Source organism: Lynx rufus, unplaced genomic scaffold (assembly GCF_022079265.1).
Source record: "Lynx rufus isolate CCGP_SWC_20201006 ecotype Redwood Valley unplaced genomic scaffold, mLynRuf1.p SCAF_45, whole genome shotgun sequence".
Classification (NCBI taxonomy): domain Eukaryota; kingdom Metazoa; phylum Chordata; class Mammalia; order Carnivora; family Felidae; genus Lynx; species Lynx rufus.
Window position 1 is genome coordinate 873388 of NW_025814862.1, and position 136855 is coordinate 1010242.

General features: G+C 54.1%; 6 protein-coding genes across 11 annotated transcripts; 1 reads left to right on the plus strand and 5 right to left on the minus strand.

The window, feature by feature from the left end:
- Window positions 1-239: 239 nt before the first annotated feature.
- TBX1 (T-box transcription factor 1) lies at window positions 240-7663 on the minus strand. Its single transcript, XM_047098220.1, has 8 exons — window positions 7480-7663; window positions 5823-6192; window positions 3727-3828; window positions 2704-2875; window positions 1969-2124; window positions 1286-1353; window positions 1101-1201; window positions 240-727 (listed from the first exon to the last, which is right to left on the minus strand). The coding sequence occupies exons 1-8, from the start codon at window positions 7661-7663 to the stop codon at window positions 240-242; spliced, it is 1641 nt and encodes a 546-aa protein (XP_046954176.1).
- A 1808-nt stretch (window positions 7664-9471) lies between these two features.
- LOC124525674 (vegetative cell wall protein gp1-like) lies at window positions 9472-33455 on the plus strand. Its single transcript, XM_047098225.1, has 4 exons — window positions 9472-9547; window positions 10084-10524; window positions 31689-31786; window positions 33108-33455. The coding sequence occupies exons 1-4, from the start codon at window positions 9472-9474 to the stop codon at window positions 33453-33455; spliced, it is 963 nt and encodes a 320-aa protein (XP_046954181.1).
- A 6239-nt stretch (window positions 33456-39694) lies between these two features.
- LOC124525695 (platelet glycoprotein Ib beta chain-like) lies at window positions 39695-41784 on the minus strand. Of its 3 annotated transcripts, none has more exons than XM_047098254.1 (2): window positions 41696-41784; window positions 39695-40579 (listed from the first exon to the last, which is right to left on the minus strand). In XM_047098254.1, the coding sequence occupies exons 1-2, from the start codon at window positions 41721-41723 to the stop codon at window positions 39969-39971; spliced, it is 639 nt and encodes a 212-aa protein (XP_046954210.1). In that variant the 5' UTR covers window positions 41724-41784; the 3' UTR covers window positions 39695-39968. The 3 variants fall into 3 exon arrangements, with proteins under 3 accessions (XP_046954210.1, XP_046954209.1, XP_046954211.1); XM_047098253.1 differs by lacking the exon at window positions 41696-41784 and adding an exon at window positions 40840-41209; XM_047098255.1 differs by lacking the exon at window positions 41696-41784 and adding an exon at window positions 40695-40833.
- SEPTIN5 (septin 5) lies at window positions 41106-49801 on the minus strand. Of its 2 annotated transcripts, XM_047098252.1 has the most exons (12): window positions 49716-49801; window positions 49572-49582; window positions 45076-45172; window positions 44883-44969; window positions 44486-44609; window positions 44265-44399; window positions 43951-44068; window positions 43717-43818; window positions 42811-42907; window positions 42590-42725; window positions 42251-42353; window positions 41106-42149 (listed from the first exon to the last, which is right to left on the minus strand). In XM_047098252.1, exons 1-12 carry the CDS (start codon window positions 49756-49758, stop codon window positions 42093-42095), a joined length of 1110 nt encoding a protein of 369 aa, XP_046954208.1. In that variant the 5' UTR covers window positions 49759-49801; the 3' UTR covers window positions 41106-42092. The 2 variants fall into 2 exon arrangements, with proteins under 2 accessions (XP_046954208.1, XP_046954207.1); XM_047098251.1 differs by lacking the exons at window positions 49572-49582; window positions 49716-49801 and adding an exon at window positions 45828-46095.
- An 8990-nt stretch (window positions 49802-58791) lies between these two features.
- Window positions 58792-59945, minus strand: LOC124525698 (platelet glycoprotein Ib beta chain-like). The gene is given in 3 exon segments (XM_047098258.1): window positions 58792-59616; window positions 59619-59675; window positions 59936-59945. Coding segments are annotated over 3 exon segments (618 nt in total). The 3' UTR covers window positions 58792-59065.
- LOC124525696 (septin-5-like) lies at window positions 59600-68859 on the minus strand. 3 transcript variants are annotated; one of them, XR_006965544.1, is made up of 13 exons: window positions 68807-68859; window positions 68663-68673; window positions 64172-64268; window positions 63979-64065; window positions 63582-63705; window positions 63361-63495; window positions 63047-63164; window positions 62813-62914; window positions 61905-62001; window positions 61684-61819; window positions 61345-61447; window positions 60790-61243; window positions 59600-59675 (listed from the first exon to the last, which is right to left on the minus strand). XR_006965544.1 is itself a non-coding variant. In XM_047098256.1 (12 exons), exons 1-12 carry the CDS (start codon window positions 68847-68849, stop codon window positions 61187-61189), a joined length of 1110 nt encoding a protein of 369 aa, XP_046954212.1. In that variant the 5' UTR covers window positions 68850-68859; the 3' UTR covers window positions 60202-61186. The 3 variants fall into 3 exon arrangements, 2 of the variants coding, with proteins under 2 accessions (XP_046954212.1, XP_046954213.1); XM_047098256.1 differs by lacking the exon at window positions 59600-59675 and having other exon boundaries at window positions 60202-61243; XM_047098257.1 differs by lacking the exons at window positions 59600-59675; window positions 68663-68673; window positions 68807-68859 and adding an exon at window positions 64921-65221 and having other exon boundaries at window positions 60202-61243.
- Window positions 68860-136855: the final 67996 nt, after the last annotated feature.

A 136855-nucleotide genomic window follows, 5' to 3' on the forward strand; every position in this document is an offset into this window, starting at 1 on the left:
TGGGGAGGGACCCGCGGTGGCTCCCGGGACTGGGGAACCATATACTTCGACAGCTGTCAGGGCTGGAAGGTGGAGGACCCCGATGGCTTCGAGGCTGGGGAAGGGGAGACCCGCACTGGCCCCCGGGGCTTGGGGGAACGTGTTCTTGGAAGGCCCTTGGGGCTGGGTGGACGGGAACCCCGACGGCCCTCAGGGCTGTGCGGGGACCCCGGGCGGGGAGCGGCCAGCGGGCGCCCGCATTATCTGGGGCAGTAGTCGTAGGAGCCGGGCGGCGCGGCCCCGGCCGACGAGTACATGTTGGCAGCGGCGGCGGCAGCGGCGGCGGCGGCGGCGGCAGCGGCGGCGGCTGGGCTCACGGCGGGGTGGTGGTGGTGCGGGTGCGCGTGCGTGTGCGGGTGGTAGCCGTGGCCGCGCAGGCCCGGCAGCGGGTAGGGCGCCGGCCGGCTCTTGGGCCCGAGGTAATGGTCGTAGGCGGCGGCCGGGTACTTATACGGGTGGTGGTGCAGCGGCTCCGACGCGCCTGGCGCCTCCAGGCGCAGCTCCGGGTGCGGAGGGCTGGGCCGGCCTCCGGGTGCACCGGGCAGCGGGACGAGACCGCCAGCGCCACCGGCCCCGGGCAGCGCTGGGCTCAGCACCCGTGCCAGCAGCTGAGGCGGGTGCGCCGGGTCCCCGAGCACGGCCGGTCCACCCGCGTCGCGCTCGAATTCTCGCCGAGCCTCGGCCGCCTCTGCGGGGAGGGCCGAGGGGTAAGCGCGGCGGGTCGGGACGGCAGAGGGGACCCGCGAGCGCTCCAACGGTCCTGGCGGGAAGGGGGCACAAGCCCGCGCTCGGACCCTCCCGGCCCCTTCTCGCCGAACCTGCCGGAGACCCGGGGCCTCCCCAGGGGCCCGCGCCCCTCCGCGGGCGGCAGGCGGGGCGGGCGGGGCGCAGCCGTCGAGCCGGGCGGGCGAGTGCGCGCTTGCCCGCCGCCACCGCCGTTGTGCAACCGGCGCGAAGGCCGCGAGCGCCCCTGGGGCGCAGGCGAGGCCAGCCTCGGCCGCCTGCCCGGGGCGGAGCGCGCGCGCAGGGCCGCGGCCCCAATTCCACGACCCGGGCCCTACCTTTCTCTGACCCGTTGGGCTGTGTGGGGGAGGCCACCGGGTTCCGCGAGCGAGCGAAGGCGCTCATAAGCGGCAGCGCGCCGGGCCGGTGGTTTCGGGGCCTGCGGGAGGGAGAAGGGCAGCGGGTCAGGGGGGCACCCCGCCAGTCTCCTGAACTGTAGCCATCACTTCTACAGGACACTCACCAGTCCTCCGGGTCGCAGTCTCGAAAGCCTTTGGCGAAAGGGTTGCTGGCTATCTTGAGCTGCGTGATCTGAGGAGGGGGGTTGGAGAGTGGGCATTGAGCAAGTGGCCGGAGCCCCTGCGCTGGGGCCTGGAGCACCAGGGTAGCCTAATGTTAGAAGGGGCTCCCCCAGTAAGAGCCCTTTTACTCTTCCGGGACAATAACCCTCCCACATTTACTCTCCCTTGCTGAGAGTTGTGCCTTTCTGCTGCCAAAGGGGGAGCTTCCTTTCTCCCTAAGGATCCCCTTTGCGGCCCCAAGTGATTGGGATGGAGACCCAGGGCCCCTGCTTGGGATGGGAATGTAGTCACCTCCACCGCCCACCCTGCAGTGGGGGGTGGGAGGGGATGCCCTAGGAATTTGGGTAAACCGTGGATCAGGCCCCTGATGGGGAGTTTCCGGAATGGTTTGGAAAACAAACTTTCAGGCCGCACTGACAGTTGCCGCTGGAAAGGTCAACCTGATAGGAGTCTGGGCTGGCCTGCAGCAGAGGGGAGGAGGCTGCTTGAGGCCTTTGAGGGTGGGACTCCATGGGCCGTTGTGTTCCACCAGGATCCGCAGTCTTTGGGTCCAAACCTCTTTCCCTCAGGCAGCAATTGCAAATTGCAACCCAGAAGTATTGAATTTGCATCCCCAGGGTCTCACCCGATGGTTCTGGTAAGCAGTGACCGCAGTGAAGCGAGTCTCCTCAAACACAAAGGTCTTAAAGTTCTCCTCAGCATATTTCTCACTATCTTTGCGTGGGTCCACATAGACAACATGGAAGCGGGGCTGGTATCTGTGCATGGAGTTGAGAATAATCTGGAAGACAAGGTGGCAAGTGTGGAACTAGGAAATGGGAGAAGGTCCAGATAAGCAGTGAATTTCCCAGAGAACTTGAACGAAACCCTTAATTCCTGAAATGAGGTTCAGCCATGGGGCTCAAGCGGAGACTGCAGTCAACTGGGGACCACCAGGAAAGATACCCCAAATGGCAAAAGATCAGAGTTTGGATTCTCTTCCCATAGGTCCTTCAGAACTACTTCAGGCCTACAGCGGGCAGTGGTAGGCGGCTGCAGGCCAGAGCTCAGCCCAGCAGGAAAGCGGCATCAGCCGCCTGGATCCTACAAAGCCTCCTGCGGCTACCCCCACACACCATCCTTTCCAGTTAAAAAAAAAAAAAAAAAAGACTCCAGCAAAAGATCAGGAATAGAGCGAGGGAAACAAGGTGACAGCCTCTTCCAGGCCTGAGAGCCACCAGGCCCTGAGCCCCTGACTGGAGGGGCCCCCTCTCCTCAGCCTGGCCCTCATTCACAGCCCAAGCTCGGCCTCTGGCTCTGGTCAACAGGGACTCCAGAGGGCCTGCCCAGGGTAGCCTGGGGAGGTGGGAGGATTGCTCACATGGCCGTTGTCGTCCAGCAGGTTGTTGGTCAGCTTGAGCTTGTCGAAGGACACAATTTGCTTCATCCACTGTGCACCCTTGGCAGGCGAGTCAGGGTGGTAGTGTACACGGCCTGGTGTGGCAGGGTCTGCTTTCCCGGCTACTAGCCAGGAGGAGCTGTGGAAGGCATACCTGGGGCAACACCAGAACAGGGGTCATGCCACGTAGGGTGAACAGAGAGGGCCTTGCCCAGTGAACCCCCAAAGTGCCTCTCATGAGTTTTCCTATCATCGGTGAACTCAAGCCTTCGGCTACCACACAGACCGGGAGCTTTTCCAAGGGGAATTGTGAAGAAAACAAAACTCCCCCCCAGTCCCAATACACAAGACAGCAAGAAGCCGGGCACCAAGCGAGGAGGCTGGGCTCCGGGCGCCACAATTCGCTGCACGCGGGTCTGCCTGCTCCGGGCCTCCCCACCGCCGCCTCCGGTGTCGCCTGCGCGGCGGGAGCCCGGATTTGGCTGCGCCGGCGGCCTCAGGCGCAGGGCGGACCACGCTCTCTTTATTAATTGCTGTTAATTGTCCGGGCAGCTGAGGCCCGCCCAGCATAATCTCTCCCGGCCACCCCACCTTTCCTGCTCGGCTCCGGGGCCCAGCGTTCCCGGGGGATGGGGGAAGGGGACAAGGTGCCCACGCTTACCTCGTGGGAGAAGGAGACATGAAGAAAAGGCAGGGGCTGTGTGCGAGGGGCCTGCCTGCCTCAGGCAATCTGGCCCAGGGGCGTGGGAGCTGTCTCGGGCCTAGAGCTGGTGGAGGGGCCCAGCCTGTGTGACTCCTGAGGGGAGTACCGCTGGGGGTGGGGTGTGTGGGTCTGGGGTCTGACCGGGTTGGGGAGGGAGCAGGTCATGGGGGACAGTGGGGCTGGCGGCGCAGGTGCCTGTGACTCCCGGGCACTAATGTCCTTGTGGGCTGCCCTCCGAGGCATCACCAAGCAGGGACCAGCCACTTCCCAGGGCACCCTCCCTGATCCTGCTGGGCGCTCACCGGTAGCGCTTGTCGTCCACTGGAACGAAGTCCATGAGGAGCATGTAGTCGGCCATGGGGTCCATGCCAAAGAGCTTCACTTGAAATGTGGGGAACATGCGCCTGGGGGCAGCGAGGCCTCCGGTCACCTCAGGTGGGGGAGGGCAGGGCTGCCCCACCTTGACCAACCCAGGACAGGCGGCTTCCTGCCGCCGGCTGCATTCATCGGCCTGGCCCCTCCAACTCCTCTCCTCTCAGTCAGCTACTCTAACCCAACTAGGCCCCTGCCCAGCCAAGGGCAAGTGGAAGGGCAGAGTAGCCCCCTGCTCCCTTTTTCAAAACCCCAAAATGGCTCACTAAACATTACAGCTAAGCCTCCACCCCCCCCCAACATTGGTCTATGGCGTTTGCCACATTTGCCTGCGTAGAACCAGCCTAGCATTTGCTAATTCTCGGCTGTCCAGTCCAAAGCTAGCCTCAGCCAGCAGCACCGGATCAGTAAGACTCCCAAGATGCGGTTCCAGACATTCTCAGCCCTCCACAGAGCTTCCCCCAGCTCCATCTAAGCAACCGATGTAAACTCCCGGCTCGAACAAAATGAAACCGGGGCACTCTTATGTGGTTCCCAAGAGTCCCAGTTGCCCTTTCGGCTGGGTCTATGGTGCTGCTCCCCAATCCTTCCAGTGAGGCTGAGGCCTCAGAGCCCACAGACCCAATTTTTAGGCTCTGTCTCCAGCCCATTGCTGGAGTCCCCCCATCTTCCTCAGGGATACAAGTCCCCCCCCACCACCACCACTGTTGCACCCCGGACGGGATGCAGCTACTCTGGGAGAACTTGGCTTATGCTCTCATGTCCCCTAACTCTCCCCTCCCCCAGACTCCGACTCTATGACCCATCCAGGCTCTTAAAAGGGCATTCTGCAGCTCCTGGATGGGCCGCCAGCCTGGGCCGGCCCTGTCCTGAGAGCACAGCAGTGCCAACCACTGGGGCCCCGGAGGACAGCATGAGGCTTGGCTCCCACCTGCCCTTCCTACGGCTTTGCCTCATAGGCAACTCCCTGCAGGCAGTGGGCAAAACACAGATGCCATGGAGCCAGCCCTCCTGGTCAGACCTGCCACCCCCACTTTTGCAGGCTGGTGGGTGCTGCAGAATGCTGGCTTCTGGGCTGAAGCCTGGCCACTGCCAACACCCTTGCTGCACTGGACTGGGCCAGAGGCTGGGGCACCGTCCTCAGGGGACAGTAAGGAGAGCCTGGAGAAGACCTACAGAGCTGAAGCTGAGCACAGGCCCCAGGATCCCCAGGGAGGACAGCCGCGGCAGGGAAACAGAAACCGCGAGAAGGCTCTGCAAACAGGCCTTGAGTTCCCCTTGGCTGTGTGGACGCAGAGCTGGTGTCTCCGTGTGTACATTAGACACAGCCCGGCACCCTCCTTTGTCTGCTGGTCAAATCGGTTGCATCGCAAAACTTGTTCCCCTTCTCTCTGGGCCCTTAAAACAAATACAGGCCAATTGGAAGGCAGCAGCCCCAGCAGCAACGCCAGGCCCCACAATCACCCGAAATTTAGGCCGGAGAAAACTGGGTAGCAACCTTCACGGAAGAGAGCAACTGTTTTTAAGGGTCTTAACATTCTCCAAAAAATTTCCAGACAATTGTCTAGCTACCCCTCTTTACCTAACCCGTATAGAGTGAACTGGGTAACTAAAGACGTGAATTTCCTTTGAGGTGGGATCCACTGGGAGCTGGCTGGCTGGCAAGGCCGCTCAGGGGTGGCTGCCTAACCCCTAGCCCCGTGTGTTCCGAGCCGGCCCAGGCTTCCGGCCGCGGGTGCCTTGGGGCTGCGGAAGGGGCAACCCGGTCCGCCAGGCTTCTTTCCACCAGCCTTCCAAGGCTGCCCGCGCCGTCCCCTCCGGCCCCGCTCGGCGCGCCAGGCGGCTGTCGCCGGAGCCGGGACCGCAGAGAGCGAAGAGCCGGCTCGCGCCTAGAGGGGCCCGCAGGTGGCGGGGCCGCGCCCCCACCCCGCTTCTCGACTCCACTCGTGTGGATCGGACCGAGACGCGCTGCCCGAGACCCGCGCCACGTGGGGAGGGTCGCGGGCAGGGAGGGGGGCACCCTGACCTGCCGGCCTTGGTGACGATCATCTCGGTGCCCAGCTGATTGAACTCGTCCCACAGCGCCTTCATCTCCAGCTGCACGCTTACGCTGGCCACCTTCGCGTTCTTCTTCACCGGCGCCTTGGCGGCGGCCGCGCAGCTGGCCCCGGGGCCCTCGGGCTCGGCGGCGGCGCTGGTGGCGGCCCCGGCGGCCGGCGCGAACGGGTAGGCGTGCGGCGGCGGGCCCGGGGCGCCGGGGGCGGCGGCGGCGGCGCAAGGGTCGTAGCGCGGCGGCGGCGGGGGCTCGCGTGGGCCGTACGGGTCGGCGCCCGGCGACGCGGCGCCCGGGAAGCCCCCCGCGGCCCCCAGGCTGCTCAGGCTGCTGGCCGTGAAGGCTGCAACGTCGCAGAAGTGCGAGAGCTGCGTGAGCCACGGGCTGGACACGGCGGAGATCATGACCCGCGGGCCGCCGCCGCCGCCGCCCCCGCCGCCGAGGTGAGCGCTGCCCCGCGCCCCGGGCCGAGTGGCGGGCGCTGCGCTGCGCCCCGGGCCGCGCCGCCCTACACCGCGGGCCGGCCCCGAGGAGGCGCCCCGCCCCGCCCCGCCCCGCGCCCCCCCCCCTCAAGCGCCGAGACAATGGCCTCCCTCCCCTCCCCCGTCCCTCGCCCCTCCCCCGCTCCTTCCCCCCTCCCCGGCCCCCAGCCCGCCCGCCGCGGCTCGCTCGGCCCGGGCCCCCCGACCGCCCGGACCGGCTCCCTAGAGCGCCGGGCCGCCCGCCGCCCCTCGCTCTGCCGCCCTCCCGCGTTGCATTTCTCCTTTCTCTCTCCAGGCTCTTTTTCCAATTTGTTATTTCTTTACCTTTGTCTTCCTCCTTGAAATTTTCCCTCCTAATCCTCTTTCCTTCTTCCACTATCTCTTTCGTTTCTCTTTATTTCTGTGTTATTTTCTGCCTTTCTTTTTCCAGTTTTGTCCCTCTCCTTTCTTTCCACTTCATTTTTCATCACTTCGTTTTTCTTCCCAGTCTGCCTTTGCCTCTTCTTTTTCTAGGTCTTTTCCTGTTATTCAGGGTTTTTACCTCTTTTTTTAAAACAAAATAAAAACTGGAGGTTTTCTATAGCTTTTCCCTTTTTTGATGCCTTTATTTTTCGTCTTAAATTTCCCTTTACTTTATTCTTTTTCGTTCTCGGTCTCTTTATTTCTTTTTCATCTTTCTCACTTTTCCTACCTTCCTTTCGGGTTTTTGTGTTTTCTCTCTTCTCAATTTCTTTTCCTCCCGGCTGCCCTCACCACTTTCTGTCTCTCGTTTTCCTGGGTTCCCAGACTCCATGGCACTCTCCTCTCCTGCCAACTTCCCTCCCACCTCTCCCAGCTTGCGGCCACCTTTGCCCCCTTTCTCTGGTCCTTCTCTCTCCTGTCCTTCCTGGCTTCCACTAGTCCTGTTCTGGGCCCGTGTCTAGCTCCTTGTGGGTCTCTGCAGCCGGGTTCCCAGGCTGGAGGTGCACAGGCTTTGAGCAGGATGCCTGCCCTTCCTCTCTGCTCCAGAGTCACTGGAAGCCTGGAGCCCACCCCGCCAGAGCTCCCTCTACCCACTCTGTGCCAGGGCCCTGCCAAAACCCTTTGCTAGGGCCCCACAGCAGCTGTGGCAGGGGGGTCTTGCCGGCAGACACAGCGGGGAAGCTCACCTTCCATATCCCTGGTGACCGTGCTGAAGTGCATCCCGGCGGGGGATCCCAGCAGCCGGCGAAGCTTCGCCTGGTCGGAGGACCGGGGACCCAGGCGAGCTGTGCGCTCTACGGCCTCTGCTGCAACCAGAGAGGCGATGCTGAACGCGCTGGCCCGGGGAGACAGCGGGCTCCGCGCGTCCATAGGCGCCCGGCGGCCTGGCCGGCGCCGCCTCCGACTGCGTGCACCCAGCCGCACCGAGGCCGGCCCAGCCCACGGGACCCGGGGGCGGGGGCCTGCGGTGCCACTCAGCCTCCAGCCCTGGGCCCAAGGGATTATGGCGTCACGGCCCCCCACTCCGGGCCGGTGGCAGCGGAGGGGCCCAGATGGGTGGAGCGCCCTGGGAGTGTGGGGCCCTTCTGCTTTTCAAGCTCCCTGCCCCTGGCCTCTGCTCCCAGGGACCTCTGTGACCAGCGCCCTTCGAACATCCCGCTGTTCCCACCGAGGCGGAGGTTCCCTCTGTTCAGCGAAGCCACTGAAGCCACCGTCGGCTTCTACAGCCCCTGAACGGAGGCAGCTACGCCGGGAGCGCCCAGCCTCAACCTGTGTCCGTGAGGCACCGATGGATCACCGTGGGGCCGCCTGGCTTGGCCTTGCCCCTGCCCTCGGCCCCTCCCGCCTCCTCCTCCCTGGCTGCCCCTGCACCTGGGTGAGGAGAGGGCAGTTCGGGCTCCGGCACTGGCCACAGGCGGACAACACCAGAGCTGTGGCGTCGTCTGTTCCTCGGCGCGGCGGAACAGGACCCAGCCCAGCAAATGCCCCCCAACCCCCTTCAGTCGGCTCACTGTCGTGCCTGGGGACCCCAAGCAGAGGCACGCCGCCCAGGCCGCGCAGCCCGGGAGCCCGAGCGTCACGCGCACCCGCGCGCACCGCCCGCCTCTGGCCAGGACGCTTATACATCCGGAGGGTGGGCAGTGCCCGCTCCTCCGACCTCCCCGCGCACCGACCGGGCGCAGGGAGGGCCGGGGGCGGGGCCTGGACTGGCCCAGGGAGCCGAGGACACGTCGGAGGAGTTCAGGCCGCCGGGTCGTATTGTATGCTGCCCCTGCCACCCACCCTGCATTCAGCCTGCCCACCTGGTTAGGCCCTCCTGCCTTAGTGCCCATCCAGGCAGAGCAGAGTGAGGCAAGACCCACCCTGAGGCCTCAGGGTCTCTAGGCTCAGGGATCCGGGACACTAAGGCCTAACTTGGTTTGTACCTCCCCCACCTACTGCCACTGAGGTCTTCTCTGACCAGTTCAGGGCATCCATGCCTTTTCTGCCCAGGGTCTTCCTAGCAGAGCATCATATCTCCCAGCTTCCCAGGAGCCTCTCTGGCCCTTCGCCGAGGCTCTGGCTCTCAGGGCCTCTGTTTCCAAGGCTTCTCCGCCTGCAACCATGTTGTGGGCCTTCGCCTGCGCTTGCCTGGGATAAGGGTAGGAGGCAGGCAGCCTCTCCCAGGGTTTTTACAATCCCAGGGACTCAGACCCCAGGCTGGAGAGGGTGCTGTCTGGAAAGTGGGGAAGGCTCAGGAACTGAGGACCGGGAGTAAGCTCCAGTAGGAAGGGACTGGCTCCTGGGCCTGAGGTCCAGGAAAGATTGGGAGGCAGTGTGTGCAGCAGGTGAGCATGCGGGTATATGACTGGGGTGTGGTATGTGTGATTTCATGTACAGTGAGCCCCCCTACTTGCGCCTCCAGCTGAGGCTGTAGTTGTGGAGTGTGGAGAGAAAGGGAAGTTATTGCCAGAGCATGCCCTCAGCCCTGAATGACCAGCTGTTTGGGGCTCTGACAGTGACACCAACCTGTGGGACCCAGGGGCAGGTTCCAGGGAGGAGTGAAATGTGGAACCAGCTGGGTTTAAGGTCCCTCTCCCTCTCCCCTGAGCAGGGCAGCCCCCTGCCTCCAGGACCCCAGGAGAAGCTGCTTCTGATAGGAGAGCCCAGCTAGGAAGGGACATTGGTAAGGGCTGGTCATGGCAGTGTTGCAGGAGGCGTGCCCACTGCTGGCAGTCCATACCCAGAAAGGCATGCAGGACAGTGTCCCCAGGGGTACCTCATGCTGGCAGTCGGCATCCAGAGGCTGCATGTGGGGCCCATGTGGGGAGTCTGGGTGGGGTTCCTGCCTGCTGTTGTGCACTATCTGGGATGCATGCTGCCCCAGCATGTGGTGATGCTGGTGGTTGTGTCCTGTGCACCTGGGGAGGCTTCCGCGCATATCTGGGCACACACCTGAGGGCAGCAGCCAGATGTGGAGTCCGAGGGTGACACCAATATTAAGAAGGGAGAAGTGAAAGCGAAAAAATCTGGGGCTTCCTGGATCGGCCTCCCGGGCACTGTCCCGAGGCCCTTGGCCCTCCGTGTCTGCCAGTGTCTGATCCTCCCAGCCCCTTATTAACCCCTTCCTGCTGGAACTGAGAGCTGCTGGGTCTGGCTGGGTGGGCAAAAGTGCCAGAGTTGGGGACTCTGGGGTGGGCAAACCCTGGTTGGGGAAAAGGGCTCTGGGAAGAGGTGAGGGAGCCTCACTTAGGCCTGCTCTGTCTTCGCGGGGTCGACCCCTCTCCACCCGTTGGCGATACTCACCCGAGAAACTGCAGAGCCGGGGACCCCGCTGTTCAACGCCGGGGCCCTCCTGGAGCCCTCGACTGAAGGGGCCCGAAGCGCTCGAAGCGCGAGGCCGCCGGAGCCTCCAACCCAGGGCAGAGTCTCTGCGTCCACCGCCCACCCGGGCTGCGCTTCTCGGAACCTCCCTCCGTTCTTCCTGGGGCACCGCACCGCCCTCTCGCTCTTCACTCCGCCGCCCCGCAACCCGCCCGCGCCCTCGCCCTGGCCGCCGCCGTCGCCCCAGCCCCGGACTCGCCCGCAGCCCGGAGGGAGCGAGCCCGCCCGCCGGCCGCCGGCCGGCGTCCCGCACAGCCCATCGCGCACGCCGCGCCGCCGCCCGCGGGAAGCCTTCCTCCCTCACCTGGCCCGGCCGCGACTCCCTTCCGCCTCGCTCCCCCTGCCGGCCGCGCCTCCATTACCGCGAGGTAGGAGTCCTGGCCGGCCAGGAGGGCAGAACGGCTGGGGTCAAGAGCCGCCCGGGTCCGCCTTCTCAGGCCGCAGGCTGCCCCCTCTGCCTGGGACACAGAGAAGACAAGGGCTGCATTTTGTGGCTGGCTGCGAAGTCAGGGTGACTATGAGACCATCTGACAGGCCCTATAACCGAGGCTGGGTGTTGACAGGCTGCAGTTGGGTATGGGGTGGACACCTGAAGTCCTGCGGAGGGCAGGATGTTGGATGGGCTGGAGGAGGGCGAGACCGAGGCACCCCTCCGCACCAGCACAGCTGTAGACTTTGCTTCCCCCTGGGCCAGACATGGGGTCCCACATGGGTGCTTGGCTGTGCCCCCCAGCACTACCCTAGGATGCTCAGCTACCACCCCCCTCCCCACCCAGCATCTTTGGAGTTTTGCTTGAAGCAAGTCCTGTTTTGGAGGTTTTCTCCCCAGTGTGCTGGAGGTGGCCCCTGGAGAGTATTGTCTAGCCGGCTGCCTGCCTGGCTCCTCCCGGGAGTGCATGTGGCTCCCCGCGGGGAGCTGTCACCACAGGCACCCTCACCCTCTTTTGGCAGGACCCCACTTCTCATCTTCTGTCCATTGTAAAGGCACATCTATAGCACTGCGACCATGCTACCGCTGCTCCTAATTCACTCAGAACTTCTCCACTCACAACCCTGGAAGGACCTGTGCACCCTTGTGCATCTCTGGCAGAGGCAAAGCGCATAGATCCTTGCACTCCAGTGCTCCCAAAGACAAGGGGCACACCACCGCCTCCCCCAGCGCGGTCTCCCGCCATCTGGGGCAAATGCACACACTGATGGATCCGTGCAGGTGCCCACAGGACACGAGTGCATGGCGCACTGGAGACACCCTCTTCCAGGAACCGGAGTTTGGATCCGGGCAGAACCAGGCTATGCCTCCCAGGGCTCAGACTGAGAACAGCCCAGCTTTACTTGATCCCATTAATTCGTTTCAGAATTGATCAGGCGGGAACTACCTCGAGCGAGCGTATGCTTAGACTTGGCCTCAGACTCTCAAAGAAAAGTCCTGCATCAGGAGCACCCTGCACCTGGCCTTTCTGCCACAGTCAGCAGCTCCAACCCAGGACGAGCCTTCAGCCTCCGGAGCCGTCTCCACCGGGCGGCAGCCTTCGCTGGAGCCGGGAGAGAGGCAGCACGCTGGGCGGCTCTGTCCTCCTTTTCCAGCTCTGTCCCCACGTCTCGCTCCAGCCCACCACAGGAGCCTCACGAGAAGAACCTTGGCCCCTCGGGGGCGCCCCATCATTCCTCCATCCAGTGAAGGTGCTTTGCTCCTAATGCTGCAAATGTGGATTTCAGGGAGGCACCGGCGTGGAGGAGCAGGGACCCCAAGCTCTGGAGGCTGATGGGTGGCACTGCCATGCTCACATTGTCGGCAGAGTGGCTGTGCAGTGGCCTCCTTACCCTGTTGCCCAGCCACGGAACAGGGAGAAGAACCTCCAGCTCGCTGCAGTGGAGGATCAGGCTCAGTCCACCCCAGGGTCTGTATCAAAGCCGGTTTTCACAATCAGCAGGCGCCCCACGTGGGGCACTGCTTGCCTGAGCACCATCTGACCACATACCTTGGGTTTACAGACCCTCCAGGTGGTGAGCTGGGACTGGGGGGGTGGTCTTCAGGGGCTTATGGTGTGGCCTCGGGCTGGGGCCAGAACAGGGGCAAGAGGAGTTTCCTGCCCTGGCCCTGCAGTGCACACATCTGGTCTCCTGTGACACCATCCCACAAAGTTGGAGGAGGCAAGTCCCTCTCTCCAGCTTGAGGACTCAATGTACCCAGAAGAGCAGTGGCTCCATTGGCCTCTAACTGTTCCCTGGCCCTTCCTTCCTCATGCTCCTCCACCAGAAGCAGAAGTCTCCATGAGCCCATCACTAGGCTTCCTCCTTGGTGCTGGGCTCTTGCCCTAACCTCTGGTGGGCAGGGATGTGTGTCTGTGCCCAGCCCTGAGTTCTGTTGGGTGTGGCAGGCAGCAGGCAGAAGTCCTGCCTATGGGCCCCAGGCTCACCGTGGGGTTCACATGAGGGGGACTAAGGGCTCGGAGGAGATGCCCAAGAGAGCCTGGCCAGGCAGATCCGATGGAGTTCTTGGCAAAGGTCCAGGAGTTAGAAACAGCCTGGTGTGTGCGTTCTGGTGGCTTAGAGAGGACATGGGCTGGGGGGTGAGGTGAGGCATGGCCAGGGTAGAGGCTGGCCCTCTCACACCTCCTGTGACATCCCCTAGGACTCAGTTTGGGCCCCAGTACCACCTGCCTCATGGTCCCAGAGGAGGGCTTGCTCCGTCTCTGGAGTGCTGGTGCCTGGATCCTGGGGACTGGGGACTGCAGGATGAGCAAATAGGGGAACTGAGACTTAATGGGTAGATACCAGAGGGGATAGCAGCAGTGGGAAAAAAGGTAGGACAGAGAGACACACACCCCTGTGACACCAGGCACCTCAGAGCTGGGAGGGGGTGGGCCAGGGCCTGTACGGCCGTGCACAGCTGGGTTGCAGCCTCCATCTGCCCAGGGCGTAGCTTCACCCCCTCACTGTGGGTGCTGTCTTCCAGGAGGGAACGAGTGGGGACCTGGTGAGAGGGATAGCCAGGCCGGATGGGGCTGTCAGCTAGGCCTGGGTGACAGCACCCCCTGCCCCCCACGGGGCACCAGGGCCTCCTGCAGACTGGAAGTTCCCACAACTCCAGAACAAACAAACAAACAGACAGATGCAGAGCCGGACCCTAGGCCCCTCTCCAATTTCTGGGCCTGTTGATTTAGCTGCCCACTTGGTGGGAGGACCCAGCCACATGGGGAGCTGGCTGTCCATCTCTCTGTCCATCTACTGGTCACACTAGCCCCTCCACCCCAGGTGCTGTCAGGCAGAGGTAGAACTCGGAAACACAGGTGATCTAGATTTAGACTGACAGGACTGAGAAAACCAGCCCCACCAGCACCCCTTCCTTGCCCTCTTTGGCCAGGGCAGGAGGACCTACACTATCCAGGGAAAAGGACAGGCCCTAAAGGCTCCTGGGGTGTATTGGCTGAAGGAGAGTGGCCAGAAGATGGACAGCTCCTCAGGTTCCTCTGGCCAGCAGGGGACCCAGGTGGGGTACCAGCATCCCCATTCATGTACTCACATGGCATTGACTCCACCACACATGCACACACACACACACACACACACACACACACTTGTGAGCATGAAGGTACATGTATGCACACACCACACACATATGTGAACACACCCACAGATGTACACACACGCACATTACACACACAAGCATGGACCTACGTGTACATGTGCATACACTGGACACAAACAAACACACCTATGAGCATGGGCGCACACACACAAATACTGCTTACACACGATGTGAGCCGGGACACACATGCATGCACTGTTCATATACACAGACACCAATACAGGCTAGAGTGCACATACCAGCACTTGCAGAACACATACCAGTCACGCATGGATGTGCAAGTGTATCCTTCAGAGTGGCCACTGTGGCAAGTCTTCGGTGTCCTTGACACTCATTTCACTAATTCAGGTGGACTTTAGATTTAATTGACTTGGATGAGGTCCGTGGGGAGCTGCAGGCACCACATGATGAAGGAAGAATACAATGTTGTGGTCCACCCATGTTGGGAAATTTCCTGCAGGTGACACGCCAAGATGATACTCTGGGGCGGGGAGGTCTAATGGCCAGGATGATGTCCTGGATGTTGGGTACAGGAAGAGTCTCTCAACAGGGTCACCCAATAGGGATCCTTCTGGATGGAATCACCTGGGAGGTCAGTCTGCATGCTCAGGCCCCAGCCCTGAATCAGGCTTGGTGGCTAAAATGAGCCCTGGGAGGCTGTGAAAAGTAAGAAACTGGGGACAGGGCCAGAAGCAATGAAGAATGACCACTAAGCCAGTTACACCAGTGCTATTGTTAATAGGTGAAAATGAGGGTATGCTCCCTTATGGTCTTTGGATATGTTACGTCTCCCCTTACAGATACTTAGAACATTTAAAATAATGGAATATATCCAACTTGGAATTTTTGTTAAATGCTTAAGTTAGCAATTAAATTTAAGTTGTCCACGTATTCACGTTGACAGCAAAGTGGGACCATTTGGAGAAGCTCTGTATCAAAATCTGATCCAAGTGCAGTGGAGAATTAGCTCTGCACCTGTGCCCCTCTTCATCCACTCTGCTCCCTGGCTGAGCCCCCAGGGCTGCTGGATTGTCCCCATTAACCCAGGATGACATAAGTCTGAGGCAGCCATAGCCTCAGCACCCATTGCCCTCAGCAGGCCCACCTTGGTTTTTTCTGCCCACCAACCTGGGGCTGAAGGCAGGAGGCAGGTGGACTGTCCAGCATCGGGCAGTGGCAGGGATGCTGCTGTCACAGCAGAATTAGTGTGAAGGCGCAGTGGCCTATGGGCAAGGCTCTAGAGTTGGGGCCCCTCTGCCGAGGGCTACCACCCAACAGGCAGATGGGAGACTAAGGGCCTGGAGAGACCTGGGGAGTAGCCAGATTTCCTTGGTGCATGCCCCTCCCCAGTGGATCTTCCAGCCCTGTCTGGTCTCCTGCCTTTCTGCAGAAGGCTGTGTGTGCTGGGGCGAGGCCGCTGGGAAAAAAGCAGGGATAACATTTTGGAGAATTGACTCCTTTAGGCAGGGCTCACTGTCCTCTCGGCTCTTCAGAGAGGCCCTTCTGCCTTGACACAGACCAAGGCAGAACTAGGGACGACTCAGTCATCATGAGCTGGGGCCAGGTGTGATCCTCACTCTGCAGTGTTCTGTGTCTGGGACACACCTTGGCCTCGGCAAGCTCCAGTGTTTTTGTCTGAGAAATGGGGAGAATTCTCAAGGCCCCACAGGGTGGACAAGGGCAGCCATGTCAGCTCTTTCACGTAGTTCCTCAGCTGATAGATATCATCATTGCAGCTGCCCTAGCCTCCTTGGGCCATCCCTCAATCTCAACTGGTCGCCCAGGACTGGGTAGGGCAGCTGTCGCCTTTGTGATTCTGTGGGGCTGCCAGGCCTGGCCTGGGAATCAGTGACCCATTGGGGAGTGGTCCTGGCTGTGTTCCCAAGAAGCCCAGTTGCAAACATTCTACCCAGCTTCCACACCTGGCTCAGGTACCTAGACTCAACCTCAGTTTCCCCGTGTTCATGAGCATGGATCCGCCCCACCCCAGCCAGACAAATCCCTTCCCTCCTCCAAGACTCTGCTGAACCAGGTTGGAATTTCTCAAAAGCAAACAAACAGGCGAGCTCAGAGTTGCGGTTTTCAGAGCTCAGATTCCTCCTGTCTGTCTGAGCCAGCGTCAAGCCCGGCCAGCCGCCCCCGGCAGGCTGGACGGGGCCCACAGCTGAGCCCCCCAGGTCGCCGGCTGTTGGACCAGCGTGGACGTGCCAGGCTCAGAGCTGACCTGAAGCACTGTGCTGCCCCACCTCCCCTCTATCCCGAGACCCCGCAAGCATGGCAGGAGGGTGCAGCCTGCGCCAAGCAGAAAGGACACCTGGCTTGGTGGGGCATGGTTGGACGTGAACAACAATCTGCTGTGGGGACAGCGGCTGGTGACAGTGTCCTGCTGAGGTGTGGCAGGCAGAGCTGTTGGAGCAGGGCTAGTGAGGACTGGAGGAGTTGAGGACTCAGAGGATCAATGTAGTGGGGTGTGACCTAGGCAGCGGGCAGAGCGGGTGGTGATGTCGAGGCGCAGAGGCAGGGCCATGGTGGCCCTGTGGGAACGCGGGGGTGGAGAGGCGGCCGAGGGTGGGAAGGCACCTCAAGGGGCAGAAGGGGCTAGGAGGGAGGGCTGGGACAAGGGGAGGGGCCGTGGGGGCTCTCGCCAGGTGGTCTTAATCTCCTCAGTGAAATAGGAGTCCTGGGGGTGGGCGGGGGAGGTGGGAGCCTGAGACAGCTGCGGGGAGGGGACAGCCTGACAGCCCTGAGGCCCCCCAGACTGGGAGCCCCTGCCTGCCAGGCCTGCTCCCTGAGTCAGTGCTGGGTCCCTGGGCTGAGACTTGGAGCCGGTTCTTCTACCCACCCCTCCCCCCTGGCCTCTTCTGCCTTCATGGCCCAGGGGGTCTGGCCTGTGTCTATGAATGTGTGTAGAGAGTGGCCTGGCCTTTCTTGCTGTCTCTGCAGCCTCCGGTGACAGGGTGGAGCAGGGGCTGGGTCACTTTCGCCTCAACTGAAGCCCCCCAAGTTGGATCCCCACTAACCCACTAAGCTGTCAATGGCCCTGAGGTTATGCCAGTTGGGGGCAGGGAGGAGGAAGTAGGGGCCTCTGGTCAGGTCTGCACCCTCAGTTTCCCCAGGCCAGCCCTCCACAGAGACCAGAAGGATAGCAGGGAGGGCCTGGGTGGGTTTTCTCTTTTATCCATCAAGGAGCCTCCCAGAGATGGGGAAATTGGGCTACTAGGCAGTGGAGACAGGAGGTGACGTGGACCATGTGGAAGCACCGGCTACCCCATCCCGCTAAGTGGGTGCTTGGCACCAGCTGTGCTGGGTGGACAGACAGACAGATGTGAGCTTTTACCAGTGTCCCAAGCCAACCCAGCCCCTCCTTCCAGCGTGTTTGTCAGGATCTAATGCGCACAGGCAGCCCGGTGCTGGGCAGGGTGCGGGCAGCCCTAGGCTGTCTCAGGCCTCCCTGGAATGGCCAGGCCTTGGGGCAGATATGAGTGTCTGAGGTGCCCACTGGAGAAACCAAGATGGCCCTCTGACAGAGGCAATGTGAAGTAGGAGCTCCTAGGGCTTCCCAGGCCTGGCTCTCTTCCGATTCTGTGGCAGGCGCCTCTCTGAATTGCACTCCAAGTCATTTGTTGGTGGTGTCACTGTTCCCTTCCAGGCTGCAATTGGAGGGCCAGGAAGGGAATCAGGAGGCCAGTCTGGCCCATGTGTGCATAGCAGCAGTGAGCATCAAGGCAGGCCCAAGCCGTTTTGATAGGTGACCTCAGATGTCTGCAATTAGGTGGCACATGAGTGGGGCTAAGCCATCCCTCGTGAGCTGGACCAGGGCTGACACCTGGGGGGTCAGCCCACACTGGTGGGGGAAAGTGGGACTGGTCCCTGAGCTTTTCTCTCCCCAGAGTCCTTTCAATGTAGCACCCAGAAAGTTCCCTCACAGTGTCTCAGGTGTCACTTTTCCAGCAAGCTCCTCCCCTGAATCTCCAACAAGATGACTATTCATCAATTTAGAGGGAATTTTAGCAGATTCTTTCCTAACATCTACTAAGACCAGCCATAGGTCTACTGCAGGGCACAGTACCTTTCAGTGTGAGAAGATGGAATGTGGCAATACCCTTTGGATGTCTGCAGGGCTGTCCCTGGGCAAAGGAAGCAGCCCAAGTCTCAGGGGAGAAAGTTCTGGAAGGAGTTTTATTGTTCCCAGATGAAGAAGAGCTATGAGATTGTCTGGAGTGCCTGGGAGGCAAGCAAAGGAGGTGGCCTCCTTTGGCCACAGGGAAGGGAGGGGGACAGTGGGGGTGGCACAGGCCGCAGGGAGACACTAAGCCTGAATCTAAAGGGCATTTTCCTGACTCCAGCTTTGGGCTTCTGGCCTTGTTTTCTGGGATGAGGCCCCTTTGGACACTCAGTCCACTGAGTCTGTTCTCTGCGTGTCATCTGCTCTGGGAGCAAGGGCTGATGACCTGTGGCCTGCATGCTGAGGACTTTGGAGCTCGCTTTCCTTGTCCACAGGCCCAATGGGAGCCTGCCCTCCTTTCTAGCCCAGGACTGGGCCCGTGAGGATAACCATGCTATGGATCAGGGGATAAGAGCAGAGGCCTGAGGCTGAAAGACATACCCCAACTCAGCCCGTGGGGGCCTCAGGGGCTGTGATTGTTGGGTGCCTAGCATTGTGTCAGTAAATTATACTTGTTATGTACACACTTCACGAAACAGCAGTGGCCATGGTGTAGGTGCTGAGGACACTGCCCTAGAGTTTGGTCATTGCTCTCTTGGTACATGTCACCTCCTTCCTTCTACATATGCCATCTCTTTTAATGTGACCCCAAGTGTCCCTGGCTCTGATCTTGAGGCTGGACATCTCCAAAGAGGTGCCCAGGCCCTTCCAGACCTCCTGGCAGTACCCTCACCCCACCCCACCAGTTAGTCTGTGGTCTGGACCTAGTCTCAGAGCAGCTCGTCACCATGTGACAGCCAGCATCAAGCATCTTGGATTTCTGACAAAGGGACCCCCCACCTGGTGGCAGCTGACACCTGAGCCCACCCCACCCAATGGCAAGGGGCAGGGGTGAGTGACCTGGCTGGAGACAGCTGCTATGGGAACAGTCAGAAAATCCCAATGTCACACACCCTGGTTCCAGAGGGGATACTGAGGCACAGAGCAAGGCAAGGCCTCTGGCATCTGTGAGGGTCCTTGCCCATCCAGGGGTCCTGCCACAATCCACCCGCCCTTGGTGCCCTGTCCACCTCTGCTGTCCACCCGCCCGCCCAGACAGAAAATGGCCATTTCCTCCGGCCCCTGCCCCAGGGAGCGACACGGAGCTGGCAAAACAAACAGGCCGTTCCTCCTGTGGCCGCCGGCTGGTGATGGATGGCCAGAGGGGCTGGCCTCGCTGATGGACGACCGCCCATCATGTGTGGGCCGGAGGCGGGGGCCCAGTGAAGCCTTGGACACAGGCACAGACACACACTCATGAGCCGTGGTGCTGGCCTTACCCTACCTTGAGACGTTCCTGGGCCAGAGCCCCAGTGGATGGAGACCAGGCATACTATTTCTCCCAGCCTCAGTCTCTCCATGAATGTAGTGGGTATCATAGTCTAGGTACCCATCATGGGTAGGGGGTGAGCCAACATACCTGATGGTAGGGTCCTCCATAGCCCCTAGGAGGCTCCCACCTGTCTCTCAGAGGGCAAGCAACCCTTCCTCAGCCTGTACTCTAGACCTGGCCAGGCCAGGTCCTTTGAAACCTTTATCAGCACCTTTATGTTCCTGCTCAGTTGGGCTCACAGGGCCTCCACAGCCTAAGTCCCCCAGCAAAGCCTGAACAGGCTGTGCAGGGGGTGGTGCCTAGTTGAGGTTGGGTCCCTGAGCTCGGGGCAGGGTCAGGCAGGCACACCAGGAGCGGCTGAGGCATGAACAAAGGCTGGGCAGTGGGATTCCAGGTCTCAGAGGTCTGACAGGGTCTGGATCCACTGTACTGACCCAGAAGGCCCTGGGGTCTCTGCCCCAGTTATCCCTGCCCCAACCCCCATTAGCAGCCCCTCTATCTGTTGGGGCAGGGATTACCACCTTGTACAAACAGGTGAACCAAGGCTTGGGGGAATTCTGCCTGGAGGGAACATAGGCCTGGGCTGGGGTGGGCCCCACTGGGCACTCTTGAGCCCTGCTGCACCCAGCTGATGGCGACTCCCACCAGGCAGGGTCGGATGTGCTGATGGTGTTCATGGGCCCCACAGAGGCCACGGCTGACAAGCCTGCAGCCCTGGCAGGCTCAGAGACCTTCCGGCCCTAACTGCTGGCCACCTGCAGGGCCCGAGGAATGCCCAGCTACCCAGCCTGAGGCCTATAGCAGCACAGGCCACCCAGCTGGTGACAGGCTGGAGAGGAAGGGGCAGCTGTGGCCAGGCCTCTGACCCCCGCCCCGCAACTGCCCGGCCCTACCGGGATCATGTCTGGCTAAGAGGAAGTTTCTGAGACCCCCACTTCCTGAACCTCAGAGCAGGCTGGGCTGGGGCCGCCAACTTCCCTCCAGAGCCCCCAGCCCTGCCCTCAGCTCCTCCAACCCAGTCCTGCAGCTCCACAGCCCCCAGCTACGTGTTTCGGGGGCAGAGGGCAGAGGGCAGAGGGGGTGGCCAGGAGACTTGCCCTGATCTAGGGTCAGCAGGGACAGGAAGCCCCGCTGAATGGGGTGTGAAGACCTGGTGGGTAAGGGGCCTGGCTAGAACGTGAGGGCTGGGCCAAGGAGGGACCTCTCCGGGAGATGAGGCTGCCCATGGAGCAGGGTGATAACATCTGCCATAGGACCCTTTGGATGCAGGCTAGCCCACTGGTTCAACCCTGCGAATGTCAGATGGATGCACCTCTGCCATGGCCAGGGGGATGCCCTGGTTCAGCCACCAGCTTCTGGAGCTGGGCTGGGGATGGTTGAGGTCATGGTCGCCCACTGATATGGACTGTGGGAGCAGTTGGTGATGTCAGAACTGGAGTGTCTTAAGGAGAGTCTACGGGAGGGGATCTAGGGCCCAGGTGGAGGCTCTCAGGCCCTCAGGTCTGGTGAGTTTGGACTGTGCCTGCCAGGCTGGTCAGGCTGAGATGACCCAGCTCCTCCATGCTGCTGGGGGCAGGAAGTCTGGGTCTGGCCTGAGCTGGCAGAATCAGGGCAGGACCAAGGCCCACACAGAGCAGGAAGTGGCTCTGGACTCCAGCAGGGATGGGGTGGCCTCTGAGAGGCCATTTCCTCCCTGGGAACATCCTGCCCAGGCAGCAGCAGGGAAGAGGGCTCAAGTCCAGGCAGGCAGGAAGGGTCTGGGGCTCAGCGTCCCCTCAGGCAGGGCCCTGGGAGGTCCCAGGAGGGAATGACCTCATGGATGTCTGAGTCTCAGGAACTAAAAGGCCAACTGGGCCTCCCACAACCCCCACCTGGAGCTCCTGGGTCTCCACCTTGGGCTGGGTTCCTGGAGTTTCTAGTAGCCAGCCTTATTCTGCTATGGCCAGAAGCTCAGACCCCTCTGTCTAACCTCGGTTTCCCATATGAGCCATGGCCAGAACCCATGTCTCCCAGCCTGCATGCAGCTATGAACAGAAGGCCAGGAGCTGAGGGAGAGGCCCCACAGGCAGCAACCTGTGCCTCAGAGCTCAATCCAAGCCATCAGGCTAGGTCTGGGCAGATGGCCCAGCCCCAGCTGCCCCTGCTCCAGGCCCCGGGAGGGGGTCAGAGGCCCAACACCCCCCACCCAACCACGTCCTAAATATAACCGGAGCAGGCGCCTGGCCGGGAATAGAGACCTCTGTCAGCCCCCAGCAGGTGCCAGTGGGAGGAAGGTCAGCGTGATTGGCAGGGGTGCTGGCCGGGCAGGCAGCCAGATGTGGGTCATGTGAATGTCCGGTGGCAAGGCTCAAGGGTGGGGCAGCATGTCCTCACAGGACAGCTGGGTGCCCGGCCCGCCCTGTTCAGGTTAACCCTGGACCCTGCCCTCACCCTCACCCCATTTCTGAGACTGCTGCCAGGCCCCCAGAAGGGTCAGGCCTGCCTGGCACTGTCCATGTGGCTGAGCCCTTAGCACAGTCTCATCCTGCCACTCTGACCCTCACAGCCACTGAGTCCCCAGCCTGCAGCCCCACATGGTGACTAAACATCCATCTTGCCACGTGGGGTCACTGAGTGGATGCTCTGAATGCTGTCTGGCACTGTCCAACATCCCTCTGTCCCTCACCCTTGCAGGGTTTTTCTGTCCCCTCCACCCTTAGCCTGTTCCTGCCCTGTATGCTCATCCTTGTGCTATCCCCAGACCCTCTATCCAGGCTGTTCTGAGCTGACCGCTAGCCTGGCTGATGGAGCTTAACCCCAGGTCCTCCAGAATCGCCCTCAGGACCTTACCTCCTGTCCTGGCATCAAGCTGTTCCTGACCCGAGAGTCGGGTGAGGCCCCTTGAGCCCCACATCACTGGGGTCAGGGCCCCAAAGAAGGCAGGTAGGGCTCAGCTGCCCTCTCAGCCCCCTCAGGCAGCATCCTGGGCTCCAGGCTAGGTCCAGCCCTGGCCTCTTTCCTGATCCCAGCGCTGCATCCCCCTCTGCTGGGCGAGTCCTGGACACCCGTCAGCTGCCCTTGGACATGGCTCTCACCAGCCAGCATGCTCTACTATTTCCTTTAAAGCAAAGCCTTCTCTCCCACTCCTTCCTGTTGAGAGGAGACTGTCCAGTTAAGAATCTGCAAATATACTGAAAAATGCCAAGCAGCCTGAGAGATGGATGCTTGCTAGTTTTCCAATGTGGACATCCCAGTTACTTGAATACAAATCAACAGTTTTCCCCTTGTGTGACTAAAGTCATGGGCAAGGGAAGTGGGGCAGGAGCGGTAGATGCTGGGGTGGTGAGGCCTGTCCGAGGCACTGAAGGGCTCCAGTGGTCTGGCCTGAGCCTCAGAAGTGGCATGGAAGGGCAGGGCAGATTGAGGCAAGAGTGGAGGCTGATGAGTTCAAGACACCCAGGTGCCCCTGGACCTCACTGGGGGTATTTGTTGATTGACCAAATGAGTATTTATCCAGCACCTACAATGTGCCTGGCACTGTGCTCACCACATGGCACAGCACCATTGCAGAGGTCAGAATCCTGGAGTCTGGGGCTCTAGGAGGGAGTCTTGGGTCCAGGGACTCTTGTCTGAAAAGGACCTGGGGAAACTGGCCATATGGTCCATCCTGTGCTTCCCCACCAGAGCCCCCCCTGGACTGTAGTCTTCGTGCCCTACTCACATGCCCCAGTGATGAGAGTTTCACTCCCCACGAGCAGCCAGGACAGTGAGCTTTGTAGTTCTTGCTTTGCAGGTTGTTGAATAGAAAGCCTCTCCCGGGGGGGGGGGGAGGGGGGTGCCTGGGTCACTTAGTAGGTTGAGCATCTGACTTCAGCTCAGGTCATGATCTCGTGGGTTCATGTGTTCAAGCCCTGCCTTGGGCTCTGGGCTGACAGCTCAAAGCCTGGAGCCTGCTTCTGAATCTGTGTCTCCCTCTTTCTCTCTGCCCCTCCCCTGCACGCTCTCTCTCTCTCTCTCTCAAAAATTAAACGTTAAAAAAAATTTTTTTTTAAAGAAAAAAAGAAAGCCTCTCCTGGGGAGAGGGGGGAGAGTGCAGGGCCAGCACAGGGGCCTGCCTGGTGTGGTAGGAGTTGGGTGGTGATGTGGGAGGGAGCAGACTGGGGAGGCTGGGTGCTGGCTGGAGAGTGTGGAGTATTATCTACACCCCCTGTCCCACTACCCCTCCTGGCCTGACCCTCAGGTCCCTAGAAGGCAGGTCTCACTTCCATGGCCTTACTTGCACTGGACATGGTAGAGGCTGCAGTGTGGGCTTGTTTGTTCTTCATCTAGTTTTTCTGGTTTGGAGCCTGGATGCCCAAGCAGGGTTAGGGGCCTGAGAATGGATGGGGGTGAGGGGTGGGAGCGGAGTAAGGGGCCCGGCCCTGGCAGAGGTGTGGCTGAGGAAAGGGATCAGGACTGAGTGTGAGGCCATCCTTGGACCCACCTTGCTGTCACCTTCCTGTCCATACCTGCCTTCACCTGCAGACAAGTGGGTGAGCTCCACCCTGAGCCATGGGTGTCACCCACATGGGCTTCTGGAGGAGGTCTGGTCTTGAACCCATCTGCCACCTACTGGCCCAGTTGCAGGCTAGGGAGGGGACCTACTGTGCAGCCTCAATGAGGTTTTTGCCATCAGAGGGTCAGGAGCAGGTTCCCAGTAACCACCTGGCTTTGGTTTCTGGCCCCATCAGCCTTCCTTGGAGAGGCCTGAGTAATGCATTCTGTGTGTGGGGACAGTGGGGATGGTGGGCAGTGGCTTAAGGCCCCAGAGTGTGGAGCTCTTAAGGGAGGCACCTCCCACCCACATAGCATCTATCTACCTTTGGTTTAAACCTAGGTTCCTCTGCTTCCTGCGTGTGGGGCCCTGGGTGTCTCTATACCTCTAGAGGGGACTGCTAGGGTCTTCCTCCTTTCTCCTGCCTCCTGACCCTCCCATGCCCCATGGACCGCCTCTTCTAACCCTAGCTGCTCAAAATGCCTGGATGCCCTCTCCTCTTTCCAATCAAATTCTGCCCACCTGCCCTTCTCCTGGATCAATGTGGGGAAACTGAGGCCAAAGGAATGGAAAGAAGTGCTGGCATGTAGCAATGTTGAGTGGTGCAGCCAGAACTCTAATGGGGGAGATGGTGGCAGTGGTGGGTGCTGGCCGAGACTGACAGAGCCAGTGACTTCTGGGCAGCCTGGCTTCCTGGGAGGGGCTGCTCTGCTAGCTTCAGCCCCTAGTGGGTACATTTCCCCAGGCCTTGCAGGGCCATAGTGTGCCTTCAGACATCAGGGACCTGGATAGAGGGCCCTGAGCAGCTACCTGGACAAGGGAGCTAGATGGCATATGTACCTCTCAGAAGTGGTATACACTTCCAACAACGGCCCTTCCTCTGGGCAGCCCACCCTCATCTTCCTCTGAGCATTCGGTCAGGATACCCAGGGCTCATCACCCACTAGACACTCACCATCTCCATTTCAGAGTTAGGGAAGCTGAGGCACAGTGACATAGTGTGTCTGTCCTCACAGCATGAGTCCAGGCCTCACAGTAAGGGTGGCGTGTCCAGTGAGGTGAGGGGGCAGGGGCAGGGGCAGGGCCAAGCATGGGACTGCCAAAAAGGGAGACTGATGGGCTCCCAGTGGGGCATGAGGCACAAGATTCATGCTGGGAGAGGCAATTAGCAGCTGAGGATGGGGCTGGGAGTGTGTATGCCATTTGGAGCTCATGGTTCAAACCCCAGTGGGTTTTGAGGGTGCATAGGAGTTCACCAGGGCAGAAGAGCAAGCGAGAAGCACACCACGGTGACGCTCACAAAGGCCCTGTGGGGAATTGGGGCTCAGGGTGAGCAAGCAGTACCTAGACCCCTGAGGAAGATGCTGGGATTCATTCAGTTCTGTCCTCACCTACACCAGACTGTCCAGAGCTCCGTCCCTCCTATGGGCAGAGATTAAAGGGCTTCAGAGGCTGGGGCAGGCTCGGGGGAGGGAATCTGTACAGCAGGGCTGACTGTAGGCTTTCTCTCTGGACCTGAAAGGACTATCCCTTCTCTGGGCCTCAGTTTCTCCATTTGTAAAATCGTGAATATGGCCCCTAAAGGGGCTCATGGCTCTGATAGACTTGCTGGCTCAGGGTAGGGGGTATGGCCAAGCCCCACCAACTGGGACCAGGCCAGGGACTCAGCCACAGGTGCTTGGAAGGCTGGGAGCCCAGCTGGCTGGGGTTGTTAGGATGGTCTACCCCGGAAGAATCATCAGAACATCTGTCCCCGTGCTCCCCCACATTCCCCACTAGGCCTGGGCTGGCCCAGCCCCCAAGCATTTCTTAGAGATTAAGCCCTAATCCCTTTCTGCTCCAGGGGGACCCCAGCCTTGGTTTGCTGTCCACTCAACCACCCCATCCAGCCCTCAAGACTCTGGAAAGCTTCCAGAGGGAAGATGGCTCCACTGAGGTGGGGCCCGGGACCTGGCCCTCACCCTGGCCAGCTCTACTCAGCCTGAGGCATGCTTCTGGGCCCCTCTATTGCTCAGGTGAAGAGGAATCTCTTCTGATGTTGAGGTGAAGAAACTGTCATGTTGCTTTTTCGAGCCAGTTCTATGGGTACAAATCCCCACCCTCACACCTGCACCCCAGACAGGCATTGCAAATCCATCCCTGATCTGCTCCACGTTGCTCCAGGAAGCATCAGCTTTCACAGCCCTGAACTCCAGGTGGTTCTTTCGGTGGGTCAAAAGCAGTGCAGTCAACTTGCCTGCCCTGATGGGGGCAGGGAAGGGCAGTCTGGTAGCACCCTGGGTTCCTGGATCAAGGAAAGCCAGCCCTAGAGGGGTTCAGGGCTTTTAACGGTTTTACATGGTGCTGGAGGCCCAAGAGAGAGGGACCAGCAGAGTGGGGAGGTTGGCACTGAAGTTGTCCCCTCTGACCCCTCATGGACGTTCCCACCTCATCACCCCTCCCAACACCAGAAACTTCAGTCCAGGGAGGGGCAGGGTTGGTTCGAGGGTAGGGGTAGGAGGGCTGGCCCTGCCCCCACAAGGGCTGGGAGGGCGCCTTGACACAGCTCGGGCTCCAGAAACATTTGCTTTAAGTCTTAAAATATCAGGTTCCTGCATCACAGGGCTCCCCTGGGGGCCACCGGGCAGGCGGGAGGGATTTCAGGAGTAAGAAGATCCCCTCACTGGCCCCCACCTCATCAGCCGATCTGCCCGCCCCTTGGCCTCAGCAGAAGCCAGCCAAGTGTTTGGTGGCAGCCAGCAGGGCCCCTACTCTTCTGTTCTGGGGGAACCCCCAGTTGACCATGGCAAACCCCACCTCATCGGAACCCCAACCTTCACAGAACCCTGGGGTGGGGTAAAGGTGCAAGACCCAGCAACCTGTCTCCCCATAGAGCTCAAACTTGCTCCAGTGGACTCATGGATGCTTTTATCCAAGGACACAGTTCAGATAGGGAAACTGAGGCCCAGGGGAAGCAAGGCTTCCTTAAAGCCACAAACAAGACTCTTGTTCATGGCAGTAGAGCTGTGTACCCTACCCTAGTGTCCAGGCCTGTGGCAGATACAGGGCCATTAGGGAGAAGTCTTTTTTTTTTTTTTTTAAGTAATCCCTACACCCAATGTGGGGCTCAAACTCACGATCAAGTGTCATATGTTCTACCAGATGAGCCAGAAAGATGCTCAGGGGAAGTCTTGAAATGGTGATGACGCTACTTTGGTGCTGGGTCCAGCATTCAAAGTGGCTTCCCAGGGGCAGAAACATTTGCATGGGGTTTTGAAGGGTGAGTAGGAGTTTTAGGATGGTCCTGGTAGGCAGGCTCCCTGGACAGAAGGGCCAGCTTTAGCAGAAGGACCAGCCTGGAGGGTACAGCTGGTGCCAGGCTCATGGTGTAGATAGAACAGATGGCTCTGAGGGGGCAGGCTCTGAAGCGCCTTGAACACAGGGCTAGGCAGATGGTTAGCCCTGCTCCCAGGTGAGGGTGGGTTGGAGACTCAGGTAATTCTGGTGCTCAGAGGCTTTGGGACCTGTTGCTTGAGGGGGACAGAAGAGCCCTCCTGAACAGTTCTGCCACTCAGTGTGAAGGTGGCTGCCTCCTACCTCAGCTACCCCGGGGACCACCACCCGGAGGAAGGCACAGCCCCCACAGCCAGCCCACTCCCTCTCAGGCAGACCACCGGCCTCGGCCCGGGGGACCAGCCTCAGTGCAGAGCGGGAATTGGAGCCGGCAGCAACAGCTGGCCCCACTCGAGCGTCCCCCGGGGGCCACTGCCTTGTTCCCAGGCCCCCAGCCCAGCCCGTTCCCAGGCTGCACCCCACCCCCAAAAGCACACTGCTAGGGACGCGGTTGGGCGAGGCTGTGAAGGGACCACCGGCTGGGAAATCTCCTATCCCCTCACTATCAGGATGCAGGACCTCTGCATCAGGCTGGGAGGAGGCACAGCACAGCCCCCAACCCACGGGGCCCCTGCCTAATTCCACTGCTCGTGTCCATAGGCTCAGTCTCCCCTGCAGGAATACACACACTTCAAATGATTGGAAGACTCCAGGGGGACCCCACCGGCCAGAGGGAACCATGGAGGAGGGGCAGCGAGACCCCCACCAGCTTTCAAAGCAGAGGCACACAGATCTGTGTAGGTGCAGAAATACATCATTTTGGTGGCTGCTGTCCTTTTTGGTAGCACATGTTGGATGTGTCTACTTGCTTCCCTGGGAGCTCCAGGGAGTCTTGCAGAGCTCTAGGTGGTGCCCACAGACCTTGTGTTTCTGTCGTCCACCTCTGCCCACCCCATGCACACCCTGGGGTGCCAATTTCTATCTGTGGCTGAGCCATTGAACATCTGTGTGTCTGCCCGGCCCTTCAGAGGATTCCGGACGCAGCCATACATCAGGGTGCTCCCCTCTCAGAAGGGTCACCACTGTGTTGGCTGCTGCTGAGTGTCTGACGGCCTGGAAGATCTATCTGTTTTCAGGGTCGCCCATACCCTGGCTGGGGCAAGTCTTCTATTTTGCAGGTGGGGGAAACTGAGACCCAGAAAGACTGTGAGGCTGAGGCCATGGCAGAGCCTTAAGGGTGGAAGTGTCCTGTGGATTGCCGACCGTGGCTGCCAAGTGACATGGAGCAGTGGGGGAGGGATTGGAGGCAGTCTTGGGAGGGGAATGGGGTGGGGCCAGGTACAGACCCCTGAGATCCACACTGTCCACACCGTCCTGCTTTGTGGCTGGGGCCAGAGGAGGCAGGGGCCAGAGCAGCTCTCCCACAACCCCAAGGAGCCAGGTGCGGTGTCTACAAAGGGCAGAGAGTTACGGCCAGGAGGATTAGTAGGTCGTTGGCACCCCTGAAACCCAAGCTGGCTGCTGGCTCTGGGAATGGGCGTCTGACCCCTCTGCGGCCTCCTGGATCCCGGAGAAAATCCTCGAGGCCGAGTTAATACCAAGACCAATTTTTATTTCAACAAAGTTAAGTCTCAACAATGTGACACTGAGGGAGAGGGATTTTCCTGCCACAAGGGAAGGGGGGCTGGGGTCCCAACATGGCGCTGCCCTTCCCCCTCCTCTCCTCCCCCAGCTGTCCCCACCACAGGGGTAGGGACTGGATTGCCCTGAAGATGAAGCTCTGTCATCAAGCAGTTCAGGCTGTTCCTTTCAGAGTGATCCCACCACCTCCAGCTCTTCTTCCTCAGGCCTGCAGGCTCCCGGGGCCTGGAATGCCCTCTCTGTCCCTCTCTGGCCTCCCAGGCCCCTGAGTTGAGCCAAGGGGTCTCCAAATCCCCCACCTCCCTTATCTTGTCCATGAAGGTGGGTGTAACCCATGTCTGTGACCTGGACAGGCAGGTCTCCGGAAGGTTCTCTGATCGATGCATGAGCCTATGTCCCTCGGGTCACACAAACTTTGTGGACCCTGACCACGCCCCATGTGGACGGGCCACACATCCTCCTACTTCCAAGGGTGACGTTGGCCTGGACTTAGACCCAGCCCAGGGTGCTCTCTGGGAGGGCTGTAGGGGAGGAGCAAGAGCCTTGGTGGCAGAGGACCGCCCCCCCTTCCCCCCCCAGCCCTTCTTCCCACCCCTAGAATCCCCAAAGGGAGAGTGGGAGGGGCTGGGACCCAAGAGGCTCGGCCTCGACCTCACTGGCCCCCAGCCAAGCCTGGGGCCAGACCCGGAAGCTGCTCTCCAACCAGATAATCGATGGTCTGGGGGCCGCAGTGGCTGCAGGAGGGTTGGGAGCCCTGTCAGAAATTGCTCCTGACGATGACCACATGCGCGGCCCGAAGGGACAGGCTCAGCCAAGCCCCACCTCGTTACCCTGCCTTCCCTCTGTAGCGGCCACTCCATCACCCTCACCCCGGCTCCTGCAGCCTTCCAGGCGGGGCGTCCACTACTCCTCATTCTATGGAGGAGAAGAGGGCCTGTTTGGGCCATGGCCTCTACATGGACCCCAGCCAGCATTCAGTGCTTGCAGGCCCCGAGTGTTATAGGGTAGACCCAAGTGGGCACAGCCATGGGAGGCCCATGACAGTGGGGGGACACACACTGGAGGGCAGAGGGATGGGTGTGTGCAAAAGTTAGAGGTACGTCGGGCTGCCCAAGGCTGTCCACATGGGCCCCTGGGCTTTACTCTGAGGGTACTGCCCGAGGGCAGAGCTAGGGGCCCAAGGGCACCCTACGACAGGCCAAAGTCAAACCAGATGGGCTGGGGGCCCCGTGGGGCAGGCGGGCCATTCGTCACCGTTATCTGCCCCGCCGCCGCCAAAATCACAAACACATTTTTAAGTGAAGGACTGGCTGCCACCGGCCTGCAGGCCCTGATGCCGCCCAGCTGTGGCCACACTGGGTGGGGGTTGGGGGTGGGGGAGGGTATGGAGAGGGGGTGTGGAGGATTAGCAAGTGGTTGGCCTGATGGAGGAGTGCCTGCAGCCCCCAACATACCCTCAATGTGTTCTGGAGGCCGAGCCTGTGCCAAACCTCCCATAATCTGACATCTACAGTCTCCCCTGCTTGGACCCCTCTGGAGCTGGGGTGATGGGCCCCAGAAGCACCCTCATCTCTGCCCTGGGTACTCCTGCTCCCTGCCTTCCTCCCACAGCCTTGGCATCATTCACCCTCTGACCCACATACTGACCTGGGATGTGCATTGGGGCTATTTGTGAGGACAGGGGCTCTAGGTCAGGGATGTGCTTTCTGCATAAGGCTGGTGGCTCAGTAGTTGCTCCATGGGAGAGGCTGGGTTCAAGACCCAGAGAGACAAAGACAGAAACAGAGGCAAGAGATAAAAAGAGACAGAGATGGGAGAGGGAGCCTGCCCCTGTCACCAGAGACCCACCCTATGTGTCACCACAAAGCAAGCCTGGGTGGCATGGCCATGTCCCGCTTGTCCTGTGGCCTGGTTTTCCTACGTGGCAGGACCCGTCCTCTAGGGTGTGCAGGTGAGGGTGGGGCTGGGCTCCGTCAGGCCATCACTCTGGGAGCCGAATGCAGGTCCTGCCCAGCACCCTGGACCCCCGGGCAGGCCCATGGGGGTGGGGGGCGCCGGGAGAAATGGCCTGTGACGGGGGTGGGCGTCCCGGGCGGGAAAGCAAACAGTGTCAGCAGCTAATGAGCGGGAACCGGGCCTGGGGCCGAGGGCCCGGGGAGGGGCACAGCCATCGCTCATCCTGACAGGCGGGCAGTGAGGGAGGGCTGGGGACTAGAGGTAGGGGGGAGCATGAGAGCCGACAAGAGCATACCCTAGAGACCCGACCCCACACACAGACGGACAGACGGACAGAGTGGAGGCAGGCAGGCCTCTCACCCATGGCTGACTCCCATCCCTGGCTGTGGCCCCAGTGGCACCCCACTTGCTCCATCATCTCCTCTGTCTGACCCAGCTGGCCATCCTCCTCCCCCATAACTAGTCTTTGCAGGACAAAGGAGACTGTCCCAGGAGGGGGTGCTGAACCTGGGAACCCCACATTGCACACTGGGGTATAGGAACAGGGGTCTTGAGGCCCTGCCCCTCCCTGGGCATTTCCCAATCTTTATAAAGCAGAGAAGGCCAGGTGTGCTCTGAGAGGCCCTCCTTGCCCTGACTTTCCATGGTCACCCTTCCTCCCTCCCTGTGTGCAGCCCCAGCTGTCTTCGAGGTCCCCACCCTTTCACGAAGTCTTCCCTCGATACCTCCAATACCTCCGACAAGCCCTGAAGCAGTGGGTGGGCTGACTCCACCACGAGGGAAGCAGCCCCTCCAGTCTTGCATATTAAAGCTGCAGTCCCATTTCACAGGTGGGAAGACTGAGGTGCAGAGTTGGATGTCAGGCCTAGCTCTTGGTCTCCCGGCCTCTAGCAGGTTAGAAGCCCCTGCACCCCAGGCCTTGCCCAGGCAGAGCTGACCCAGCCTCTTGGCCTCTTGTCTGCCTTGAGCTCCCTAAAATTGCAGGATTCCTGAGCAGGCAAGACCTCGAGAGTGCTCCTGAGTTTCTCCTGGCCGGCCCTGGCCCTGGTGGCCCCATGAAAACTCAGCTGCCCGAGCGGCCTGTAAGTGCCTGCCTACGGGGGTGTCCAGGCCCCTGTCCTGCCTCGGCTAGGAGGGAGGGGCAGCCATAAATTCACACCGCCAGCCGCCTGAGGGATAAATGTGTCATCGACTGCACGATTTACGAGCACACCCCTGGCCCGCAAGGCAGAGAAAACAAGCCTCTGTGTACACATGGCGCGGCGGGCAGGGATGGGCGGCTGCCGGGGGGCATGTGGGGGCATGGCAGGCCAACAGGACACGTGCATGAGAGAGGTGCAGGGATGTGGACATGAGGGTATGGGGACACAGGCATGCAAATGGGTATGTGGGGACAGACATACTCATAAAGGGAGGTGGAACTGTACATCTTTGATATACCCACAAACACACATGCGCACACACACACACACACACACACACACACTGGTGTGATTGCATATACACGCACGCATCTGAAGGTGGCACAGCATGCTCAGGGACACTCAGTGGCCATGTCACCCAGAAGCATGCATGGTTCCACCCTGGAGGTGTGCTCTTTCTCCCACATCCTGATTCCCACAGAGAAAGGAAAGACAAGGAAGGCTCTCTGGACGTTTGTGTGTGCATGTATGTTTGTGCATGTGCATGTGTACGTACGTGTGCTTATACGTGTGTGAGTGTGTGTGCAGGGTCTCTACTATCCCCAGACAGCCCACGCAGGGCGCCATGGTGGAGGGCCCACTGCGTGAGGATGCAAAGACAGAGCAGGGGACCAGCTGGCCTATGGAGGATATAGGTGTGTCAGGAGACCAGGATGTGTGGGAACAAGGGCTGGGTGGTGATGCCTCGGTCCTGTGTGGGGCCTGACTGTCTCAGAGGCCCAGGGGCACCAGGAGCCATGGCCCTGACAGGCCAGCCACTGAACACACCCCAGGCATCAGTGCTAAGCAATGAGGCCATAACAGCCTTGACCCCTCACAGTCCCACTGCCTGGCCTGCTGACCATGCGTGCATTGCCGACTTTGTCCACCAGGACCCTGTGGGGCAGTTCTAGGCTCGAGGCTCTGCTGGCACCAACCAAAGTTACCTGCTGGGACTAATCCAGGTGCAGCAGCACAGGCCTGAGAGTGCAGGGGTAAGGGTGGGGGTGGGGGCGCGGGGACTGCAGCAGGAAGCTTCAGGAAACAGAGGATTCCAGGAAGACCCCAGTGGACTCAAAGCAGCGTCACCGAAGTCTGGCAAGGACTTAGGATTCTCATGGAATTGAGGCTGTGGGTCAGCCTTAGCTGTCAACACCCTTCTGTGGATGATCTGGGGACCCACTCATGCTCCAGACACTCATCTTGCTGGCCTTGCCACAAGAGAGTCAGGAGTGTGGCCCCCCGGGAGGATTTCTGTGGCAGTGGATCCCCAGCCCGGGGCAAAGGGGCTGACTGGTATCCTGGAGACCACCATGGCAAAACCATGGTACCCCAAATAAGGACAGACAACATCACTGCCCTCCACACTGGGGACCTCCAGATGCAGAGCAGACACCTGGAGAACCGATCCGGGACCTCTGAGACCAGAGACCTCCACACCAGGGACCTGCCAAACGGTGACCTCAGACCAGAGATCCCCAGAGGAGAGACCCCCATACCAGAGACGCCTACACCAGAAATTCCATACCAGGGCTCCAAAGAGAAGAGACCTATAGAGCAGGGGCTCTAGATGAAGGATCTGCAGCAGAGAGACTCATAAAATAGGGACCCTCACTAGGGACCCCGGAGCAAGGGGTACCCAGGTGAGGCATTCTGTGCCAGGAGAGACCCAGGGCTCCTGCAAACAAGTCTGTCCCCATTTTTCCTATAAAGAGAGCCAATGGTCTTCCCCCACTCCCCCCCTGCATGAACATCTCAGGATGGCGTTGTCTATGGGCTCTGGCTCAGCTCTGGTCTGTGTCACTGGTGTCCTCCCGGGTGTGGCCCCCCAAGACGCACTCTTGCAGGAGATGAGGCAACTTGAACACGGTGAGCACCTTCAGTGGGCACACAGGGGCGCAGGCGTGTTGGGACAGGCGGCTGTCAGGGGCGCCCGCCCCCCGCCCCCCCCCCCCGCAGCCCTGCCCAGACAGAAGCCCTTTCCTCGTATCTGGCTGGAATCCTTCAAGAGCATCTTTAAATAAACAAAGCACAGAGAAAAGTGAGCTCCTAAATACAAGTCACATTAACATAGATTTCCATGCAGAAGCACAGCAGAGCTTGGCCTTTAGGCCTCCCATAGGCCTCCTCAAAGCCCTGCTCAAGCCTGGGAGTTTTAGAGGCCCAGGGGCACAATCACCTGGGCGATGCCCACACTGCCCCGGACACTCACCCCCACCTCCCCAGCCCCCTGGCCCCAGGCTATAGTCTCCCTCTTGGGAATGGGCACACCAGGCCTATGCACACACCTGGGCAAGAGAAGCAGCATGGGGACCCTCTACTTGCCCTGAGGTCTGTACCCCCAAGCCCCAGGGGTTCCCTCTGGCAAAGCTTGAAGGATTCCCTTCCAGCCCCTCTCACTTCTTTTTTTTTTTCTTTAAAGTTTATTTACTTCTTTTGAGAGATACAGAGACAGTGCAAGTGGGGGAAGGGCAGAGAGAATCCAAGCAAGTTCCACCCCATCAGCGCAGAGCCTGACCTTGTCAGGCTCAAACCGACATAGCCGTGAGACCATGACCTGAGCCAAAAGCAAGAGTCAGACGCTTAACCAACTGAGCCACCCAGATGCCCCAGGCCCCTGCCACTTCTGAAGGCTTTTTTTTTTTTACCCCACTGGGGACACAGTGACCTTGTGGGGATGATCCCAGGGTCCTGTGTGACTGGGACAGAGGCAGGGAGAGCAGCACTGGGGTGGGTGGAGAGAGCCAGTCAGGCTGTCCTTGTTGTTGAAGGTGCCCTCCCGTCCCCCACCCCTTGCCACATGAGTGTCTATCTGGCCGAGAGCCCCTCAATTTGTCTAACACACTTAAACAGGGTGAGGTGAGGCCCTCCCCACAAGGACACCTGTAGTAGGACAAGGGGTGAGGAGGGTGGGAGCCTCTGATAGGTGAAGGCTGGAGTCCAAGGGACCTGCACCCCCAAGCCCCCCCAGACCATGCAGACAGTAGCCTCCAGATGGGATGGCACACTGCTGGGAAGAATGCTTCAGAACCAACAAATGACTGGATGGAGCTCCCCTTACACATCTGGGGCACTTCTGCCCTCTCCCTCCTACAGGCTGAGCCCAGGGCACCTCTGGCCCCTGCAACCTCTGTACCCTCCCCTGACAGGCGTCTCCTGGCAGCACAGTGCTGCTCCCTCAGCCTGAACATCCCCAGGAGCCCTCCCCACCACCTGCCTTCGACATACCAGTCAGTGCTTTTGATGTCCCGGGGCTGGGGCACTCAGGTTTGTTCTGAGGGTCAAGGGGATCATCCACATGATGAGGACCAGGGTTTCTCTCAGGCACAGAATTCCAAGAGCTCTGAAGGACGCTCCCGTCCCCGCTCCCTCCGCTCTTTGAGAGATTTCATGGTGGACATTTGTTTCCCTGTGTATAAGTGGCCTTCTTTCTGCCACAAGAGCCCTGAGGGGTTGTCTGCAGGACAGACCCCTGGGCCAGGGATCCATGAGGCCAGTGGCTGAACTGGGGGTCTGGGCAGTGGGGGTGCTGAGCACACTCCATAGGTCTTGGGAACATTTTCATGGGCTCTCTCAAGCTTTGCCCACTGAGTACTGACCCCCCAGGGGATGTCCACAGTAATGGAGGGGTCTCCACCTGGTCGATCTCCCAGCACCCTTTGTCCAGCTGGCCTCCACCACGCTGCGGGGTGGTGGTGACAGGAAAGCAGGACAGAAGGAGGGAAAGACCGTGTTTCCTCTGGGGCAGAGAAGATCCCCATGGGAAGGCTTCTCTGGGAAGGACTGCTGATCCCCAGACCCTGCAGGGCCAGCCCATGGGTTCTCCTGATAGGACAGGACGTCATCCTCTGCAGACATTTCCTGTCTGTGCACAGAGAAGGTGAGGACGAGGAGAGTGTTGCATCCATTGTAGACAGCCCTGGGTGTAGACAGCTCTGGGCACGTGACTGTGCTGGGGAAAAACGGAGGTAGGCCTGGGGGATACCCCAGGGGCTGTTTAAGGAGGGCGGGACACAAGAGCTAAGGCCAGGCCCAGTCACCAGGACCAATGACCCTAAAGGCCCCCCTCAGCCTAGGGGGCGAGTGCTTCCCGAGAGCCCCCTGCTGATTTATGGTTCTCCAGGGTGGACAGAGTTATGGCTGCTAAGGCCTTGCTCCCTCCCTCTTCCTCCTCCCTGTTGGGGGTCGGTTGGGGTGGGGTGGCTCTCAGCTGGTTTCCAGATGGGCCTGATAGAGGGGGCATCTTGGGGTGGGAGGCCAGACACCCTGAGCAAAAGGACCTGGCCAGTGTCAGCTGGCCAGCCATAGCTGCCTTTGTCTCTCTCTGTGGTTGTCTCTGTCTCTGTCTCTGTCTCTGTCTCAGGCTCTGTCTCTGTCACATGCAGCCCCCCTTCCCCGAGGCAGCCTGGGTGGGTGGGAGTGGGAGCCGGTGATTTATCGCCTGCTGCCTGTCTTCCATCGGAAACGCCGGGGGTGGGCGCAGACGGTGCAGTGAGCTATGGGCCCCCAGGGCCCCGCCACCCACCCCAATGTTGTTGCTCTGTCTGGGCGGCGGGTGCACCCCACCCCAACGTGGCCAGGACTTCGGGGGCCCCCAGACCTTCCCAGGGCCTCGTCCACGCGGGCCCCACTCAAGTCTCCGCCCACCGAGGGGCCGCCCCCCTCCCCAGGCTCCCCTTCATCTCCCCAGGCAGGAGGGGGCCCACGAAGGACCCGCACCCACTCCTCGCCCCCAGGTTGGTCGGGAGGTGGCGAAGCGTCTGTTCCACTCCCCCTGGGGGGCTCCCATTCCACCATCCCCACCGGCTTCTTCCTTCTAGTCGCCCTCCACGCCACCGGCCACCACGCAGCCGCTCCTTCCAGCCCCGCCTCGGTGCACACAGCAGGGGCCCAATATATGTTTACGGAGCAAACAGGCGGCAGGAGTGCGGCTGGTGCACCTGAGCTGACACTCCCTCCGCCTGGCGGAAGAAGTCCCTTATCTTCCCTGTTGATGGGCTGTCAGCGACCCCGGGGAGGGGAAGGGAGAGGAAGGTAAAGGAGGGGAAGGGTGTAGAGGGGGCGCGCTCACCCCTCCCTGTCAGCGGCCACTTGATGCACCCTTCCCTGTTCCCGTGGGGTGTGCGACCTGTCGTCCGCCGTCTCGGCGATCCACCCCCACCAGCCTGGGCAAATCCTTCCTCTCCTGGCCTCTGTTCCTCTGCGGACCCTGGTTGTCTGCACGCCCAGGGCTCACCTGGGCTGCCCTCGCCCCACGTGGGGGGTTTTCCGCAGACCACGAGCGCCCTCTGGTGGCTCATTCGGGTCGCGGCGCGTGAGGGGAGAACCGGATGCCGATTTGGGGGCGGGAGGTCCTCAGCCGAGGCCGCAACCCATTTCACAGACAAGGACACGAAGATTGCCAGAGGGACGTCACGGCTGTATCTGTCCCAGGAATGCCGTCTGGCCCTGCCGGGGCTTGTTCAGAGAGGCTGGGGGTGGGCAGTGATGTGGTCAGAGGACCCCTGGGCTGTAGGGCAAAGGACCCTGAATCGGACAGCTTGGGGGCTGCAGGTGTGGGGGGATGCGTAGTGCCTTGAGTGGCCACCGTTTTGTTCCCATCTGGAAGGAGAAGGAGTCTGAAACCGCAGAGAGGACCAGGCTGTCAGTGGGGAAGGAAGGGCCCCTGGGGCAGGTGTGGTGTCCATTAGATGGAGGACCACGCTGGGGGGAGGGGCATGGCAGGCCCTTGAGGTGGGGGTAGAGGTGTACATTCCCCCTCCCTGCACAGGGCCATTCAGGGGCGCTGAGCTGGGACCATCCACTTCCCCACACTCCTTGGAGGCCCCAGGGTCAGTGCATGGAGGGTCAGCTCAGGGTCACAAGTTGGGACCGGGGACTCCCAGGCAGCCCGGAAAAGATTCGCCAGGGAGGCCAGGCCAGCACCCTCTGTGGTCAGTACCTTGGGCAGAAGCCAATCTAAATCATGGAGAACTGACAAAAGAGAGAGAGAGAGTCTAGGAGGAACCATGGAATTCAGCTGCCCTATTTACCAGGGAGTAAGGAAGTTCTTCCTCAGGTCTGACCAGACTGTGACACCAGCCTCTTTCCTGCATCAGAGGAGCTCCAGCTGCTTCTGCAGCTCCGGGCTCTCAGGGTTCCTTGTGCCCACCCTCTCAGAGGGACACAGCCCAGAAGCCCTCAAACTTGTGGGCAGTGCGCCTGGGCTCCTGCTGACCCCTCCCCATAGTGTCTGCTGGAGCCTGGGCTCACAGCCCAGGAGGCTTCCTTCTCTTAGCTTGGGGTCACCTAAGACCCCCAGGCCATCTTCTCCTGAGCCCTACATTTGTTCCCTGAAGGCCTCAGTGAGGAGTAAGAGAGGAGTCCTAGGGGCTCTGCTTCCAGTGCAGCGTGGAGAAAGCTCAGGCCCAGCAGGAAGACCCCTCTCTGGCATCTGGTTTCCTCCTCTGGAAAGTGAGGGGGAACATCCCCTCCCTGTACCATGCTGGGACTGAGTTAGGCTGCCTGTGTACCTTACCGTGACAAAGACTATTACCTCTGACCCCCACCAGGGGCTCTGGGTGTGCTGGGCCATCCCTGAGGGTGTGTGGGGGGGGGGAGGGGGGGGTTGGCAGTTCATTTGTACAAAAGGGGCCATCCCTGATGTAGTGATAAGGCCGGATGGACGGCTGGACAGTCGGCCACAGCCCACAATGGGCCGGATGCCCCGCACCTGCCCACAAAGGAGGGGGTGGCTCCTGCCTCACGTCTGACCGGCAGCCCTGAGATAGCATCAGCCCAACCGGAGGGCCATCCATCTTGTCCCACAAAGACTGGGACAAAGGCCATGTCAGCGGCAGCCTCCCCGACCCGGTCAATGGGGGCCAGAGCCTTCCTGTGCCAGGCGCCCCAGGCCCAGGCCTGAGGCTTCTTGTCAGGGTCCTGTTTGGGTCCATGAAGAGTGGCCTTCATTGTTTACAGGGCCAGCCGGGTGGAGGCCCCACCCAGGGCAGGAATGGGACTCCAATATTGAGGAAAGTGTCAGCCCTTCATTTGGGCACCCTGGGTCCCTTGTTAGCAGCTTGCGCCACAGTGGGGCACCCTGGAGGAGTCCCAGGCCCTGGCTGCTCAGCCTGAGTTCAGGGGTGGGATAGGGGAGACCAGGGACCAAGGCTGGTCCGAGCGGTCAGAGGCACCTTCCCACGGGAAGTGGTGGTCAAGTGCAGAACATGATTCCAGACACTGCGCAACTCCCTGGTACCCACTCAACCCTGCAGGGACCTGCCTCACCTGTCCTCCAGAGGCTGAGCTTCTAATTCAGATGCCCAGGGAGTTCCAGGTGGGTCATCAGATTATTCTCACCACCCTGACCCATCCCTGACTGCCCTGAAATCTGCCCATCCACGCTCCCAACAGTCCTCAGAGCCTCCTCACGGCCCCTCACTGACCCCCCAGAGACCCCAACTCCAAACATCCTCTCTCTCTCTCTCAACCACACTGTCCTGCAGTGCCCTCGATGTCCCCACTGTCTTCACTGTCCAGTATCCTCACCGTCCCCGTGTCCTCACTGCCCCTCAGTGTCCTCACTGTCTCAACACTGTTTTCACTGTCCCCACAATGTCTTCACTACCCTATAATGTGGTCACTGTCTGAGTTCTTCTGTGCCTTCCACTTGAACTCCTTTGAAAGTGAGTGGTCTGGGGGAGTCACTCACTGATCCCGTGTTGGGTGTAGGAAGATGTGATGCATCCCCCTTGAATCACCTCCTAGGGCTTGTCCTGTGGTTTGGGAGGGGAATTTCCGGGTGGTGGGGCACAGAGACCAGTCAGATTGGGAGAAGGGTTTATTCTGCACTGGAGTTTGGTGTGGGGAACCTCGCAGGGGCTGGGCTGCGGCTCACCCCCTTGACCTGCCTAAGCGTCCTGGGCTTTGGCTCGCCTCGCTGCAGAGGGGCGCGTGTGGCCCGGGGCCCGCAGGGGGGGTGGTGAGGTCTGGAAGACTGTGCCCAGGCGGAGGACGAGCCCCGGTCCGGGTCAGGGCGAGGGCTCCTTGGAGCAGGGTCCTGTCGGGCTGGCACGTCCGCGTCGCTCAGCGCCTCTCAGGATTACTCGTAGAACTCGCTGGCTCCCGCCGTCTCCGCCACCAGCGGGGCGGTCAGCGACAACGGGTGCGCGGCGCGGGCGCGGGCGCGCAGCCGGCGCAGGCGACACAGCAGCAGCAGCAGCAGCAGCGCGTGCAGGAGCCCGAGGCCGAGCAGCAGGAGCTGCGCTGCCAGCGCCCCCCAGCAGAGCGCGCCCGGCGCACAGGCGGCGCGCAGCTCGTCTTCCGCCAGGTACGGCAGCAGGCGGCCGCGCAGCGCCGGGGGCGCGGCGCAGCGCAGGTCGCGGTAGGGCGCGCGCTCGGGCCGGCCGGCCAACCAGGCGCGCAGTGGCACCAGGCGGCAGTCGCAGCGCCAGGGGTTGCCGCCCAGGTGCGCGGCGCGCAGCACGGGCAGCGAGTCCAGCAGCCCCGGCGGCAGCGCCGTCAGATTGTTGCCCGTCAGCACCAGTTCAGTCGTGTCCGGCGGGAAGGCGGCGGGCAGCGAGGCCCATGTCAGCCCGCGGCGCCCGCAATCCACGCGCGTCCCCGCACAGCCACACGGCGCGGGGCAGCCCGCGACTGGGCGGCTGGGCGGCGCTAGCAGCAGGAGCAGCAGGCTCAGCGCCCGGCGCGGCCCTGCAAGGGAAGCGCCGCAGTGAGCCTGGTGGCCTGTGTGGCACCTGAGCGGGTCCCTGTACACCCCAGGGCGCTGGGCCCGACCCGGGCCCCGGAGACCCGAGCCCCGCCTTACCCGAAAGCCTCTCCACCTCGACCATCCGCGCGCTGACTGGAAGTCCGCCCTAAATCTCCCTACTGCAGCCCAGATGACTGCAGCGCCTCCCAACCCGACTCTGCTCAAGGAGCGCAGTCCCGGGCCTGCCTGACCCCAAACTCACCGGAGCCCATGGCGAGAGGATGGTGACCTGGCTTGTTCTGGAGCGCTGAGCGTTGGCCGGAGAGCCAAGTGATAATGCCGCCCTGCCCTGCCAGGCCCCAGCACCCCGGCCAAACCGACCACAGCGCTGCCACCCGCCAGAAATAACCCGGAGGCCCAGTAGACAGACGCTGCGGCCCCAGATAGAGCGCTATCACCAGGGCTCGCAGGCTACCAGGGCTTCCGCCCCCCACCAACCCAGGGGAGCACGGATCACTCAGACACCGCTGCGACTTCACCAACATTGTTCTCCTGTCACCAGGACAGGATGCAGCATTCACAACTGAACAAAACTGGAGACTGGGATTGGGGGGGGGGGGGGAAGGTATCATGCTGGGGGTGGGGGAGGGATGGACTAGGCAACCCAGGGCAACAGTGCTGCTGGGGAGAAAGGACCTCCAGCCACAGGCAGGGAATGGCAGTCTAGGGGTGGGGGGTTCCCAGGTTGCCCAGCACCCACTGTTCCTGGAGCCCTCAGGCCAGGCCACAGCCCTAGATGAGGAGTTTGGGCAATTGCAGGCGTCCCTGCCCCACCAGCCCCGGGAGATCCTTGCCTGCAGCCAGCTGCTCTCCTTCGGTCTGGAGGGATCCTAAGTGCTTCTGTTGCCCAACCTGCCACTGAGCTACCCAGTGAGGGGTGAGGAGGTAGGGAAGGACTGGCCCACCTCGGCACAAAGTGAGGCCTCAGCGTAAGCTGGGTGGCCCGAGGGAGGGGGCACATGAGGGTTCCCACGTCCACTCTGTGGCACTGGGATGGAGAAATAGACCTGGGATGCCGAGGATCTGCTCCCCTATTCTGCCTTGTTTTACCCCCCTACCTGAGTAGGGCCTGGAGTCGGAGTTCATGACCTTCTGGGGCAGGGGTAGATCTCAAAAGTCATGGCCCAAATTAGCTCCTGTTCCCCCAAGGCCAAAGAGGGCCAGCTGTGGGGGCTGCTGTCCAGGCCCCTTGGAAGCAGATACAAATAAGGGGAGGGACTGGTGCTGAGAATAAATTAGGGTTGTTTGGGGGCTATGAGCCTGCATCTCTGGGTCAGGTTGGGAATAGTCGGGAACAGTCCTGGTCTGGACTATTCCGGGACTGGGGTTGTGCCCAGGCCTGTGGGACATCCAGATTATTCCAGGGTGGAGTCCAGGCCAGTTGGGGTCCAGGGACGGGAAGGGCCAGCCTGGAAACTGGCAGTATATCCATGGCAATGCGGGGCTGGGTTGGGGTCACTGGTCCTGCATCTGCTGCTTCATCTTCTGCAGCATCTCCTGCATGCGCCTTAGCTGGAGGTGAGACGGGAACAGCAGAAGGTAGAGTGACAAACGTGATAGGAGGGGCTGGACCCCCACCCCCACCCCTTCTCCTCCCCTGTGGCCCCACTAACCTCCTCATCCTTCATCCTGATGAGCTTTTCTGTCTCAGCATCCGGGGTAGGCAGTGGTAGGATGGGGATGGGGCTCTCCATGCGGCTGTCCTGGGTCAGTTTGCTGTGGGGTGGACAAGAAGCACAGTTTGTCTGACCCCCAACACTACCGAGGCTCTGCCCTCCTGAGCTCCCACACCGTTGGGTCGGCTCTGGGAAGACAAGGTGCAGGGTGGGGGGCCTACTTGGGAGTCGGGGCAAAGTTCAGATCTGGGAAGGCAGCAAGGATCAGCCCTCTGTTAGGGAGCCTTGGCTGGGAACATGAGGTGCACGATCCAGGTCCGGGTCAGAGCTGCGCACCTGGTCATCTGCTGGATGCAGTGCGCGCGATAGTTCTCATAGTGCACGTCGCATGTCACGTCCTTGAGATCATGCATGTGTGTGCGGATCAGCATGTTGCGAAGCTTCACAAAGTCGCAGTGTGCCTGGTTCTCCACTGTGGGGCAAGAGCGGGTGTGGGGTGGGTGCAGGCCCGGGGGAGCCACCCCACTCCCTCTGTCGCACCCCATGCCTGAACTCACCCTCCACGATCCCCCAGGGGTACAGTCGCCCCCGGACCCGCTGCCCCTTGGCCTCCACCACTGTGTTGCTGCCGATAACCGCGAAGGGCGCACTCTCCTGCAAAGGGCAGGTACAAGGGCTCGCGCCCAGTTAGTGTGAGTATGGGTTAGTGGCTGAAGAGGGACATGGGCACTCGGCACCTGGTCGCTCCTCCAGTATCACTATCAACAGCCCCTCCCCAAAGAGATCCTGGGGTTGCCCAACCCTTGTGGCTTCTCTGAAGCCAGAGCTGGCATGGCATATACCCGTGGCACAGGGTACGTGCCCAGCCAGGCATATCCTCCCCTTCTGACACCATCCCCCATCAGGAAGTGCTCCATTCAGCTACCATCGCCATCCCTCCCTCCCCAGAGCTGAGCCCCTGCCTCCTGTTACTGATGCTGACTTAGGCTGGGGCCAAGGGCTCCACCCTGCTCTTGGCCCAGTGGCTGCCTATCCCGTGCCTTAGGCTTGGTTATTGCCACTCTAGATCCCGGGGCACCCAAAGCCACAACCACCCTCTGGAGCTCAGAATTCTGGGAGCCAGGGCACACACAGGCTTCTGGCCATCAGGCCAGACCCTTCTGCTCGTGACCCATTGGAAGAAGACTGAGGAGCAGGGTCAGGGTGGAGGCCTGGCCAGGACTGTGCCTTTGGGTCCTGGCAAGTGCTCCATGACACGCTAACCACACGGGGCCCAAACTGCACAAGCCAGTGGGGACATGAGTGACTGTACCCCACCCCCACCCCCCCACCCCACCCGACCCCAGGTGGAGGGGCTCTGCTGCCCAGACAAAAGACTCTTTCCCCCACCGGGTTGGACCTGGATGCTTGGTGCCATGTAAACTGACCTCCAGTTCCCTCCTCTGCCACCCCAGGCCGCTCACCTTCAGTTCCCGATCCTGCTGCTTGAAGTCCTCATCCTCGTCAGAGTCACATTCAGGGAACTGGTACACGTGGATCCCAAACTTGTCAATCTCCTCCCGGATCTGTGGCAGGGCAAGGGCTGTCAGATTTGAGGCTGGCCAGGGACCCGGGGCCAGGTGCGCTGGCACCCAGGATCAGCACACTTGGTGTTCTGGGTCCTGGAGACTTAGCCCAGGCCCAGTTGCCAGGCTCACCCGCTCCTTCAGCTTCCGGATCTCGCTGGGGACGAGACAGTCAGCTTTGGCGATGAGGGGCACAATGTTCACCTTCTCATGCAGAGCCTTCATGAAAGCCACATCCACTGGCCGCAGCCTGCAGAGAGCATCCAGGGGTGGAGAGGGGCATGGTGGGGGTGGTGGGGGCACAGAGAGAGGGTGGGATGGGCTCAGGGAGGGCATGGTTGTGAGGGCACAGGCAGAAGATAAGCAGTGACAGGTGCAGCCAACGGGGAACCACGGAGGCGGGCCCCACCCCCCACCCTGAGCCTGTTCCCAGGACATTCACGCACCCGTGTCCAAAAGGGGAGATGAAGTAGAGGCAGCAGTGCACGCGGTTGTCTTGGATGTTCTTGCGGTTGAGGCCACTCTCGTCACGAAAATACTGCTCAAACTGCTGGTCCACATAATCGGTGATGGGCTTCCAGCTGCAGGTAGGCAGGAGGGTTGGTGAGGCCAGGGGGACACTGGATCAGCCTAGGCACAGACTGTTCCCCAGCCAGGCTTTCCTCACCACTCAGAGTTGTTGACAGCATCCCCGAAGCCCGGTGTGTCTACAATGGTGAGCTTCAGCTTGACCCCCTTCTCCTCAATGTCCACCGTGTGCTTCAGGATCTCTACGGTCTGGCTGATGCGCTCTGTGGGTGTCGGGGCATCGTTTGGAGGGGTCTCTCCAACTCTCAGACCCCACCCCCACTGGGCAGCCAGGACCCTTGTTCTCATCCATTCTAGCATTTAGTCCTGGCCTCATGGCCTGACTGTGGTCTGGGCCACTCCTCCTGGACCCTGAACAGGAGAGACCCACGCTGTGGGGAGAGAGGAGCAGGGTCTGGACCCAGAAGGGACCCCTTTGAAGGGTCACACAGCAGAGGATGGGGAACCAATGCCAGGGCTGCATAGGGCCCACTCACCCTCGGCACTGAGCAGCTTCCGGTCCTTGTACAAGTCGGTCAGGAAGAGGCTGTGGACCAGCGTGGACTTCCCCAGGCCCGACTCACCTGCCAGCAGGTACAGTGAAAGAGTCAGGTTAAGTCTGGGACCCCTCTGACAAAGCCTAGCTGGCTATGGCCCAAGCCACCCCACCTGGGAGTCCAGCCCACTCACCCGCCACCATAAGAGTGAAATCGAAGCCCTTCTTCACAGACTTCCGGTGCACCTGATTGGGCAGTGTGGCGAAGCCCACGTACTGCTTGTCGATATCCTGGGGGGCAGGGGCAGGGCAAGTCAGGAGCAGGCTTGGATTCCTGGGGCAGTCCGATGCCCTGTTCCCTACCCGGCTCAGACATGGAGGCAGCAGAGGGCAGAGTCCTCTGTGTGGGGAGTTTCAATGGCAGAAAGGGGTGAGGGCCTGTGAGCAAAGGCCTGGAGCTGGGAAGGCAGGTAAGGGGGTGACAGGCATCCTTGCCCCCGCCTCAGTGAGTGGCTTTGCAGGGACCTGAGAATGTGTCTGTGTGTGTAGAGTTTAGGATGCCTGGCTGCAGCAGGCCTAGGCTGGGTCCTCCCTTGGGTGGTGGGCAGAGGGCACCAGGACCCAGACCCCTCACACACATCCAAGGCCCTCCATAGGCAGGAGAAGCCCCCTGGCCTCAATACTCACCCCTCCTCAGTGTACCAGGGGGTGGGAGGCCCCATCTGGCCACCATCCAGCCGCGGGGGTGGCTGGCTGCTGCTACCAAGGCGGAGCAAAGGCTATTTATAGACAGCTGCACCAAGCCTCCCCCACCCTCGGGGTCCCAGCGCCCAGTCAGGTGGACCCTGGCCCTGCCGGTCCCTGTCACGTCCCAGAGCCCTTGGGACCGGGACCCGGCAGGCACACACAACGCTGACCCACATTCCACTCCCCTCTCCACACACACCTTGAGCCGCCTCTGGGCCTGGGTCCGCGGTGACAGCAGCTGCTCCACCAGGCGGTCCTGGGGCGCTGCCAGCGAGTCCATCGCTGCGTTTGGACCCCAGACCGGGTCAGACCCACAGGGGCAGGGCTTTCAGGAGGGACTTACAGGCGGTACTGCCCTGAAGCTCTGTTCTCGCCCCCGTTTTACAGACGCGGGAATTGAGGTCCAGAGAAGGGACGTTGCCCACCCGCGGTGTGGCTGACCCCAGAGGCCACGCGGGCCATGCCTCTGCCAATGCGGACCCGCCCCGAGCCGCACGCGCGGTCTCAGCCACAGGCAGGCCCGGCTCCCGCACCGAACCAGAGGCGGGGCCTCGCGGGCGCTGGCAGGCGGGGCGGGCGGGGAAAAAGACCGCCCCACCCTCATGGTCGCCGGGAAACAGTCGCTTGGAAATTGGGCCGCGGGCGGAGCCACCGGAAGGCTGCTTCGGATGGCAGGGCCCAGCATAGGCGCGCATAGGCACGGAGGCGGAGTCCCGCTGCCGGACGGGTGGCCTCTGTCCGGGCGTCTCGACCACCCGGGTGGGAGGGTGGGGAAGCCAGGGCCCACCTAAGGGCCCTAGGGGGCGGGGTTTGTGGCCGCCCCGCGTCTCGCCCCCTCCAGGTGCAGCGCGGCTTTCACCCGCCAGAGGGCGCCGGGAGAACGCTCCCGGGAGAAAGCTCCCTATGCGCACCCACGCGGGAAGCGGCCCCTCTCACTCCTTCTCTCCTCGTAGAATTGGCCCGGAAACCTCCCGGCGGTGTCGCGGAGTCCTAACTATCCACGGCCACACCCCTCCTTGTACGCTCCCTCCCCCCTCGTATGTTATGTGTGTGTGTGATGGGAGCAGGAGTGTTCTGGACTGGTGTGGCCCTTCCAGACACGTGGGAACTGGGAGGGGGCAGAGCCCACCTCCCCAGCCTGGACCCACCTCCCCTTCGCCCGGGCTTGAAGGGGCTCAAGTGCTCAGTTAGAGCACCAGAGGCCTACCCACCCTACCTCCGGGAAACTTGGAAGCTGCAGCCAGCCAGCACTGGCCACAGCTGCCCCCAGACCACTTCTGCCAGCCAAAGTGGGGGGATGGTGTGTAGAGTGAACTTACCCCCTCCCCATCATTTGTCTCCCTGTCAGCCTCCTCGCCTGCTCTGATCCACGAGACGGACCCACGAGGGCTGGAAAGCTCAAGCCGGTATAGCTCTCACCCTCTGTGACCACCCCAGGGGCCACAGGCCTCTCCTGGGCACCAAACCCTTCCTCACCCCTCTCTCCAGGACCCTACCAGAATCAGAACCAGCCAGCCAGGCAGGAGGGAGGCTTGGAAAGGAGCTGCAACAAGAACAGACATACTTCTTGGACTGTGTATCAGTGGGGATAGGCGGCCCCCCAGCTCTTCCCCACCCTGGTTCTCCCTTCTTGGCTCCCCTGGTTGAGGGGCCTCTGTCCATTTGTCCAGGCTCATGATGCTGCTGTGGGGCCTGGAGGCCCCTGGCACCTGGGGAGGAGGGGTGGGCCCACAGCTGGGAACAGGAGAGTCTTTCATCCAGAGGAGAGCAGGGGGAAGCCACAGGGCACCTCCCTCAGCTCTCCCAGCTGGGCCCGCAGTCCTTGCCCCGAGAAAGCCTCCACACTGGCCCCAGCCCTCTGCCATGTGGACCTGTAGGAAGTGTCTGGGCCAAGTCCCACCCAATCTCCACCTGTAGGTCCACTAGAGACACAGCCCCTCAGCCTAGCCCCCCAGCCCGACAGGCTGGCATCTCAGGCTCAGGGCATCTCCAAGACAGACACACCTGGGTCTACGCCTTAGCACTTCACAGCTGGGTGTCTAATGGGGCTTGTCACTCTCAGACTGCCTCAGTTTCTCCACTGATAAGGCACAGCCTCTGGGGAGGCCCAGGTCAGAAGGGCAAGAGTCAGGAGGGTGACATGTCAGGAGGGAAAGGGTCTCACTCCCAGCTCCTGCCCCTGCACCCAAACTCACCCAGGCAGGGCCTGTGGATTCCCTGGGGGAGCTCCAGGGAAGGGGCCCTGCCACCCCCTCTCTCTGCCCATGAAGTACAACAAATATTTCTCAGGGCTTCCTGAGCTGTAGACACAGCTGCGCCCACCTCCTCCCGGTGCCTGAGACTCTCGAGGCATTTCCATTCTTAGAATCACTGGAGTCAGCTCTGGAAGCAGCCACCAGAACCAATAGAGCCCCCATCACTGCCTGAGACAAGGCGGGGGCCAGAGGATGGGGGCACGGAGGGCCACCAGAGCACCCCCCACCCTCTTTCATAGTGTGGATAGCTCACCAACACCAAACAATATTAACGGTGAAACTACCATATTCTTCCAGCTCCCCCCCCCGGATCCTCGGGGAGCCTGTCCCAAAGACCTGGCTCCTTGGCTTTGTTCCTGGGGCTCCCCCTCCACCTGCATGGTGCCCTCTCCCTCTGGTCTGAGGGGTAGGGGACAGGTGAGGCTGGCTCCTAACTGACCTTGAAGGATGGGCAGACACAGGCCTGACGGGGCTCACACCTCAGCAGGAGGGAGTCCCTGTTGGTGCTAGGCAGCAGCTGCCTGGCCCAGTAACTCCAAGGCCCAGGAGAAGCTGTCTCTCTCTCTCCTTCAAACAATAGCCTGGCAGCATGTGTCCCTGCGTCTCAGGCATTGTCTGACCTGCCTTGATAGGAAGACAGCTCCTGGCCCGGGCTCCCTGGAGAGGCCCTTGCCAGCAGGTTGAGGTTGAGGGGCCCCTCCCCAAGAGCCTCACCTGTCCCAGGGTGGGGCGTGTCCCTGCCAGGAGACTGGCACCTGGCAGCCAGTGACTCCCAGCCCCCACCCCACCTGCTGGGCCGCACCCTGGGCCAGGACTTCGGGGTTCTACCCAGCATCTACCCACTGTGTGAATTCCTATCTCTGACGAGGAGTGCCAAGGCCACCTTGGTGCCAGAGTTAGGCCAAGAAAATCCCCCAACATGACTGAGCTCAAGCCAGAAAGGCCTCCAGCAGGGCACCAGAGCCCCCTGCCCATCTGGTTACCCACCCCCACCCCACTCTCAGGATCTCCCAGCTCTGTTTAACCCCAGCCTCAGCTGGGTTTCACAGTGGGTGCCCAGGTCAGCCTCCTGTCATGTCCTGCATTCCCTGAGTGGGGGCCAGGCCAGCCCCTGTGGGAGGCCACAAGCCTATTTGTACCCACTAGGTTGGAAGACCCATTCTGGGTACAGGGATGACTCAGACCAGGCCTTAGAGGCTCCCAGTCTGGGGAAGAGGTCTGGCCACAGATCAGCCCACTCAAATTGGTGTGTGGGGAGAAGAGACATAAGATGCACAGGAGTGGGGTGGGGCTGCTTAGGGTCTAGGTGCTGGCTGGTGGATACAGACCCCTCCCCTAGCCTGTGGCCTGCGGTGACGGTGGCCTCACTCAGGACCCCCAACACGAGGCCTAAGGCCAGTTCAGGGAGGATACACTGGCACTGGACCACTGGGAGACACCCGGCCCATCCCCCCCATCCTGGGAGGGGCACCCCTGCTGTAAGGGTCAGGGGTCAGGCCCCCAGGGGCCCAGTGCCCACTCCTCCCCTCTGTAGCCCCTGGCGCGGCGGCACTGCCCCAGCTGACAATCGGTTATCGCGACAGGGCGGGATGACGGCCGGCGGGGGCGGGGTCGCGCCTGGGCGCCGGCGGCGTTGGTGGCACAATGGTTGACAGCCGGCCGCGGGGGGAGCGGCGGCGCGCACGTACCTGCTTGTCCTCTGCGGGGTCGGGGTCGGGTCGGGGTCCGGGTCCGGGCCGGCGGGCGGGGGAGAGACGGAAAGACACGGTGAGAGGCGGGCGGGCGGCGGGGACAAAGGCGCGCGCGGGCGCGCGGGCAGGCGCCGGGCTCACCTGGGGTCGCCAGCTTGCTCTTGTACCGCAGGCCTGTGCTCATGGTGGCCGCCGGCGGGGGGGACGGGCGGCGGCGGGCGCGCGGGCGGGGCGCGGCGACGAGCGGCGGAGGCCGAGGCCAGGCTGCGGGGTGACCGGCCCCTCCGCGTTGCCGCCGCCCGCCCCGCCCGCGCGCCCGCCAGCCAATCGGCGCCCGCCGCGCCCACGCACGACCCGGCGCGGCCGGCGGGGGCGGGGACCCAGGCGCCCCCCAACGGCCCGCGCCCGCCGCCTCCGGGCGACGCCCTCGCTCACAGCCGCAGGCCAGCGCCCCGGGAACCCGGCGACGCCCACGATGCCCCAGCCCACGGCAAGGCGGCTGCCCGACTCCCGCCACACCTCGCGTCTCCCATGCCCAGGCCTGGACTCTGCCTGCCTCGCTCTGGAGGGACCCCAGTCGGTGCCTCAGCCTCTGACCTTCCCAACGTGTGGCTCTTCCGTAAGACCTTGCCCCCCAGGGACTGGCGGCCTCCTGCCAGCCGCTCCTCACCTCACCATGGACGATGGAGGTGCTGGCCTGTGGAGTCCTGCGCCTGGCCACAGCAGGAGAGGTGATGGTCACCCCACGGACGGCCGGATGCCCAGCGCAGGGCCAGTGCCCCAGCTTCCCACCTGCAGCCTGTTCAGTGCTGTGCACATCTGCTCTGGGAGGAGACACCTAGGCAAGCTGCAAAGTCCAAGCCCCTGGGCCGTTGTCCCTCTTCTCTTTTTCTGGCTTATTTTCTGGGATTATTTCTAAAGAGTAACCGAGCTGACATCTGGGACAGGACGGACCGACCTCAAGCCTGCCTGCTCCCCCACTCCCCACCCCAGCTGTACACCCTCTGCTCTGCAGATGGCAGCCAGAACTGCTACCACCCTGAGAAGGGGGGCAGGGAGATCTCGGCCTCCTGTGCTAGAGGCCAGTCAGTGGCACTGAAGGCAGGGCCAGGGCCTGCACCCCATTTACAGATGGGGAAACTGAGGCCCCAGACCTTCAGTGATTGGCAAGATTCTCAAGCATGAGTGCCTCCTGTCTTCCGTCACTATCACACTCCCAAGTACCTTTGGCTTCCCTGGAGTGCTCTCAGATGTCATATCTGGAGTCTTCGGTCCCACAGAAAGGACAGGCAGACCTGTGGTCACCAGCTCCCCCAATGACAGCCCCCTTAGGAGGACATGGCCTGCTGTACCTTCCACACTCAGGAAGCGCTCCTTTCTCCCTAGCCCCTTGTGTGCCCCTTGGTCCTCCTCCATCTCTGAATCACCAGCACCTAGCTCAGAGTTGTTTGCTCAGAAATGAAAAAGCCATGTAAGCAGCAGCATTGCTCTGCAAAGTTCTGTGTCAAACGCCCATTTCCCCCTCCACTGGGACCTCCATGTAGTCCAGAGCTGTGACCAGTGTGGGGACACTCCACCGCTCAGACCCCTCATCCAAAGCCTCAGGGCCAGATGTGTTTGGAATTCAGAATTTGTCATATATCTCATACAGTACATGATAACTCATTGGAGCCGGCTGCAGCTGCTGGTAACCAAACACATTAAGATGTTTGTAGTGGAGGGGTACCAGGGTAGCTCAGTAGGTTAAGCGTCCGACCTCAGCTCAGGTCATGATCTCTTGGTCTGTGAGTTTGAACCCCGTGCTGGGCTCTGTGCTGACAGCTCAGAGCCTGGAGCCTGCTTTGGATTCTGTGTCTCCCTCACTCTCTACCCCTCCCCCACTTGTATTCTGTCTCTGTCTCTCTCAAAAATAAATAAACATTAAAAAAAAAAAACTTTTAAAGATGTTTGTAGTGAAATGAGGGGTGTCCAGGTGGCCCAGTCGGTTAAGCGTCCAACTCTTGATTTTGGCTCAGGTTGTGATCTCACGGGTTTGGGCTCTGTGCTGACAGCATGGAGCCTGCTTGGGATTCTCACTCTCCCCCCCTCTCTCTGCCCGTCTCCCGCTCACAATCTCTCTCTCTTAAAATAAATACATAAACAAACAAACAAACAAACATTTAAAAAAGGTGTCGGTAGTGAAGTGCGACTATTCACATGAACTGGAATTAATAAAGGCCATAACACATGGTTACACATCAGCCCAGGGCTGCCTTTGTTACAGAGTTTCGAACACTTTAAGTTTCAGAGCTTTGGGGGAATTTGGAATTGGGGATAAAGGAATGCAGCAGGGAGGGAACGCTTGAAGTGACAGGCAGGACTTCTGGATCCTCCTCAGCTCCGACAGGCTTGGTGGAAACCCCATCTGAGGGGGCCTGAAGCTTTGCAAAATGGTTGAACTGGTCAGTGAAAACTGGCACTTGGACCTTTAGTATGAATTGACCCATGCAAGCCTGTGCTTGTGGGGACAAAGGAGGAGACAGGAACCTATCCTCGATGAGGCAGACATGTCTTTGCAAAGGGCTCTCTCTGGGCTCAGCGGGGAGGGGGGCTCCGGGCAGCCCTGGGTGCTGGCCTTGCCACAAGAGAGTCAGGAGTGTGGCCCCCCGGGAGGATTTCTGTGGCGGTGGATCCCCAGCCCGGGGCAAAGGGGCTGACTGGTATCCTGGAGACCACCATGGCAAAACCATGGTACCCCAAATAAGGACAGACAACATCACTGCCCTCCACACTGGGGACCTCCAGATGCAGAGCAGACACCTGGAGAACCGATCTGGGACCTCTGAGACCAGAGACCTCCACACCAGGGACCTGCCAAACGGTGACCTCAGACCAGAGATCCCCAGAGGAGAGACCCCCATACCAGAGACGCCTACACCAGAAATTCCATACCAGGGCTCCAAAGAGAAGAGACCTATAGAGCAGGGGCTCTAGATGAAGGATCTGCAGCAGAGAGACTCATAAAATAGGGACCCTCACTAGGGACCCCGGAGCAAGGGGTACCCAGGTGAGGCATTCTGTGCCAGGAGAGACCCAGGGCTCCTGCAAACAAGTCTGTCCCCATTTTTCCTATAAAGAGAGCCAATGGTCTTCCCCCACTCCCCCCCTGCATGAACATCTCAGGATGGCGTTGTCTATGGGCTCTGGCTCAGCTCTGGTCTGTGTCACTGGTGTCCTCCCGGGTGTGGCCCCCCAAGACGCACTCTTGCAGGAGATGAGGCAACTTGAACACGGTGAGCACCTTCAGTGGGCACACAGGGGCGCAGGCGTGTTGGGACAGGCGGCTGTCAGGGGCGCCCGCCCCCCGCCCCCCCCCCCCCCCCGCAGCCCTGCCCAGACAGAAGCCCTTTCCTCGTATCTGGCTGGAATCCTTCAAGAGCATCTTTAAATAAACAAAGCACAGAGAAAAGTGAGCTCCTAAATACAAGTCACATTAACATAGATTTCCATGCAGAAGCACAGCAGAGCTTGGCCTTTAGGCCTCCCATAGGCCTCCTCAAAGCCCTGCTCAAGCCTGGGAGTTTTAGAGGCCCAGGGGCACAATCACCTGGGCGATGCCCACACTGCCCCGGACACTCACCCCCACCTCCCCAGCCCCCTGGCCCCAGGCTATAGTCTCCCTCTTGGGAATGGGCACACCAGGCCTATGCACACACCTGGGCAAGAGAAGCAGCATGGGGACCCTCTACTTGCCCTGAGGTCTGTACCCCCCAAACCCCAGGGGTTCCCTCTGGCAAAGCTTGAAGGATTCCCTTCCAGCCCCTCTCACTTCTTTTTTTTTTTCTTTAAAGTTTATTTACTTCTTTTGAGAGATACAGAGACAGTGCAAGTGGGGGAAGGGCAGAGAGAATCCAAGCAAGTTCCACCCCATCAGCGCAGAGCCTGACCTTGTCAGGCTCAAACCGACATAGCCGTGAGACCATGACCTGAGCCAAAAGCAAGAGTCAGACGCTTAACCAACTGAGCCACCCAGATGCCCCAGGCCCCTGCCACTTCTGAAGGCTTTTTTTTTTTACCCCACTGGGGACACAGTGACCTTGTGGGGATGATCCCAGGGTCCTGTGTGACTGGGACAGAGGCAGGGAGAGCAGCACTGGGGTGGGTGAGAGAGCCAGTCAGGCTGTCCTTGTTGTTGAAGGTGCCCTCCCGTCCCCCACCCCTTGCCACATGAGTGTCTATCTGGCCGAGAGCCCCTCAATTTGTCTAACACACTTAAACAGGGTGAGGTGAGGCCCTCCCCACAAGGACACCTGTAGTAGGACAAGGGGTGAGGAGGGTGGGAGCCTCTGATAGGTGAAGGCTGGAGTCCAAGGGACCTGCACCCCCAAGCCCCCCCAGACCATGCAGACAGTAGCCTCCAGATGGGATGGCACACTGCTGGGAAGAATGCTTCAGAACCAACAAATGACTGGATGGAGCTCCCCTTACACATCTGGGGCACTTCTGCCCTCTCCCTCCTACAGGCTGAGCCCAGGGCACCTCTGGCCCCTGCAACCTCTGTACCCTCCCCCTGACAGGCGTCTCCTGGCAGCACAGTGCTGCTCCCTCAGCCTGAACATCCCCAGGAGCCCTCCCCACCACCTGCCTTCGACATACCAGTCAGTGCTTTTGATGTCCCGGGGCTGGGGCACTCAGGTTTGTTCTGAGGGTCAAGGGGATCATCCACATGATGAGGACCAGGGTTTCTCTCAGGCACAGAATTCCAAGAGCTCTGAAGGACGCTCCCGTCCCCGCTCCCTCCGCTCTTTGAGAGATTTCATGGTGGACATTTGTTTCCCTGTGTATAAGTGGCCTTCTTTCTGCCACAAGAGCCCTGAGGGGTTGTCTGCAGGACAGACCCCCTGGGCCAGGGATCCATGAGGCCAGTGGCTGAACTGGGGGTCTGGGCAGTGGGGGTGCTGAGCACACTCCATAGGTCTTGGGAACATTTTCATGGGCTCTCTCAAGCTTTGCCCACTGAGTACTGACCCCCCAGGGGATGTCCACAGTAATGGAGGGGTCTCCACCTGGTCGATCTCCCAGCACCCTTTGTCCAGCTGGCCTCCACCACGCTGCGGGGTGGTGGTGACAGGAAAGCAGGACAGAAGGAGGGAAAGACCGTGTTTCCTCTGGGGCAGAGAAGATCCCCATGGGAAGGCTTCTCTGGGAAGGACTGCTGATCCCCAGACCCTGCAGGGCCAGCCCATGGGTTCTCCTGATAGGACAGGACGTCATCCTCTGCAGACATTTCCTGTCTGTGCACAGAGAAGGTGAGGACGAGGAGAGTGTTGCATCCATTGTAGACAGCCCTGGGTGTAGACAGCTCTGGGCACGTGACTGTGCTGGGGAAAAACGGAGGTAGGCCTGGGGGATACCCCAGGGGCTGTTTAAGGAGGGCGGGACACAAGAGCTAAGGCCAGGCCCAGTCACCAGGACCAATGACCCTAAAGGCCCCCCTCAGCCTAGGGGGCGAGTGCTTCCCGAGAGCCCCCTGCTGATTTATGGTTCTCCAGGGTGGACAGAGTTATGGCTGCTAAGGCCTTGCTCCCTCCCTCTTCCTCCTCCCTGTTGGGGGTCGGTTGGGGTGGGGTGGCTCTCAGCTGGTTTCCAGATGGGCCTGATAGAGGGGGCATCTTGGGGTGGGAGGCCAGACACCCTGAGCAAAAGGACCTGGCCAGTGTCAGCTGGCCAGCCATAGCTGCCTTTGTCTCTCTCTGTGGTTGTCTCTGTCTCTGTCTCTGTCTCTGTCTCAGGCTCTGTCTCTGTCACATGCAGCCCCCCTTCCCCGAGCAGCCTGGGTGGGTGGGAGTGGGAGCCGGTGATTTATCGCCTGCTGCCTGTCTTCCATCGGAAACGCCGGGGGTGGGCGCAGACGGTGCAGTGAGCTATGGGCCCCCAGGGCCCCGCCACCCACCCCAATGTTGTTGCTCTGTCTGGGCGGCGGGTGCACCCCACCCCAACGTGGCCAGGACTTCGGGGGCCCCCAGACCTTCCCAGGGCCTCGTCCACGCGGGCCCCACTCAAGTCTCCGCCCACCGAGGGGCCGCCCCCCTCCCCAGGCTCCCCTTCATCTCCCCAGGCAGGAGGGGGCCCACGAAGGACCCGCACCCACTCCTCGCCCCCAGGTTGGTCGGGAGGTGGCGAAGCGTCTGTTCCACTCCCCCTGGGGGGCTCCCATTCCACCATCCCCACCGGCTTCTTCCTTCTAGTCGCCCTCCACGCCACCGGCCACCACGCAGCCGCTCCTTCCAGCCCCGCCTCGGTGCACACAGCAGGGGCCCAATATATGTTTACGGAGCAAACAGGCGGCAGGAGTGCGGCTGGTGCACCTGAGCTGACACTCCCTCCGCCTGGCGGAAGAAGTCCCTTATCTTCCCTGTTGATGGGCTGTCAGCGACCCCGGGGAGGGGAAGGGAGAGGAAGGTAAAGGAGGGGAAGGGTGTAGAGGGGGCGCGCTCACCCCTCCCTGTCAGCGGCCACTTGATGCACCCTTCCCTGTTCCCGTGGGGTGTGCGACCTGTCGTCCGCCGTCTCGGCGATCCACCCCCACCAGCCTGGGCAAATCCTTCCTCTCCTGGCCTCTGTTCCTCTGCGGACCCTGGTTGTCTGCACGCCCAGGGCTCACCTGGGCTGCCCTCGCCCCACGTGGGGGGTTTTCCGCAGACCACGAGCGCCCTCTGGTGGCTCATTCGGGTCGCGGCGCGTGAGGGGAGAACCGGATGCCGATTTGGGGGCGGGAGGTCCTCAGCCGAGGCCGCAACCCATTTCACAGACAAGGACACGAAGATTGCCAGAGGGACGTCACGGCTGTATCTGTCCCAGGAATGCCGTCTGGCCCTGCCGGGGCTTGTTCAGAGAGGCTGGGGGTGGGCAGTGATGTGGTCAGAGGACCCCTGGGCTGTAGGGCAAAGGACCCTGAATCGGACAGCTTGGGGGCTGCAGGTGTGGGGGGATGCGTAGTGCCTTGAGTGGCCACCGTTTTGTTCCCATCTGGAAGGAGAAGGAGTCTGAAACCGCAGAGAGGACCAGGCTGTCAGTGGGGAAGGAAGGGCCCCTGGGGCAGGTGTGGTGTCCATTAGATGGAGGACCACGCTGGGGGGAGGGGCATGGCAGGCCCTTGAGGTGGGGGTAGAGGTGTACATTCCCCCTCCCTGCACAGGGCCATTCAGGGGCGCTGAGCTGGGACCATCCACTTCCCCACACTCCTTGGAGGCCCCAGGGTCAGTGCATGGAGGGTCAGCTCAGGGTCACAAGTTGGGACCGGGGACTCCCAGGCAGCCCGGAAAAGATTCGCCAGGGAGGCCAGGCCAGCACCCTCTGTGGTCAGTACCTTGGGCAGAAGCCAATCTAAATCATGGAGAACTGACAAAAGAGAGAGAGAGAGTCTAGGAGGAACCATGGAATTCAGCTGCCCTATTTACCAGGGAGTAAGGAAGTTCTTCCTCAGGTCTGACCAGACTGTGACACCAGCCTCTTTCCTGCATCAGAGGAGCTCCAGCTGCTTCTGCAGCTCCGGGCTCTCAGGGTTCCTTGTGCCCACCCTCTCAGAGGGACACAGCCCAGAAGCCCTCAAACTTGTGGGCAGTGCGCCTGGGCTCCTGCTGACCCCTCCCCATAGTGTCTGCTGGAGCCTGGGCTCACAGCCCAGGAGGCTTCCTTCTCTTAGCTTGGGGTCACCTAAGACCCCCAGGCCATCTTCTCCTGAGCCCTACATTTGTTCCCTGAAGGCCTCAGTGAGGAGTAAGAGAGGAGTCCTAGGGGCTCTGCTTCCAGTGCAGCGTGGAGAAAGCTCAGGCCCAGCAGGAAGACCCCTCTCTGGCATCTGGTTTCCTCCTCTGGAAAGTGAGGGGGAACATCCCCTCCCTGTACCATGCTGGGACTGAGTTAGGCTGCCTGTGTACCTTACCGTGACAAAGACTATTACCTCTGACCCCCACCAGGGGCTCTGGGTGTGCTGGGCCATCCCTGAGGGTGTGTGGGGGGGGGGAGGGGGGGGTTGGCAGTTCATTTGTACAAAAGGGGCCATCCCTGATGTAGTGATAAGGCCGGATGGACGGCTGGACAGTCGGCCACAGCCCACAATGGGCCGGATGCCCCGCACCTGCCCACAAAGGAGGGGGTGGCTCCTGCCTCACGTCTGACCGGCAGCCCTGAGATAGCATCAGCCCAACCGGAGGGCCATCCATCTTGTCCCACAAAGACTGGGACAAAGGCCATGTCAGCGGCAGCCTCCCCGACCCGGTCAATGGGGGCCAGAGCCTTCCTGTGCCAGGCGCCCCAGGCCCAGGCCTGAGGCTTCTTGTCAGGGTCCTGTTTGGGTCCATGAAGAGTGGCCTTCATTGTTTACAGGGCCAGCCGGGTGGAGGCCCCACCCAGGGCAGGAATGGGACTCCAATATTGAGGAAAGTGTCAGCCCTTCATTTGGGCACCCTGGGTCCCTTGTTAGCAGCTTGCGCCACAGTGGGGCACCCTGGAGGAGTCCCAGGCCCTGGCTGCTCAGCCTGAGTTCAGGGGTGGGATAGGGGAGACCAGGGACCAAGGCTGGTCCGAGCGGTCAGAGGCACCTTCCCACGGGAAGTGGTGGTCAAGTGCAGAACATGATTCCAGACACTGCGCAACTCCCTGATACCCACTCAACCCTGCAGGGACCTGCCTCACCTGTCCTCCAGAGGCTGAGCTTCTAATTCAGATGCCCAGGGAGTTCCAGGTGGGTCATCAGATTATTCTCACCACCCTGACCCATCCCTGACTGCCCTGAAATCTGCCCATCCAGGCTCCCAACAGTCCTCAGAGCCCTCCTCACGGCCCTTCACTGACCCCCCAGAGACCCCAACTCCAAACATCCTCTCTCTCTCTCTCAACCACACTGTCCTGCAGTGCCCTCGATGTCCCCACTGTCTTCACTGTCCAGTATCCTCACCGTCCCCGTGTCCTCACTGCCCCTCAGTGTCCTCACTGTCTCAACACTGTTTTCACTGTCCCCACAATGCCTTCACTACCCTATAATGTGGTCACTGTCTGAGTTCTTCTGTGCCTTCCACTTGAACTCCTTTGAAAGTGAGTGGTCTGGGGGAGTCACTCACTGATCCCGTGTTGGGTGTAGGAAGATGTGATGCATCCCCCTTGAATCACCTCCTAGGGCTTGTCCTGTGGTTTGGGAGGGGAAATTCCGGGTGGTGGGGCACAGAGACCAGTCAGATTGGGAGAAGGGTTTATTCTGCACTGGAGTTTGGTGTGGGGAACCTCGCAGGGGCTGGGCTGCAGCTCACCCCCTTGACCCGCCTAAGCGTCCTGGGCTTTGGCTCGCCTCGCTGCAGAGGGGCGCGTGTGGCCCGGGGCCCGCAGGGGGGGTGGTGAGGTCTGGAAGACTGTGCCCAGGCGGAGGACGAGCCCCGGTCCGGGTCAGGGCGAGGGCTCCTTGGAGCAGGGTCCTGTCGGGCTGGCACGTCCGCGTCGCTCAGCGCCTCTCAGGATTACTCGTAGAACTCGCTGGCTCCCGCCGTCTCCGCCACCAGCGGGGCGGTCAGCGACAACGGGTGTGCGGCGTGGGCGCGGGCGCGCAGCCGGCGCAGGCGACACAGCAGCAGCAGCAGCAGCAGCGCGTGCAGGAGCCCGAGGCCGAGCAGCAGGAGCTGCGCTGCCAGCGCCCCCCAGCAGAGCGCGCCCGGCGCACAGGCGGCGCGCAGCTCGTCTTCCGCCAGGTACGGCAGCAGGCGGCCGCGCAGCGCCGGGGGCGCGGCGCAGCGCAGGTCGCGGTAGGGCGCGCGCTCGGGCCGGCCGGCCAACCAGGCGCGCAGTGGCACCAGGCGGCAGTCGCAGCGCCAGGGGTTGCCGCCCAGGTGCGCGGCGCGCAGCACGGGCAGCGAGTCCAGCAGCCCCGGCGGCAGCGCCGTCAGATTGTTGCCCGTCAGCACCAGTTCAGTCGTGTCCGGCGGGAAGGCGGCGGGCAGCGAGGCCCATGTCAGCCCGCGGCGCCCGCAATCCACGCGCGTCCCCGCACAGCCACACGGCGCGGGGCAGCCCCGACTGGGCGGCTGGGCGGCGCTAGCAGCAGGAGCAGCAGGCTCAGCGCCCGGCGCGGCCCTGCAAGGGAAGCGCCGCAGTGAGCCTGGTGGCCTGTGTGGCACCTGAGCGGGTCCCTGTACACCCCAGGGCGCTGGGCCCGACCCGGGCCCCGGAGACCCGAGCCCCGCCTTACCCGAAAGCCTCTCCACCTCGACCATCCGCGCGCTGACTGGAAGTCCGCCCTAAATCTCCCTACTGCAGCCCAGATGACTGCAGCGCCTCCCAACCCGACTCTGCTCAAGGAGCGCAGTCCCGGGCCTGCCTGACCCCAAACTCACCGGAGCCCATGGCGAGAGGATGGTGACCTGGCTTGTTCTGGAGCGCTGAGCGTTGGCCGGAGAGCCAAGTGATAATGCCGCCCTGCCCTGCCAGGCCCCAGCACCCCGGCCAAACCGACCACAGCGCTGCCACCCGCCAGAAATAACCCGGAGGCCCAGTAGACAGACGCTGCGGCCCCAGATAGAGCGCTATCACCAGGGCTCGCAGGCTACCAGGGCTTCCGCCCCCCACCAACCCAGGGGAGCACGGATCACTCAGACACCGCTGCGACTTCACCAACATTGTTCTCCTGTCACCAGGACAGGATGCAGCATTCACAACTGAACAAAACTGGAGACTGGGATTGGGGGGGGGGGGAAGGTATCATGCTGGGGGTGGGGGAGGGATGGACTAGGCAACCCAGGGCAACAGTGCTGCTGGGGAGAAAGGACCTCCAGCCACAGGCAGGGAATGGCAGTCTAGGGGTGGGGGGTTCCCAGGTTGCCCAGCACCCACTGTTCCTGGAGCCCTCAGGCCAGGCCACAGCCCTAGATGAGGAGTTTGGGCAATTGCAGGCGTCCCTGCCCCACCAGCCCCGGGAGATCCTTGCCTGCAGCCAGCTGCTCTCCTTCGGTCTGGAGGGATCCTAAGTGCTTCTGTTGCCCAACCTGCCACTGAGCTACCCAGTGAGGGGTGAGGAGGTAGGGAAGGACTGGCCCACCTCGGCACAAAGTGAGGCCTCAGCGTAAGCTGGGTGGCCCGAGGGAGGGGGCACATGAGGGTTCCCACGTCCACTCTGTGGCACTGGGATGGAGAAATAGACCTGGGATGCCGAGGATCTGCTCCCCTATTCTGCCTTGTTTTACCCCCCTACCTGAGTAGGGCCTGGAGTCGGAGTTCATGACCTTCTGGGGCAGGGGTAGATCTCAAAAGTCATGGCCCAAATTAGCTCCTGTTCCCCCAAGGCCAAAGAGGGCCAGCTGTGGGGGCTGCTGTCCAGGCCCCTTGGAAGCAGATACAAATAAGGGGAGGGACTGGTGCTGAGAATAAATTAGGGTTGTTTGGGGGCTATGAGCCTGCATCTCTGGGTCAGGTTGGGAATAGTCGGGAACAGTCCTGGTCTGGACTATTCCGGGACTGGGGTTGTGCCCAGGCCTGTGGGACATCCAGATTATTCCAGGGTGGAGTCCAGGCCAGTTGGGGTCCAGGGACGGGAAGGGCCAGCCTGGAAACTGGCAGTATATCCATGGCAATGCGGGGCTGGGTTGGGGTCACTGGTCCTGCATCTGCTGCTTCATCTTCTGCAGCATCTCCTGCATGCGCCTTAGCTGGAGGTGAGACGGGAATAGCAGAAGGTAGAGTGACAAACGTGATAGGAGGGGCTGGACCCCCACCCCCACCCCTTCTCCTCCCCTGTGGCCCCACTAACCTCCTCATCCTTCATCCTGATGAGCTTTTCTGTCTCAGCATCCGGGGTAGGCAGTGGTAGGATGGGGATGGGGCTCTCCATGCGGCTGTCCTGGGTCAGTTTGCTGTGGGGTGGACAAGAAGCACAGTTTGTCTGACCCCCAACACTACCGAGGCTCTGCCCTCCTGAGCTCCCACACCGTTGGGTCGGCTCTGGGAAGACAAGGTGCAGGGTGGGGGGCCTACTTGGGAGTCGGGGCAAAGTTCAGATCTGGGAAGGCAGCAAGGATCAGCCCTCTGTTAGGGAGCCTTGGCTGGGAACATGAGGTGCACGATCCAGGTCCGGGTCAGAGCTGCGCACCTGGTCATCTGCTGGATGCAGTGCGCGCGATAGTTCTCATAGTGCACGTCGCATGTCACGTCCTTGAGATCATGCATGTGTGTGCGGATCAGCATGTTGCGAAGCTTCACAAAGTCGCAGTGTGCCTGGTTCTCCACTGTGGGGCAAGAGCGGGTGTGGGGTGGGTGCAGGCCCGGGGGAGCCACCCCACTCCCTCTGTCGCACCCCATGCCTAAACTCACCCTCCACGATCCCCCAGGGGTACAGTCGCCCCCGGACCCGCTGCCCCTTGGCCTCCACCACTGTGTTGCTGCCGATAACCGCGAAGGGCGCACTCTCCTGCAAAGGGCAGGTACAAGGGCTCGCGCCCAGTTAGTGTGAGTATGGGTTAGTGGCTGAAGAGGGACATGGGCACTCGGCACCTGGTCGCTCCTCCAGTATCACTATCAACAGCCCCTCCCCAAAGAGATCCTGGGGTTGCCCAACCCTTGTGGCTTCTCTGAAGCCAGAGCTGGCATGGCATATACCCGTGGCACAGGGTACGTGCCCAGCCAGGCATATCCTCCCCTTCTGACACCATCCCCCATCAGGAAGTGCTCCATTCAGCTACCATCGCCATCCCTCCCTCCCCAGAGCTGAGCCCCTGCCTCCTGTTACTGATGCTGACTTAGGCTGGGGCCAAGGGCTCCACCCTGCTCTTGGCCCAGTGGCTGCCTATCCCGTGCCTTAGGCTTGGTTATTGCCACGCTAGATCCCGGGGCACCCAAAGCCACAACCACCCCCTCTGGAGCTCAGAATTCTGGGAGCCAGGGCACACACAGGCTTCTGGCCATCAGGCCAGACCCTTCTGCTCGTGACCCATTGGAAGAAGACTGAGGAGCAGGGTCAGGGTGGAGGCCTGGCCAGGACTGTGCCTTTGGGTCCTGGCAAGTGCTCCATGACACGCTAACCACACGGGGCCCAAACTGCACAAGCCAGTGGGGACATGAGTGACTGTACCCCACCCCCACCCCCCCACCCCACCCGACCCCAGGTGGAGGGGCTCTGCTGCCCAGACAAAAGACTCTTTCCCCCACCGGGTTGGACCTGGATGCTTGGTGCCATGTAAACTGACCTCCAGTTCCCTCCTCTGCCACCCCAGGCCGCTCACCTTCAGTTCCCGATCCTGCTGCTTGAAGTCCTCATCCTCGTCAGAGTCACATTCAGGGAACTGGTACACGTGGATCCCAAACTTGTCAATCTCCTCCCGGATCTGTGGCAGGGCAAGGGCTGTCAGATTTGAGGCTGGCCAGGGACCCGGGGCCAGGTGCGCTGGCACCCAGGATCAGCACACTTGGTGTTCTGGGTCCTGGAGACTTAGCCCAGGCCCAGTTGCCAGGCTCACCCGCTCCTTCAGCTTCCGGATCTCGCTGGGGACGAGACAGTCAGCTTTGGCGATGAGGGGCACAATGTTCACCTTCTCATGCAGAGCCTTCATGAAAGCCACATCCACTGGCCGCAGCCTGCAGAGAGCATCCAGGGGTGGAGAGGGGCATGGTGGGGGTGGTGGGGGCACAGAGAGAGGGTGGGATGGGCTCAGGGAGGGCATGGTTGTGAGGGCACAGGCAGAAGATAAGCAGTGACAGGTGCAGCCAACGGGGAACCACGGAGGTGGGCCCCACCCCCCACCCTGAGCCTGTTCCCAGGACATTCACGCACCCGTGTCCAAAAGGGGAGATGAAGTAGAGGCAGCAGTGCACGCGGTTGTCTTGGATGTTCTTGCGGTTGAGGCCACTCTCGTCACGAAAATACTGCTCAAACTGCTGGTCCACATAATCGGTGATGGGCTTCCAGCTGCAGGTAGGCAGGAGGGTTGGTGAGGCCAGGGGGACACTGGATCAGCCTAGGCACAGACTGTTCCCCAGCCAGGCTTTCCTCACCACTCAGAGTTGTTGACAGCATCCCCGAAGCCCGGTGTGTCTACAATGGTGAGCTTCAGCTTGACCCCCTTCTCCTCAATGTCCACCGTGTGCTTCAGGATCTCTGTCGTTTGGCTGATGTGCTCTGTGGGTGTCGGGGCATCGTTTGGAGGGGTCTCTCCAACTCTCAGACCCCACCCCCACTGGGCAGCCAGGACCCTTGTTCTCATCCATTCTAGCATTTAGTCCTGGCCTCATGGCCTGACTGTGGTCTGGGCCACTCCTCCTGGACCCTGAACAGGAGAGACCCACGCTGTGGGGAGAGAGGAGCAGGGTCTGGACCCAGAAGGGACCCCTTTGAAGGGTCACACAGCAGAGGATGGGGAACCAATGCCAGGGCTGCATAGGGCCCACTCACCCTCGGCACTGAGCAGCTTCCGGTCCTTGTACAAGTCGGTCAGGAAGAGGCTGTGGACCAGCGTGGACTTCCCCAGGCCCGACTCACCTGCCAGCAGGTACAGTGAAAGAGTCAGGTTAAGTCTGGGACCCCTCTGACAAAGCCTAGCTGGCTATGGCCCAAGCCACCCCACCTGGGAGTCCAGCCCACTCACCCGCCACCATAAGAGTGAAATCGAAGCCCTTCTTCACAGACTTCCGGTGCACCTGATTGGGCAGTGTGGCGAAGCCCACGTACTGCTTGTCGATATCCTGGGGGGCAGGGGCAGGGCAAGTCAGGAGCAGGCTTGGATTCCTGGGGCAGTCCGATGCCCTGTTCCCTACCCGGCTCAGACATGGAGGCAGCAGAGGGCAGAGTCCTCTGTGTGGGGAGTTTCAATGGCAGAAAGGGGTGAGGGCCTGTGAGCAAAGGCCTGGAGCTGGGAAGGCAGGTAAGGGGGTGACAGGCATCCTTGCCCCCGCCTCAGTGAGTGGCTTTGCAGGGACCTGAGAATGTGTCTGTGTGTGTAGAGTTTAGGATGCCTGGCTGCAGCAGGCCTAGGCTGGGTCCTCCCTTGGGTGGTGGGCAGAGGGCACCAGGACCCAGACCCCTCACACACATCCAAGGCCCTCCATAGGCGGGAGAAGCCTCCTGGCCTCAATACTCACCCCTCCTCAGTGTACCAGGGGGTGGGAGGCCACCCTCCACCATCCAGCCGCGGGGGGCGGCTGGCTGCTGCTACCAAGGGGAGCAAGGGCTATTTATAGACAGCGGCACCGAGCCTCCCCCACCCTCGGGGTCCCAGCGCCCAGTCAGGTGGACCCTGGCCCTGCCGGTCCCTGTCACGTCCCAGAGCCCTTGGGACCGGGACCCGGCAGGCACACACAACGCTGACCCACATTCCACTCCCCTCTCCACACACACCTTGAGCCGCCTCTGGGCCCGGGTCCGCTGTGACAGCAGCTGCTCCACCAGGCGGTCCTGGGGCGCTGCCAGCGAGTCCATCGCTGCGTTTGGACCCCAGACCGGGTCAGACCCACAGGGGCAGGGCTTTCAGGAGGGACTTACAGGCGGTACTGCCCTGAAGCTCTGTTCTCGCCCCCGTTTTACAGACGCGGGAATTGAGGTCCAGAGAAGGGACGTTGCCCACCCGCGGTGTGGCTGACCCCAGAGGCCACGCGGGCCATGCCTCTGCCAATGCGGACCCGCCCCGAGCCGCGCGCGCGGTCTCAGCCACAGGCAGGCCCGGCTCCCGCACCGAACCAGAGGCGGGGCCTCGCGGGCGCTGGCAGGCGGGGCGGGCGGGGAAAAGGACCGCCCCACCCTCATGGTCGCCGGGAAACAGTCGCTTGGAAATTGGGCCGCCGGGGGAGCCACCGGAAAGCTGCTTCGGATGGCAGGGCCCAGCATAGGCGCGCATAGGCACGGAGGCGGAGTCCCGCTGCTGGACGGGTAGCCTCTGTCCGGGCGTCTCGACCACCCGGGTGGGAGGGTGGGGAAGCCAGGGCCCACCTAAGGGCCCTAGGGGGCGGGGTTTGTGGCCGCCCCGCGTCTCGCCCCCTCCAGGTGCAGCGCGCTTTCACCCACCAGAGGGCGCCGGGAGAACGCTCCCGGGAGAAAGCTCCCTATGCGCACCCACGCGGGAAGCGGCCCCTCTCACTCCTTCTCTCCTCGTAGAATTGGCCCGGAAACCTCCCGGCGGTGTCGCGGAGTCCTAACTATCCACGGCCACACCCCTCCTTGTACGCTCCCTCCCCCCTCGTATGTTATGTGTGTGTGTGATGGGAGCAGGAGTGTTCTGGACTGGTGTGGCCCTTCCAGACACGTGGGAACTGGGAGGGGGCAGAGCCCACCTCCCCAGCCTGGACCCACCTCCCCTTCGCCCGGGCTTGAAGGGGCTCAAGTGCTCAGTTAGAGCACCAGAGGCCTACCCACCCTACCTCCGGGAAACTTGGAAGCTGCAGCCAGCCAGCACTGGCCACAGCTGCCCCCAGACCACTTCTGCCAGCCAAAGTGGGGGGATGGTGTGTAGAGTGAACTTACCCCCTCCCCATCATTTGTCTCCCTGTCAGCCTCCTCGCCTGCTCTGATCCACGAGACGGACCCACGAGGGCTGGAAAGCTCAAGCCGGTATAGCTCTCACCCTCTGTGACCACCCCAGGGGCCACAGGCCTCTCCTGGGCACCAAACCCTTCCTCACCCCTCTCTCCAGGACCCTACCAGAATCAGAACCAGCCAGCCAGGCAGGAGGGAGGCTTGGAAAGGAGCTGCAACAAGAACAGACATACTTCTTGGACTGTGTATCAGTGGGGATAGGCGGCCCCCCAGCTCTTCCCCACCCTGGTTCTCCCTTCTTGGCTCCCCTGGTTGAGGGGCCTCTGTCCATTTGTCCAGGCTCATGATGCTGCTGTGGGGCCTGGAGGCCCCTGGCACCTGGGGAGGAGGGGTGGGCCCACAGCTGGGAACAGGAGAGTCTTTCATCCAGAGGAGAGCAGGGGGAAGCCACAGGGCACCTCCCTCAGCTCTCCCAGCTGGGCCCGCAGTCCTTGCCCCGAGAAAGCCTCCACACTGGCCCCAGCCCTCTGCCATGAGGACCTGTAGGAAGTGTCTGGGCCAAGTCCCACCCAATCTCCACCTGTAGGTCCACTAGAGACACAGCCCCTCAGCCTAGCCCCCCAGCCCGACAGGCTGGCATCTCAGGCTCAGGGCATCTCCAAGACAGACACACCTGGGTCTACGCCTTAGCACTTCACAGCTGGGTGTCTAATGGGGCTTGTCACTCTCAGACTGCCTCAGTTTCTCCACTGATAAGGCACAGCCTCTGGGGAGGCCCAGGTCAGAAGGGCAAGAGTCAGGAGGGTGACATGTCAGGAGGGAAAGGGTCTCACTCCCAGCTCCTGCCCCTGCACCCAAACTCACCCAGGCAGGGCCTGTGGATTCCCTGGGGGAGCTCCAGGGAAGGGGCCCTGCCACCCCCTCTCTCTGCCCATGAAGTACAACAAATATTTCTCAGGGCTTCCTGAGCTGTAGACACAGCTGCGCCCACCTCCTCCCGGTGCCTGAGACTCTCGAGGCATTTCCATTCTTAGAATCACTGGAGTCAGCTCTGGAAGCAGCCACCAGAACCAATAGAGCCCCCATCACTGCCTGAGACAAGGCGGGGGCCAGAGGATGGGGGCACGGAGGGCCACCAGAGCACCCCCCACCCTCTTTCATAGTGTGGATAGCTCACCAACACCAAACAATATTAACGGTGAAACTACCATATTCTTCCAGCTCCCCCCCCGGATCCTCGGGGAGCCTGTCCCAAAGACCTGGCTCCTTGGCTTTGTTCCTGGGGCTCCCCCTCCACCTGCATGGTGCCCTCTCCCTCTGGTCTGAGGGGTAGGGGACAGGTGAGGCTGGCTCCTAACTGACCTTGAAGGATGGGCAGACACAGGCCTGACGGGGCTCACACCTCAGCAGGAGGGAGTCCCTGTTGGTGCTAGGCAGCAGCTGCCTGGCCCAGTAACTCCAAGGCCCAGGAGAAGCTGTCTCTCTCTCTCCTTCAAACAATAGCCTGGCAGCATGTGTCCCTGCGTCTCAGGCATTGTCTGACCTGCCTTGATAGGAAGACAGCTCCTGGCCCGGGCTCTCTGGAGAGGCCCTTGCCAGCAGGTTGAGGTTGAGGGGCCCCTCCCCAAGAGCCTCACCTGTCCCAGGGTGGGGCGTGTCCCTGCCAGGAGACTGGCACCTGGCAGCCAGTGACTCCCAGCCCCCACCCCACCTGCTGGGCCGCACCCTGGGCCAGGACTTCGGGGTTCTACCCAGCATCTACCCACTGTGTGAATTCCTATCTCTGACGAGGAGTGCCAAGGCCACCTTGGTGCCAGAGTTAGGCCAAGAAAATCCCCCAACATGACTGAGCTCAAGCCAGAAAGGCCTCCAGCAGGGCCCCAGAGCCCCCTGCCCATCTGGTTACCCACCCCCACCCCACTCTCAGGATCTCCCAGCTCTGTTTAACCCCAGCCTCAGCTGGGTTTCACAGTGGGTGCCCAGGTCAGCCTCCTGTCATGTCCTGCATTCCCTGAGTGGGGGCCAGGCCAGCCCCTGTGGGAGGCCACAAGCCTATTTGTACCCACTAGGTTGGAAGACCCATTCTGGGTACAGGGATGACTCAGACCAGGCCTTAGAGGCTCCCAGTCTGGGGAAGAGGTCTGGCCACAGATCAGCCCACTCAAATTGGTGTGTGGGGAGAAGAGACATAAGATGCACAGGAGTGGGGTGGGGCTGCTTAGGGTCTAGGTGCTGGCTGGTGGATACAGACCCCTCCCCTAGCCTGTGGCCTGCGGTGACGGTGGCCTCACTCAGGACCCCCAACACGAGGCCTAAGGCCAGTTCAGGGAGGATACACTGGCACTGGACCATTGGGAGACACCCGGCCCATCCCCCCCATCCTGGGAGGGGCACTCCTGCTGTAAGGGTCAGGGGTCAGGCCCCCAGGGGCCCAGTGCCCACTCCTCCCCTCTGTAGCCCCTGGCGCGGCGGCACTGCCCCAGCTGACAATCGGTTATCGCGACAGGGCGGGATGACGGCCGGCGGGGGCGGGGTCGCGCCTGGGCGCCGGCGGCGTTGGTGGCACAATGGGTGACAGCCGGCCGCGGGGGGAGCGGCGGCGCGCACGTACCTGCTTGTCCTCTGCGGGGTCGGGGTCGGGTCGGGGTCCGGGTCTGGGCCGGCGGGCGGGGGAGAGACGGAAAGACACGGTGAGAGGCGGGCGGGCGGCGGGGACAAAGGCGCGCGCGGGCGCGCGGGCAGGCGCCGGGCTCACCTGGGGTCGCCAGCTTGCTCTTGTACCGCAGGCCTGTGCTCATGGTGGCCGCCGGCGGGGGGAAGGGCGGCGGCGGGCGCGCGGGCGGGGCGCGGCGACGAGCGGCGGAGGCCGAGGCCAGGCTGCGGGGTGACCGGCCCCTCCGCGCTGCCGCCGCCCGCCCCGCCCGCGCGCCCGCCAGCCAATCGGCGCCCGCCGCGCCCACGCACGACCCGGCGCGGCCGGCGGGGGCGGGGACCCAGGCGCCCCCCAACGGCCCGCGCCCGCCGCCTCCGGGCGACGCCCTCGCTCACAGCCGCAGGCCAGCGCCCCGGGAACCCGGCGACGCCCACGATGCCCCAGCCCACGGCAAGGCGGCTGCCCGACTCCCGCCACACCTCGCGTCTCCCATGCCCAGGCCTGGACTCTGCCTGCCTCGCTCTGGAGGGACCCCAGTCGGTGCCTCAGCCTCTGACCTTCCCAACGTGTGGCTCTTCCGTAAGACCTTGCCCCCCAGGGACTGGCGGCCTCCTGCCAGCCGCTCCTCACCTCACCATGGACGATGGAGGTGCTGGCCTGTGGAGTCCTGCGCCTGGCCACAGCAGGAGAGGTGATGGTCACCCCACGGACGGCCGGATGCCCGGCGCAGGGCCAGTGCCCCAGCTTCCCACCTGCAGCCTGTTCAGTGCTGTGCACATCTGCTCTGGGAGGAGACACCTAGGCAAGCTGCAAAGTCCAAGCCCCTGGGCCGTTGTCCCTCTTCTCTTTTTCTGGCTTATTTTCTGGGATTATTTCTAAAGAGTAACCGAGCTGACATCTGGGACAGGACGGACCGACCTCAAGCCTGCCTGCTCCCTCACTCCCCACCCCAGCTGTACACCCTCTGCTCTGCAGATGGCAGCCAGAACTGCTACCACCCTGAGAAGGGGGGCAGGGAGATCTCGGCCTCCTGTGCTAGAGGCCAGTCAGTGGCACTGAAGGCAGGGCCAGGGCCTGCACCCCATTTACAGATGGGGAAACTGAGGCCCCAGACCTTCAGTGATTGGCAAGATTCTCAAGCATGAGTGCCTCCTGTCTTCCGTCACTATCACACTCCCAAGTACCTTTGGCTTCCCTGGAGTGCTCTCAGATGTCATATCTGGAGTCTTTGGTCCCACAGAAAGGACAGGCAGACCTGTGGTCACCAGCTCCCTCAATGACAGCCCCCTTAGGAGGACATGGCCTGCTGTACCTTCCACACTCAGGAAGCGCTCCTTTCTCCCTAGCCCCTTGTGTGCCCCTTGGTCCTCCTCCATCTCTGAATCACCAGCACCTAGCACAGAGTTGTTTGCTCAGAAATGAAAAAGCCATGTAAGCAGCAGCATTGCTCTGCAAAATTCTGTGGCAAACGCCCATTTCCCCCTCCACTGGGACCTCCATGTAGTCCAGAGCTGTGACCAGTGTGGGGACACTCCACCGCTCAGACCCCTCATCCAAAGCCTCAGGGCCAGATGTGTTTGGAATTCAGAATTTGTCATATATCTCATACAGTACATGATAACTCATTGGAGCCGGCTGCAGCTGCTGGTAACCAAACACATTAAGATGTTTGTAGTGGAGGGGTACCAGGGTAGCTCAGTAGGTTAAGCGTCCGACCTCAGCTCAGGTCATGATCTCTTGGTCTGTGAGTTCGAACCCCGTGCTGGGCTCTGTGCTGACAGCTCAGAGCCTGGAGCCTGCTTTGGATTCTGTGTCTCCCTCACTCTCTACCCCTCCCCCACTTGTATTCTGTCTCTGTCTCTCTCAAAAATAAATAAACATTAAAAAAAAAAAACTTTTAAAGATGTTTGTAGTGAAATGAGGGGTGTCCAGGTGGCCCAGTCGGTTAAGCGTCCAACTCTTGATTTTGGCTCAGGTTGTGATCTCACGGGTTTGGGCTCTGTGCTGACAGCATGGAGCCTGCTTGGGATTCTCACTCTCCCCCTCTCTCTCTGCCCGTCTCCCGCTCACAATCTCTCTCTCTTAAAATAAATACATAAACAAACAAACAAACAAACATTTAAAAAAGGTGTCGGTAGTGAAGTGCGACTATTCACATGAACTGGAATTAATAAAGGCCATAACACATGGTTACACATCAGCCCAGGGCTGCCTTTGTTACAGAGTTTCGAACACTTTAAGTTTCAGAGCTTTGGGGGAATTTGGAATTGGGGATAAAGGAATGCAGCAGGGAGGGAACGCTTGAAGTGACAGGCAGGACTTCTGGATCCTCCTCAGCTCCGACAGGCTTGGTGGAAACCCCATCTGAGGGGGCCTGAAGCTTTGCAAAATGGTTGAACTGGTCAGTGAAAACTGGCACTTGGACCTTTAGTATGAATTGACCCATGCAAGCCTGTGCTTGTGGGGACAAAGGAGGAGACAGGAACCTATCCTCGATGAGGCAGACATGTCTTTGCAAAGGGCTCTCTCTGGGCTCAGCGGGGAGGGGGGCTCCGGGAAGCCCTGGGTCAGGTCTTGAGGGGAGTTGGCTGCAGGTCAAGGGCATAGCTCAGGCAGAGGGTGGGAGGTGCACCTGTACAAGAATCATAGGCTTTAAAACAATTCTGGAGATGGGAGACAAAAAGAACAAGGTGTATCACATAAACATGTCTTTTTTTGTAATGTTTATTTTTTGAGAGCAGAGCACAAGTGGGGGAGGAGCAGACAGAGAGGGAGACACAGAATCCAAAGCAGGCTCCAGACTCCAAGCTGTCAGTATGGAGCCTGATGCGGGGCTCAAACCCACGAACTATGAGATCATGACCTGAGCTGAAGTCAGACGCTTAACTGACTTGAGCCACCCAGGTGCCCCTAATATGTCTTTTTTTAATTGAAGTAAGTACATTCCAAAAGATTACATACAGAAATGCTGTTGGATTTGGGTCTGGAGTGGAGTCGTGGATCGGTGTAGAGCCGATGGAAAGAAGACCGGAGCCACTCCCTGGGAGGAGAAGGTATCAAGGGCAGGCCTGAGTCAATGCCTTCTGTGAAATGCCATAGGGTGTCCTGAGGCTGCTGGCCCGGAAGGGGGAAGAGAGGGGTCTCCTCCTTGCCTTGGGGCTGTGGTCACCTGGACCGAGTCCAGGGGATAGCCCTGAATCCCACCACAGACACACTGCCTAGCTGAGAGACCCTCGGGGTAGCAGCATGCATTGATTGACATGCAGAATATCTGCCCAGGGACATTTTGGAAGTAGGACTGTGAGGTGCTTGTACTGGCCAGCAGATTCGTGGGATGTGCCTCCAGTTCTCCTAGATGTGTCAACGTAAGGCCTTTCCTTCCTCCAGCCTAGATACTGCCGATGGGGTGGCCTGAGCCAAACTGTCACACTGCTCCTGTTTATTAAACATGTGCAAACCCTGAGGGGGATGGGTGACATTGGGAAGGTGTGGGAGCTGCAGGGCCTGGTCTGGACACACACGGCGTTAACCTGGGTAAGGGGCTGTGGCCTCCCTGACTGGGCTCTGAGTCTGCTTCCTCAGCAGGCAGAGAAAGCATTGGCTCTGGTACAAAGGGGAGTAAATAAGACACCCCTGGGTGAAAAAAAATGCTACTTTTTAATTCACAAGGAAAAGAAGTTAATGAGTGAAAACATAAGTTACACCCAGAAAAATCTGTTCAACCAACTTGGGCTACAAATAGCTTGATGCTTTCCAGAAAAAAAAAAAAGGCAACAAAACCTCTTTTAGTTAAGACATTCTCAAAAGGCTGCGTTCAGCCCATGCTGTGTCTCCCTCCCCGGACACAGACACGTGGGCATCAGCATGGCCACGGGAGACCGAAGATGGCCTCACAGTAAACCACTATGATAGTGACAAAGGGACAAATGGGTGGCAAGTGAGGCAGGTGCCAGGGTTGAGGTTTGTTCCAGGTTACACACAGATGTCAGGTGGAACAGGGGCCACCAATGACAAAGCTCGAGAATGTTCAATTCATCCGAGGACAAGGGCAGAGGGCAAGCTGGGTACAATGCATTAGACCCCTAGGATCCCCTCACAGGGGTATTGGAGGGAAGGGATCTACAGGGTCATGCCTGCCCAATGGAGGTGAGACTACGTCCCTGAAAAAAAGGGTCACCACGAAGAAAGGAGAAACACATGTCCCTTTATCTGAACAGAGGCACTACAAAGGACCTTACGTTAGCTCAAAACACATTAAATCCACTTGGCTTCTTAAGGTGAAATGGAAATCTCGCTTGCCTTCCTACATCAAGGTAGCACATGGGGCCACAAACTCCGAGTGGCTAGGGACAGTGATGTAAACTTGGTCTGAGCCCTCTGGAAGCTGGTGGCTTGAGGGTTAGGAAAGAACGAGACAGGGGTCCCGGGAAGATGGCGGCATAGGAGGATGCTGGGCTCACCGCGTGTCCTGCTGATCACTTAGATTCCACCTACACCTGCCTAAATAACCCAGAAAACCGCCAGAGGATTAGCAGAATGGAGTCTCGGGAGCCAAGGGCAGACGAGAGGCCCACGGAAGAGGGTAGGAAGGGCGGCGAGGCGGTGCGCTCCACAGACTGGCGGGAGGGAGCCAGGGCGGAGGGGCAGCCTGCCGGCCAAGCAGAGCCCCCGAGTCTGGCTGGCAAAAGCGGAGGGGCCGGACAGACTGTGTTCCGACAGCAAGCGCGACTGAGCGTCTGGGAGGTCATAAGTTAACAGCTCTGCTCAGAAAGTGGGAAGGCTGGAGGACAAAGGGAGGGAGAGCTGCTGAGCCCCGGACCACAGAGCTCAGTTTGGTGGGGAACAAAGGCGCACGCCAGCGCCATCTCCCTCGCCCATCCCCCAGCCAAAATCCCCAAGGGAACCAGTTCCTGCCAGGGAACTTGCTCGCTCAGCGCAAACACCCAACTCTGTGCTTCTGCGGAGCCAAACCTCCGGCAGCGGATCTGACTCCCTCCCGCTGCCACAGGGCCCCTCCTGAAGTGGATCACCTAAGGAGAAGCGAGCTAAGCCTGCCCCTCCTGCCCCCGTGCACCTTGCCTACCCACCCCAGCTAATACGCCAGATCCCCAGCACCACAAGCCTGGCAGTGTGCAAGTAGCCCAGACGGGCCACCCCACCCCACAGTGAATCCCGCCCCTAGGAGAGGGGAAGAGAAGGCACACACCAGTCTGACTGTGGCACCAGCGGTGGGCTGGAGGCAGACATCGGGTCGGACTGCGGCCCCGCCCACCAACTCCAGTTATACACCACAGCACAGGGGAAGTGCCCTGCAGGTCCTCACCACTCCAGGGACTATCCAAAATGACCAAGCAGAAGAATTCCCCTCAGAAGAATCTCCAGGAAATAACAACAGCTAATGAACTGATCAAAAAGGATTTAAATAATATAACAGAAAGTGAATTTAGAATAATAGTCATAAAATTAATCGCTGGGCTTGAAAACAGTATAGAGGACAGCAGAGAATCTCTTGCTACAGAGATCAAGGGACTAAGGAACAGTCACGAGGAGCTGAAAAATGCTTTAAACGAAATGCAAAACAAAATGGAAACTACCACGGCTCGGATTGAAGAGGCAGAGGAGAGAATAGGTGAACTAGAAGATAAAGTTATGGAAAAAGAGGAAGCTGAGAAAAAGAGAGATAAAAAAATCCAGGAGTATGAGGGGAAAATTAGAGAACTAAGTGATACACTAAAAAGAAATAATATATGCATAATTGGTATCCCAGAGGAGGAAGAGAGAGGGAAAGGTACTGAAGGGGTACTTGAAGAAATAATAGCTGAGAACTTCCCTGAACTGGGGAAGGAAAAAGGCATTGAAATCCAAGAGGCACAGAGAACTCCCTTCAGACGTAACTTGAATCGATCTTCTGCACGACATATCATAGTGAAACTGGCAAAATACAAGGATGAAGAGAAAATTCTGAAAGCAGCAAGGGATAAACGTGCCCTCACATATAAAGGGAGACCTATAAGACTCGTGACTGATCTCTCTTTTGAAACTTGGCAGGCCAGAAAGGATTGGCACGAGATTTTCAGGGTGCTAGACAGCAAAAATATGCAGCCGAGAATCCTTTATCCAGCAAGTCTGTCATTTAAAATAGAAGGAGAGATAAATGTCTTCCCAAACAAACAAAAACTGAAGGAATTTGTCACCACTAAACCAGCCCTACAAGAGATCCTAAGGGGGACCCTGTGAGACAAAGTACCAGAGACATCACTACAAGCATAAAACATACAGACATCACAATGACTCTAAACCCGTATCTTTCTATAATAACACTGAATATAAATGGATTAAATGTGCCAACCAAAAGACATAGGGTATCAGAATGGATAAAAAAACAAGACCCATCTATTTGCTGTCTACAAGAGACTCATTTTAGACCTGAGGACACCTTTAGATTGAGAGTGAGGGGATGGAGAATTATTTATCATGCTACTGGAAGCCAAAAGAAAGCTGGAGTAGCCATGCTTATATCAGACAAACTAGACTTTAAATTAAAGGCTGTAACAAGAGATGAAGAAGGGCATTATATAATAATTACAGGGTCTATCCATCAGGAAGAGCTAACAATTATAAATGTCTATGCGCTGAATACCGGAGCCCCCAAATATATAAAACAATTACTTATAAACATAAGCAACCTTATTGATAAGAATGTGGTAATTGCAGGGGACTTTAACACTCCACTTACAGAAATGGATAGATCATCTAGACACATGGTCAATAAAGAAACAAGGGCCCTGAATGAGACATTGGATCAGATGGACTTGACAGATATATTTAGAACTATGCATCCCAAAACAACAGAATATACTTTCTTCTCGAGTGCACATGGAACATTCTCCAAGATAGATCATATACTAGGTCACAAAACAGCCCTTCATAAGTTTACAAGAATTGAAATTATACCATGCATACTTTCAGACCACAATGCTATGAAGCTTGAAATCAACCACAGGAAAAAGTCTGGAAAACCTCCAAAAGCATGGAGGTTAAAGAACACCCTACTAAAGAATGAGTGGGTCAACCAGCCAATTCGAGAAGAAATTAAAAAATATATGGAAACAAACGAAAATGAAAATACAACAATCCAGACGCTTTGGGATGCAGCGAAGGCAGTCCTGAGAGGAAAATACATCGCAATCCAGGCCTATCTCAAGAAACAAGAAAAATCCCAAATACAAAATCTAACAGCACACCTAAAGGAAATAGAAGCAGAACAGCAAAGGTAGCCTAAACCCAGCAGAAGAAGAGAAATAATAAAGATCAGAGCAGAAATAAACAATATAGAATCTAAAAAAACGGTAGAGCAGATCAACGAAACCAAGAGTTGGTTTTTTGAAAAAATAAACAAAATTGACAAACCTCTAGCCAGGCTTCTCAAAAAGAAAAGGGAGATGACCCAAATAGATAAAATCATGAATGAAAATGGAATTATTACAACCAATCCCTCAGAGATACAAACAATTATCAGGGAATACTATGAAAAATTATATGCCAACAAATTGGACAACCTGGAAGAAATGGACAAATTCCTGAACACCCACACTCTTCCAAAACTCAATCAGGAGGAAATAGAAAGCTTGAACAGACCCATAACCAGCGAAGAAATTGAATCGGTTATCAAAAATCTCCCAACAAATAAGAGTCCAGGACCAGATAGCTTCCCAGGGGAGTTCTACCAGACGTTTAAAGCAGCGATAATACCAATCCTTCTCAAGCTATTCCAAGAAATAGAAAGGGAAAGAAAACTTCCAGACTCATTCTATGAAGCCAGTATTACTTTGATTCCTAAACCAGACAGAGACCCAGTAAAAAAAGAGAACTACAGGCCAATATCCCTGATGAATATGGGTGCAAAAATTCTCAATAAGATACTAGCAAATCGAATTCAACGGCATATAAAAAGAATTATTCACCATGATCAAGTGGGATTCATTCCTGGGATGCAGGGCTGGTTCAACATTTGCAAATCAATCAACGTGATACATCACATTAATAAAAAAAAAGAGAAGAACCATATGATCCTGTCAATCGATGCAGAAAAGGCCTTTGACAAAATCCAGCACCCTTTCTTAATAAAAACCCTTGAGAAAGTCGGGATAGAAGGAACATACTTAAAGATCATAAAAGCCATTTATGAAAAGCCCACAGCTAACATCATCCTCAATGAGGAAAAACTGAGAGCTTTTTCCCTGAGATCAGGAACACGACAGGGATGCCCACTCTCACCGCTGTTGTTTAACATAGTGCTGGAAGTTCTAGCATCAGCAAGCAGACAACAAAAGGAAATTAAAGGCATCAAAATTGGCAAAGATGAAGTCAAGCTTTCACTTTTTGCAGATGACATGATATTATACATGGAAAATCTGATAGACTCCACCAAAAGTCTGCTAGAACTGATACATGAATTCAGCAAAGTAGCAGGATACAAAATCAATGTACAGAAATCGGTTGCATTCTTATACACTAACAATGAAGCAACAGAAAGACAAATAAAGAAAATGATCCCATTCACAATTGCACCAAGAAGCATAAAATACCTAGGAATAAATCTAACCAAAGATGTAAAAGATCTGTATGCTGAAAACTATAGAAAGCTTATAAAGGTAATTGAAGAAGATATAAAGAAATGGAAAGACATCCCCTGCTCATGGATTGGAAGAATAAATATTGTCAAAATGTCAATACTACCCAAAGCTATCTACACATTCAATGCAATCCCAATCAAAATTGCACCAGCATTCTTCTCGAAACTAGAACAAGCAATCCTAAAATTCATATGGAACCACAAAAGGCCCCGAATAGCCAAAGGAATTTTGAAGAAGAAGACCAAAGCAGGAGGCATCACAATCCCAGACTTTAGCCTCTACTACAAAGCTGTCATCATCAAGACAGCATGGTATTGGCACAAAAACAGACACACAGACCAATGGAATAGAATAGAAACCCCAGAACTAGACCCACAAACGTATGGCCAACTCATCTTTGACAAAGCAGGAAAGAACATCCAATGGAAAAAAGACAGCCTCTTTAACAAATGGTGCTGGGAGAACTGGACAGCAACATGCAGAAGACTGAAACTAGACCACTTTCTCACACCATTCACAAAAATAAACTCAAAATGGATAAAGGACCTGAATGTGAGACAGGAAACCATCCAAACCCTAGAGGAGAAAGCAGGAAAAGACCTCTCTGACCTCAGCCGTAGCAATCTCTTACTCGACACATCCCCAAAGGCAAGGGAATTAAAAGCAAAAGTGAATTACTGGGACCTTATGAAGATAAAAAGCTTCTGCACAGCAAAGGAAACAACCAACAAAACGAAAAGGCAACCAACGGAATGGGAAAAGATATTTGCAAATGACATATCGGACAAAGGGCTAGTATCCAAAATCTATAAAGAGCTCACCAAACTCCACATCCGAAAAACAAATAACCCAGTGAAGAAATGGGCAGAAAACATGAATAGACACTTCTCTAAAGAAGACATCCGGATGGCCAACAGGCACATGAAAAGATGTTCAACGTCGCTCCTTATCAGGGAAATACAAATCAAAACCACACTCAGGTATCACCTCAAGCCAGTCAGAGTGGCCAAAATGAACAAATCAGGAGACTATAGATGCTGGCGAGGATGTGGAGAAACGGGAACCCTGTTGCACTGTTGGTGGGAATGCAAATTGGTGCAGCCGCTCTGGAAAGCAGTGTGGAGGTTCCTCAGAAAATTAAAAATAGACCTACCCTATGACCCAGCAATAGCACTGCTAGGAATTTACCCAAGGGATACAGGAGTACTGATGCATAGGGGCACTTGTACCCCAATGTTTATAGCAGCACTCTCAACAATAGCCAAATTGTGGAAAGAGCCTAAATGTCCATCAACTGATGAATGGATAAAGAAATTGTGGTTTATATACACAATGGAATACTACGTGGCAATGAGAAAGAATGAAATATGGCCTTTTGTAGCAACGTGGATGGAACTGGAGAGTGTGATGCTAAGTGAAATAAGCCATACAGAGAAAGACAGATACCATATGGTTTCACTCTTATGTGGATCCTGAGAAACTCAACAGGAACCAATGGGGGAGGGGAAGGAAAAAAAAAAAGAGGTTAGAGTGGGAGAGAGCCAAACATAAGAGACTCTTAAAAACTGAGAACAAACTGAGGGTTGATGGGGGTGGGAGGGAGGGGAGGGTGGGTGATGGGTATTGAGGAGGGCACCTTTTGGGATGAGCACTGGGTGTTGTATGGAAACCAATTTGACAATAAACTTCATATATTGGGGGGAAAAAAAAAAAGGAAAGAACGAGACAGACCGGACATTCTCTTTGGGTCTTCAGGCGTCCAAGAACAGGGGCTCTGGGATACCCCTTCCTGCTCTGACCAACCCTAGAGAAGCCGTGGTGGCAGGGGTGACCCTTTTCCCCATCCCTGGCAGCTTGTTGGGCCCTCCCTGGGGGGAATGTTGGGAGGGCCCTAAGTAAGGCTCGAGGTTGTGATTCACAGAGTGCACTCCGACAGGCCCTAGGGTGAGGCTTGGGTCTTCCAAGTCACTCCCAAGGAATTTGTCACTGGGCGTGGGACCAGTGTGCAGAGCAGGCCAAGATCAAGTTAAGTAAGAACTGAGAAAAGGACCCACTGGGCTGGCCAGTGGATGGTGCTCTGCTCAGGGCTCCTTCAATGTAAGTACTCCACCTCGATGCTGCCCCTTCCCCCGCCTGCCCTGCCAGCTTCCACATCCAGCCCTGCCCACTCCTTTCCTTCCTGCCACACTGTTCTGGACACTTATGTGCAGCATCTACCAGCTTCTGGCTCAGGGGACTATACCCCAACGTCCTATGTCCCCTTTCTGAAACGCCTGCTCCTTAGTATGCAATGCTGGGGCCATGGACAGGGCCTTGGATGGGGTCAAGTGGTTCCTCCTCTCCTGCCAGCAATCTCAACTTCCCTGGTCTCAGAGGATAGTTCCCTGGTCTGCTGGAAGGTGAGTTCATTCTCCCTACTCCCACTCTGTCACTCTCCACCTACCTACATGGCACTCCCGGGGCAGCCCTAATGCTTGCTGGAGATGGGTGTCGTGGCCACACACAGATCAGAAGCAGAGGTTCACAGCATGGTGAGACCAAACAGCTGAACCCAGGACCTCCTGGCCCAGGCCTCATTCTAGCAAAGATGTGTGAACTGTCCTCAGCCAGGCCAGGAGCCTGCCCTGATCAGGCAGCCCCGCCTGACCCTGAACTCCATCAACTCAGTGACCTGGCACCCTCCTGACTCCGGTTACTCTGAGTAACTCTGAGTCCGGTTACTCTGGCTTAGCCATACCCATGAGAAGACCAGAAACCATCCCTGGCCCCTGGGGCTCCCAGTCAGGAGGGCTGCCCTGCTGTTGTGAGTGCATCCTGCAGCTTGGTACCTCCACGTGTCTGCTGCTTGGACGGCTCTCCACTGCCCGACTGACCTGGGGGTGGGAGGGCCCAGACTTCAGAGTCTCATGCATTGTCCCCAGCCCTTCTTGCCTGCCTGAGTGGGGTTTGTGAGCCGGGGAGCTCTGGGGGTGGCTGTCTCACAGGGAAATGCGTATGCATCAAGGAGCTGTTGGAGAAGGCTTTTCTTGATCTTCTTGTTAGAAAAATGTAAGGGGGTCACGACACACCCCCATCGTCTTCACCAATCAGAGCACAGAGTCCACAGCAGCTGCCCCTGTCAGGAGGGTGCTACCCAGCCCCGTTAAAGCGGCCTGTGTGTTGCAGGGGACAGAGCAGGGTTCCAAGTGGGGCAGAGCCATGGTCCACACCGAGTTCCCCATTCACTGGGCAGCTGGAGGAGGGCTACAAAGGGCGCCTGTGCTCTGAGGCAGTGAACCAGCGTGGGGACCTGGGGACCCAGAGCAGCGGGCGATGGGCTTTCTCCCTGGCAAGGGTCAGTGGGAGGTGGTGTGGGCCTCCAGCCACATCTGATGACACACAGTCCCCTGAAGTATTCTGGGAGAGGCTGCAGAGAGCAGCTCAGGGCAGGAGCAGGAGTGACAGGAATCCAGAGTGCAGTGTGACTCAGTACAGAAGGGCTGCCTGACTGTGTGGCCCCCAGAGGCCCTCCAAAGGTATGCATTCGGGGGTCATCAGGAGACTGGATAAGACCTCCTCCAAGGTGTCTTAGCACCTCTGAGGCTCTCTGTTGTGGCAGCTCTGCGATCTCGTGAGAAGCCTAAGATATAGATATGAAATGCGCCGACATGGAGACTCTCCCAGAGCATTCATGCACTGTAAGATCCCATGCGGACACGTGCTTGTGAAAGGCAGAGTATGGGGCTGGAGCACTGGCAAGCTGGAGCAGGAAGCGTCCAGCCCTTTCCCTGTGACCTGCCTCTCCTGCCAGAGAAGGCCGAGGGTTCCAAAGGCCAGCTCCAGATCCTCGCTATACCCCAGCTCCTTGGTCTGCCATGTAAGCATCAGGCCAAGACAGATCAGGAAATTCTCCCAGAATAAACAGGATGCAGGGAGGACCCCGGACCCTGCCACCCAGCCATGCAGGCCATGTCCCTCAGTGGCCTTGGCACTTTACCGGTCCATGGCACCCTGCCCCAATCATGCTGGACACAGGGCCTTGGCACCACCCAGGGAAGGTGTGGCAGGTCAGTGGTGCAAGTACGCTGCCTATCATACCGAGGTAAGAAGGCAGACATCAGAGTCCTCAGAGCGGGCATCAGTCACCTGGTTTCCAAGGTCTCTGGTGACTGGCCACGTTGGGCAGGACTCAGGGTCTCCTCGCCACCTGTTGTTCTGGCTGCAATCTGTGGAGGATCCCTTGCCTACCCTGGGCATACCACTGGGGTGGGAGTCAAGAGGGCATGGGTAGGGGCTTAAAGGAGCTGTCATCTCTGATGCCTGAGTGCAGCATCTGCTTACTCCTCCAGGGTGAGGACAGGGCTCTTCTTCCTTGGAGCAGAGAGGTCTGCTCCCAGGTGGCCAGTCCCCACCGGGTATTCCTGGCACACCACGGCAAGCCAGAGCCATGCATTGCCCTCAGGAGGGGGTTCCAGTCTGTGGGAGACAGGCCAGCCACCATACACCAGGAGGCCTCCAAACTCCCTCCACTGGATGAGGCCAAGTGTCTAAGGCCTGTGACCAGCTAGAGCCAGCCCTAATAATGCATGCATGAGGCAAGGCCTGTGTTCCCTAGCAGGATGTGTCATGCTGAGTTGGTGCTTGCCCCTTCCCCGTTCCAAAGGCTCTTTAAAGCAACGCCCACGCCCACGCCCACGAGGAACCTGACGGGAACCACCATCAGGGTCTTCTCCAGATTGAAAAGCAGCAGGGGATGGAGCTGCCGAGCCTGGGCAGCTTTTGCAGGAAAAAGGAGGGCCCTTCAACATCACCAGTGGCTCTCAATGGCACGCGGGAAGCAGGGGGCTTGGCTGCCAAGAAAAAGTGCTTCTGGCCAGGGCTCAGACCAAAGAAGCATCGCCAGAGTGCATTTGGGTGCTGGGTCTGGGAAGTATGACCTTGAGGAAAAAGGACTCACTCCGACTCACTCCCCTCCCTCAAGCTCTTGCCAAAGGCTCCTTTTTGCAGCTATGATAGCTCACGGCCACCCACGGGTGCTGGCGTGTCCACCCATAGGTGCTCTTGCCTGGTGAGAAGCTGCACGTGGCCTCCTTAGCAGGACACACTGCTGATGTGCTAAACTGGTCCTCCCACTGGACCTTCCCAGGCAGCTGTGGGCTGCAGGTGGAAGATGCCTCTTGCCTCCACAGCAGCCACCAGCCCTGCCTGGCTGTATCACACTGCAACACAGGTAGGACAAAGTGGTGATTGCCAGGCTTCTTCCCCAGGGTTTCTCCCTGGGGGCGGGGGGGGGGGTCAACGTGCCATAAGCCCCCATAAAGTGCTTCCTCCAGGCCAGGAGGGAGGGCATGGGCCATAAGCATTGAGTACAGAGGCCCAAGGAGCCACCTGGAATGGGGTAGAGGCGTCCTGGGCAGGTGCTGGCCAAATCAGGGCCCGGGAAAGCAGAGAAATCTGTAGAGCCGGGGGTGACAATGGGCATTGTGAGGGTGTTGCTGGGCTGGTGTCCCCACCTGCATGCTGCTGGGAGGAGGACCAGCATACTGGGTATGGGCTTTGCTGACAAGACAACGTCACAGCTCTGCCAGACCCCCTGCCCAGGGTCTGGGCCCACAGCTCCCACAACAGACACTGGTCTTTTTTTTTTTTTTAATGCATTCATTTATTTTTGAGAAAGAGAAAGAGACAGAGCACCAGCAAGGGAGGGGCAGAGAGAGAGAGAGAGGGAGCCACAGAATCTGAAGCAGGCTCCAGGCTCTGAACTGTCAGCACAGAGCCCGACACGGGACTCGAACCCATGAACCGCGAGATCATGACCTGAGCTGAAGTCAGATGCTTAACCGACTGAGCCATCCAGGTGCCCATAACAGACACTGGTCTTAAGCAGGGGTCCAACCAGAGCACCTCTGAGGCCTCAGATGCCCTGTCCTGGGCCGCAGGACCAGCCGCCCTGAGGTCTGGAGCAGGCCTGTCTCAGGTACCCCATCCATACACAGTGAGACTGTTTTGGCTGCGTTGGGTATTCAAGATAATTTTGAGGATCAAAAAACAGAGACTGTCAACAACAAAAGACAACCTAATTCCAAAATGGGCAAAGAACCAGACTGATGTTTCTCCCAAGAGGAGCCAGCCTGAGATGGGGGCTGAAGATTCCTGAGACCTACCTGGTCCCAGGCTTGCAACCCTGGCCCACACACACAGCCTCCTGTGGGCCTCCCTGCATTCAGCCTGGCCCTCAGACCATTTTTAAGTTTATTTATTTATTTTGAGAGAAAGAGAGTGAGTGAGCAGGGGAGGCAGAGAGAGAGAGAGAGAGAGAGAGAGAGAGAATCCCAAGCAGGCTCCATGCAATCAGCACAGAGCCCAACTCGAGGCTTAAACCCATGAACCACAAGATCATGACCTGAGCTGAAACCAAGAATCAGGTGCTCAACCAACTGAGCCACCCAGGTACGCCACCTCAAGACATTTTTAAAGAGCTTTCTGAGGACCTAACCATTCTGGCTTCTATCCATACATCTCAATGTCAGGCCACACCCCTCTTGCCATACTGAGCCCAGGCACCCCACCCCCCCTCTTGCCTCCTCTCCCCTCACTTGGCAAGATCCTTTCCATGCCTCCTCCCTTAAGACTCATCTTGGCACCCCCAGTCTTGGCTGGGATCCCCCCTCCCTTGCTCCCTCCTGGCATCTCAGTGTACCTCCAGTTGCTGGCACACAGCAAGTGCTCTCAGTGAGAGCTGAGTGGGAGAATCAGGGCAAAGGGGCATTCACAGACAGAGAGGCTTGGGCTCCTAACTTTGTCAGACAGCAGGACAGACAAGGGACCCCGTTTGGGGGAGGGATGTGGGTAGGGCCTCCTGAAACCCCAGGGAGGACACAACTGTGACAAGGAGTGGGGTACACCAAGAATGGAGAGGGGCTGACAGCGGTGGTCTTGGTGCCTTTGTGGTGGCCAGGACAGCATTCCAGTCCAGGACGGCCAGGCATTTGATATATGGCCTACAGCTCCAGGCTATTCCAGAGGGCAGATGGGTAAACAGGAAGTGAAGTTGTGTCAATACCTGGGAGTGGAAGGAGACTGGAAGTAGCCAGAGTTATGGGGGACAAGTATGTATGAGGCCCCCCACAGCCTCCTTCTTTACCCAGCAAACTCTAGTCCCGGTGCCCACTTTCCTCCACACCTGGCAGGTCACTGTTGAGAGGAGAATGGCATTGGGCACAAACCATCTGTCTGAAACAGAGATGGGATCTTTCCCAGCCCCACAAGGTTGCTGGAGAAGCTCCCTGGGTGCAGAGAATAGGACAGTGGCACCAGCTCACCCACAGGACTGCAGCCACGTGGTTGCCGGGCCTTGTCCATGGCATAGAGAACGTCTTTGATAGCTGATGCTTTTTGAGACTCAGATGAAAGAGAGAGGCACACAGATGCTGTGGATGTGTGGTATGGGACAAAGGCTGCCTGCAGGATGTCAGAGCCTTGGATGATGAGGCCCCGCAGTGAGGAGGCCAGGGAAGCCTTGGGCTGCGCTGACCACGTGCAAGGACTCGCGGATTTGCCCTGTTCTCCCCTCCCAAGATGGCCCTATGAGTGGCCATATGAGCAAGCCAGTCATCAGAGTTTACGTGTTTTTTGTTTTTTATTTATTAATGTTTATTTATTTATTTTGAGAGAGACAGAGAGAAAGCATGCACAAGCCAGGGGTAAGGGCAGAGAGAGAGAGGGAGAAAGAGAATCTCAAGCAGGCTCCATGCTGTCAGCTTGGAGCCCAATGGGAGGGGGGGCTCGATCTCACGAACCGTGAGATCATGACCTGAGCTGAAATCAAGAATCTGACGCTTAACCGATTGAGCCACCTGGACATCCCTGAGTTTACATGTTTTTTAAATTAAACTTGTTATTTTGAGATGGAGTTGTAAGAAATAATACAGCAGTTTCCTCTAATTGTAACATCTTGCAAAACAATATTTTATATCACAATCCACTCCCTATAATTCCTGGGAACCTCCATCTCTATAATGTTGTCATTTTATGAATCTCACATTAATGGGATCATATAGTATGTAGCATACAGGGATTGGCTTTTTTCACTCAGCGTATTATTCTGGAGATTCATGCAGTTTGCTGTATGTGTAGGTACCTCCTTCCTTTTATATATATATATACACATATATATTGCTGAGTAGTAGTATGTCTGCGTTATGGACATACCAAAGTTTGTATTTCAGTTTGTAGCTAATACAAATATAGCTGCTATGAACATTCACATGTAAGTGTTTGTGTGGATGTAGTTTTCATTTCTCTGGGAGAAATACCCAGGAGTGCAATTGCTGCGTCCTATGATAATTGCATGTTTAGGTTTTCAAGAAACTGCCAAAGTGTTTTCTAGAATAGCCAAACCATTTTACATTTCCACCAGCCATATATGAATGATTCAGTTTCTCTGCATCCTCACCAGCATTTGGGACTGTCATTTTTTCCCCCTAGTCTTAAATGTTTATTTATTTATTTTGAAAGTGGGGGAGGGGGGGTGGGGAGGAGCAGAGAGAAAGGAGAGAGAGAATCCCAAACGGGATCTCACCAATCATGAAAATCATGACCTGAGCTGAAATCAAGAGTCTGACATTTAATTGACTGAGCCACCCAGGCGCCCCTGAAATATTTTTTATATAAGGTGCAAAATTTAGGTTGAGTGTTTTGCTTGCCTATGGATGTCCAATTACTCCAACAACATTTGCTTCATCCTTCCTTCATTGAGTTGCTTTTGAACTTTTGTTCAAAATCAGTTGGACATGGGGTGCCCCAGTGGCTCAGTTAAGTGTCTGAGTTGTTTTGGTTTAGGTTGTGATCTCATGGTTCATGGGATCGAGCCTCCAGTCTGAGCTGACAATGCAGACTTCCTGGGATACTCTCTCTCCCTCTGTTTCTGTCCCATCCTCCCACTTATGCTCTCTCTCTCTCTCAAAATAAATTTAAAAAACATAAGTTGGGCATGTTTATGTGGATCTATTTTGGGAGGGTAACATGTCCTGTTTCACTGATCTGTGTCTATCCCTCTGCTAATACCATACAGTTTTAATAGCTGTAGCCATAGAATACACACACATATATACTGTATATTGATTAATTATTAATATATTAATATATACATTAAGCAGGTAGACTATTTCTTCTCACTTCAGCAAGGTTGCAGAATACAAGATCAATATATAAAAATCAATTGTATTTCTATATACTAGCAATGAACACATGGAAACCAAAATTATAAATACAATGCCATTTACAATCTTTCAAAAAATGAAATACTGAGGTGTAAATCTAACAAAACACATACAGGTTTACATGCTGAGACAACAAAATGCAGCTGAAAGAAATTAAATATCTAAATAAAAGGAGAGACATACTATGTTCATGGGTTAGAAGACTCAACATTGTAAAGATGTCAGTTATCCTCATACTGATGTATAGTTATATTCCCATCAATATATATAAAATATAAAAATATCAAAATTCCTGCAAGACTTTTTTGTAGATATTGATGAGGTTGTTATAAAATTTATGTGGAAAGGCAGAGGAACTAGAATAGCAAGCATTGTTATTTTAACCCACTTAACACAGGTTGGACATTTCATTTTTTTGTTTTACTTTGTTTTAAATTATTTTCTTGTGATAAAATTGACATGCAGTGAAATGCACAGTTCTTAAACTCTCAATTCAATAAATGTTGCCAAGTATATAGAACCATGTAAACAAAACCCCAATCAAGACCCTATTTTCTGAGGCACCTGGGTAGTTCAGTTGGTTAAGCATTCGTTAGCTCAGGTCATGATCTCATTGTTCATGAGTTTGAGCCCTGAATCAGGCTTTCAACTGTCACCACAGAGCCTGCTTCAGATCCTCTGTCTCCCCCCGCTCTGCCTCTATCTCTCTCAAAAATAAATAAACTTAAAAATAAAAGACCCCAGGGGCGCCTGGGTGGCTCAGTCAGTTGAGTGTTCGACTTCGGCTCAGGTCATGATCTCACCGTTCATGAATTCAAGCCCCACGTTGGGCTCTGTGCTGACAGCTCAGAGCCTGGAACCTGCTTCAGATTCTGTGTCTCCCTCTCTTTCTGCCTCTAACCCACTCACATCTCTGTATTTCTCAAAAATAAACATTGAAAAAATTAAAACATAAATAAAAGACCCCCTTTCATTATCCCATAAAGTTTCCTGTGCCTCTTCCCAGTTAATTCCCACCACCACCATACTTGTCCCAGCCCCACACAACTGCTGATCTCCTATCACCATATATTAATTTTGCCTATTTCAGAACTTCAGATAAAGGGAATTATATAGTATGTACTTATGAAAACTCTGACTTTACCTCAGCATAATTATTTTGAGATTAATCTATGTCCCCAAATGTATTAATAGTTCTTTTTTTTTCTTCTGAGTAATATTATCTTGCATAGATATGCCACAGCTTGTTCATCCATTCACTGTTGATGGACGTTTAGGTTGTTTTCAGTTTTAGCCTATTACAAACACAGCTGCTATGGACATATATGTTTGGAAATATATTTCCCTTCCTCTTAGATCCATAATTAAGATAGAATGACTGAATCATATAGGCCTATGTTTATAAGAAACTGTCAGCTGCTTCCACAGTGGTGGTACTGTTTCACTCCCACCAGCAGTATATGAGAGTTCCAGTTGTCCTGTATCCTTGTCAACACTTGTTAGTGTCAGTATTCTATTTTAGCTATTCTAATGGTTGTATAGGGATATCTCATTGCAGTTTTCATTTGTATTTCCTTGATGACTAATGATTCTGAATGTTTCTTCAGTGCTTATTGCCCATGTGTATGTCTTCATTTGTGAAGTGTTTATTCAAATCTTGCCCATTTTAAAATTGGATTATCTTTTTATTACTGATTTGCAGGTGCTATTTTTTTTATTTTGTTTAATGTTTATTTATTTTTGACAGAGAGAGAGAGAGACAGAGAGAGAGAGAGAGAGAGAGAGAGAGACAGAGCATGAGTGTGGGGAGGGGCAGAGAGAGAGGGAGACACAAAATCTGAAGCAGGCTCCAGGCTCTGAGCTGTCAGCACAGAGCCCAACGTGGGGCTCAAACTCACAGACCATGAGATCATGACCTGAGCCTAAATCAGTCGCCTAACCGACTGAGCCACCCAGGCGCCCTGATTTGCAGGTGTTCTTAAATATATTCTGGATACAAGTTCACTGCAAATACTTTTTCTCAGACAAAGGCTTGATTTTCACTTTCTTAATGGTGCCTTTTGAGAAATAAATGTTTGTAATTTTAATAAATTTCAATGTATCAATTTTTTATATTTCATGCTTTTTTGTTTCTCTCCAAGAAGTCTTTGCCTACTTATTCCAAAGTCATGAGTATATTCTCCTCTGTTTCTTCTAGAAACTTTACAGTTTTTGGGTGCCTGGGTGGCTCACTCAGTTAAGACTCTGACTTCAACTCAAGTCATGATCTCTCAGTCCGTGAGTTTGAGCTCCACCTCGCGCTCTATGTGGACAGCTCAGAGCCTGGAGCCTACTTTGGATTCTGTGTCTCCCTCTCTCTCTGCCCCTCCCCTGCTTGCACTCTGTCTCCCTCTCTCTCTCTCTCTCTCAAAAGTAAATAAATATTTTAAAAATTAAAAACAAAAAAAAAGAAACTTTATAGTTTCCATGTTATGTTTAAGACTATGATCTATCTGGGGTCACCTGGGTGGCTCAGTCAGTTAAGCGTCTGACCTCAAGGTTCATGAGTTCAAACCCTGCATTGGGCTCTGTGCTGACAGTTCAGAGCCTGGAGCCTGCTTCGGATTCTGTGTCTCCCTATCTCTCTGCCTCTCCCCTGCTTACACTCTGTCTCTCCCTCTCAAAAATAAATAAACATTAAAAAAAAAGCCTATGATCTATCTTGAATTAACTTTTGTGTATAGTATTAGGTAGAGGTCAAGGTTCATTCTGTCTCTCTCCTTCAGCTTGTCCAATATCCTAGTATCATTTGTTTTGAAAAATTTTGGTTTTCCCAATTGAGTTGCCATGACACCATTAATGAAAAGTAAATTCCGTTCTGAAATGACTATGTGTTACTGGATACCAATTCAAAACTTAGTGGCTTAAAACATCAGTTTAGTCATTTGATTATCATGAATTCTATGGGTCAGAAATTCAGGAGGGCTCAGCTGGGTAGCTCCTGTGATTTAGGCAGAGAATGTCTGGAGTTGGAGCAGCTGGCTGGACATCTCCCTTTCCATGAAGTCTCAGGGCTTTTTTTTTTTTCCATTTTTTTTTCTTTCTAAGGGCTCCTCCTCCTCCTCCTCCTCTTCCTTCTTTTTCTTAGAGAAAGAGCACGAGTGGGGCAGAAGAGCCGAGGGAGAGAGAGAGAGAGAGAGAGAGAGAGAGAGAATCTTAAGCAGGTTCCACACTCAGCACGAGACTGACATGGAGCTTGATCCCATGACCTGATCGTGACCTGATCCCATGACTTGATTGTGACCTGAGCCAAAATCAAGAATCAGTATGTTCAATCCACTGAGCCAGCCAGGCCCCCTCTCGTCTTAGGGCTTCTTTATATCATCTCTGCAGGTGAGGCAGCCTGGCAATCAATCTCTGCAGGTGGCCTAGCCTGACAGTTGGCTCTGCAGGTGGCCTAGCCTGGACCCTGAAGCATGGAGGCCTCAAGGCTGTAAGCACTAGTGCTCTAGCACCAGGGCAGCTCCAGATGCTGCCTTATCTGTTCTGACCCAGCCTCACAAGTTGGGAGGCATCACTTCTGTTGTGATCTACTGTTTCTAAAATATCTTTTTTTTTACAATGTTTTAAAATGTTTATTTGAGAGAGAGAGAGTGTGTGTACAAGTGGGGGAGGAGCAGAGAAAGAAGGAGACAAAGAATCCGAAGCAGGCTCCAGGCTCCAAGGTACCAGCACAGAGCCCGACGCGGGGCTCGAACTCACAAACTGAGATCATGACCTGAACCGAAGTCATTGCTTAACAGACTGAGCCGCTCAGGTGCCCCTGTAATCCACTGTTTCTAAGACAGTATAAGACCACTTACATTCAAGGGGGACTATTAAGGGTCTAGAAGCACATGTGGGATGGAAGACATTGTTGTGGTCATCTTTGAAAACTACAATCGGTAAAACCTCATCTTGTTTTGGGGTCAATCTTTTACTTCTCTGTTCTGCAGACTGGATAATCTATATTGATCGATTTCTGGCCGGCAGTGTGGGGGTAGACTGTAGCAGATGGCAGGGACACTCCTCCATTGGGATGAGTTACGACAGAGGCCTGCAGGACAAGGGCAGGGTGGTGGAGAGGCGTGGATCATCCAATGTGTGGTCAGGAATGACTGAAACAGGCATGGTGGGAGAGGAAGGGTGGGAGAAAGTGTGTCCATGTGGATACCAATGTGCCTCTGAGACATCATGCCGAGTGCATGAGTCTGGACCCCAGCAGGGGAGTGTTCCGGGAGCTGAGGGCCACAGGGTGGGTGGATTATGGGGTTAGGGACAGAGGAGGACAGCTAGGGCGGCAGGCGGCCTGGAGGGCCTATGCGCGGTGCTGAAACTCCAGCCTGTGGCTGCACTGCTCTGACTCAGGAAGAAACCCCACACAAGCGTGTTTGAGTTGGCCGGCATTCACGTGGAGGATGGCAGGGCTAAATGCAGCTGTCTCAGGCTCCAGGGGAGGCACTGAGTGAGAGGGTGCATTCCGTGCTGGCGGCTGCGTGTTCGATGACTGCTGAGGACAGGCCTGGGGCTGTCCTGGCTGGCCAGGGAGAGGACACCAGGCTGTGTCTGGCTGGTTCTCTCTAAGGCATTGACACCTCTGGGGCCCACAGAGTCTCCAACCATCTCAGTGTTTTTCCTGCGTGGACGACCCCCATTCCCAACTCATAGATCCAAGGGGCATCCCTAAGAAAACACTGTTGACCGAAGATCAAGCAGCTGTAACCCCACCCCAAAGTGGCTGCACTGCCTTCAGCAAATGTCCCAGCATCTTGGGTCTCATCTGTGGGTAAGGGGCAGGGACTGGGGACCACCATGGCCACTCCTCCTCAGGCTGTCTCCTTGGCTCCACCATTTCCCCTTCTTTCCTCAGGCTAAATGGCATCCCACCTCAGGGCCTTTGCCCATCCTCGTCTCGTGGAAGCTGGCTCCTCCTTGCTGCCATCTCAGCCTGCTGGCCTTGCTGGATGGACTGCTTGGCCTGGGCACCACGTGCATCTCTCTCCAGCACATGTGGTTCTTTAATTTATGTGTTAGCGTCCCTCTCACATGAATCAAACCCCTGAGAGCCGTCCCCTGGCCCGTCTTGTTCACATGCTTTCCTGTGACATGTAACAGGCACAGTGCACGGAACTGATGCGAGGGGGAAGCGACCTGTCTCCTGCAGACCCCAGCCCAAGGGTGCCTTTTGATTGTTGTTTTTGTTTGCTGCAGCATAGGCAGGTGAGGAGAAGTCACTGAGGAGTGCTCCCCATAGGAAAGGTGCCTGTGAAGGAGGCTGTGGACCCCAAGCTCGGGTGAGGGCTGGAACTCCTGGGCCCTTGTCCCAGAACTCCAGCCCCCTAGGCTGGCTGTCCCCCATTCCAACAGCAGCATGTGGAAGCCTCATAGGTATTGCACACTGGATGGACCCTTGAGGTACCATACCTGCTCCTGCCCTGGGCTTCCCGTATGACCCGAGACAACACTGCCCACCAGTTGCTCAAATAAAAATCTCCAGATCACATCATTTGTCCCTCTCCCTCATCCTCCACATCTGTCAGCAAGTCCTAAACATACTCAAATTTTGCTGTCCTCGCTCCATTACCACCTGTATTAGCCGGCTCAGGCTGCTGTGACAAATACCACGGACTTGGCAGCTTAAACCACAGAATGTACTTCCTTACAGTTCTGGGGGGGGGGGTACAAGTCTGAGATCCACTGTGGGCAGGGCTGGTTTCTCTTGAGGCCTCTGTCTTTGGCCAGCAGACAGATGTCATCTCCTTGTGTCCTCACATGGTGGTCCCCCTGTGAGTGTATGTGTCCTAATGTCCTCTTCTTATCCAGTCATGTTGGATTAGGGCCCACTCAGATGACCTCATTTAATCTTAAAGACCTTATCTCTAAATACAGTCACATTCAGAGGTGCTGGGGTTAGAGGTTCAGCATATGAACTTTGGAGGACACAGTTCAGCCCATCACAACACCCAACTCCACTCTGATCTTTACTACCTCAACTTGAGCCTTGGGCACTCCATTCTGCAGTGGAGACCCTTGAGAATTGCACCTTTAGGTAACAGGCCCCACCCCTCACCAAGCACACAGGCCCACATGAGAAGCCCGAGCCCACTCTCCCATGCCTGCCTTGCTTTCTTCCTTCACCCTGGGGGGTCTGGCCAACGGACCTCATCACCTTCCCTCAAACACACTAAGCTCAGTCCAACCCCTCAGGGCCTCCCCTCTACCTGGAGTCAAGTATGAGTGCCACCTGGGCCTTCTCACACAACCCCTGGTCGCGTGCCTGTATCTATATCTATATCTATATCTATATCTATATCTATATCTATATCATCTATATCATCTATATCTATCTATATCTATATCTATATATCTATATCTATATCTATATCTATTGAGATAATTCACATACCATGCAATTCACCCATTTAAAGAATGCCATTCAAAAGTTTGTAGTATAGGAGCTCCTGGCTGGCTCAGTCAGTAGAGCATGCAACTCGATCTCAGGGTCCTGAGTTCAAGACCTACCTTGGGTGTAGAGCTTACTCAAAAAAAAAAAAGTGCACAAAAGTTTGTACTATACTCAGAATTGCGCAACCATCCCCACAATCAAATTCAAAACTTGTTATTGAAATGTAATTTGCATACCACAGAATCCCCCCTCATCCAGTGTGTAATTCAGTGTATTTTCGTTCACAATGTCATTCACAATGTCACAATTTCATTCAGAATGTCACACATCCATCACCACTCTCTAATGCTAGAACATTTCCATCACCCAGAAAGAAATCCCCTCACATTTGCTCCTTGTTGCCCTCCCCTGGCCCCCAGGAACCACTGATATACTTTCTGTGTCTTCGGATTTGCCTATTCTGGACATTTCATATAAATGGACTCAGACAATAGGTGGCCTTCTGTGCCTGGCTTATTTCGCTTAGCATGATGTTTCAAGATTCGTCCCTGTGGTAGCACGTGTCAGAACTTCATTCCTTTTTATGGCCAGATAATATTCCACTGTGTGGATGGGCCACATTTGGTTATCTGTCCATGGATAGACACTCAAGTTCTTTCCACTTGTTGTCTGTCATGAATATAAACACTTGTGTACAAATCTTTGTGAGGACGTTTTCGTCTCTGTTGGGTAGCTAAAAATGGAGTTACTGGATCCTAAGGTCATAAGGTCCTGTGTTTTTCTGATTGCCTCGATTTATTACCCATTTCTCCCATCTAGGATGAAGGAGACAGGAGGGGAGGGGCTGTGTCCACTGTGTGGGGGCGAGCATCATGCCCAGAGCTGCCAGGAGTGGGCTGGAGCCAGGTAGCCCTCAGTCCTACCCCTGTGCCACCAACATCCCGTTTCCTGCAGCTCCTGCTTCCCTCCCTATTCCATAAGGCCTCCTTCTCCTGCTCCCTCTTCTTTGACCCCCTGCATTTCTGCCAGGAGCAGTTTGTTGAGTCCAGGTGGGAACTAAACTGTCCCAGAGAACAGAAATGTTGACCTGTGGGCTCTCCCGGGGTCTCACCCAAGGCCCCAGTTCTGTTGTCACAGATGTCCCAGAGATTACTATTTTGGAAGGAGGCAGGGCAGACAAGATAGAGACAGACCTGCCCCTTAGGGCCCAGTGCACCCTAACCTACCATCAAGGGTCTTTGTGCTAAGTTGCCACCTATGTGCAGAACTTCAGCTTTTCTAGAACGTCTGAATGAGCCACCACCCAGAAGATGAGCACCACTCACACTTGTCTTTTAGGTGAGAACCCACTTGGTGACTCCCCCCATCAGAGAGCTATAGGACTGGGGTTCAGGGTCTGAGTCTGGAGTCCTGGGCTGTGATCTGGGATCTGGGGCCAGGGAGTGGGGTCAGGGTCTGGGGTTGCAGACTAGAGGCTGGATCTTGGGCTGGGTCTGGGGTTGAGGTCTGGACGCTGGAGTCTAAAGCTGGGCCTGGGGTCTGGGTCTAGGTCTAGGGGCTGGGCCTGGAGTCTGCAGTCTGGGGGTTGGGTCTGGGGGCTGAGTCTGAAGGCTGGGTCTGGGTCTGGGGTCTGGGCCTGGAGTCTGCAGTCTGGGGGTTGGGTCTGGGGGCTGGGTCTGGAGACTGGGTCTGGGTTTGGGGTCTGCAGTCTGGGGCCTGGGGCGGGGGGCTGGGGCTAGTTCTGGGGCATCTAGACCAAGCCGAGGTAGGTCGGAGCTCCTCTCCTGATACCCAGCTCAGGACAGCCAGTTGTGTATGCTGTCCATGACCCCTCAAATGGGCGCAACCCTGCTGCACTGGGCTTCTGAGACTGGGGTTGGAAGTGTGTCTGCAAAGCAGGCTGCAGCCCCCGAAGGAAGCTTCAGTTCTATAGACACTAGCCGCCATTATAGACATGCAAGGACAACTTCGTGTGTGCTTATTGGAAAGATCCTGAGATTCACCCCTTGAACACATTGAGTTTTTTTGAGGGTGGTGGTGGTGGTAAAATATGCATAACAAAATTGACCATTTTAACCATTTTAAGTGTCCAGTTCAGTGGCATGAAGCACATTCACATTGTGTGCAATCTTCACCACCATCCATCTCCAGAACTTTTTCATCTTTCCAAACAGAAACCCTGCTCCCCTTAAACAACTCTCTCCCCTAGTCTCTGGTGACCTTCATTCCACCCTCTGCCTCTATGACTCTGACTACTGCAGGTGCTTCATATAAGTGGAATCATACAATATTTGTCTTTTTATGTCTGGCTTACTTCACTTAGCATGATGTCCTCAAGGTTCATCCATGTTGTAGCAGGTGTCAGGATTTCCTGCCTTTTTTAAGGCTGAATAATATTCCATGGTATGTACATACCACGTTTATCCATTCATCCTTGAACTGCACCATTGAAGTCCTTGAACATATCCTGACTGAGGACCCATGTGAGCCTGGCGCTGAATGGGTTTCTGGGGAAGCACCCCAGACAGAAATTCTGCCCTTAATGGAGCTTATTCTCTAAGTGGGGAAGAACATAAATAATCAAAATAAAGTGCGTAGGTTCTGCAGTGTATAGTGGGGTCAGAAGGGCTATGGAGAACAATAGGAGGAAGGCAGCTCGAGGGCAGGTGGCTGGTGGGGGGCTGTGGAGAGCACAGGGCAGAGGCTTAGGGTGGGGCAGGTGTCACGCACTGCATCCCAGGGAGGGGACAGGTGTGATGGGGGGGGTTGTTTAAGGGCTGTGAAGGGGGTGAGAGCTCCAGTTTTCATCCTGGCTGAACCACTGGAGCATTTTGAGGAGAGAAAAGGATGTGCCCTTAGTTCTTAGCAGAATGTTACTCAGGCTTTAAAAGGAAGGAAACTGACGCAAGCTACAGTATGAATAAACTTTGAAGACATTATGTTAAATGAAAGAAGCCAGACACAAAAGGATATATACTGTAAGATTCCACATACATGAATGAGGTCCCTAGAATGTCAAATGCGTAGAGACAGAAAGGAGAATGGTGGTTCCCAGGGGGCCGGGGAAGGAAATGGGACCTAGTGTTTAATGGGGACAGAGTGTCAGTTGGGGATCACAGAAAGTTCTGGAGATGGATGGTTGGGATGGCTGTAGAACAATCTGAATGTGCTTCATGCCACTAAGCTGGACACTTAAAAGTAGTTAAAATGGCAGGGCACCTGGCTGGCGCAGTTGGTGGAGCCTCCAACTCTTGATCTCAGGGTGGTGAGTTCGATCCCTACGTTGGGTGTAGAGATTACCTAAAAAATAAGAGCTTTTAAAAAAAAAGCAATTAAAATGGCACGCTTTGTTATGTACATTTTACTGCAATTAAAAAATTAAATAATAAAAAACAATTCAATGGGGGATATAGTTTCAGTTATGCAAGACAATTAAGTTCTAGAGGTCTGCTGTGCCTATAGTTAATACCGAAAAAAAATTATTAAGAGGATAGATTTTAGGATAAGTGTTCTTACCACAGTAAAAAAAAAAAAAAAACAAAAAACCCCCAAGAAGTTGCAGGCCTGTGGGCATAGTGTGCTGCCATGTGTATGAAAAAGGTAGCAGGAGAAAATATGTGCATACACACATGTGCTTGTACATGCATCAAGTACCCTGGAAGGGTACCAAGAAGTTGCCCCATCAGTGGGCGACAGAAAGGGTGTTGGTGAACAGGCGGGAGAGGCAGGCAGAATTCTCTATGCATCTTTTTACACTTCTGGAATTTTGAATATTGAGACTCTGTCACCTACCGGAAAAAAGTTAAAAAGTAGATTGCTGAAGGGAGGCCAAGCGGAGGAAAACAGGCAAAGCCCCAGGACCAGGCTGCCCTGCCCCACCCCACTGCGGGGAGCTTGCTTGGCAAGGAGGAGTCGGGTGGCCCTGGAGGAAAACCGGCTTTTTATGCAGACACAGCAACCCTGCCCCACACGCAATTCTCCAGATGAAAACTTGAAGCTCCCGTTCTGTCAGGAGCTGAGTAATGGTGACGAGTGTCTGCATACCAAGCCAGGTCAGCGGGGAAGGAGGCGATTTTGTTTTTCTCCCCCCACTGCTAACCTTGCAAGTCTTTCGCTCAGAAGTCTGGCAGTGTGGTCGGCCTGGCCCCAGTGGCTAGACCAAAGAGACCAAACATATTTGCTTAGGCTGTGGAATTCTGAGCAGGAGGCAGGGCAGGAAGAACTCTGGCGTTCCCCAAGGCGATGCTCAAACCCAGAGCACAGACTCCCAGCAGAAAGCTGCATCTGGACCTCTACCGGGCAAGAATCTTACATAGGGAAGGATTAGCCACAGCGGAAAGAGTGAAATGGAATAAGCAGAAAAAGCCAAGGTTTGTGGAAATGCAATTAAAATCTACTTAGTGTAAAGTCAGGGATGTTAGCACAGACACATCTTTTAAGAAAAGAGTTAAAACCAAAAAACCAGAGTTCATTTTATTCAGAATTGTATTCCAGCAGCCCAAGACGCCAGGCACTTAATTAAAGAAAAATAATAAGACATAGAATAAGGCTTCTATTTTTATTTTTACATTTCAGAAAACTTCCAAATAAGCTATTACAAAGCTGGTTTGAGGTTTGAGAATCAGAAGAAAATTCAGTATTCAAATTAAGGAGTCATTTTACAGTATCCAGCAGATGAACAGACCTCCAGTAGCAAAAGGAAGGAAAGATACATTTTCCTAGACTGAATTCCCCCCAAAATAGAAATTTCTCATGCTTTCTCACCTAAATTCCAACTGCCCCTGATGCTTCGAGAAAACAGGTCCTAATGAAAAATAAGGATATTCTCATTGAGCAAAGTTAGCCTCCACATGGAAAGAATAAAATCCTTTTGGGACATGCAAACACCGTCTGCACCCTTATAACTACCACAGTGCAGGGCTGTCCCCGAACAGGAGGGCAGGAGGGACAGGATAGCACAGTCCTTCTTGGCCACGAGTGGCCGCTGAGCCCCTGGGATGTGGCTGGTCCTGATGTAGATGGGCTGTGAGAATAACACAGCCAAGCTTGTGAGCAAAAGAAGTCAGATTACCTCATCAATCATTCGCTTACATTGACTACATGTTGAAATGATATTCTGGCTACATGAAATTAAAAAATATTAAAACTGGGGTGCTTAGTCAGTTGAGAATCTGACTCTTGATCTCAACTCAGGTCTTGATCTCAGGGTTGTGAGTTCAAGCCCCGTGTTGGGCTCCACACTGGGCATGAAGCCTACTTAGAAAAAAAAAAAAAAAGATTCATCTTACCTGTTTCTTGTTATTTTTTTAATGTGGTTCTTAGACAATTTAAAATTATACATGTGCCTGGATTCTATTTCTACTGGTATAGAAAATTAAGGAACATTTGGAGATTCAGTATATGACAAAGGCAGGGGAAAGACGGACTTGTTAAAAGCAAATGACACTATGGGGTGCCTGGGTGGCTTAGTCGGTTAAGCGTCTGACTCTTGGTTTTGGCTCAGGTCATGATCTCAGGTCATGATCTCACAGTTTTGTGAGTTTGAGCCCCTCATCTGGCTCTGTGCTGGCAGTGTGGAGCCTGCTTGGGATTCTCTCTCTCTTCTCTCTCTGCCCCTCCCTGCTTACCTGTCTCTGTCTCTTTGAAAATAAATAAACTTTAAAAAAATAAACTTAATAAAAATAAACTTAAAAAAAATTTTAAGCAAATAACACTAAAGTCATTTATTTATTTTAAGTTTCTTTTTGAGAGAGAGTGCAAGTGGGGGAGGGGCAGAGAGAGAGAGAGGGGAACAGAGGATCTGAAGCAGGCTCTGCACAGACAGCAGAGAGTCCAATGGGAGGCTTGAACCCATGAACTGTGAGATCATGACCTGAGCCAAAGTCTCACGCTCAACCGACTGAGCCACCTGGGCGCCCCTAAAGCCGTTTAGGAAAAGGCAAAATTGGATGCATACCTCATACCTTCACAAAATTAAACTGCAAACAACGCAAAGTTCTAAACATAACAATGAAACCATACAAAGAGGATGGGGAAACATGGCTGGATTCCTTTGCAGACAGACTCGAAACACCATGCAATAAAGAAACGATTAAAATTCAATGACGTGGGGGTGGCTGGGTCGCTCAGTCGGTTGAGTCTGACTTCAGCTCAGGTCATCATCTCACAGTCTGTGAGTTTGGGCCTTGCGTCAGGCTCTGTGCTGACAGCTCAGCTCTGTGCTGGAGCCTTCTTCAGATTCTGTGTCTCCCCCTCTCTGTGCCCCTCTCCTGCTCATGCTCTTTCTCTCTCAAAAATAAATAAACATTAAAAAAAATTCAATGACGTGGAAAAAAAAAAAAAACAACGCTGCCCGTGTTGAAAGTTGGCAAAGGTAGAGATGGATGAAACATAACAAATGGAGAGTACCTTCAGGTTATGTGCCAATATCCCTAGTATATAAAGAACTCTTAATAATCAAGGGTGGGGACAGATAGGAACATGGGCAAAAGATAGACAACACGCAACATGCAATATAAACACGGTCTTAAATGCACAAAGAGATGCTCAAATTCATTTACAAAGACGAAAGTGCTCATTGACCCACCCTGAGATGGCTCAGCTGACACGACAGCTCCCTGTGGGGTAGATGCACCTCACAAGCCCAGGCTGCAAATTTCTCTGTGCCAAGGGGAATCCGGGGTATCTAATGGGACCGCATATGCCTTTACCCTTGGATCTACAACCCTGCTTCTGGGAATTTGCCCTGAAGATACACCTCCAACAGTGTGAAATGCATGGGAACAAATATAGTCATTACTGGCCATTACAACTATGGGAATAATCTGGAACCATAGAGCAGCAGCCATGCAGGGGAATGTCTTGGGGTGGGGTGACCTCCTGGTCCATAAGAAGTAGGTCCAGACTACATTGACAAGCATAATTAATATGCTACCTTTTGTTGAGAAAGAAAAATAAGACCACATGTGAAGATATCTATCTCCTGATATATGCAGAAGAAACCATATCTATCGCTCTGATTTTAAACCTTGCTAATGTTTGCTATAGTCGTAAGTAACATTCAGTCAAGAACAATGGATAGGGTACCCTAAAATTGAATACAAATGGAAAGCCAAACCCAACCATATTTCAAATGATTAAGAAAACAACAGAGATGAAAACAAAAAACAAACTCAATTAATTTCTAAACACAATACTGTCACTACAGACTCAGTCTAAAGACAAGAAGAAATTCAGACCAAGCTTTGTAGGTTTGCCATTTGCGGTGGTGGGTATAGCAATTCTAGAACTGTCTTGTGTGTTCAGAAGACAAACTAGATAAGAAATACAGGGATTCTGTCAGAAGTTGGGGAGGTGGTGCAGATGTGGTCTGGTGGACGCAAGGAGGAATCCGCAATGTTAGGGTGGGGCTAGAAGTGACAGCGTGAACTCATGGTGCTATTCATTATACTTCTTTCTAGCACCCAGATGACACCCTGGTGAAAATGAGCACACCTAGCTCCTAGACCTGGTGTTGAAGAAACATTCTGCTCTAAAGGAACCCCGGAGAAGTGGTGGAATCCAGGGCTAGGGCAGTGAAAGTGTAAGCTGGATTTGGAGCAGATTGTAGTGGCAGAGAGCAAGGAAGTGCTCAAAAAGGATGGGGACATGTTGGAGGACGCGGGAGCCAGGCTGACAGCATCAGTATAAGCAATGACAGTAACGGATTATAACTTCCTGAATAAAGCAAAAACCTGCAAGCCCATATCGCAACAGACAAATGAGACCGGGAACCAACAATTCTTCCTTGCAGTAGAATGTCAACCAATAAATGGAGAACAAGAGAAGGAGTTTAAAGACCATTATCCTGTAATCACAGTAGTAATAATTGACTCAGGCAAGAATTGCCAATAGGTGCTAGAAAATGGTTGGGGGAGAGGTCCCAGGGAGATGTTTACTTAGCCTCAGAGTTTCTCCCATTGGCTCCTTTATCATTGGCACAGGCGAGAACACCTGGCAGGCATCACCTTTGCCTGGAGTGTTCTGGGCCTTTGGGAAGGGACTCGGTGTCACTCATAATGTGTGGCCATGAACATCTGACCTGGAAGAAATGGTCAGACATACCAAGCAAGGGACATGCTGCAGAACAGGTGGCCTGTGCTCACAGATGCTAAGGTCAGGGACACAGTAGCCAAGGGGTCACTCCAAACGCCTGACAGCAAAATTCAGGGCATGGTCCTGGACGGGAGAAAATAGCTAGAGAGAATATTATTGGTACAACTAGTGGAATTTGAATATGAACTATGTATCCATAACAGTGTTGCATCAATGTTAAATTTCCTGAATCAAATACTTAACAAAACCACGATGAGATATCACCTCACACCTGTTAGACTGCTGCTACCAAAAAATACTAGAAATAACAAGTGTTGCTGAGGATGTGAGGAAGAGGGAACCCTTCTGCACTGTTGGTGAGAATGTAAATTGGTTCAGCTTTATGGAAAACAGCATGGAGGGTCCTCAAAAAATTAAAATAGAACTACCATAGGATCCAACAAGCCCACTTTTGGGTATTTATCTGAAGAAAATGAAAACACTAACTTGAAGAGTTATCTACACCATTATGTTCATTGCAGTGCTATTTACAATATCCAAGGTATGGAAGCCAACTAAATGTTCATCAATGGATGAATGGATTACAAAAATTATTGTATATGTACACAATGGAATATTATTCAGGCACAAGAAGGAAGGAAATCCTGCCATTTGAGACAACATGGATGGAGCTTGAGGGCATTATGCAAAGTGAAATAAGTCAGGCAGGGAAAGAAAAATTCCGTATGATCTCTCTAATATGTGGAAGCTAAAACAAAAAAAATAATGAACTCATAGATACAGAGAACAGATGCATGGATATCCAGAAGCAGAGGGGAAGGGAGGGCAGTGGGTGAAACGGGGGTTGGGGGGAGAATACTTGAGCTGAGTGTTCTTGCTCTTAAGTGAAACACACCGCAGTTTTAGGGCTGAAAAACCAGACTTCCCAAGTGCCCGGGAATAACAATCATCAGCAGTGTGATGGGGCCATGCATATTTATACAGAAAGTGAGAAAGGAAATGAGACAAAACAGAAACTGGTGGTAAATGAGGTAAAGCGTTAAGGAGCTCGCTGTACTTTCTTTTTCTGTAAGTTCCAGCACACCCCAGAAGGAGCCTGTGCCCACTGGGGCTGTCTGGCCACTAAGAGGGGAGGCTGTGGCCCTGATCTGCCACACCATTTGAGGTCCTTTGCAGGAGACAGCCAGCCCTCTGCTGGCGCAGATCAAGAAGAAGCTGACTTGACCATACAGGACATCAGGTTCAGGGAGGGACCAGGGGTGAGACCCTCTGGCCAGCACTCAGTTCCATGCTGTCTTGCAGAGGCCTCCCTGCCCCAGGCACCCGTCCCCTCCCAAGCAGCACGATCAGGTTCCCACCCTGACCCATGAGGACTCAGCACCTTGGGCTCTTAACATTGCACTTAATTAAGGACCAGGCTGTGGTTTGGCCTTGACGGGACAGCACTGACTGAAACAAGCTTCCAAGCACATGTGATGGGCTGTGCTCAGTTGGAAACGTTGATTAAATGGGAACAGGGCAAGGGGTGTCACATCAGAATCTGAGCCTTATCTGCACCATCACCTCCTGCGTCTGCAGAAGCCAGGGTGGGGAGGCATGTGACAGTGGGGTCTGTCCCCTAACCCAGGGAGACAGGACCCCCTCTGACTTCATGTATTGCCATTGTGACCCCTGACCCCTCCCCCACCCATGGAGCAACACTGACCACTCCCAGCACCTGGTGTTTCCTCTTGGTGCAAGTTGGTCCCTGGCTGCCCGTGAGCAGAGGGTGGCCAGAGGAAGAGGAGCTGGCAAAGGAGGGCCACAGGGAACCCAGAGGGCACAGAGACAAAAGCCAATGTGTGGGTCTGGAGACAGACAGTTCTGGTGAGCCAGGAGGGAGGAGGGCCCGGGGCCCCAGGGCTGAGGGCAGGGCTCCCAAGGCCTGATCCAGCACATCCATCCTACCTCTGCCCTTGGGGGCATCGGTTCTGGGGGATATGACATACCATCGAGCACCCTACAACAGCTACAAGTCCCAGGAGGCCAGCAAACCCTGCCTCCAAGCCAGAGAAGGCTGAGGCGCAGCAGACAGAGCACTTGGGAAGGGTTCTGGGTTCAGCACTTGAACCTTGGAAAAGAGGAGGTTGGCGAAGCAGCGTGTGGGCCTGGACTGAGGGGGTCAAGGACCTAAGGCTGTAACATGGCGAGACAGACCAGGGTGGTTCTGGGGTGGGTGGCATGAGCAGACCAAGGATTTAGGGGGAATAACTTGGTTGTGGCAGCAGCTCCCCCTATCCCTGGGAGGCAGGGTGATGCCAGATGGCTGAGGCCGAGGGGCCAGTTAGAGAGAGAGCGGGCTGTGGGGGGAGATAGGGGACAATGAGCCTGGAAGGAGGGCAGGAGGGCAGGGCAGGGATGGATAGGGAGATGCAGAGTGAGGACCCAGCATGAAGCAACCCCAGCAGCTGGATCCACCAAAGTCGGTCCTGCTGTGGTTTCTACACACGCTGGCTGCGACCATAAATCAAAAAGCCGACTGCAGACTCAAGGGCACTGTGGCTGAGACATTCATTCCTCCAATCTCCTGCCAGATGCCAGTCCGCCTAGCAGATTCCTGTGCCCATGCACACAGGCCACAGGGCTCCACAGGCAGGTAGCAGGTAGGAGCACTCTGCACAGGGCGTGGCTGTGATTCCAACACCCAGTCGTGGGGAGGGGAGCCTGAGAGGCAGGCTGGTCGCGGCGTGTGCGCTGGGATGCCAAGAGGCACCTTCCAGCCTCCCCAACAGGTTCCTGTGGCGGAAGACCAGCCACCTCCCCAGATGTATGGAAACACACAGGGCTGTGTTGCAACCCATTTCTTTAGCAAGTATGACCCAAGAGGGAGTCTGGCCCAAATGGAGGGCAGAAGATAAATGGGTTCCTTGACGAGGATGTCCTTGTCACAGGGGGAGGGAGATGCACTGCCTCCCCTCTTGTGCAAGGTGATGAGCCTCCGTGGGGCACCCATGTGCCATGCCATTGCTTAGGGCTCTGTAGGCCCCAAAGGGAAGCTGGACTCCTTGAAGGGAACATGAAGGAGGAGGAGAGGCAAGTTTTGCAGGAACATGGAGGCCACAGAGAGGAAGGGGCAGAGAGAGCAGAGCTCTGAGGGGGCAACAGTGGGGTGGGGACAAGGAGAGAGGAGCAAGGACTGAGCACAAAGGAATACAAACCCATGGCCCTTGCCCCAGAGTGAAGCTGAAACGCTTTAAAAATACAATGTGTGGGGGCGCCTGGGTGGCTCAGTAGGTTGGGTGACCGACTTCAGCTCAGGCCATGATCTCACGGTCTGTGGGTTCGAGCCCCACATTGGGCTCTGTGCTGACAGCTCAGAGCCTGGAGCCTGCTTCGGATTCTGTGTCCCCCTCTCTCTCTTCTCCTTCCCCTCTCGTGTTCTGTCTATCAAAACTAAATAAACATTAAAAAAATTAAAAACAAACAAACACAACACAATGTCTGGGTGCTTCACGAGAGCTCCTGATGGGGTCTCTGAGGGTAGCCTCAGATTCTAATTTTCAAAAACTGCAGATACTAGTTTATTGCTAGGCTTGCAGTTAGGTGAACACCAGCCCCAGAGTCTGCATACTTGAGATTTGTTCTGATCCGAATGACACATTGTTACCTGTTCTGCACTTAAAAAAACTTTTTTAATGAAACATTTTTTTGACATAATTATAGGTTGGCATTCAGTTGTAAGAATACAGAGAGGCCCCCTTGCACACTTTCTCCAGTTCCTTCCAGTGGTAACATCTTGCAAAACTGCAGCACATCAAAGCCCAGATATTGGCATTGGTGGTGTCAGGTCACCACAGGCTCCCTCCTGTGGCCCTTTTATACCCACACCTACCTTCCTCCCACCTCCTGACTGCTGGCAACCACTAATCTGCTCTCCATTCTGGTAATTTTGCCATTTCAACAATGTCATATAAATGGAAATGGAATTATCTAGTGTGTGACTTTTCAGGAGTGGGTTTTTTCACTAGGCATAATTCTCTGGCGATTCATCTAGGTTGTTGTGCATATAAACAACTCAGTTCTTTTTTCTTCTCTCAGCCTTGTGCACTTTTTTGTGTCCACATTTGGTGTATGTTTTCTCATATGTACATCCAAGTTTTCGCTTTTTGAGCATTTTATTTTATTTTTTTAATGTTTATTTATTTTTGAAAGAGAGAGAGAGAGACAGAGTGAGAATGGGGGAGAGGTAGAAAGAGAAGGAGACACAGAATCTGAAGCAGGCTCCAGGCTCTGAGATATCAGCACAGAGCCTGATGTGGGGCTTGAACCCACGAACTGTGAGATCATGACCTGAGCTGAAGTCTGGCACTTAACTGACTTAGCAACCCAGGTGCCCCCTTCACTTTTTGAGCATTTTAAATGGCATTGTATTTGTTTTAAATTTCAGCATCTATGTATTTACTGCCAGCCTATAGAAAGATAATTAATTTGGGAAGGATGTGTATGCTGGGTGACCTTGCTAAATTCACTTATTAGTTCTCAGAGGGTTTTTTGGTAGATTCCTTAGGATTTTCCCTGAAGACAGTTATGTCATGTGCAAATAGGGGCACTTTTATTTCTTCCTTTCCTATATTAGTGACTTTTATTTCCTTTTCTTGCCTTATTGCACTGGCTAGGACTTCTGGCACTAGATTGAATAAGATTGGTGAGGGCAGACATCCTTGCCTTATTCCTGACCTTGGAGGAAGAACATTTAGTCTTAATGTTACCTGTAGGTATTTTGTAGATGCTCTTTACCAAGCTGAGGAAGTTCCCCCTTTATTCTTACTTTTAGAATTTTTATCATTAATAAAAGTTAAATTTTTCCAAATGCTTTTTATGATCATTTGATAGGATCATGTGAGTTTTCCTCTCTGCATGTCAATATGGTAGGATACTTTGATTACTTTTTGAATCCTGAACCAGCCTGGTATCCTGGTATCCCGGTATCCCAGGAATAAACCCCACTTGTGCCTTGGCCTCCTCTGGCTGCCTCCCCATTAGCAGACACCTGAGAGGTTCCCAGTCTCTTAGATAACTGGGACAATAGAGAATGACTTCCAGATCTAAGCTAAGAGTGTCTGCCAGGGCCTTGGGGATGGTCCACCCAAGGGGCTCAGTTCTGGACTAGAACCAGGGCTCTGAGGACAGTAGTCTCCTGCAGGCTATACTGCCCCCTGGTGGCAGGGCCTGACTAGAAATGTGCAGGGGCCTTATTAAGGCCTAGGACCTCAGGGCTGTGGGCTGAGACCCCTGGAGCAGGTACTAGAGGTGGAGATGTATACAGGGGAAATGCATATACTTTCTAGAACCCTCCTCCAAGGTTTTGTGATGCATGAGGGAGCCCCACTTGTCTCAGAGATTCATTGTCCAGGTGGCAGGACTCCAGATGGCCCAGATCTCAGAACACAGGGAGTGAGACCCAAGAGTGCCTTGCTGGGCATTCATTCCAGCTGGGGCCCTGAGAGGGGCAGCTCGACATCCAGAGGCCAGATGCTTGGGTGTTTTTGAACATGTTCTGGAGGTTAGGACCCCTCTCAGAGAAGGGACCCTCCTTAGCAACCTGTCTCCATCCATCTGGGTCTGGTGATGCTAAGCCTGACGAAGCCCAAGTCCTCCCCAGGGCTCCTCCCTCCCAACACTGCCCAGGAGCCTCTTCAATTTCTGCACCATCCTCCCCTTCGTTCCTCCACCAACCTCCTCGGACCCTGCACAGGGCCTGAAGAAGGCCCAGTCTGGCCACAGCCCGGGATTGCTGAAATGAACCCCTCCCCTCCTCCAGATAACTGGGAGCTTAGGCATAAGTGAGTGTGAAGAGAAAACTCACATAAAAAGCAAATAGGGTTGTCTAATCATCATTGAAGAAAGTTTCCACTCACTGATTTTTTTCCCCCCTGTGGTAAAATATACAAAAGATTTATAATTTTAGCCGTTTTTAAGTGTCCAGTTCAGTGGCATTAAGTACACTCACACTGTTGTGGAACCATCACCATTACCCATCTCCAGAACTCTCTTCATCTGGCAAAACTGAAACTCTGTCCCTTTTAAACAACGTCCTCCCCTCCTCCTTCCTCTGGCCCCTGGCCCCACCATCCCACTTTCTGTCTCTAGGAACTTGACTACCCCAGTAATTGCATCATACAGTATTGGTCATTCTGCGACTGGCTTATTTCACTTAACACCATATCCTCAAAGTTCATCCACCTGGTAGCATGTTGGGACTTCCTCCGTTTTTAAGGCTGAATAATATTCCATTGTATGGATACATATTTTGCTTATCCATTCTTCTGTCAATGGTCATTTGGATCGTTTCTGCCTTTTGGCTATTGTGAATAATGTTGCTATGAACATGGGTGTACAAGTATCTGTTGGAGTCCTTGCTTTCAATTGCTTTGTACATATACCCGGAAGTAAGATTGCCGAATCAAATGGCAACTTTATGTTTAGCTTTTTAAGGAACCACCATACTGTTCCCCACAGTGACTGCACTGTTTTACATTCCCACTGGCAAAGTACAGGGTCCCAATTTCTCGACATTATCAAAAACCCTCCTCCTCCTTCTTCCTCTTCCTCTTTTTCTCCTTCTTCTCCTCTGTCTCCTCCTCCTTCTCTTCTTTCTCCTCCTTCTTCCTCTTCCTCTTTTTCTCTTTCTTTTCTGTCTCCTCCTCCTTATTACTATAATTGCCATCCTAATGGTTGTGAAGTGGCCTCTTACTAATTTTTACAGACATATAAATTTAAACAATGTTGAGATACTTGGCCTATCCATAATAGAAACTTTTTAAAAATTAGAATACCCAAGGATGGACACTTCTCTCCCATGTGGGTGCAATCTTTTTGGAAAGTGGTTGGTAGCATGCCCAGGAGCCTCCAAAGGCTCGTGTCTTTGACCCTGTAATTTCCAGTTCAGAAAATCTAAGCCCGGAAAATGTGCCCACGTGAACAAAGATACACATGTGCTTGATATTCTATGGAGTGTTATTCATGTGAGCAGAAAGATGGTTATACTAGTCAATAAAATTGGGATGACTGTCCAGCCATTTGGAAAAAAAAAGTAAAGATTTCAGTCATATATCCCACAGAAAATTGAACTGTAGACTGAAGAGCTCTAGGGACATAGCAAAACCGTTAAACTAGTAGAAGAAATGACTGGAACTTCAGGTTTTAACATAGCCAGCTTTATCCTGGCTCCATCCTTAACCCCCATTAAAATGACAGCAAGAGACTGAAAAGAGCAGATTTGGGCCCCAGAGCGTGGGGCAGGGAGGGAACAAATTAGCACCAAGAGCAAGTGGAGACCTCAGTCCTGGACATAGCGAGGGGGCACCAGGATTTGGAGGAAAGGCTGGGAAAGGTGGGGAGGCTGGGTACCTTTCTGGGAATCGGCTGGTCCTGCCAGACAGCAAGATGGGTTCCTCCCCTGGCAGAGGACAATGCGTTAAACAATGTCAGTGCTCGTGGAGGTATGAGGAGGCCTTACGGAGAACTAGTGTGTGTGTGTGTGTGTGTGTGTGTGTGTGTAAAGATCTGTGTGAGAAATATACCAAAATATTATGTTATGTCTCTGTGCCTTAACATAATATTAAATTTTTACAGTTTTTTTGTTTTTAAAAAAGTCAAAGTTCCCTGTAATCATTAACATTTATTGCTGTTTTCAAAATATTATGTTTTTAATAATATTATATAGTATTTTAATAATATTATATATTATTATGTTTTCAAAATATTATGTGTCACTATTTCTTGCTTTAAAGCAAATATTATATTCTCTGACAACACTTTTTGACATCATCATTCTCAAATCAGAACAGAATTATGAATGTCTTTTTTTTTTTTTTTTTTTTTGCCTAAACTATAATTGGATTGGATTTCCTGGCATCTCCACTGCCTAAAACAAAGACCCATTCTTCATCTTGTTAAAGCAAGGACACTAGGAATAATTTGATCTGTTAGTCATCCTCTAAATTTAAATTTATTCAAATCTATTGTCAGAGTTCTGTTGTTTACTAAGTTCAGGGTGAAAAGAGAAGAAGGAAAAAACGTCCAGTCAAAAGAGAATTTCAGCATGCTTAGGTTAATGATGAATAAACTGTGTTATGTTTCAATCATCATGTGCCTTTTAGGTTACAAAATACTCATGTTCATGCCCAAAGATTGGCATAACAACTGTCTACAAAAATCTTTTGTGTCTGGGCTTAAGTAGGCTTGTCAATTGCTGATATTTATAAATCAGTTAAGGGGATAAATCAAAGACCTAGAGATTTTCTTCTTGCTGGATAATGACCAAATGAATCACTAGTTGTGCATTGCTTCAGTTGGGGATTCTCTGTTCTGATAAAGTGAGTGATTATAATAGATGAATCTGGGTCACTTAGTCTCACTGTGGATGGGGGTTTCTTCTTGTTACTTACACTTACCTCGAGGATCCTGATGTACATGAAGGTCGGGAGTTGAGCCTGTGAAGAGACTTCATAAAAGACTGTCCCAGGAACCTGTGACCAGTGCTGCCACAGAGCAGAGCCAGTGTCACCACCATGATCCTGAACCTGGAGCAGGGGTCCTAGGACCATATGGTCCGTGGGCAGAAGATGGCATGAAGAATGCTCTCACCCCTGCCATGGGCTTCTCTACATGTTTCTGTTTTTTATTTTCTTGACCACTTCCCCTTCTCTGTTGATTCAGGTAATACATCACTAATGAACACGCCTAGTCTTTAGTAATGATATTCCCAGGACCCTGGCCCTTGACAGGCACCAGGTATAGAATGAATTCTTCAAATGCTAACAAAGCTGAACAAACTATATTCAGATCAAAGGGTCATCTAAAAAATATTCAAATCGGGTCGCCGGGGTGGCTCAGTCGGTTAAGCCTCTGACTTTGGCTCAGGTCATGATTTCACAGTTGGTGAGCCCTGCATCGGGCTCTGTGCTGACAGCTCAGAGCCTGGAGCCTGCTTCAGATTCTGTGTTTCCCTCTCTCTCTGCCCCTCACCCACTTGCTCTCTCTCTCAAATAAATGAACATTAAAAAAACCCCAAAAGTTTGAGAATATTGAGTAATAGCAAGGATGATGAGAAATGGTACTCAGATACATCACTGGTAAGAAGGTAATTAATACAGACATGTCAGAGGGCAATATGGTATTTTTTTTTAATTTTTTTTTTCAACGTTTATTTATTTTTGGGACAGAGAGAGACAGAGCATGAACGGGGGAGGGGCAGAGAGAGAGGGAGACACAGAATCGGAAACAGGCTCCAGGCTCCGAGCCATCAGCCCAGAGCCTGACGCAGGGCTCGAACCCACGGACCGCGAGATCGTGACCTGGCTGAAGTCGGACGCTTAACCGACTGCGCCACCCAGGCGCCCCCAATATGGTATTATTAATATGACCAAAATTTTAAATATGCGTCCCTCAGGATCCAGCAATTCTGCTTCTTGACTTCCCCTACAGAAAGAAGACTCATGTGTGTGTGTGTGTGTGTGTGTGTGTGTGTGAGAGAGAGAGAGAGAGAGGCAGTGTTGCTTATAAAAGCAAAATCTCTCTGGGTGCAATCTAAACGTTCATGCATAGAGGGAGTCAAATGAAACACAGTGTGTCCATAGCTTGGAACATCATGAAGCAATGAAAAGAATGTGCATCAGCAACATGTCTGGTCATGGAAAGATACTAAGACATATTATCAAGTAGAAAACTGGTAAGCCACAGGATGCCGTGTGTGACGGGATGCCATTTTTATAAAAAAAAAATCCAAAACTGTATTGTTATTAAATATGTAAGTATGGAAATTCAGAGAAAAAGGCCTAGAATGCCATGCACCAATCTGATGACAACAGTCTCACGTCGCGAGGGGCATGGGGTGGTCAGAGTAATCCAAGTAACTGGAAAATGGTGTTGACATTACCTGAGGGAGAGCAAACATAGGAAAACACCCCAGGTTACAGCCTCACCCACAAGGGATGATGCATTCACGGTGCTTAATGATCAGAGTGAAAGTCAGAATCACCCCTGAACTGTCCCAGCCCCTCCTGCCAAGCTCTGCTCCCTGAGGCTCCAAGGGGCAGGTCTGGGTAGGCCCTGCCTGTGCCCTGGTATAGCTCATCCTACTCCACTATTCTGACACACCTAGGCCAGCTCCTCCGCTAGAGTTCTGCCACCAACCAACATCACTTTCAAAATCAGATAAGATTTATTTTTAAGAGAAGCCAGAAAAATGTGTCTGTTCCTTTGTCATTTGAGCTGTCCCTTCTCTGGACAGTGTGTGCCAGCAGTCAGACACCTTTATTCCTGAATAATAAAAGTCCAAGTCCAGGCTAGGGCCTCTGATCTGCCCCTACTCCCCAGGAGCTGGAGTGGGTTTCAGAATCCACATATTCTGAAGGAATCCTCATGTATTACTTGCTACCAAAGACTCCAAACAGGGCTTTGTCCCCACTGTATCAACAGGAAGCTCATTCATTCATTCAGCAAGAATTTCTGGGTGCCTGCTATGAGTCAGCTGCCTTGACCAGCTCTTTAATGCTTAATGCTTATCACATCAAATCTAAAATGGCACAACAGTTGCCATGATCCCCATTCTAAAGAGGAAGAGAATGAGGGTCAGAGTGGTTAATTGGATTGCTAGAGGGTCCTGAGTCAGGACTTCGTCCTCAATGCTCCCCCTCTGGACGAGGAGCCAAAGCACTTTCTGCAAAGGTTACCACTTACCACACCCATGAGATGAATACATGCACCAGCAAAGGGCATGACCATTTTTACATTGTGTTGTGGCCGACAGCATCTGAGATGGCCCCGTGATTCCCCTCCTGGAAGGCATGGCCAGTGCGATCCCTCATCCTTGAGTAACCGCTTTCTAACCAACAGAATGTGGCAATGTCGAGGATGTCACTCTGGGATTAGATTACAAAAGACTCAGGACTCTCCCTTTTGCTAGCTTTGATGAAGCAAACTGATGTGTTGGGGAGGCTCATGTGCCAAAGAACTGAGGGTGGCCTCAGTCCAACAGTCCACAGGAATTATGTCCTGCCATCGACCACGTGAGTGAGCTTGGAAGAGGACCCCACCGGTGGAGCTTTCTGATGAGACCACAGCCCCAGCCAACACACTGACTGCAGCTTCACAAGAGACCTCAAGCAGAGGACCTAGCTGATGCTCAAATTCCTGACCCATAGAAACTGTGGGATCACAAATCTGTGCTGTTTTGAGCTGCTAAGTGTGTGATAATTTGTTGTGCAGCAGTTGATAACTAATGCACCTCCATAACTTAGTGATTGCTGATGTATTTCATTTTTGTCTTGCTTGTTCCAGCTAGAGCATGCAGTTAACTGACGAGTGGGGGCATCGATGTCTGGCTGGGAGGGGCAGGGCCACTGGCCCACCCACTTGCCCTGCCTGGATGTGCCATACAGTTTGGTCCTTTTTACCTTCTACCTCGCTTTCATAGATCTGGGGCAGGAGAAAGAAGAAGGAATAACAGTTGGGGAAGGCCAGTTTCCTCAGTTCTATCCATGTTTCAGTCTGAAATCGAAATGAACAAAAATAGACATCCCATTGAGTGACTTTGACTCTTCAGGGAGGAAGGTTGGGGGTGGGACTGGGTTGATTTTAGACTACAGACACGCCAGCAACTTCAGGATGTTCCCACGATACTGGCTGCATTTGTTAAAAATACCTTCAATTCCAAAAATTACAAAGACTGTAACTAATCCTGTTCATTAAAGCCAAGAAAAACACACCGAGTCAAACACAATGTATGGCTGAAACACAGGGATTTCCACTAAGAAGGGGAACGTGCAGCTGCCCTATAGGCCTGGCTGGTCCTACATGCCGTGTGCTCTGCCCCTGGACCCAGACGGCAGAGCCCAGCTCCTTCTGAGAAAGCAGGCCCAGCCCCCAGTCTTGGCCACCTCCAGGGCCTTCTCCGAGGCCCCATATCCTCCACCCCCCAGACTCTAGCCCACACAGGCTGTTTCTACACCCAGCAGAGTCCTTACCAGGCACCCGGAACACACCAGGCACAGGGATGGGCCCCTTGACCTAGAGAAGAAAGCAAGTCACTACTTTAGAGTGGTTGCTCCCCTGCCCCCACCCTCCCCACCAACATGAGGGAGCAGTCCAGGTGGTTGCAGGATCACAGGCAAAGGAAAACAGAATGTTCCAGGTGACAAGAGCAGACCAGACTGTGGACTTGGCATGACCTTCCACATGAGGTTGTCTCTGCAGCCCATGCAGCCCTAGGGTCAGGTCTGAGCACCGCCTAGCTGTGCCCTCTCTTCCACTGCCCACAGCATCCTCTCCCGATGCTGGCAGGGTCTGCCTGCTCAGGGCTCCCTCCCCCTCGGCTCCCCACCCAGCAAGCCTGGGGGGCACTGGCCAGCCACAGCTCCTGAAGGCTCATATCCTGCAGGAAAGGGACAAGGCCTTTCAGAGGGAGAACTTCCTTCTGGGCCTTCCTCATGCTAGCTACCCCCCACCTCAGGTCAGTTCTCCCTCTGATCTGCAGCAAAGAGTATGCCTGCCGGTGACCTGAAGTGACCGTGCCAGAGAGGCCCGGTGAGGCAGCAAACGGGCCGTTGGCACGCACAGGGATGAGTGGGAACGGCTGGCACATCCACATTCTCAGAGGCGGCTCTCTGCAGACTCCATTGGCTCAGCAAGCCTTCTTCTCCCCGACGTGTGGGGACAGCATGCACGGTCTCACTCTGTGCCTGGGACCTACCTTAGCAACCCCACACTGTGAGCCAGTCTCTCTGAGCCTCATATTTACTTTTTTAAAAAGTTTTAATAGACTCTTTTTTAGAGCAGTTTTAGGATCCCAGCAAAATTGAGCAGAGAGCACAGAGATTTCCCACACACACCCTGTCCCCACACACGTACAGCCTCCTCCACTATCAACATCTCCCACCGGAGTGCGACATTTGTCACAATTAATGAACATACAGTAACACGTCACTGTCACCCAAAGTCCATAGTTAACGTTAGGGCTCAGTCTTGGTATCGTACATCCCATGCATCTTTATAATGTACAGACTAGTTTCACTGCCCTAAAAATCCTCTGTACTCTCCCCGGCAACCACTGATCATTGTATTGTCTCCACGGTTTTGCCTTTTCCAGAATGCCATATGCTTGGAATCATATAGTATATAGCTTTTTCAGATTGGCTCCTTTTACTTGGTAATATGCATTTAAGATTCTTCTGTGTCTTTTCATGGCTTGCTAACCCATTCCTTTTTAGTGCCGAGAAATATTCCACTGTTTGGATGGACCATTCATTTCCTGCAGGACGTCTTGGTGGCCTCCAAGTTCTGGCAATTGTGAATAAAGCTGCTATACACATCCACGTGCAGGTTTTTGTGTAGACATACATTTTCAACTCCTTGGAGTAAATACCAGGGAGCGTGGTTGCTGGGTCATGGGTTAAGAGTACATTTAGTTTTGTAAGATACCACCAAGCTGTCTTCCAAAGTGACTGTAGTGTTTTGCATTCCCACCAGCAGTGGATGAGAGTTCCTGTTGCTCCACACACACTTACTTTTTAAGGCAGCATTTATTCTTTTTTTTTTTAGTATAAAATGTCTTCTTTATAGAAAATCTGAAACCCAAAAGGAAAACATAAAGAAAAAAATGAAAATCACTAGCGATTCCCTGACCCTTCCCTTACTCAACAAACAAATGAGCATCTGCCACGAGGACCCCGTTCCAGGACCAGGCAGTGACCTGCCCGACCTGTCTTCACGTAAGGGAGGAAGGGAGGCCGACTGTTCAAATACGAGTAAGTCCTTACTCAGGAAGCCTCAGATGGTGAGGCGGCAGGAGGAAAGCAGGGAAGTGCCGAGCAGAGGAACAGCCAACTACCCGCTCTGCATGGCACAGAATGCATTTTACCTAATTGCACGTTTCCCAGCTCCTGGCTTGTGCTGATTGATCCCAGCCCACTCAGCCACTGGCTTCCCACCAGGCTGCATCGTGACTTTATACGGTGGCACACCAGTCCCCGGAATTCAGCCAGCCCCCTTCTGAGAAGTGTAGGCTGCCAGTTTTTAAGATTTGGCCACGGGTAGATAATCCGACAGTGAGTCCCTTGTTCACAACAGGGCTATCAGCTCAGGCTAGTGCCCTGGCCACCGGACAAAAAGCTGAGGCATTTTGGAGTTTGATCTTATTTTTATGTTCATCTCAATAATCTATAGGGCTTCAAAACAATTCTTACAACAAAAATCTATAGGGCTTCTAAATCCCATTATTCGATTTCATTTCTAAAGCGACGGGATCATAACATCCTGTATTTTTGTTCAAAGAGAACAAAATTGGGGCACCTGCTGGCTTGGTTGGTGGAGCACGTGACTGTTGATCTCAGGGTGGTGAGTTTGAACCCCACATTGGGTGTGGAGATTACTTAAAAATAAAATTTTTAGGGGCACCTGGGTGGCTCAGTCAGTTAAACACTCAACTTCAGCTTAGGTCATGATCTCACAGTTCATGGGTTTGAGCCTCCGCGGGCTCTGCGCTGACAATGCAGCCAAAGCCTGCTTGGGATTCTCTCTTTTTCTCTCTTTCCCTCCCCCGCTTGTGCTATTTCTCTCTCTCTCAAAAATAAATAAATAAAAACATTTTTAAAATAAAATCTTAAAAAAACAACAAGGAGAGCAAAATCATTTAGAAGTAATGAGTTAAGTGGGAAAAACACCTTTGAATGTGCACTTCCATGCAGGTACTTTTTCAATGGAAAATCTTCATATTTAGAAAGATATAAATTGAGGTATAGATATAGATATTTATTAATAAAACGTTAATACCTTTCAAATCTAGCTGATGAGTATGTGGGGTTCCATTTAACATTTTCTTAGATAGATATATTAGATATAACACAGATATAGGTATAGGAGAATCCATTTAATATTTTCTCACATAGATACAGATATTAGATAGATAGCTATAGATTAGATATCTATATCTGTGTACCTATATGGATATGTATATTAACTACATAGGTTAGAGATATATGGATATATCTTTATCTATCTATCTATCTATCTATGAGAAAACATATACTCGTCGGCTAGATTTTAAAAGTATTAACATTTTGTCATATCTGCTTTATCTCTTTTTTTTTCCTTTGCGCAAGTGTTTTCCAGCACAGCCCAGACACATTTTATCCTTAAATATTCTAGGAGACATTAAAATGTAAAAATTTTAAAATATTACCCCAATCCAGCGATCACATCTGACAGTATAACAAACAGAACACAATTCCTTTCAATCATCTGACATGAGCTGGCATTAGGTTTTCCCCGAGGGTTCCAGAGACTCCCCTCCGCGAACATTTCGAATCTCGCTCTGGGACCAGGCCCACCTCCCAGCCCCCCAGCAGGCAGTGTGGGCAGCAGTGGCAGACAGACACTGCCCCCGTGTGGCTCCTTCCAGCCCCAGAGAAAGGCCTCTGCATGGGGGGACCTTCACCCCACCAGGCACAAATACCCTCCAGCAAACCTATTCATAACCAGAAAGACATTTATTTTACTTTGGAAGAGTTTAGAAAGAAACACAAAGCATTTCAACCAAACTGCTTTTTACGTTACTGATTTTTTATTTATGAGGAAAATGGTCCAGATCTATTATTAGGACCCTCACTCTGCAGGGCACACTTAAAACAGGGGCTCCCTGACGAACAGACTTGCCTCACTTCCCCAGCTGCACCGTCACAAGACACCCACGCTCCTTCTAGGCAGCAGGATCAAGACCGTCTCCCTCTTTCACTTTTTGATTTGGATTTCTGGTGTGTGTGTGTGTGTGTGTGTGTGTGTGTGTGTGTTTAATGTCACATAATTCATACACCACCACCCTTTTAAAGTGTATGATTTAGTGATTGTTACTATATTTTAACATCTGTGCAACATCGTGAACTATCTGGTTCCAGAATCTTTTCATTAAATCCCCCAAAAGCTCCATACCCCATCAGCAGTCACTCCCCATTACCCTCCTCCCCCTACTATCTCCCCCCACAACCACGAATCTACTTTATGTCTCTATAGCTTTTCTTATTCTGGACATTCAATAAATGGAGTCATACAATATGCGGCCTTTTGTGTCTGACTTCTTCCACTTTGCCTAACGTTTTCAAGGTTCATCCATTTATAGCATGAATCAGAACTTTAATTCATTTTTATAGCAGAATAATATTCCATTGCACATTTTGTTTATCCACACTTCAGTGGATTGGCATCTGGGTCATGTCCATCTTTTGTCTCTTATAAACAATGCTGTTAGGAACAGCTGTGTACAAGTTTTTGCATGGGCATATGATTTCAGTTCTCTTGGGTATATCTATAGGTGTCGAATTGCTGAGTTTTATGGTGACTCTGTGTTTGACTTTTTGAGTAACTGCCAGACTGTTTTCCATAGCAGTGGAAATGTTCTCATTAGCAATGTATGAACGTTCTCATTTCCCCATGTCCTTGTTATGGTATATCTTTTTGATTATAGCGACCCTAGTGGGTGTAAAGTAATATCTCATTGTGGCTTTGATTTGCATTTCCCTGATGGCTAATGATGTTAAGCATCTTTTTATATGTTTAGTGTCCATTTTTATACCTCTTTGGAGAAATATTTATTCAAGTCCTTTGCCTATTTTTAAACTGGATTATTTAGCTTTTTATTGTTGGATTGTAAAAGTTCTTTACATGTTTTGGATACCAGTCCCTCATCAGATACACAATTTGGAAGTATGTTCTCCCATCTTGTGGGTTGTCTTTTCACTTTCTTGATGGTGTCCTTTGAAATACAAAAGTATTTCAATTCTGATGATGTCCAATTTATCTATTTTCTTCTTTGGTTACTTGAACTTTTGGTATCATTTATCTAAACCATTGCCAAATTCAAGGTCATGAAGATTTATACTTATGTTTTCTTTGAACAGTTTGATAGTTTTAGTTCTTATCCTAGTTCTAAGTTCTTTCTTTAGATCTTACCAGTCCTGATCAATTTTGAGTTAATTTTTGTATATAGGGTGTGAGATGGGGATCCAACTTCATTCTTTTACATGTGGATATATCCAGTTCTTCCAGCACGATTTGTTGAAAAGACTTCTTTCCTCCATTGAATTATCTGGCATCCTCATCAAAAATCTGATTAACCATGAATGTGAGGGTTTATTTGTGAACTCTTGATTCTATCCCATTGATCTATATGTCTATCTTTATACCAGTAACTCAGAGTCTTGATTATTGTAGCTCTGAAATAAATTTTGACATCAGAAAGTATGAATCCTCCAACTTTGTTCTTCTATTTCAAGATTTTTGGTTATTCTGGGCCCCTTTAATTTCCATATGAATTTTAAAATCAGCTTGTCAATTTCCCCAACAAGGTCAAATTGCATTGGATCTGTAAAACGGTCTGGGGGTATTGCCATTGTTACAATATTACATCTTCTAATCCACAAATACAAGATGTCTTCCCATTTACTTATGTCTTCTATAATCTCTTCAACAATGTTTTGTACAAGAGCACTTCTTTGCAAGTCCAAAGAGCTAGTATGAGTGCGAGAGCACTTCTTTGGTTAAATGTATTCCAAGTATTTTATTATTTTCATGCTATCGTACATGGAACTGTTTGCTTACTTTCATTTTCAGATTGCTCATTGCTAGCGTGTAGACACCGAATTGATTTTTGTATATTGATCTTGTATCCTGCAACCTTGCTGAACTTGTTTATTAGCTCTAATCACTTTTTAAAATTCTTTAGGATTTTCTATATATGAGATATGTTATTTGCAAATAGCTTCATTTTTTCTTCTCTAATCTGTCTGCTTTTTATTTGATTTTTTCTTTTTTAAAAAAGATTTTATTTTTAAGTAATCTCTACACCCAGTGTGGGGCTCCAACTTATAACCCCAAGATCAAGAGTTGCATGCTCCACTGACTGAGCCAGCCAGGTGACCTGGCTGAATTGCCCAGACTAGAAGCTTGAGTACAATTTTGGGTAGAGTGGCAACAGGGAATATCCTTGTCTCGTCTTATTCTTACATCTTATGATGTAAGCTGTGAGGTTTTTTGGTAGATACCCTTTATCAGGTTGAGGAAGTTCCCTTATATTCCTGGTTTGTTTGTTTGTTTGTTTGTTTGTTTTTAATACAAAGCTTGCTAGATTCTGTCAAGTGCTTTTTTTTCTGCACCTGTTGTGATGGTCAGGCATTTTTTGTTCCTTTAGTCCATTATATGGTTATTGCATTGGTTGATTATTGAACCAACATTTGTGATACAAATGTCACTTGGCCATGGTATATAATTCTTTTTTAGATGCTGCTGGATTTGATTCACTAGTTTTTGTTGAAGATTTTGATATCTATATTCTTAGGGGATATAGGTTTGTAGTTTTCTTTTTTTGTGATGCTTTTGTTTGATTTTACAATCAGGGTAGTTCTGGTCTCATAGCATAAGTTGGGAGGTGTTCCCGCTTCTTCAGTTTTTTGGGAGAGTTTGTTGTGTTCATGAATTTCACTATCTGGCCCTGGGCTTTTCATATGGAAAGTTTTTTATTACTAATTGAATCTCTTTACTTGTAAGTCTATTCAAAATTTCTATTTCTTCTTGAGTTAGTTTCAGTAGTTTCTATCTTTCTAGAAATGTGTCTACTTCATCTAGGTTATCTAGTGTGTTGGCATATATATTCCTTTCTTATTGCACTAAAATAAATGATCACAGATTTGCTGGCTTAAAATTTAATATTATTGAGCTCCTGAGGTTAGATATCTGAAATGAATTTCGCCGAGCTAAAATTAAGATGCCTGCAAGGCTACTTACCTTCTTCTTCTTCTTCTTCTTCTTCTTCTTCTTCTTCTTCAAGTTATTTATTTTGAGAAAGAGAGGGAGAGAGAGAATCCCAAGCAGCTCCACAATGACAGTGCAGAGCCTGACTTAGGGCTCAAACTCATGTACTGTGAGATCATGACCTGAGCCAAAATCAAGAGTCAGACACTTAACTGAACACTCACCTGACCAAGCCACCCAGGTGCCGCTACATACCTTCTGAAGTCTCCAGGGCACAACGTGTTCCTTTGTCTTTTCCATCTTCCAAAGTTCACTCGTATTCTTTCAAGCCAGCAGTGTAGTATCTTCAAATCTCTGACTCTAACCCTCCTGCCCCCTTTCTTTTATAAGGACCTACATGATTGCATTGGCCCACTCAGATCACCCAAATTAATATCCCCCATATCAAGACCCTTGATTTAATCATATCTTCAAAGTTTCATTTGCCATGTAAGGCAACATATTTATGGGTCCCAGGGGTTAAGACGTTGATATTTTAGGAGGAGCATTATTCTTGCCACCATGGCATTCAATTGTTAGTAGTATTCCTTCCTAGTCTTGTTTAATTTCTGTAACATTGGCAATAATGTCCTCTCTTTCATTCCTGATTTTAGTAATTTATGTCTTCCCTTCTTTTTTGGTCAGTGTAGCAAAAGATGATCAACATTGTTGATCTCTTAAAAAAAATCAACCTTTGATTTTGTTGATTTCTCTATTGTTTTTCTATTCTTTTTAATGTATTTTCATTCCAGTCTTCATTATGTTCTTCCTTTGGCTTGCATTAGGTTTAGTTTGCCCTTTCTTTTCCAGTTTCTTAAGGTGGAAATTTTAGGTTATTGATTTGAAAATTTTCTTTTTTCCTAATATAGGTGCTTAGAGCTTTAAATTTCTTTCTGAGTACTGTGTTAGCTGCATCATGTAAGTTTGTTGTATTTTTTTATTTTCATATATCACAAAGTATTTTCCAATTTCCTTTATGATTTCTTCTTTGATACAGTGTTTATTTAGCTCAATGTTGTTTAATTTCCACATACTTGTGCATTTCCCAAATTTCCTTCTGATTATTGATTTCTAACTTTATGCCATTGTGGTTGGAGAAGATGATTTGTATGATTTCTATCTTTTAAAATTATTGAAACCTGTTTTATGGCCTCATAGAGTATCTATCCTGAAGAATGTTCCACGTGAACTTGAGAAGAATGTAATCACCTCTTTAAAGGTCACATCTCCTGGGATGCCTAGGTGGTTCAGTTGATTAAGCGTCCAACTCTCGGTTTTGGCTCAGGTCATGATCTCACAGTTTCGTGTGTTTGAGCCCTGCATTGGGCTCCGCGCTGACAGCGCAGAGTCTGCTTGGGATTCTCTCTCCCTCTCTCTTTGCCCCTCCCCCACTCCTACTGTCTCTCTCTCAAAATAAACAAACTTAAAAAAATGTTTTAATCTTAAAAAGTAAATAAATAAAGGTCCCATCTGTAAACAAAGTCACATTCCAAGGTACTGGGGGTTAGGATGTACGAATGTTCAGACCACACAACTCAGCCTATAACAATGCGCAATTCATCTCATATGTCCACGGCACCTGGCACATGTACAAACTCACACATATACCGAAACCGATTGTAAGGTAATGATCATAGTGTTATGCACGGAATCACTCAGCAGCCACAGCCTTTACTGGAGAACATATTCTGAGACACGGCATGTCCTGCTTCCATCTCACCACTAGAGGGAAGTAAGTGCCCATGAACTCAGAGCCCGGGACCCTCCCTGGGGAGGTGGCATTCTGAACCGCGCCTTCATCACCAGGATGTTCTGAGTTTTCCTCTTTTCTCTGTGCCCTGCTGACCCAACATCATTAGTATGGGCCCCTGCTGTCATCAGTGAGGGGAGAAAACCATCTGTCCTCAGGCTTATTCTGTGTAGGATCACCGTCCGTACACACGCCTTGAAGGACAGTCACCACCATGTCCTAGAGATGGATTGCAGGTACCTGAGACTCAGGACAGATTCTAGATGGATTTAGAGAAGCCAGCGAGTTCACTGAATTCCAAGTGGTGGTATTACTGGCTAGTAATCTCCTGCAATAAGACAGGGAAAGGGGCTTCTCTGTCACTTCTCTTTAACCTCCTGTGCCAATTTTCTGGTACTCCCAGGCACCCTTTCTCTCTAACCAAGGGCTCCTCGATGCCACCTCCCTCTCAATAACTGCACTGTCCAAATTGTTGAGCCCTTAGCTCAGCTTTCTGCAATGCACTTGAAGGTGGCCCTTGCCCAGGGATGACCTGGGGGTTGGGTGGCATTGCATCTAATCCCCGTTCCTGTAAGAGGCCACTTTCCATTCCGGGATGTCAGGGGAGCACACGCTTAAGAGAGTATCTGGCTGAGTTTTACTCTCAGTTTTACCCTGTGATTTAAGGTCTCCATGGCACTTCAATCTGCCTGGTGAGCTGGGGGGACCACTGGCTGCTAATGGAGTACTGGCCCAAGTGAGCACACAGGTTACCTCATTGGTGTCCCAGGTGACCAAGTGTGTTGGGAGCATGAGGAAAACTAAATGGACCCTTGGAGCTAGAATGACTTGGGGTTACTGCCAAACCTCTTCCAAGTGTAACAAAAAATCTAAAATGTTAACATTCATAAAAGCAGGAACTTTTCAAACCTCTGAAAGCACCCTCCTTGCACTTTTGTTCACAGCAACAATGTTCACAACAGCCAAAAGGTGGACCAAAAGGTCCACAGACAGAAGAATGGACAGACACAATGTAGTATATCCATACATTGGAATGGCGTTCAGCCTTAAAGAGGAAGGAAATTGTGACACCTGCTACAACATGGATGAAGCTTGAAGACATTATGCTCAGTGAAACAAGCCAGATAGAAAAGGACAAATACTGTATGATTCCATTTATATGAGGTCTCCTAGAGTCAGCAAATTCATAGAGACAAAAAGTGGCAGGTGGCTGCCAGGGGCTGCTGGAGGGAGAGGAGAATGGGGAGTTAGTGCTTCATGGGGACAGAGTTTCAGTTTTGCAAGATGAAAGAGTTCTGGAGATGGATGGTGGAGGTGGTTGCTCAATGTGAATTTACTTAATGCTACTGAACTGTACACTTAAAAATGGTTAAAATGATAAGTTTTATGTCATTTTTTTTTACCATAGTCTGAAAACAACCACACACAGAAAGTACTCTCTTAAGATGGTGCTCCATCAAGAAGGGACCATGAGACCTAGGAGCTGGCTTTGTCCTTCCCAGCTTGGAAAGGTACTCTACAGGCTTGTGGGGAGGCAGCGAACAGAGGCAGAGGTTCCAAGTCATATGCACACTGTGGAAGGAGCATCACACCCACAGCACGAGAGATAGAGTCTTTTCAACTCCAGGCCACAGAGGACTGAAGGCTCGTCTGGAGCACATCTAGGGGGCCCTATGATCCTCCCAAGAGCCTGGGTTGAGAGGTCAGCTGTGTGCACACTCTCGCAGTGACATTCAGTAGGATGGCAAACCCCAGGGGAGTGAGGGAGGGTGTCTTACATGCCAGGTGGGACAGTGTTCCCGGGTGGAGAGCCCCTCTTTCTATATTCCTCACTTGGGCGATGGGTCCAAGGAGAGGTGGCCAGAATGGGAGCAGGCGTGATGTCTCATCCATATCGAGTTTGTTTGCAAGGGCGATCTGCCAGGCACAGGAGCAGGAGTCACCCCTCAGCCCAGGGAACCTCCGGTGACTGCTCAGGACCCCCAGTGGCTGCACAGAGCTTCCCTCTGAGAGTCTCAGCCCTGGCCCTGCTGCCAAGAGGAGAGCGGGGTTCAAGAGATAGGTGAGCGGGGAAGATAGGTGGCCCCTTCTGTGGCCAGTTCTCCTGGACAGTCCCAGAGGGTCATGGCCAGATCCTAGTGTGTTTCCACCCCAAGAGGGTCTCAGAGGCCACATGTACTTCTACATGCACTGTATCTTTTTTTAGAAGGAAAATAGAAGTGGATGCCAGACCAAAGCCATCCCTTCTGGACCCTGTTCTGCTGCTCTGTGGTGTTACCTGGCCTGGAGAAAACAGGGAAAGTGGCCATACCCTAATTGGGAGGTGCTTCCGCCAAAGCCCAGGCTGGTGGGTGTGACATTCAGGCTCTCAGATGCTTGTTCGGGGTGCAGGAAGCTGTGTGTCATGGCCTCATAAACACTGCCTGGGGTCCCCCCTCACATACCTGGGAGTCCTTGGGTGCTGGGAGCCTGCTGCCACGCACCTGTGTGGCCAGCGTGCCAGGCCCAGCTCTTGGGGTGGGCCTAGGCAGCCCGCTGGGCACCTGCTGCCACCTCCACATGCTGCTGTCTTGTGTGGCCTCAGGTGGTCGACCTGTTGTCTCTACTTCACAGGTGAGGTGCTGTCTGGTGTTCCTAGGCACAAGGAAGGCTGGGAAGAGCTTTATGTAGAAAATATATGTTAGATGAACCTTGTCCAAGCCTAAGTCAGCCCTGTTGGCTGTGAGTTAAATGTTAAAGAATCAACAATATAGGGGTGCCTGGGTGGCTCAGTCGGTTAAGCTCAGGTCAGATCTCATGGTTCGTGGGTTCGAGCCCTGGGTTGGGCTCTGTGTTGACAGCTCAGAGCCTGGAGCCTGTTTCAGACTCTGTGTCTCCCTCTCTCTCTGCCCCTCCCCCACTTGTGCACATGCAGTTTCTCTCTCTCTCTCTCTCAAATATAAATAAACATTAAAAAGGAATCAACAGTATATATTCAATACAGTGTCTTTACCACAAATATACATATGTTATGTATTGATTGATGAATGGATGTCACGGCCAGCGGCTCGTGAGAGGCCCTACTTTCCCTGGGAACAGCAGTTCAGTATTTGCAGGTTAAAGGTTTGGGTAAGACAGTTCCAAACAAGGTTGGATTCCTGGAATGCTGCGTCCTCATTCCCCTGAGCATGGCACTCTCCCCAGCCTTCCTGGACCCCTGAACCCCCAAGAGCCCCAAGTGACAGAATTGACACTGCCGAGGGTCTGTGCCCCAGCACACCAGCCAGGGAGGATGTGACGTCTTTTTTCTCCCAAGATTAAAAGACAATGCCATTTTAACAAAAGCAGAGCATTGCTGACACTCATGACTACCACAAAGACATTTTCATGTGATAAATGCTCCTTCTAGATGACAGCAGGTGAGCAAGGTTGGTCCCTGCTTCCGTGAGTTACCTGGACAGCTCCATCTGGGAGCTACTGGGTCGAAAGGGGACCCCACACCTCCTGCCTCCTATCCCCTCTCCTCGCCTAAACTTCCCCACTGTTGAACTTCTTTGCCCCAGTTCCCACACATTTAACTGCCCTCTTGCACATGAAAGCATTTCAGTTCCATGGATGATGCTCTTGGTTCCCTACCCCTGTCTTGGCATTCAAAGGCAGTACCCCAAGGCCAGAATGCTGTCATTTCTGCCTGTGGTTGCACGTTTCTGTACAATAAATAAATGCTTTCTCATGACCAGAGGCACAGGGCAGCCCAAGTGTTCACACGCAGCAGGCCAGACCTCACTGAACCCCACCACCGAGGAGCCCACAGGTGTAAAGACAGGCTTTTGATCCACGGTGGATGCCTGCCCACCCGCCACCAGGCTGGGGAATGTGGAGCGGACAATCCAGAGACACTGCCGTCCTGCCAACACCTGAACTGGTTTCAGAGCTGCTCAAGGCCGTTTGCAACATGAAAGGGTGGTGACGGGGCCACACACCATCACCCTCCGGGACTCTGGGCAGAGGCGGGTGGTCAGCTCAGTGGCGGGAACAAGTACATGAAACAAGAATGGCATTGAACTTGACACAGATCTCGGTGATAAAAAGGCAGCTGGAACAATGGGGGGAAAGCCAGAACCAGGGGGTGCAAGAATAATCTATCAGGGCTCCTAACCCAGCGCTTTCCTGAAGGGAAAAAAGAAAAGCAATAAAAACAAACTGTAGTTCATGATGGCAACAATGAAACAATCTCGCTTCTCTTACCCCTCCATTTTATTGGCCTCCAGAGGTTCTGTGTTTCTACAGATTAGCCTTCCCTTGGGAAATGAGAAAAACAAGAAGAAACAGCAAATACTAGCTCTCCTCTCATGAAGTCATTCTTTTGAGCGGGTTTGCTCAGGAATTCTACGTGGCACACAGCTTGTGAAACTGTGTCCCAGGCCCTCTCAACTCAAGTGGGGGAAAAAGGCTTAAAAAATATCTTTGAATTCCAGCAAGACAAAACAGGAATGGCCCCAAGCCGTGCTTCCTTCTGAAAGTATTGCACGAGCTCCTGGGGCTCAGCCTGAAAGAATGGGACCCAGAGCTCCTGGCGCGCCCCCAATGGGCCCGCCACTCGGCAGCAGCAGCCGCATCTCACGACAGCGGAGGGTCCAGCTGGGCCAGCGGGACAAATGCTGATTTTTACTCCTGATTAGTAATTGTGCGGAGAGATGTTTTCAGCTGAAATAATATACAAGTGTTTCCCCAGAGAAAATATACACGCTCGCTTTTTGGAACCACTTAACACAACTCTGTAGCAAGCAAACGTACATTTGGAACAACATAACACGTTTCTTAACTTGGAAGAACAGCCTGGTACAAATTGATGTCATCACAATAGAGATTAATGTGCCCGTTTTATTAGCCTCTCAGGCCACAGGTGAATGGTGAGCCATTGTTATTCAACTAGTTAGTATTATTTTTACATAAATCAAGGTAACGCCTAACAACGTCTTGAGTCTTTAAATCAACCCGCCTTTTCCTATTTGGAACATGAAATTGGGCCATTGCCAAGAGCGCCGGGAAACAGTGGACTGAAAGTGGCATTTCAATAAGGAACGTACCCATTCACGACAGGATGCCGGGCTCACAGCTCACAAGAACTTGCCAATATTACAAGCAACTCTTGGGAGAGTTTCACATTAATACTGACAGTGGCATACGACTGCTGGAGGTCATAAGTGACTCATGTGGTTGTACTGGAAGAAAGGAGGGGTCGTGGGTAGGTGTACTGGGGCTGCCAGAACCAAGTACCACAGGCTGCGTTGCTTACACAACAGAAATGCATTTCTCACAGTCCTGGAGACTGGAAGTCCTAGACCAAGATGGCGGCAGGATGGTTTCTCCTGAGGCCTCTTTGTTCTCCTGTGTCCTCACATGGTCTTTCCTCTGCCTGTGTCCTAATCTCCTCATCTTATGAGGACCCCAATCAGATTGGATTAGGGTGCACCCTAATGATCTTGTTTTAACTCAACCACATCTTTAAAGACCCTGTGTCCAAATACAGTCTCATTATAAGGTATTGGGAATTAGGGTTTGGGGGAGGGAGGGCAATATTCAGCCCATACCAAAGGGACACAGAAAAACTTTGGCATCTTTTTGCTGATGTAGAAGGGAATGGAAAGGAAGAAAGGAAAAAGAAAAGAATAGATGACACCCAGTTCCCTGCTGCTGTTTCTACTATGGCTTGATTGGCATGGCCAGGCTTGGATAGACAGATGTGAGGGAGCATGGGGGAGGGAGGTCTGCCCCCGAGACCCCCACCGAGGCTCTCTAATGCCAGACAGATGAGCTGGACAAAGGACTGTACGTAGTTTTCTGTTTGTGGCATTTCTTGCAGAGATAGACACCAAGGGGTGAGGTTAGCCCCATATGTGGCAGGGGAGGGGAACGTCCCACTGTAACACACAAGGGGCAGCAACTCACTCTCCCTGACCCCTGGCTGCCCAGAACTCCCAGCCCAGGACCCAGAACAGAGCAGGGCTCCAAATGCCCTTTGAGTACTGAACAGGGTCGGCAACCTCTGGAGTTTTTTTCTCATACTAGTCAAAATTATGTCTTCGTTTTTATTTTTAGCAAACCAGTAATGCTTCCTTATTCAAAAGGGCTTTGCTGTCTTTGGAACTGATGCTAAGATCTGCTCTCTCTGCACTGCCCACATGGATCCCACAGAAAGATACCTAGGACCAGCTGCTGACCCTGGGTTCCTTCAGGTGACGGTATCAGCTTTGGCAAACTGATTTTGCCATGAAGAACTTTCATGAATTCCAAGTCTGAGAATTTCAGACAGGAAGGAAATGAGAAAAGTCCATCAAACGTGATCAGAGAATAACTGGCTTGACATTGCATCACCAGAAATAAGAGAACCCCATACCGAATTTTGGGCCCATACAGACATATAGTCAACAAAAACCAAGCCGTACAGGACTATATCAAACTTCAAAACTTTTGTTCACCAAAGGATACATTCAACAAAGTGAAAAGGAATAAGAGAAAATATTTACAAATAGCTATAAGGGGTTAACATCCAAACTATATTAAGAACTCCTACAACTCAGGGCGCCTGGGTGGCTCAGTCGGTTGAGTGTTCAACTTCAGCTCAGGTCATGCTCTCACGGTTTGTGGGTTCGAGCCCCACGTCGAGCTCTGTGCTGACAGCTCAGAGCCTGGAGGCTGCTTTGGATTCTGTGCCCCCCTCCCTGTCCCTCCCCCACTCATGCTCTGTCTCTCTCTGTCTCTCAAAAGTGAATAAAGGTTAAAAAAAAAAAGAACTCCTAGAACTCAACAACAAAAATCAAATAGTCCAGTTAAAAAATGGGCAAAGGACTTGAACAGACATTTCTCCTAAGATGATGTGCATATGTCCAAGAAACAGGAAAAGATGCTCAACATCATAACCATCACAGAAGTACCAATCAAAACCACAATGGGACATTATAATACCTATTAGGATGGCTCCTATGAAATAACAAGTGTTGTCAAAAATACGCAGAAAGTGGAACTGTTGTGCATTGCGGGTAGGAATGAAAATTAGTGCAGCTGTTATAGAAAACAATATGGTGTTTCCTCAAAAAACTAAAAATAGAACTACCATATGGTCCAGCCATCCTACTTCTGATTATATATCTAAAAGAACTGAAAACACAGTCTCTAAGAGATATTTGTACACTCACGTTCATAGCAGCATTTTTCACAATAGCCAAGAGGTAGAAACAACCGAAGTATCCATAGACAGATAATGGATGAGAAAACTGGAATATTAGTCAGCCTTAAAAAGGAAGGAAGTCCTGACATGTGCTACAACATGGTTGAACCTTGAGGACTTTATGCTCAGTGAAGCAAGCCAGTCACAAAAGGACACATGCTGTATGATGCCATTTATCTGAGGTTCCTAGAGTCAAATTCACAGAGACAGAAAATAGAATGATTGTTGCTGGGGGCAGGGAGGGGGCCTGGGGAGTTATTGTTTATGGGGATGGAGTCTCAGTTCTGCAAGACAATAAAATTTTGAAGACCTGTTGCACAACAATGTAAGTATGCTTAACACTACTGAACTGTACACTTAAAATGATTAAAATGGCAAGTGTTATTATATTGTTTTTTAACACACACACACACACACACACACACACACACACACACAACCAAACCATAGTGATAGTGCCCCAATCCCCAATTCATTCCGATGCCTCCCCGGTATCTGGGCAGTGTCTGGAATGCCAACACAGCTCCTTCCTACTTCCCTACTTTTAGGTAAAATAGCAATACCAGCTTCTTCCAAATGATATCACACTCCTCCAGGAATGCAGACAGAGTCAACAAAAATTTTCATCCCCCAAACCACTGCGATTGAGGTGGTCATCTGACAGCTTGGGAATGACTCCCTTTCCATGGCAGCTTGTGGTATAGCTAGGGATTGCTGCTAACACAATCCCAAGAAATGCCCCACCTTCAGCACATAAACTCCCCTGCCCATGACCTTCCCAATCGCTGTGGGCCGGTCATCCGGGATAGGGCACTGGTGAGCTCACCACGAAAGTACTGTTAACACTGCCTGCGACACAAGGAAGGATGGTCCTGGGCAGTAGTGGGAGGAGAGCCATGGTTTGCACCCTCTGCCCATCTCAGCACACATAGCAGGGAAGAGAAAAGAGGGCAACAGCAATAAGAAATTGTGTTTAGAAAAAAAATAGAAAAAAATGAGCTTAGGCTTAGGCGTAAACTGCAAGCCCTAACTTTCTGGGCTGAACACATACTCCCCCTCCTTGTCTTGTTAGATGACAATGGCAGACAACATATAAGAAGTCAGATGTTGTTCAGCTTGGGTCAGAGGCAAAAGAGACAGAAAGAAGACGTGATTTTTCTTTTTTTAATTTAGAAAGTTTTGATAGGGGGAGATCCTAGATGGCCTCCTGCTGTCCGCTCTATGGCCACCAGGCTGGAGACCCAGCTCTGGAATAACAGGCTTAGGCTGTAACCCCAGATGTGTCTTCCCCCCCCCCACTGCTACCCTACATTATTTTCCCTTATAAAAGGCAAAAAGTATCATGAAAATAATGGTTAAAAAATACAGCAAGGGAGCAAAAAAATATGCCTGTTTCTTTTAGATTCAGATTTTGGAAATTCTATTTTTCCCGGGAAACTGTCCATTTCAATGAAATGGTCAAATGTATTAGCACATAGTCCCGCATCACATCCTCTTATTATTTACAACATTTTTTCTTCTAAGTTTATTTATTTTGAGAGGGAGAGAGTGCATGATGAGCAGGGGAGGGGCAGAGAGAGAATCCCAAGCAGGCTGTCAACATAGAGCTTGACACGGGGCTTGATCTCAGGAACTGTGAGACTGTGACCTGAGCAGAAATCAAGAGTAGGATGCTTAATGGACTGAGCCACCCATGTGCCCCTTAAAATTTCTGCTGTATCATTCCTGCTTTCACCCCTACTTTTCAACATGGTGGTGAAGGTCCTAGGTCATATTAAATGTCATTGAGAGGGTGTGAGTGTCCAAAAGGGACAGATAGATGGACTCGTGTGGCAGGTCATGGCTGAGTGATTGTCAGAGGGAGTGAAAGAGCTGACAATATCAGTACTGAAACTCAACTTTATCTGTACTCACTGGCACCATGATTAGGAAATGTGGTTTTAAAAAATATCCTTGACATAGTAACACAATTAAAAGGTACTTAAGGATAAGTCTAAACACTGTAAAGCCTTTACAAATAGAATAATAACATTTCACTGGAAATATAAGGACTCTAACAATATTTTTAAAAAATGCAAGACTCAATATTATAATTATGTCTATTCTGTAGAAATTACTCCTAATTTCAAAGCAACTGTCACCCAAACCTTGATAAGATTTTCATTGGAACTTCACGGGCTGATTCCAAAATGTGTGGTAAGAGAGCAAATTGCCCAGAAGAGCCTGACCTATTCTGAAGAGCAAGGCTGGGGTTCCCCACCCCTGGATATAAAGATGAATCAGAAAGCTGAACTAACTGAAGGCTTTCTGGCTTAGGAGAGATGAGCTGTCTTATGATTGAGAACAGAGCCCAGGACCAGACCCGAGGAAATGTGGAAACGTGGTAGATGGCCGTGAGAAGGGCTTTACACTTCATGTCCCAGGAGAGTGGGTTATCTACATGAAGAAAAAAATAGAACTGAATCTCCACCTCACACCTTACCACCAAACACCTAAAGATAAAGCCTTATACCCTGTAGAAGGAAAACCAGAAGGTGATCTTTATGACTTTAGGTGGTGTAGAACTTCTGAGCTAAAACACTGAGAGTACAAAGCTCCAAATATTAAAAGACACTTCAAGGTAGTGAAAAGTCAAGCCACAGATGGGGAGAAAATTTGTGCAGGGGGCAGAGCCAACATCGCATTAGGATCTGGTGGCAGAGTCAAAGAATCCTTACACATGAGTCAGAAAAAGACCAATAACCCAACGGAAAAGGGGGAGAAGACGAATTGACCATTCACCATCTGGAAACGGAATGGCCAATAAATACAGGGGAAAAGCAGCTCTCATGCACGCCAGTGGGAGGTGACCTGGAGCAGCTTCGGTGGGCAGCAGCTTGGTGGCATCCAGGAGGACTGAGGACGTCCAAGCTGGGCATCACGGCAAGTCTGTTTCGTTTTACTTTTTTCCTTATTTTTTTTCTCCAAGTTTTTGTTTAAATTCCAGCTAGTTAACACACAGTGCAATGTCAGTCTCAGGCATAGATTTAGTGATTTATCACTTACATACAACACCTGGTGCTCATCACAAGTGCCCTCCTGAATCTCTATCACCTGTTTAATCCATCCCCCCCTACCCGCCTCCCCTCCAGGAACCCTCAGTTTGTTCTCTATAGTTAAGAGTCTGTTTCTTGGTTTGCCTCTTTCCCCCTCTGCCCATGTTAATTTATTTTGTTTCTTAGATTTCACATATGAATGAAGTCATATGGTATTTGTCTTTCTCTGACTGACTTATCTAGCTTAGCATAATACTCTCTAGCTCCATCCACGTCGTTGCAAATGGCAAGATTTCATTCTTTTTGAATACTGAGTAGTATTCCATTGTATATATATAACCACATCCTCTTTATCCATTCTTCAGTTGATGGATATTTGGGCTCTTTCCATAATTTGGCTATTGTAGATAATGCTGCTCTAAACATTGGGGTGCATGTACCCCTTTGAATCAGTATTTTTGTATCCTTTGGGTAAATACCTAGTAGTGCCATTGCTGGATCATAGGGTAGGTCTATTTTTGACTTTTTCCCCTCAAAGTCCCTGTTTAAATATATATCCTTAGAAACCTCCATGCCTGCCCCAGAGTGTTGAGTAGCTTTGCTATACAAACAGAAAACTGGAATCCTCTGAAGGTCCACCAACAGAAAAATGAGTGAACAGACAGGCAGCATTCCTGTGGTAAAAAACAAAATCCAACTCAGTACATTTTAAAGATCTTATTGGTTTTATTCAGCAGTTCATGAATCGGACAGCATCCAAATTGGCAGATAGAAAGGGGCTCTGAGCAGCTGAACAAAATGAGAGACTTTTATAAGCAGAACCGAGTGGGAACAAGGAAGTTATACTAGGCAAAATAGCAGGCTGATTATTGCAAGGTCACTTTCCTTTAGGGGATGCATGGTCTATCCGGCAGATTACCTAAGGAGTGCTGATCAGGCGGTTCCTGATTGGCTGGTTTAAGATGACATTTCCGGGAGAGCTGAAACCGGAATTAAGTGAAGCCTCAGTTTGGTGACACGGGGCTTAGCACAAGTGGTTTTATTTGGGGCCTGGTGTCTCATCTTGAACACTGTTGAACTCTACTCGGCACAGGCTTCCGCCACATTCCCTGGGAGCTGGGCATCTCGTGGCCCTACCACCACACACAAATGACCTAGGCTGACACATGTCCTCAGTGAACATGATGGGTTCCACACATTGTGATTGAGGATGGGGAGTTGCAGGTCTTTGTTTTTTCTTTCTTTTTGGTCCAAACTACTTCATAAAAATAATGATTTTTACAAATACAACCATGAGTGTGGGCTTTCAACTTTACTTCTGAACATGACCATCCATTGTCACTCTGGGACCACAGCCAGCAGTCGAGCCTTGGGAAAGCAGGGTGGGCGGAGGGAGGGAACAAGAAGAGGCAGAGGAGAGCTCAGGGAGGAGGGGAGAACACCAGGCAAAGGACTTGGAGGTCAGTGACTAGGCAAGGTCATGGGAGGGGGAAGCACAGAATAGAGAGAGGGGAGGTCTAAAACAAGGGCCCTGGGAGACAGAATGGAGAGCCAGACAGAGGGTGGTGAGGGCATTGGAGAGAAGTGCAGAGGGGATCGCTCTTGGCACTGAGCTGTCAACCTGGTGACAAGGACATCTGGCTTCCCCAGGGCTGTCTCCTACCTCTGAGTCCAGCTCTCTCCAAACTGGCAGGTTTATGGCAGACCTCTCAAGACCCTACGGATGTTGCATCTTCCTTGGCAGGGCTGGAGGGCTGGGAACCAAGCCTCACGCCCTTGTGTGCCAACATCTTTCCTTTCTCTCTCTGGCCACTGGCTTCTGAAGCATATGGTTGAAGCATATGGTATTACTCTGTTTGTTGCTGCTGGTGACTTTTTGGAAAGTTTATTTTACTAGTTTTTATTCATTTAATTAGATATTCGGGAAGAGGGGTGCCTGTGTGGCTCAGTTGGTTAAATGTGGGACTTTGGCTCCAGTCATGATCTCTCGGTTCACAAGTTCAAGCCCTACGTCAGGCTCTGTGCTGACAGTTCCGAGCCTGGAGCCTGCGTCGGATTCTGAGTCTCACTCTCTCTCTGCTCCTCCCCCACTCATGCTCTGTCTCTGTCTCTGTCTCTGTCTGTCTCTCTCAAAAATAAATAAATACACTTTAAAAAAAGACATAAGGAAAGAGATTCTATACTGTTGACCCTTGAACAATAGAGGGGCTAGAGGCACCAACTCCCCTACGCAGTTGAAAATCCATGTATAACTCTTGACTCCCCCAAAACTTAACTACTAATAGCCTACTGTTGACTGGAAGCCTTAACAATAATAGTCAATTAACACACATTTTGTGTTATATGTATTATATACTGTATTCTCATCATAACACCCAACTTTTTCTTAGTTCTTTCAGTATTCCTAGGCTATACGGTTCATCTGCAAGTTTTTTTCAAATTGTCAAAAAATCTCCAAAACATTTTTTTTTTAATTTTTTTTTTCAACGTTTATTTATTTTGGGGACAGAGAGAGACAGAGCATGAACGGGGGAGGGGCAGAGAGAGAGGGAGACACAGAATCGGAAACAGGCTCCAGGCTCTGAGCCATCAGCCCAGAGCCCGACGCGGGGCTCGAACTCAGGGACCGCGAGATCGTGACCTGGCTGAAGTCGGACGCTTAACCGACTGCGCCACCCAGGCGCCCCTCTCCAAAACATTTTTTGATATATTGATTGAAAAAAATAAATGGCCCTGTGTCATTCAGACCTGTGTAGTTGAAGGGTCAACTGTGCTTCCCTCCACCATCTTAACCTGAAAGTCTTTTCCCCCCTAAATGTACAACCTTCTGTATTTGCCTGGCAAGCATGTCCTGCCTACAAACGTTAAACAGCGTCACCTACCCCCCACCCCCGCCCGAGGTTCCGATGTGGACTCACGTGTATGAGCTCACCTCGAAGGCACTCAGCATCAGCACGGTGGGGGGCCCAGCCGCTGCCTCCTCCTAGAGGTGTCTGTGCAGCTCAGAAGGGTTTTGAAACTGGGCTGTGTGGATGGGAGGAGAAGCCTTAGGGGCAGGGGGTGCCCCAGCACGGGGAAGGCCCGGTCCTATCAACTAGATACCCTTTGCTTGTTTCTCCTTTGACACCATTGCCAGGAAAAATTTCATTTAAAGAAAGGTTTTGTTGGGGCGCCTGGGTGGTTCAGTCGGTTGGACGTCCGGCTCAGGTCATGATCTCACAGCTAGTGAGTTTGAGCCCTGTATCAGGCTCTGTGCTGACAGCTCAGAGCCTGGAGCCTGCTGTGGATTCTGTTTCCCCCTCTCTCTGCCCCTCCCTAGCTTGTACTCTCTCTCCCCCTCTCTCTCTCTTTCTCAAAAATAAATAAACATTAAAAAAATTATTTTAAAGAAAGGTTTTGCTATTAAATACCAAAACAAACTGAAAGCCATGGTTTCACTGCATTTTCCCCCCTTGTTATATGAGCGGAAAAACCACAAAACGAAAGAAATGATAATCACTGATCAACACAGCCCTCAAATTTTCCGCCTTGCCAGCCAAAACTGACCATCTGGCCCACTGTGAAGCAGAGTGTGGAATTACAGATATGTTAAGGACCAGAAGTGTGGGGCCCTGCCGTACACCGAGCCTTCCCAAAGTGCTGGTGCTCACTGGATCTATGTGGGTTCCTCGTCCCTCCTGTCATCCTGGCTTTATAATAGTTCGGGGCCATCAGCTACATACTCAGAAGCATGCAGGTAGCAGGAAACAGCCCCTGGACGCATCTACCTGGTTAAGTCGCTGGGCTGTGCCCCTGGGGCCATGGAAGCCCCAGGGCCGTGACAGGCTACCATGGTGCACATGAGGAGGGGCAGGAAGTACCTGGGGAGAGGCTAAGACAGAACAGAGTAAATGCTGACTTCTGGCCGCTGATTTTTTTTTTTTTTAATGTTTGTTTATTTTTGAGAGAGACAGAGTGCGAGTGGTGAAGGGGCAGAGAGAGGGAGACGCAGAATCTGAAGCAAGCTCCAGGCTCTGAGCTGTCAGCACAGAGCCCGATGCAGGGCTAGAACTCATGAACTGTGAGCTCACGACCTGAGCTGAAGTCGGACCCTTAACCGACTGAGCCACCCAGGCACCCCTGGCCGCTGATTTTTGAAGAGAGCATTGCTCTGTTTATTTTATTCCATTTTATGTTATTTTTAAAAAGAAACCTAACATTCATGCAAGAATAAAAGAGGTTTAAAGACTGGTCACCCAGCAATGCAAATATACTTAGCACTACTGAGTTTTGTACTTAAAATGGTTAAGATGAGAGTTCATGTTGTGTATATTTTACCACAATTAAACAGAGAAAAAGGGGTGGGAGATGCTCAAGATGGAAAGCAGAGCTCTGAAAGTCCACTGCCTCCTGCATTCCACCCCATTTTCATTTGCTTTAGCACATTTGAATTTACTGACCCTCACTTTGAAAATGAGATCTCAGGAATGCATGATGTGGTTGCCAGCCACCATCTGAGGACATGAGGCAGCCTCAGAGCCAGGCTGGGAGGCGCCTGAGTACAGAGGGGATGCTGTGTGTGATGGGGTAAAAGGGGCAGCATGCCCTGGTGAAGCCAGTGAGTGGGGACTGTGACCCCTGCCCCCTGAAGTGTCCAGACATGAGTCCCACCTGGCATCTTTCCAGAAAAGGAGCCATGAATCGTGGCAAAGTCATCAAAACCAGTGTTAGGAAAGTTGATTTTAGGGAAGAGAACTGAAATAGAAATTTTAATCTCTTCCTGCCAAGCTAATGAAGGCCCTAGGATCCCAGCCACTAAGGCTTGAAAAGACAATTCTGGGGGTGCCTGGGTGGCTCAGTCAGTTGAGTGTCTGACTCTTGATTTTGACTCAGGTCATGATCCCAAGGTTGTGGGACTAAGCCCTGCATCTGGCTCCATTCTCTCTCTTCCCCACTCTGGACCTACTTGCTTCTCTCTCCTGAAAGAAAAAGAAAAGACAATTC

Excerpts from the sequence above, each read along its gene's own strand:
- TBX1 (XM_047098220.1), bottom strand. The coding sequence starts at position 7,663 with ATGGACGCGCGGAGCCCGCTGTCTCCCCGGGCCAGCGCGTTCAGCATC. Across the intron at positions 6,193-7,479 it reads GGTCACCAGGGATATGGAAG|CCTTCACGGCCAGCAGCCTG; the intron begins GTGAGCTTCCCC and ends GCGACGTTGCAG. Across the intron at positions 2,125-2,703 it reads TGCTGGACGACAACGGCCAT|ATTATTCTCAACTCCATGCA; the intron begins GTGAGCAATCCT and ends CTTGTCTTCCAG.
- LOC124525696 (XM_047098257.1), bottom strand. The coding sequence starts at position 65,001 with ATGGACTCGCTGGCAGCGCCCCAGGACCGCCTGGTGGAGCAGCTGCTG. Across the intron at positions 64,066-64,171 it reads TTTCACTCTTATGGTGGCGG|GTGAGTCGGGCCTGGGGAAG; the intron begins GTGAGTGGGCTG and ends ACCTGCTGGCAG. Across the intron at positions 62,915-63,046 it reads TCCGGAAGCTGAAGGAGCGG|ATCCGGGAGGAGATTGACAA; the intron begins GTGAGCCTGGCA and ends GCCCTGCCACAG.
- LOC124525695 (XM_047098253.1), bottom strand. The coding sequence starts at position 41,209 with ATGATACCTTCCCCCCCCCCCCCCAATCCCAGTCTCCAGTTTTGTTCA. Across the intron at positions 40,580-40,839 it reads TCCTCTCGCCATGGGCTCCG|GGCCGCGCCGGGCGCTGAGC; the intron begins GTGAGTTTGGGG and ends CTTCCCTTGCAG.
- SEPTIN5 (XM_047098251.1), bottom strand. The coding sequence starts at position 45,908 with ATGGACTCGCTGGCAGCGCCCCAGGACCGCCTGGTGGAGCAGCTGCTG. Across the intron at positions 44,610-44,882 it reads GAAGCTGCTCAGTGCCGAGG|AGCGCATCAGCCAGACCGTA; the intron begins GTGAGTGGGCCC and ends CGACACCCACAG. Across the intron at positions 42,354-42,589 it reads TGCATCCAGCAGATGACCAG|CAAACTGACCCAGGACAGCC; the intron begins GTGCGCAGCTCT and ends TCCACCCCACAG.
- LOC124525674 (XM_047098225.1), top strand. The coding sequence starts at position 9,472 with ATGGCAGTGTTGCAGGAGGCGTGCCCACTGCTGGCAGTCCATACCCAG. Across the intron at positions 9,548-10,083 it reads GCAGGACAGTGTCCCCAGGG|AAACTGCAGAGCCGGGGACC; the intron begins GTACCTCATGCT and ends TACTCACCCGAG. Across the intron at positions 10,525-31,688 it reads CGCGCCTCCATTACCGCGAG|GATTCCTGAGCAGGCAAGAC; the intron begins GTAGGAGTCCTG and ends CTAAAATTGCAG.